This window comes from Mustelus asterias, chromosome 7 (genome assembly GCF_964213995.1).
Source record: "Mustelus asterias chromosome 7, sMusAst1.hap1.1, whole genome shotgun sequence".
In the NCBI taxonomy this organism is placed as follows: domain Eukaryota; kingdom Metazoa; phylum Chordata; class Chondrichthyes; order Carcharhiniformes; family Triakidae; genus Mustelus; species Mustelus asterias.
Genome location: NC_135807.1, coordinates 67,858,420 through 67,995,178, shown reverse-complemented (window position 1 = coordinate 67,995,178; position 136,759 = coordinate 67,858,420). Strand labels below are relative to the sequence as shown.

The 136,759-nt window shown below is 40.4% G+C and overlaps 2 protein-coding genes across 12 annotated transcripts; one reads left to right on the top strand and one right to left on the bottom strand.

Annotated features, from left to right (window-relative positions):
• Positions 1 to 53,734: 53,734 nt before the first annotated feature.
• Positions 53,735 to 59,898, bottom strand: chchd7 (coiled-coil-helix-coiled-coil-helix domain containing 7). Of its 8 annotated transcripts, none has more exons than XM_078216196.1 (6): positions 59,828 to 59,894; positions 58,204 to 58,235; positions 57,288 to 57,380; positions 57,098 to 57,174; positions 56,918 to 57,016; positions 56,237 to 56,501 (listed from the first exon to the last, which is right to left on the bottom strand). In XM_078216196.1, the coding sequence occupies exons 4-6, from the start codon at positions 57,149 to 57,151 to the stop codon at positions 56,397 to 56,399; spliced, it is 258 nt and encodes an 85-aa protein (XP_078072322.1). In that variant the 5' UTR covers positions 57,152 to 57,174; positions 57,288 to 57,380; positions 58,204 to 58,235; positions 59,828 to 59,894; the 3' UTR covers positions 56,237 to 56,396. The 8 variants fall into 8 exon arrangements, 4 of the variants coding, with proteins under 4 accessions (XP_078072325.1, XP_078072322.1, XP_078072323.1 ...); XM_078216197.1 differs by lacking the exon at positions 59,828 to 59,894 and adding an exon at positions 58,713 to 59,707 and having other exon boundaries at positions 56,270 to 56,501; XR_013498321.1 differs by having other exon boundaries at positions 56,282 to 56,501; positions 56,603 to 57,016.
• A 130-nt stretch (positions 59,899 to 60,028) lies between these two features.
• Positions 60,029 to 114,289, top strand: plag1 (pleiomorphic adenoma gene 1). Of its 4 annotated transcripts, XM_078216191.1 has the most exons (5): positions 60,064 to 60,216; positions 98,468 to 98,596; positions 102,603 to 102,736; positions 104,580 to 104,935; positions 111,020 to 114,289. In XM_078216191.1, the coding sequence occupies exons 4-5, from the start codon at positions 104,694 to 104,696 to the stop codon at positions 112,281 to 112,283; spliced, it is 1,506 nt and encodes a 501-aa protein (XP_078072317.1). In that variant the 5' UTR covers positions 60,064 to 60,216; positions 98,468 to 98,596; positions 102,603 to 102,736; positions 104,580 to 104,693; the 3' UTR covers positions 112,284 to 114,289. The 4 variants fall into 4 exon arrangements, 3 of the variants coding, with proteins under 3 accessions (XP_078072317.1, XP_078072318.1, XP_078072319.1); XM_078216192.1 differs by lacking the exon at positions 102,603 to 102,736; XM_078216193.1 differs by lacking the exons at positions 60,064 to 60,216; positions 98,468 to 98,596; positions 102,603 to 102,736 and adding an exon at positions 104,149 to 104,271.
• The last annotated feature ends 22,470 nt before the right edge of the window (positions 114,290 to 136,759 follow it).

The window sequence follows — 136,759 nt, the reverse complement described above, 5'->3', positions numbered from 1 at the left end:
ACACCACAGCATGCTGGGAACTCTCTAATACGGGAGACATAAGACACAGAATCAGTCCTACCCCCAATAGCAACTTAATAAAACAGTAGAAGTCAGGAATGCATAAAACACATTCGCAGAACTTAATGAAGTGATAGAGTCAGGAACTCACCTGAAACAACCAGACCCTCATTGATGAAGCAAGACCTTTAGATACTGTATCAGGCAACGTTAATAAGAACAAAAGAGCAAATACGTATTCTGACACAAAAACGAGACATACAAGCACCGGGACCAGGACCCTAGCGAACAAAGAATCTTAGAATCCTACAATGCAGAAGGAGACCATTTGGCCCATCGAGTCTGCACTGACCACAATCCCACCCGGCTCTATCTCCATAACCCCATGCATTTACTCTAGTTAGTCCCCCTGACACAAAGGGGCAATTTGGCACAGCCAATCCACCTAACCCGCACATCTTTGGGGAGGAAACCGGAGCACCCAGAGGAAACACAAGCAGACACGGGGACTCCACACAAATCGAACTCGGGTCCCTGGTGCTGTCAAAGAAAGAGTTTTAACAACACCAGGTTAAAGTCCAACAGGTTTATTGGGTAGCAAATACCATTAGCTTTCGGAGCGCTGCTCCTTCGTCAGATGGAGTGGAAATCTGCTCTCAAACAGGGCACAGAGACACAAAATCAAGTTACAGAATACTGATTAGAATGCGAATCCCTACAGCCAACCAGATCTTAAAGATACAGACAATGTGAGTGGAGGGAGCATTAATTGGACTTGCTGGCTGTCCTGTCTGGAGACAATACACATCTCTTTAACCTGTGCTTAATGCTCCCTCCACTCACATTGTCTGTATTTTTAAGATCTGGTTGGCTGTAGAGATTCGCATTCTAATCAGTATTCTGTAACTTGATTTTGTGTCTCTGTGCCCTGTTTGAGAGCAGATTTCCACTCCATCTGACGAAGGAGCAGCGCTCTGAAAGCTAATGGTATTTGCTACCAAATAAACCTGTTGGACTTTAACCTGGTGTTGTTAAAACTCTTACTGTGTTCACCCCAGTCCAACGCCGGCATCTCCACATCATGGCTGTCAAAGAAGACAGAGGGTAGCAGTGGAAGGGTACATTTCTGAATGGAGGGCTGTGACAAGTGGCGTTCCTCAGGGATCGGTGCTGGGACCTTTGCTGTTTGTAATATATATAAATGATTTGGAGGAAAATGTAACTGGTTTGATTAGTAAGTTTGCAGACGACACAAAGATTGGTGGATTTGCGGATAGCGATGAGGATCATCAGAGGATACAGCAGGATATAGATTGGAGACTTGGGCGGAGAGATGGCAGATGGAGTTTAATCCAGACAAATGTGAGGTAATGCATTTTGGAAGTTCTAATGCAGATAGGAAATATACAGTAAATGGCAGAACCCTTAAGAGTATTGATAGGCAAAGGGATCTGGGTGTACAGGTACACAGGTCACAAAGTGGCAATGCAGGTGGAGAAGACAGTCAAGAAGGCATATGGCATGCTTGCCTTCATCGGCAGGGGCACTGAGTTTAAAAATTGGCAAGTCATGTTGCAGCTTTATAGAACCTTAGTTAGGCCGCACTTGGAATATAGTGTTCAATTCTGGTCGCCACATTACTAGAGAGATGTGGAGGAAAGATGTTAAAGTCCAACAGGTTTATTTGGTAGCAAATACCATTAGCTTTCAGAGCGCTGCTCCTTTGTCAGATGGAGTGGAAATCTGCTCTCAAACGGCACAGAGACACAAAATCAAGTTACAGATGTAGATGTGGAGAGGGTACAAAAAAGATTTACTAGGATGTTGCCTGGTATGGAGGGCATTAGCTATGAGGAGAGGTTGGAGAAACTTGGTTTGTTCTCACTGGAATGACGGAGGTTGAGGGGCGACCTGATAGAAGTCTACAAGATTTACAAGGGGTCTACAAGGGGCGGCATGGTAGCACAGTGGCTAGCACTGCTGCTTCACAGCTCCAGGGACCTGGGTTCGATTCCCGTCTTGGGTCACTGTCTGTGTGGAGTTTGCACATTCTCCTCGTGTCTGCGTGGGTTTCCTCCGGGTGCTCCAGTTTCCTCCCACAGTCCAAAGATGTGCGGGTTAGGTTGATTGGCCATGTTAAAATTGCCCTTAGTGTCCTGGGATGCGTAGGTTAGAGGAATTAGTGGGTAAATATGTAGGGATATGGGGGTAGGGCCTGGGTGGGATTGTGGTCGGTGCAGACTCAGTGGGCCGAATGGCCTCTTTCTGTGCTGTAGGGTTTCTAAGATTCTAAGATTGAGCAGCATGGACAGAGTGGATAGTCAGAAGCTTTTTCTCAGGGTGGAAGAGTCAATTATTAGGGGGCACAGGTTTAAGGTGCGAGGAGCAAGGTTTAAAGGAGATGCACGAGGCAGATTTTTTTACACAGAGGGTGGTGGGTGCCTGGAACTTGTTGTCGGGGGAAATAGTGGAAGCGGATATGGTAGAGAACTTTAAGGGGCATCATGACAAATAAATGAATAGGTTGGAATAGAGGGATATAGTCCCCGGAAGGCTAGAGGGTTTTAGTTCAGTCGGCATGGTCGGTGCAGGCTTGGAGGGCTGAAGGGCCTGTTCCTGTACTGTAATTTTCTTTGTTCTTTGTACACGCTACACACACCATCCCGTCATAATGAAACCAGATTCACGCCCTAAAATGTGGGAGGAAACTCTGAAACAATATTTGTTCAAAAAATGGCCCCAATGGGCTGAATTCTCCAGCAAACAAGACTGGCCCTGGAACGAACGTTACATGGCTCAAGACCTTTGGCTAGAAGCTCATAAAGAACTGGGCAAGAAAGCCCAAATAATTGCAGCTGTCTGCTGCTTAGAGGACTCCCGCGGTACAATGGTGCAACTCTGAGCAGTTTTTGATTTTGATTTGATTTATTATTGTCACATGTATTAACATACAATGAAAAGTGTTGTTTTTTGCGCACTATACGGACAAATCATGCCATTTGTAGAGAAGGAAAGGAGGGAGTGCAGAATGTAGTGTTACAGTCATAGCTAGGGTGTAGAGAAAGATAAGCTTAATGCGAGGTAGATCCATTCAAAAGTCTGACAGCAGCAGGGAAGAAGCTGTTTTTGAGTCGGTTGGTATGTGACCTAAGACTATTATATCTTTCTTCCCGACTGAAGAAGGTGGAAGAGAGAATGGGCGGGGTGCGTCGGGTCCTTATTTATGCAGGCTGCTTTTCCAAGGCAGCGGAAAGTGTAGACAGAGTCAGTGCTTTGATGGACTGGCCTTCGTGATATGTGAACAGTTGCTAAGTATGACAGATGAAACAGCCAAATTAGAACACCAAATTGAGGACATGCACCGTAAAATACAAGAAAACTTAATATTTGGCAATTTCAATCTCAATCTCTTCCCACAATCAGACACTTTTCGTCCCCAACCCACAACCAAGTCCCAAACCCATGAATCCCATATTCACAGACCACCTGATGACCAGATGACATATTCAACACCCTTGTCCACTTCTCAACTGGCAGACATCGCAAAGAAAATCACACTCTTCGATGCCTTCAGATCCTTTTCCCTCTTTGAAGAGATATCCAGACAGTCCGTCATCCACGGCCTTGATGACGATGAGCAAACTAAACTAACCATGATGTGCCTCAGCCCAGCAGTCCACTCTGCCTTATCTGAAGAGCAACAACTGGGTAGTGGTTCCCTTGAACAGATGAACGGAACAATCCCCATAACTGTAGGACAAGACAAGACAGATCCCACACAGGCACTACACCGGTGTCGCCAACAGAAAGACGAACACCCTACCAACTTTGCCCAGAGATTGTGGTCCCAATTTGCCAGAGTTTTCAGAGACATGAATCATTCTGCCCTCAACACTATGCAGCGCAAAGGTTGGGTATGCACCCTTATCTCACATGCCACTGACAAGGGGAGGGATGCATGTGTAGGGTTTGGCCCCTCTGACACCTCCTGCAATGAAGCTTGGGTTCTCCATAAACTGTATGGGAAATAGATTTGAGAGCCCAACAACAACCACCCCACAAGAATGTTCATTTTGATGCACTCATAATCTCCCATGACCACCCCCCCGCCCCCCCCCCCCCCAATGAGGGCAGAGGCAGAAATCCACGAGGTTACAGACAACCCCCCCCCCCCACCCCAGCTATATACGCCATATGTTCCCAGAAGACAACCACAGTCCCCCCCACCCCCGACAGACTTGCTGTTTCAATTGCAGTAGGATTGGACGCTTTGCCCGAGATTGTAGGGCACCCCAAAACCAACTGGGTTGCAACTGGGCCCCACTATTCAAAATCCAATGTCACCATCGCAGTTACATGAACTGCACCCACCTGGTTGTGTCACACCACCCGGGACCGTGTTTGCACCCTTATACAGGCTCAGATCGATGGAAAATTGTTTCGAGTTCCTCTCGACACCGGGGGAGAGGACCATTAACACAGCCAGATTCACGGATGCAGCATGACAGACTAAGAGGATAATCGCTTTAATCGGTTTCACTGGGCATGTCCAGCAAGGGACTGAAACACATCTGGTTCACGTCAAAATCGGCAGTTTAACATGCCATCACCCTGTTACCCTACTTCCCTTGAAACAGGACATGGAACACATAATCATGGGTATTGATATTATGCATAAATTTGACCCCTCATTTCACGTGCTCAATCAATGCATCTGACAGATGTGCCGCTCCACTGATTGCCCCATTCAAATTCCCACCGGACAGTTTCCACCATTGGGGAACTCTGGGTCATCCCCTCTCACATGACAGTCAACAAGGAGGCCCAGTGTATCATCACTGACCACAAACATACTTTCACCTCTCACAAACATGACTGTGGATGTATGCAGGGTACAGGGACCTGACCCTGAACCGCAGAAACAATACGGCTTCTCTAGGGATGCAGAAGCTGAAATCTCCAAAGTTATTTTCAGCTTAGTTGACCAGGGCATCCTTCACCCCGTTGCCTCCATTAACAATTCCCCCATTTGGCCAGTCCAAAAGCCAGACAGTTCCTGGAGGTTAACTATTGATGATCGGGAATTAAATAAAGTAACTCCCATTACAGCTCTGACAGTCGCCACCACTCCAGCGACTATGATGAAACAACACCCTAGAGTCCCGTTTTTTTACTGTATTGGACATTAGCAACAGTTTCTGATCCATTGCCTGAGAGAAAATTTGCCAGTACAAGTTTGTATTCACATTTCAAAGCCAGCAATACACCTGGACATGTCTCTCCAGGATTCCCATAATTCCCCCTCCATCTTCCACCAACATTTAACACGAGGACTGGAGGTTTTCTTGAAATCTGAATGCCTTGTTCAATGTGTGGATGGCTTGTTACTTCAGACAACCATGAAAGAAGAACACCTCATCTTGTTGGCAGAATTATTAACTTTACGTACCAGATCGCCTGCACAGAGACAGGCTCAGAGGCCCAGAAGGGAAAGAAGGGGATTAGGAGAGAAATAGTGGTGGGGGATGCGATGGTTAGAGGCACGGACAGGCAGTTCTGCGGGCGCGAACGAGACTCCAGGATAGTAGTCTGCCTCCCTGGTGCCGGGGTACTGGATGTCTCCGAGGGGGTAGGAAGCATATTAAAAAGGGAAGGTAATCAAACAGATGTAATTGTACACATTGGTGAAAATTACGTAGGTAGAAAGAGCAGGGGGGGGTCATACGAGAGCAATTCAGAGAGATGGGTGCTAGGCTAAAAAATAAGGCCTCTAGGATAGCAATCTCTGGACTGCTCCCAGTGCCTAGTGCTAGTGAGGCCAGGAACAGGGAGATTCTACAATTGAACATGTGGCTAAAGGACTGGTGCAAGAGGGAGGGTTTCAAATTCATAGATCATTGGGAAGTCTTCATGAGAGGATGGCACCTGTACGGAAAGGATGGGTTATTCCTTAACTGGAAGGGCACAAATATCCTGGCTGGGAGTTTTGCTGGAGTGTTTCGGCAGGGTTTAAACTAGTGTGGCAGGGGGGTGGGGATCAAAACAGTAGGTCAGTAAGTACTGAGGCTGGGGTCGAGCTGGAGGCCAGGGCAAGGCTAACTAAGAAGAAGAGCATTCTGGAGCAGGATGACCTGAGTGGGCCTGGAGGTCTGGAGTGCATCTGCTTCAATGCGAGGAGCGTAACGGGTAAGACAGACGAACTTAGGGCCTTAATGCTTACGCGGAATTTGGATGTGGTTGCTGTGACGGAGGCATGGTTAAAAGGACAGGACTGGCAGCTGAATATTCCGGGGTATAAGTGTTTTAGGCGAGACAGAGGAGGGGCTAAAAAAGGTGGGGGAGTAGCAGTATTAGTTAGGGAGCATATTACAGCGGTGCAGAGGGTGGACAATTTAGAGGGGTCGTGTAACGAGTCGCTGTGGGTGGAGCTCAAAAACAGGAAAGGTGCAATCACTATGCTGGGGGTATACTACAGGCCACCCAACAGCCCACGGGAAGTGGAGGAATGGATATGTCAAGAGATTCTGGATATATGCAGAAAAAATAGGGTTGTTGTAGTGGGAGACTTCTATTTCCCTGGTATAGACTGGAAAGTGCTTAGGGCTGGGGGTCTGGACGGGGAGGAATTTGTAAAATGCGTACTGGAAGGTTCTTTGGAACAGTATGTTGATAGCCCAACTAGAGAGGGGGCTATACTGGATCTAGTTCTGGGAAATGAGCCCGGTCAGGTCATCAAAGTTTCGGTAGGGGAACATGTGGCAAATAGTGACCACAACTCTGTTAACTTTAGGATAGTAATGGACAAGGACAAGTGTTGTCCTAAGGGTAGGGTGCTAAATTGGGGGAAGGCTAACTATAGCCGGATTAGGCAGGAATTGGTGGCCGTTGATTGGAAGAGGCTGTTCGGGGGTAAGTCCACGTCTGGCAAGTGGGAGTCTTTTAAGGAACAGTTGATAAGGCTGCAGGACAGGCATGTGCCTGTAAAAAGGAAGGATAGGAAAGGTAGGATTCGAAAGCCGTGGATAAACAGGGAAATTGAGGATCTGATCAAAAAGAAAAGAGAGGCATACGTTAGGTCCAGGCAACTGAAAACAGATGGAACTCTGGAGGAATACAGAGAGAGTAGGAAAGAACTCAAACGGGGAGTTAGAAGGGCAAAAAGAGGTCACGAAATGTTCTTGGCAGACAGGATTAAGGAGAATCCTAAGGCATTTTATTCATATGTTAGGAACAAAAGAGTTGTCAGGGAAAAAGTCGGACCTCTCAGGAACAAAGGAGGGGAATTATGCTTAGAACCCAAGGGAATAGGGGAGATCCTAAATGAATACTTTGCATTGGTATTCACAAAGGAGAGGGACTTGTTGACTGGGAATGTCTCAGAGGGATGTGTTGACTGGGAATGACTGAGACATTCCCAGTCAACAATCTCCATTACAAGGGAGGAAGTGTTAGGTTTTTTAGGTAACATTAAAACTGACAAATCCCCAGGGCCTGATGGCATCTATCCTAGGCTGCTCAGGGAGACAAGAGATGTAATTGCTGGGCCTCTGACGGAAATCTTTGTCTCTTCATTGGACACAGGTGAGGTCCCTGAGGATTGGAGGATAGCAAATGTGGTACCGTAATTTAAGAAGTGTAGCAGGGATAACCCGGGTAGTTATAGGCCAGTGAGCTTGACGTCCGTGGTAGGGAAGTTGTTGGAGAGGATTCTTAGAGACAGGATGTATGCGCATTTAGAACGGAACAATCTCATTAGTGACAGACAGCATGGTTTTGTAAGAGGGATGTCGTGCTTTACAAATTTGGTGGAGTTTTTTGAGGAAGTGACAAAAACGGTTGACGAAGGGCCGTGGATGTCGTCTATATGGATTTCAGTAAGGCATTTAACAAAGTCCCTCATGGCAGGTTGGTTAAGAAGGTTAAGGCTTATGGGATACAAGGAGAGGTGGCTAGATGGGTAGAAAACTGGCTTGGCCACAGGAGACAGAGGGTAACAGTCGAAGGCTCTTTTTCCGGCTGGAGGTCTGTGACCAGTGGTGTTCCGCAGGGCTCTGTACTGGGACCTCTGCTATTTGTGGTTATATATAAATGATTTGGAAGAAGGTGTAACTGGTGTTATCAGCAAGTTTGCGGATGACACGAAGATGGCTGGACTTGCGGATAGCGATGAACATTGTCGGACAATACAGCAGGATATAGATAGGCTGGAAAATTGGGCGGAGAAATGGCAGATGGAATTTAATCCAGATAAATGCGAAGTGATGCATTTTGGAAGAACTAATGTAGGGGGGAGTTATACAATAAATGGCAGAGCCATCAAGAGTCTAGAAACACAGAGGGACCTAGGTGTGCAAGTCCACAAATCCTTGAAGGTGGCAGCACAGGTGGAGAAGGTGGTGAAGAAGGTATATGGTATGCTTGCCTTTATAGGACGGGGTATAGAGTATAAAAGCTGGAGTCTGATGTTGCAGCTGTATAGAACGCTGGTTAGGCCACATTTGGAGTACTGCGTCCAGTTCTGGTCGCCGCACTACCAGAAGGACGTGGAGGCTTTAAAGTGCAGAGAAGGTTTACCAGGATGTTGCCTGGTATGGAGGGTCTTAGCTATAAGGAGAGATTGGGTAAACTGGGTTTGTTCTCCCTGGAAAGACGGAGAATGAGGGGAGACCTAATAGAGGTGTACAAAATTATGAAGGGTATAGATAGGGTGAACAGTGGGAAGCTTTTTCCCAGGTCGGAGGTGACGATCACGAGGGATCATGGGCTCATGGTGAGAGGGGCGAGGTATAACTCAGATATCAGAGGGACGTTTTTTTACACAGAGAGTGGTGGGGGCCTGGAATGCGCTGCCAAGTAGGGCGGTGGAGGCAGACACGCTGGCATCGTTTAAGACTTACCTGGATAGTCACATGAGCTGTCTGGGAATGGAGGGATACAAACGAATGGTCTAGTTGGACCAATGAGCAGCACAGGCTTGGAGGGTCGAAGGGCCTGTTTCCTGTGCTGTATTGTTCTTTGTTCTTTGTACCAACCTAGGACTTAAGGTGAGCCTTAAAAAGGCCCAGATTCTGAAACCTCAGGTCTCCTACTTGTATGTCTGCAACAGTCTCGTGATTTCCTCCCACTTTGGGAGAAGCGCGAATTTGTATCAGCTGAACGCAAGCCTCTCCCATTCGCAACACTTCTAAAATTCATTTTTCAGCCAGCGCAGAATCAGATTTATGGGCCAGAATTTTACCGCTCGCAGAACGAATTCTCTGTTGGCCTCGGGCGGGATTTTACGAGCCTCGCCCGAGAGAGGTATGGTCAAAGCAAAAGCCGATTACAAAACTTTCCTTGTCAGTAACATCAAAGCCGACAAACTTGCCAAACTAGGGGCCAGACAAGGACAGTCCCGGCACCCTCCAATTCCTGAATTCCCCCAACCAATGCAAACCATGGCAATTGCTGCCAGACGACCCAATATCGAGGACCTTAAGTAGGCACAAAACTTCAACCCTGGCTTACAACAAATCCAGTAAGAAGTCTCACAACACCAGGTTAAATTCCAACAGGTTTATTTGGTAGCAAATACCATAAGCCTTCGGAGCACTGCTCCTTCATCATTGACGAAGGAGCAGTGCTCCGAAAGCTTATGGTATTTGCTACCAAATAAACCTGTTGGACTTTAACCTGGTGTTGTGAGACTTCTTACTGTGCTTACCCCAGTCCAACGCCGGCATCTCCACATCATTACAACAAATCCTCCAGGGACAACATCCTGATGAATATAAGCACTGGCAAACCCAAATCTCTATTAACGATCATTTCATTTTGAAAGGAGGCCTTTATGTGGTACAACTCGCAGGTCGAAATCAGGTAACCTACCAGCTCCATGATGCTCACGGACATCGAGGTGTCGAGGCCACTACAACAGGATAACACTGTCCTGCTGGAGGCCTCACATACATAAAGTTGTTCAGCACTATATTGACAACTATATAATCTGTGCCCCCACTAATAGGCATATTTGAGACACACACTGCCAGTAGAGTGACCTGGGCTAACCTCCAGATTGATTATGTTGGGACCTTATCCACCTGCCACGGTGGGCTGAAATATATCTTAGTCGTTATTGACACTTCTATGAAATTGGTCAAAGCTTTCCCTACACGCACTAAGACTGCCAAGGCCATAGCTAAAATACCTACTCAACACATCTTCACGAGATGGGGTCTGCCTCATAGTATCAAAACAGACCAAGGCACCCACTTTACAGTGAACATCATGCAAGAAGTCATGTCTTTATTTAGCATTACTCAGAAATTCCACATCGCCCATCGCTCCCAATCCAGAGGTGGTAGAATTAATGAATTGCGCCATCAAAAAACTAATCTGAAAAACTGTACAACAAAACAGCCCCACATAGGACGTTGTCCTACCCATGGTGCTCATGTTTGTCAGGAACACAATATCCAGTTCCGTGGGTTTTACCCCACACTTCCTCATGAAAAGACAACACATGAGGGGCCTTGAACCCCTATTAGAACTGGATCTTTCAGAACCCAGCATTGACACTCTCCCGCACGAAGCTGCCGCCCATCACCTCCTACAAAATGTCAAGGCAGCACCATGGTTGCAGCCATAAAGATCAGTATGAAACAGAAATGGGGCAAACGCATATTTCGATGCGAAGGTTCATCCACCTGAATACCATGTTGGACAGCACGTCATGTTCCAGGTGTACTAGCCTGGCTCTTTCCTCACCCCCAGATTTTCAGGACCCTATCCTATCATAGGCAAAGTCAGCCCCTCTGTCCACAAGCTCCTACTCGATTTCAGCAAAGCGGGTTGGTATCATGTAAATCGGATGAAGCCATATGCCCCACAGAACAACTCCCATCATGTCCACCTGAATTTGGATGCCTTGGAATCAGATGTAATCCTAGACACACACAACCCACCACATGAAGAAACTTGTACCCCCACAGCTGGCTTGGTGCACCTTGACCCGAGCCCCAATGAGGACAGTTTCATCCACCAGCCCTCGCATCCCCTCCCTGTACGAGTCAGACCCTGCCACAGCGCCCACAGCACTGCTGACGCAGACCTCCACCAGAATACTACTACGATTATGAACACGCCTCCGATGAGGACATGGATCCCGATTTCTCTTAAAATCCTCACTACTCAGGAATTGAACGTGGGCTCACCCCAGCCATTCCTAAGCCCACTGCACTCTTCTAGGTGGCGCAAGTACCCATACAGCCTGTATGGATTATTTTTTTCTTCTTTTACTTTGGTCAAAAAAATTATATTAATAAAAAGGGGGAAGGGAGATGCCAGCAATTGGTTACAATCGAACAAAGTATCCACTTTGGATATTTGACAATATTAGACGTGATACTCTGTCAGCCAATGAACAAAGATAATTACAGGCACTACTCTTGTTCTCTCCTTAGGAAGCACGTTGGTCTTCAAGACAACAATGCAAGCCTTCCAGGACATTCAACATGTACTGTATATAAGTATTGTTATCACTGTATATAATGATGCACCGCTGGCAAAAGGAAAACCTGCATACCCAGGATACCTATGGTACGATCTACCAGATGCCACGGAATGTGTAGATGGGACCCTCTGGGTCCACCCTGCAAAATCAGTTATCTTCGGCTGTAGAAAACCTAGTGGGAGTTCCACACTGTGTTATATCAGCATTGGGGTTACAGAAGATTGGTAAGATTTTTCTGAAAATAGGTGTACGGTAGTGGGTTGCCTGGCACACACCTGGGAAAAGTGGTTAGAGTTGGGACGGCGGTGCCCTGGGAGACCTCACTAGGGGGAATACTTACCATATGAAATTCGAAATGGACCAAGATCTATAGTGAAAACCCCTCCCCCAGCCTGCCCATGCATACTCCAGGCCCACACAATGGCCTGATAATTACACCCACAGGTAAACTCTCTTTGACAACATTCATCATGAACTCATGCCAATTATAATTGACATCTCAGGGATACACCTCCCAGAATGGTGTCCAACCCCATTAAAATGGCTATATTCCCATCTAGCTCATCGAATAATGGGACATGAGACTGGCAGATATGAGGATAAACCTCAGCCAACAGTTAACAGGCGAAAAAGGTGGCTCCTCACTGATACAGGGCAGGAGCATCAATGGTTAACATCCTTGATTTGGCTAATTTGGACATTAAACTCAGATTCTTGACCCAACAAGTTAAACAAGCCCTAGAAGGATTAAAAGCAGACAACAGGCAAGAGACCACAGAACAGTTGGCAGAGAACCAGGCTAGCCACCACCTGGTGACCATACTCGAGGGTCAGGCTAAGACAATTAATCAGATCATCCAAGGTAAAATCAGGGATGATGGTGAACAGGAAAACTGTACCCTGTGCAGCATCTATGGAAACTGGATGAGTGAACAGCTGAGGGAAGACCTCAGACAGGCTAGCCAGGGGAGAGTGCCATCCTGGATCAGCAACAAGCAGCTCAAACACTTACTCCAGGAGAAAACCCATATTAACATCACCATCACTGTCAGCTGTGGCAGCTAGTCAAGGTGTGGTTTCATGACAGCTACAAGGACACTCTCAGAGAAGCGCTGGCTTGGTTCTAGGAATCCCAATGATCCCTGGCAAAGTTGGGTTGACTTATTTGCCAGTAACTTGCTGAAACATCTGGGTAAAACGTATTGGACAAGCATATTTGTTGAGTGGAATCTGCAGGGTCCTAGTGCACCTTCCATACAACATTTTGAAACCGAGTGGTGAAAGGGAGGTGGGAGCTACAAGTGGCACAATGTGAGTACCTTTTATAGAACTCACCCCAGTCTCCCCCAGCAGCCCATCAAAGAAGCTTTCAACCACATACCCACTCCACCTGTGATCAAGAATCTTGCGCCACTCCCTGCCTTCCCAATTGCCAACTTCTTCCCACTCCCATTCACTTATCAGCTTCTGTCTTCTACTGCCGATCACTTTCTGACCTCTGACTTCTCCCAATTAATTGCTGAACTCTGACCTTGCCCCCAATCACTTGCTGACCTGTCCCCATACACTTGCTGATTTCCCAGATCACTTGTTGGCCTCACCTCCCTAATCACTTGCTTATCTTGAGGATAAGGTTGTGTCCTCAGCCCCTTAATATACTCCTTACTATACTATGCATGACTGCATAGCCAAATTCCACTCCAACTCCATTTTCAAGTTTGCTGATGACACCACCGTAATGGATTGGATCTCAAACAATGACAAGATTGAGTAGAGGAAGGAGATAGAGAATCTAGTGACCAGAAGTCAGTTCAAAAAAAAAGGTTTTATAAAGATAGAAGAAACATAGAAAAACTACAGCACAAACAGGCCCTTCGGCCCCACAAGTTGTGCCGAACATATCCCTACCTTCTAGGCCTACCTATAACCCTCCATCCTATTAAGTCCCATGTACTCATCCAGGAGTCTCTTAAAAGTCCCTGCTGAGTTTGCCTCCACCACCACTGACGGCAGCCGATTCCACTCACCCACCACCCTCTGTGTGAAAAACTTCCCCCTAACATTTCCCCTGTACCTACACCCCAGCACCTTAAACCTGTGTCTCTTGTAGCAGCCATTTCCACCCTGGGAAAAAACCTCTGAGAGTCCACCCGATCTGTGCCTCTCAACATCTTATATACCTCTATTAGGTCTCCTCTCATCCTACGTCTCTCCAAGGAGAAAAGACCGAGCTCCCTCAGCCTATCCTCATAAGGCATGCCACTCAATCCAGGCAACATCCTTGTAAATCTCCTCTGCACCCTTTCAATCATTTCCACATCCTTCCTGTAATGAGGCGACCAGAACTGAGCACAGTACTCCAAGTGGGGTCTCACGAGGGTCTTATATAGCTGCAACTTTATATAGGGCAACTGAAAGAAGGACACAGAGGTTTAGGGGAGGAATTTCAGAACTAGAGCTGAGGCAGTTGAGGGCAAGTACTGGTGGAGATATGTAAATCAATACCACGGCAAGGGCACATTGAGGGTGGTTCTTGCAGCAAAAGACATCCAGCCAGAAATTGTGCTTCATGCCAGGAACAATAACATAGGAACAAATAGCATTCAGGTTCTGTAAAGAGAGTTCCATGAGCTGGAATGTAGATACAAAAGTAGTTTTGTGAAGGAAGTCATCTCAGGATTAGCAGGTACAGGAATAGCTAGATAAGATAGATAAAAGTATGGCCAAAGACACAGAGGGAAGTCTTAGCCTGTCAAGATGAGCAGGTGTCAGCATGTGTGGTAGGTAAAACACCAAAAATTGCTGGTGAATCAAGAAGCTGGAGGACTCTGCAAACTTCTCAAAGAACAAAAAACAAAGAAAATTACAGCACAGGAACAGGCCCTTTGCCCCTCCAAGCCTGCACCTACCATGCTGCCTGACTTAACTAAAACCCCCTACCCTTCTGGGGACCATATCCTTCTATTCATGTATTTGTTAAGACGCCCCTTAAAAGTCACTACCGTAACTGCTTCCACTACCTTCCCCGGCAGCAAGTTCCAGGCACCCACTGTGTAAAAAATCAGCCTTGTACATCTCCTTTAAACCTTGCCCCTCACATCTTAAACCTGTGCCCCCTAGTAATTGATTCTTCCACCCTGGGAAAAAGCTTCTGACTATCCACTCTGTCCATGCCCCTCATAATCTTGTAGATTTCTATCAGGTCGCCTTTCAACCTCTGTCATTCCAGTGAGAACAAAACAGGTTTCTCTAACTTCTCCTCATAGCTAATGTCCTCCATACCAGGCAACATCCTGGTAAATCTTTTCTGTACCCTCTCCAAAGCCTCCACATCCTTCTGGTAGTGTAGCGAAATTTAACTGGAGTATGTCTGTGAGCACAAAGAAAACCCTGATAAGACAGGTGGGTCTGTTATGAACAAATTCTAAAAACTACATGACTAACTGCCTGCCATAGAGCCATTGCAGCACAAAGGAGACTATTCGACCCATCGGAGTCATTACCATCTCTCTGTAGTTCAAAGTTTTAAAGTTTATTTATTAGTGTTACAAGTAGGCTTACATTAACACTGCAATGATATTACTGTGAAAATCCCCTAGTCACCACACTCCGGCGCCTGTTCGGGTACACTGAGGGAAAATGTGGCATGGCCAATGCACCAAATGGCACGTCTTTTGGACTGTGTGAGAAAACTGGAGCACCCGGAGGAAACCCACGCAGACACGGGAGAATGTGCAGACTCTGCACAGACAGTGACCCAAGCCACGAATCGAACCCGGGTCCCTGGCGCTGTGAGGCAGCATTGCTAACTACTGTAGAACAATTCAATCAGTCCGATTCTCTCAACCTATCCCCGTAGCCCTGTATGTTTAATTCCCTGAATTGCTCATCTGATTTATTTTTGAAATCATTGATCATCTGCTTCCACCACCCTTGTAGCCAATGAGTTCCAGTAAAAGTATAAATAAGAAAATTAAGAATGAGTTATTTAATAAAATAAAACATTATAAGATAATAAGTAATAAGTGAAATGTGGCTGATGCTGAGGAATGGAAAGTTAAAATATCTGACCCTCGGCTGTGTTCATTCATAGGGCAAGTCCCAACTTCCGTCTCATAGAACATAGAACATAGAACATTACAGCGCAGAACAGGCCCTTCGGCCCACGATGTTGCACCGACCAGTTAAAAAAAAAAACTGTGACCCTCCAACCTAAACCAATTTCTTTTCGTCCATGAACCTATCTACGGATCTCTTAAACGCCCCCAAACTAGGCGCATTTACTACTGATGCTGGCAGGGCATTCCAATCCCTCACCACCCTCTGGGTAAAGAACCTACCCCTGACATCGGTTCTATAACTACCCCCCCTCAATTTAAAGCCATGCCCCCTCGTGCTGGATTTCTCCATCAGAGGAAAAAGGCTATCACTATCCACCCTATCTAAACCTCTAATCATCTTATATGTTTCAATAAGATCCCCTCTTAGCCGCCGCCTTTCCAGCGAAAACAATCCCAAATCCCTCAGCCTCTCCTCATAGGATCTCCCCTCCATACCAGGCAACATCCTGGTAAACCTCCTCTGCACCCTCTCCAAAGCCTCCACATCCTTCCTGTAATGTGGGGACCAGAACTGCACACAGTACTCCAAGTGCGGCCGCACCAGAGTTGTGTACAGTTGCAACATAACGCTACGACTCCTAAATTCAATCCCCCTACCAATAAACGCCAAGACACCATATGCCTTCTTAACAACCTTATCTACTTGATTCCCAACTTTCAGGGATCTATGCACACATACACCTAGATCCCTCTGCTCCTCCACACTATTCAAAGTCCTCCCGTTAGCCCTATACTCAACACATCTGTTATTCCTACCAAAGTGAATTACCTCACACTTCTCCGCATTAAACTCCATCCGCCACCTCTCGGCCCAACTTTGCAACCTGTCTAAGTCTTCCTGCAAACTACGACACCCTTCCTCACTGTCTACCACACCACCGACTTTGGTGTCATCAGCAAATTTGCTAATCCACCCAACTATACCCTCATCCAGATCATTAATAAATATTACAAACAGCAGTGGCCCCAAAACAGATCCCTGAGGTACACCACTTGTAACCGCACTCCATGATGAATATTTACTATCAACCACTATCAATCTCATACAGGAGATTCTCGTGTTACTTACCAGGAAAGAGTGACTGAGGCAGTTTTCCTTTGCCTTTTTTTTTATTTTTTATACTTTTCCAATTCAATCAAATCAAGTCCAATTCAGAGTCTCAACAAGTTGAGACATTTCCGATCCAGGCTGACAAGACAGGGCATGCAATCCTCTACCCTGTCTTGGGCCTAATCTACATGAGCCAAGCTGATTGGAGTAGGCAGACATCTCCGCCCCCCCCCCCCCCCCCCGGCTTGATCTCATTTGCATCTTAGCCAAAAGGCCGAGATACCGCTTTTTAAAATTGCTTCATATGAAAATGATGCTTAATGCAACCCAATGGCCACTACCAAGTGCAGCATCCGCATAACTACACTTGATCTTAGCCAGAAGGCCGAGAAGCGATCCTCGCGGCTTTTATTTACAGAGTACCTTCTTCTAAGTGGCCGCAATCAAAGCTAAAGAGCCTTACCTACCTTTTATGATGAGGGAGGGGGTGCAGTTGGGAAGTGGATGGAAACACACACACTTAATTGGTACAAATTCACCTGCTGGTTGTAATACCAGTATTCAGAGACAGCTCACCAGGACTGTCTAGATTAGGGTTGAAACCTAGTCATACTAACATTGGTGATGCCCTCAGAATTAAATATATTAGGGTGTAAAGGAAGGTATGTACAGTGGTAGCACCCCTACCTCTGGGTCAGAGCTCTGAGTTTAATTCCCACTTCAGGACTTGATGGCCATGGAAGGTGCCTTCATAGGTGGCCAAACAAGTTGTTTATCAGCCTGTAAATTCTTCCAAATGCCTGATGGCAGGCAGCAAGAGTGAGAAACCTTCATAGTCAACCATACTGCAGAAGACGATGGTAAACCACTGCAGTACTTTGCCAAGCACAATCATGGACCAATCTAATGGAAGACCATGGCTGCCAAGGATGATCATGGACCAATCCAATGGAAGACCATGGCTGCCAAGCACGATGATGACCAATCCAACGAAAGAACATGGTTGCTAACAGGGTGTCAATACCTGAAGAAGGAGGAGGGTACTGAATTCAAGGAGATTTAGGGAAGAAAAAATATTGAAGAGGGGATATGAGTATTTATTGGTGATCTAGTACTGGAGTATAAATATCGAAATCAATAAATAATCCAAAATGAGTTCTTGTGGATTTAACTGAGAGAATGCCTACAGTAGATGGTTGAAAAGCAAAAGAGAATTTACATACAAAGTTGAAAAGCATGAAATAAGGCTGTTTATAACTGTAGAGATATTAAGTCATTGAAAACAATACTGGGATTAGGAATATGTTTGTGGTGAAAAAAGAGAAGTTTCTTTACAGCATGGTCATTGCTGTTTTCCCAGTTAATATGTTGTTATTCCCACAAGGAACGAAGCATCTACTTGACTTTGTTCTGGACAAAGAAGAAGAGGAAATTGTAACTTGTTAGGTAGGTAGGAAGCTGTAACCGTAATATGATTAGGTTCAGTGTAAGAATAGAAAAAGAAAGTCAAGTTCAGGGGTACTTGACTTGGAATAAATCATAAACTTTCGGAAAATAAAAGAAGAGCCATGCCTTGAATAACTGGAAGGTAATATTGGCAAAAAGAACTGTAGACCAACAATGGGAGATAGTTAAACAGGAGATGGAAAGGGTATAAATATTTTACAAGCCAAATGCAAAGAAATAAGTGGAAGCAGAAAGATGCAAAAAAAAGTATGGAAGAGATGAGATGAAACAGAAAGTCAATAAAAAGGCCAATGACATTACAGTAAGAAGTCTCACAACACCAGGTTAAAGTCCAACAGGTTTATTTGGTGGAACAAGCTTTCGGAGCGCTGCCCCTTCATCAGGTGAGTGGAGAATTGGGTTCACAAGCAGGACATGTATAGACACAAACTCAATTACAAGAAAACGGAATGCGAGTCTTAGCAGGTAATTAAGTCTTTACAGGTGCAAATAATGTGAGTGGAGAGAGGGTTAAGCGCAGGATAAAGAGGTGTGAATTGTCTCAAGCCAGAACAGTTAGTAAGATTTTGCAAGACCAGGCAAGTCGTGGGGGATACAGGTGGTGTGACATGAACCCAAGATCCCGGTTGAGGCTGTCCACATGTGTGCGGAACTTGGCTATCAGTTTCTGCTCGGAAATTCTGTGTTGTGTGTCTTGGAGGCCGCCTTGCAGAACGCTTACCCGAAGATCAGAGGCTGAATACCCTTGATTAGTGAAGTGTTCCCCGACAGGAAGGGAACACTCCTGCCTAGTGATTGTTGAGCGGTGTCCATTCATCCGTTGTCGTAGCGTCTGCATGGTCTCACCAATGTACCATGCCTCAGCACATCCCTTCCCGCAGCGTATCAAGTAGACAACGTTGGCCGAGTTGCAAGAGTATGTACCGTGTACCTGGTGGATGGTGTTCTCACATGAGATGATGGCATCCGTGTCGATGATCCGGCACGTCTTGCAGAGATTGCTGCGGCAGGGTTGTGTGGTGTCGTGGTCACTGCTCTCCTGAAGGCTGGGTAGTTTGCTGCGAACAATGGTCTGTTTGAAGTTGTGCGTGTGTTTGAAGGCAAGTAGTGGGGGTTTGACTATGGCCTTGGCAAGATGTTCGTCTTCATCGATGACATGTTGAAGGCTCCGAAGAAGATATTGTAGATTCTCCGCTCTGGGGAAGTACTGGACAATGGAGGGTACTCTGTCTGCCATGTCCCGTGTTTGTCTTGTGAGGAGGTCGGTGCGGTTTTTTGCTGTGGCACGTTGGAATTGTTGATCGGTGAGTCGAGCGCCATATCCTGTTCTCATAAGGATACTTCCCCGGGGTGGAGAAGCTACGTTATCTTCTTCGGAGCCTTCAACACGTAATCGATGAAGATGAACATCTCGCCAAGGCCATCTGCACAGCCCCACTACTTGCCTTCAAACAACCGTGCAACCTCAAATAGACCATTGTTCGCAGCAAATTACCCAGTCTTCTGCGACTACACAATCTTGCCACAACAACCTTTCCAATACGTGCCGGGTCATCAATACGGATGCCATCATCTCACGTGAGAATGCCATCCACCAGGTACACGGTACATACTCTTGCGACTCAGCCAACATTGTCTACCTGATACGCTGCAGGAAAGGATGTCCCGAGGCATGGTACATTGGCAAGACTCATGCAGGCACTACGACAATGGATGAATGGACACCGCTCGACAATCACCAGGCAGGAGTGTTCCCTTCCTGTCAGGGAACACTTCAGCAGTCAAGGGCATTCAGCCTCTGATCTTCGGGTAAGTGTTCTCCAAGGTGGCCTTCAAGACACATGACAACGCGGAATCGCCGAGCAGAAACTGATAGCCAAGTTCCGCACACATGAGGATGGCCTCAACTGGGACCTGGGGTTCATGTCACACTATCTATAACACCACGACTTGCCTGGGCTTGCAAATTTTACAAATTGTCCTGGCTTGAGATAATTCACACCTCTTTAACCCTCTCTCCACTCGCATTGTCTGCACCTGTAAAGACTTGATTACCTGTTAAGACTCGCATTCCGACGGTTATCTTGTAATTGAGTTTGTGTCTATATATGCCCTGTTTGTGAACCCAATTCTCTACTCACCTGATGAAGGGGCAGTGCTCCAAAAGCTCGTGCTATCAAATAAACCTGTTGGACTTTAACCTGGTGTTGTGAGACTTCTTACTTTGCCTACCCCAGTCCAACACCGGCATCATCACATAATGACATTACATTAGCAACATGAAAATAGTCAAGGTGGGGTTGGATTGCAAAGAAATGAAGGTGGCAGATGTGTTGAGAATGGGAGAGGTAAATAAATACTTTAATTCAAGTTCTCACAGAGGAGATGGATCTTCAAATCTTAAAACCATGAAAGAGTGGTCTAGAACTATTAGTGGAGCTTGTTATTCCACACCACAGTGTTATTCGGCTTTTACTGTAAACACCTTGCAAGCATTCCAGTTTAATAAGGCAAACAAGAACATTAGTCAACTCTTTAATTCATTCAACAGTTTATTTATTTAACACTTCCAGTAACAATTCAAACATAAACAGTTGCAACTCATTAACTCTTTTACTGAACTTTGACTCTTAACTGATCATCAACTTTCAACTGAACTTTAACTCCTAACTGCACATTAACTGTAATTATTTAACTGAAAATATATACTACTGAGTTTAGGAAAAACCTTGGCCTCGAAATATCCCCAATGTAGAATCTATCTTCTTCTCTGAGAAAAATGTTTTGCAATGGTTAGTCTCTATTGAGTTGTCACTGGCAAACAAAGGACTGTAGTGGCTTATACATAAATTCTCCACTTGCTTCCAGAAGATTCTCTGTCATCCAGCCAACTGTGTAACCAGAAACTGACCACATGGCTCAAACATCCAGTGAAATTATTTGTGAATGTTTTCGTAGTAACATTTTCATATGCAACTTTTACGTTATATTTCTTTTCCATCTTACAAACTGAACAGTGAATAGTATCTACTTTAGTAATGTCTGTATCTAGATGCCTAACCTCCAGAGTAAAGTTTAGATTGTCTTAACCTGCTCAGTTAATGTTTGAAGTTTGATGTCCAGATTTGCCAAATCACCAGACACTCCTGCACTATTGCAGTTGCTAAATCATTAATTAATTCCCTCATCTGGCAACCTTTTTGAATCACCATTTTGCTCCTCATTTGTCACTTCTTGATTTACCAACCTCTGTTTTAATTAAAAATACAATGTCCTAAGTTGAGAAGGGCACCAATCTGGTAAATGTTCTATAGTGAAGTCCAATAAAATGGTACCAATTCATAGTAAACATTGTCATATAATACCTTGTTCAAATTCGTTATGATTAAACCATTTTAGGTCCAAAGTTATGCACAGGACGATAATATATCATTAGTGAAGATGGAAGAAGGAAACAAAATTTAAATTTGGATTGAGGAGAGCCATGTACCAAAAAGTACTGAAGGGGTACGTTTGCCTCTCCAATTTGATAATTAAAAATAATCTATATTTGCATAGCAAATACTTTCATCACAACCATCATTATAAATCTAAACTTCCAACAGTCACAGCTTAAAACCTGTCACCTACTAGCATGCACATGCTATGTTCTTTATGACTCAATTAACCTAATGTACCCAAAGTACAAGCAAGGAGTAATTCACGTAATTTTATGTCAGTTAAAAAAATTGTAGAGGAAATTCTTCCATCATTTCGCCAATTTTTATTTCTGAATAAATTTATTTATTAGTCACAAGTAAGGTTTACATTAACACTGCAATGAAGTTACTGTGAAATTCCCCAAGTTCCCACAGTCCGACGCCTGTTCGGGTCAATGCGCCTAACCAGCACATCTTTCAGAATGTGGGAGGAAACCGGAGCACCCAGAAGAAACCCACACAGACACAGGGAGAACATGCAAACCCACACAGACAGTGACCCAAAGCAAGATTTGAACCTGGGTCCCTGGCACTGTGAAGCAACAGTGCTACCGTGTCACCCATAACATGAGCTGCACAAATGGTTTATTTGTTCCTCTTCTAAGAGTTGTGACCCCTGTAACCCCAGATAAAAATAGGAAAAGTCTTGTCATCTGTTTTAATGTCATTGGCACTGCCAGAGCCCTTATCTTTCACAGAAAATATTAACTCTTAACTTATTAGCATTTAGGTACATTGAATCAAATAGATTTTACATGTTCACATGTGCATTACCTTAGATAACACTTACGTAATGTGGGAAAACACAAAACAAACAGATATTTTACTTTGCAAAATGATCCCAGATTCAAATGGTGACATCGTGAACTGAGAATACGTTTCAACTTATCTTTCTTAACAACAAATGTGAAGCTTATTTCCTCAAACTCAAAACTCATACAGACTCCCTTTCCATTACCCTTTATTTGTCAAAATTAAAATTTATTTATCCCTTTAGAATTTAGGTAAGTTCCCATTTATATAGAAACATAGAAAAACTACAGCACAATACAGGTCCTTCAGCCCACAAAGTTGTGCCGAACATGTCCCTACCTTAGCGATTACTAGGCTTACCTATAACCCTCTATCTTACTAAGTTCCATGTACTTATCTAAAAGTCTCTTAAAAGACCCTATCGAATCTGCCTCCACCACCGTTGCTGGCAGCCCATTCCCACACATCCACCACCCTCCGAGTGAAAAACATACCCCTGACATCTCCTCTGTACCTACTCCCCTGCACCTTAAACCTGTGTCCTCTTGTGGCAACCATTTCAGCCCTGGGATAAAGCCTCTGACTATCCACTCGATCAATACCTCTCAACATCTTATACACCTCTATCAGGTCACCCCTCATCCTTCCTATATGAGTTGGTTATCCCATGCACTCAATTTATTTAATCAATTAAATATCAGAAACTATAATGTTTAAGTATAACCAATCACTTTAATTCAAAAGGCAACAGTGAGAAAATCTGAATGAGCCAAACCCTTCAGATCTTAATTATCACCAGGTTGTGATAAACCATCTTTAAGTCTTGAATCTGCCAGACTTGTTTATTATCTGTAATTCACAATCCACCTATTTAAAACAAAACACAAAAAATGCATTCAGCTTAGAGCCAAATGAATTAATTTGGTCTTGAAATCTCTGTCAAATTAAAAATAAAAATAAAATTCATAATCTCCAATGTATATAAATTTGTAATCGCCAAATTAGGAACAGAAGATGGTGAAATCTCTGCCGGTTAAAAACACAAGAGATAAAACAAATGCCAAATCTGATGACCTCATGATCTCTTCAACCTAAGACAAAGGAAAGGTTCCCTCCAAGCTTTAAATTCTTTCTTATTACAATTTGAACCCAGGCTAATTCAAAATTCAAATCGGTTATTTCAAACTCCAATTTATATATTTTGATTTTAAAATTTCAATTTACTTTCCAAAAATTGTGTTGAAAGTAGCTTCCCACATACATATATATTGTATATTATATATATATATCCTACATCTCTTGAGAATAACCATGGCCATTGATTATACTCGAGATTAAGGAAATCCAAAAATGTTTCTTATTGCAATTCACATTTTGATCCAATCCAATTCCCATTTGATCTTAAACTCTATATCAAACCCACTATTGTAAAATCACAATTAGGGGAAACATTAAAACATTAAAGCAACCAACATATCAAAAGCATCCACACAAATACTTTATTAAACACACACAGATGCTCATGGAAGCTTCCAGCACACCACAGTATTTTGCTTTCATTCAATCTTAACATTTTAAACTGGAACGAAAATAAAATATTCAAAGAAAATAAAGAAATGCATTAAGACAGTAGCCTTCATTCTTCTTTCCTCCAAACTGTAATTGAACTTGAAAACAAGAGTAACATCCAGAAATTTTAAACTTAAACTTTAAGAGTTTTAACACTTCCTCAGCTTCTTTGAAGTTAAACCAAAGTGTAAAGTATTGCAATTATTACCCAGAATAAAATACTCTGCAAAACCAAAGCAATGGCTTTAACAACTCCTGTTCTCAATCTAATGCAACATCAACTGCCTACATTTAACAAGCAACCAGACCATATAAACGCACTGAAATACAAAACCTACTCAAATTATCACTCAACTTCAGGTTTTCTCAGATCTTTTTTTTTATCTTCCCAATTAGTTTACAATATTTCTTTGGTAAGATGAGAGGACAAAATACTTTCCCTCTCCACTCTGTAACACTACATTGCTCATTACTCTCCCCCCCCTCCCCCTTTTATGAAGCAAAGCCTCTTGGGGTTCTTTGCCATGTTACTGAGGGTTTGAACTCCTGCTGCTTGCCCCACATGATCTGTTTTATTGGGATTAGCATTTTCTAATAATGCAAGAGTTGGTGGGGTCAGTTAAGTCTGCATTCAAAACTACATACAATGGTGGGGTTCTTTCTGTCATGATGTGGAGATGCCGGCGTTGGACTGGGGTAAGACATCAGTGCCGAGGCATCCATTGTGACGAGAAGTGCTCCTGCTTCAACTGCTCCATGTGTGCTGAGTTTCTGTAGGAAGTCCGTAGTGTCGCGACAAAAGCTGGGGGTTCTTTGTACAATGGGTTTCAGGATACCCTCGACATAGCCGGAGAGGTTCTCACACAGGGTCCCATTGCCCGATACGATGGGACAGCCGGGTGTGTTTGCCTTGTGTATCTTCAGGAGGCAGTAGAGATCTCCATTGCAGGGAATACGTGGGATGAGAGCACGGAGAGTGTTCTGAAGGTCCGGATCAAAGATCTTGATCAGAGTGTTGAGTTAACGGGTGTGTTCTTTGGTCGGATATGCGGTTAACCGTCTGTAGTGTTCCTCGTTGTTCAGTTGTCGGTACACTTCTTTGCAGTAATCCGTTCTGTTCAGTATGACGATGGCCCTTCCTTTCTCTGCTGGTTTGATGACAAAGTTGCGGTTGGTCTTGAGAGCGCGGATGGCATTGCGTTGTGCTTGGGTGATGTTCGGGGCTGTCTTGTGAGTGCGGCTGATGAATTTGGTGTTGATGCACCTCCTGATGGATTGGGCATACATGTCAAGTTGAGGGCAGCAGCCTTCCGGAGGGGTCCAATTCGACTCTTTCCTCTTCGGATGCACTGCGGATCTCTCTGTCGGCTGTTCCGGTTCATTGGCTGTCTCATTGTGTTCGCTGTTGGCCTCTTGGGGTTTGTGCAAGAACTCCCGCAGCCTCATTCGCCTGATGAATTTCTCTATGTCTGCTGCGAGACTGATGGGGTCTATTTTGGTGGTGGGGCACAAATTGAGCCCTCGACTGAGAACTTCGATTTCATCTGGTTGAAGTGAGTAGTCTGACAAGTTGACAATGGACTTCCCTGTAGTGGTACTGTTACCACTACAGTACTACTGTACTACTACTGTACATCCCACATATTCCCCGCGTTGGAGATCTCTACTGCCTCCCGAAGATACACAAGGTAAACACACCCGGCCATCCCATCGTATCGGGCATCCTGAAACCCATTGTACAAAGAACCCCCAGCTTTTGTCGCGACACTACGGACTTTCTACAGAAATTCAGCACACATGGAGCAGTTGAACCAGGAGCACTCCTCGTCACAATGGATGTCTCGGCACTCTACACCAGCATCCCCCACGATGATGGTATTGCTGCAACTGCCTCAGTACTCAACGCCGACAACTGCCAGTTTCCAGATGCAATTTTACAACTCATCTGCTTCATCCTGGACCGCAATATCTTCACCTTCAACAACCAGTTCTTCATCCAGACACATGGAACAGCCATGGGGACAAAATTCGCACCTCAATATGCCAACATCTTCATGCACAGGTTCGAACAAGACTTCTTCACCGCACAGGACCTTCAACCGATGCTATACACTAGATACATCGATGATATTTTTCATCGACAGTTCCAATGCGCCACAGCGAAAAACTGCACCGACCTCCTCAGAAAACAAACACAGGACACAGTCAACAGAGTACCCTTCCTTGTCCAGTACTTCCCTGGAGCGGAGAAACTATGACATCTTCTTTGGAGCCTTCAACATGTCATCAATGAAGACAAACATCTCGCCAAGGCCATCCCCACACCCCCACTTCTTGCCTTCAAACAACCACGCAACTTCAAACAGACCATTGTCCGCAGCAAACTACCCAGCCTTCAGGAGAACAGTGACCACGGCACCACACAACCCTGCCACAGCAACCGCTGCAAGATGTGCCGGATCATCGACACGGATGCCATCATCTCACGTGAGAACACCATCCACCAGGTACACGGTACATACTCTTGTAAATCGGCCAACATTTTCTACCTGATACGCTGCAGGAAAGGATGTCCCGAGGCTTGGTACATTGGGGAAACCATGCAGACGCTACGACAACGGATGAATGAACACCGCTCGACAATCACCAGGCAAGACTGTTCTCTTCCTGTTGGGGAGCACTTCAGCGGTCACGGGAATTCGGCCTCTGATATTCGGGTAAGCGTTCTCCAAGGCGGCCTTCACGACACACGATGGCGCAGAGTCGCTGAGCAGAGACTGATAGCCAGGTTCCGCACACATGTGGACGGCCTCAACCGGGATCTTGGGTTCATGTCACACTATCTGTAACCCCCATGACTTACCTGGACTTGCAAAATCTTACTGGCTGTCCTGTCTGGAGACAATACACATCTCTTTAACCTGTGCTTAATTCTCTCTCCACTCACATTGTCTGTACCTTTAAGACCTGATTAGCTGTAAAGACTCGCATTCCAATCATTATTCATTATTCTGTAAATTGAGGTTGTGTCTTTATATGCCCTGTTTGTTGTTTGTTAGCAGATCTCCCACTCACCTGACAAAGGAGCAGCGTTCCGAAAGCTAGTGGTGTTTGCTACCAAATGGGCAGCACGGTAGCACAGTGGTTAGCACTGCTGCTTCACAGCTCCATGGACCTGGGCTCGATTCCCAGCTCGGGTCACTGTCTGTGTGGAGTTTGCACATTCTCCTCGTGTCTGCGTGGGTTTCCTCCGGGTGCTCCGGTTTCCTCCCACAGTCCAAAGATGTGTGGGTTAGGTTGATTGGCCACGCTAAAATTGCCCTTAGTGTCCTGAGATGCGTAGGTTAGAGGGATTAGTGGGTAAATATATGGGGATATGGGGGTAGGGCCTGGGTGGGATTGTGGTCGGTGCAGACTCGATGGGCCAAATGGCCTCTTTCTGTGCTGTAGGGTTTCTATGATGATTTCTTTCTATGACATAAACCTGTTGGACTTTAACCTGGTGTTGTTAGACTCCTTACGGGGTTTTTTAACACATTCATTCCTTCCCAATCAACAGCATCTCCTGGTAATTCCGTGACCTCCTTGTGACTAATAGTCACAGGGTTCATCGAACCAGGGGCAAATTCTAAGGATGCTGAGAGATTAGGTACCTCCGGAAAAGGAGGTGGGTGTCCCCAGTTAACACATCCAAAACGGGCATTCTCTTCTAGATACAATCCACAACCCACTCCATAATCACCATCTCCCTCAGACTCAAATGTCCCAAATACAGACATCCTCTCTATCTGAATTGGCAACTGAGATTTTAATTTATTAATCTCCTGCTGGCACTTGGAGTAATCAGAATGTCCATGTCTTCACGAACTTGATGTACCTTCTCACATTGAATTTTAAACGGTCTCATGTAAAATATATTTATCTGATTCTTTTGTTCCTGCTTTCCTACTTTTCCACGTAACTGCTCATTTTCTTCTCTTAACTTCTCAACTAATTCTCTCATCATTTCTAACTCATCTTTTAACTTCATTTTCTCTGATTTCTCATTCTATAATTCTTTTAACAGACTAAAAATCGTGATAACTTTACTCAGTTTCAATGAACGTTTTCCTTGATCTCTGTTTCTCTCACTACAACAACTCTGACTCATGGATCCCAAACCTGATAAACTCACTGTAGTAGTCTGCCCACTTGGGGTTCACTCATTTCTCTAGGCTTAGTCACAGGGGCATGAGAAGTAACTGAAGGGATACAGCTAATTTACCAATCAGTCCCTCTAAGTCAGTTTGTATCGAGAGTGCGATGAACACTGCCCCCCCCCCCCCCACCCCCACCCCACCCCACTATTCCAAGAGTTAGGTTTTATCCTTGCCTTATGGTTGACAATAGAGTTCACCCTTCCCCTTGATGAACCTTCCTTCAAAATCTCAATTCTAGATTAACTAAGGAAGGAAGACACGTGCTTTGGCCCAGGAACATGCTCACGCTAAAAGATTAGTTCCAACTCTCCCTACACCTGGCGTATCAAAAACGTGAAGCAATCCATCCTTTTATCCTAGGTCTTTAATCCCCTCACACGGTTGACTATAGGGTTACCACCTCTCCTGTTTAAGCTCGTTCTGCCGTTGTTTTGTCACACTATTAGCAGAGTTTGTTATTTCACACCACAGTGTTATTCAGCTTTTAATTTAAACACCTTGCAAGCATTCCAGTTTAATGAGACAAACAAGAACATCAGTCAACTCTTTAATTCATTCAACGGTTTCTTTATTTATTTAACACTTCCGGTACCAAATCAAACATAAATAGTTGCAACTCATTAACTCTTTCACTGAACTTTAACTCTTAACTGAATCTCAACTCTCAACTGAACTTTAACTCTTAACTGCACATTAACTCTAATTAGTTAACTGAAAATATATACTACCGAGTTTAGGAAAAACCTTGGCCAAGAAATATCCCCAACGTAGAATCTATCTTCTTCCCTGAGGAAAGTTCCTTCCAGGCGCATGCCTTGTGAAGAATAGTCGCTATAGGGTTATGAGTGGCAAACAAAGGACTTCAGTGACTTTTATACACAAATCCTCAACTTGCTACCAGAAGATTCTCTGTCATCCAGCTAACTGTGTAACCAGAAACCGATCACATGGCTCGAACATACAGTGAAATTACTTGTGAATAACGCCATTGCACTTACTTCAAAATGCGTGTCCCATACACAATGGCAATAAAAGTCAAGGCTACGATGTCTGAGTCAATGTAAGCAATTTCCCTTATTTAGTCAACACAGGAAGCTTCAGATCACAGTTCCCAGACCAGATCCTGACTCAAGAAAAACTTTCCAACCTTCATCTCGTTTTAATTATAAGGTGACCACAAATCCCAGCATGGTTAACCCTCAGCCAGAATAGTCATTTTAAAGCCAATATTGCCATTATCGTTGTTAAATCATTGTTGTAGCTGTTCTTTCTCCGTCCGCAGTCCCTGTGGATCAGTGTGAGCTTGTCCATTTTGGCAGAAAAAATAGAAAGGCAAATTATTACCTAAATAGAAAGCAGATTCAAAATGTGTCCAGGCAGAGGGATTTGCGTGTTTATGCTCATGATTCACAGAAAATCGGTATGCAGGTGCAGCATGTAAATAAAAGGCATATGAGATTTTGGCATTTATTGCAAAAGGGCTGGAATATAAAAGTAGAGAAGTGTTGTTGCAATTGTATAGGGTGTTGGTGAGACCACATCTGGAATATTGTGTTCCTTATTTGAGGAAGGATGTGGTGGCATTGGAGGCAGTTCAGAGGAGGTTCACCAGATTGATTCCAGGGATGAAAGGGTTGACATATGAGGAGAGATTGAACAGTTTGGGCTTATATTCACTGTAGTTTAGAAGGATGAGAGGGGATCTGATCGAAATATAAAATTTTAAAAGGGATTGATGAAGTAAATGTAGACCAAATGTTTCCTCTTATGTGGCAATCAAGAATAAGAGGTCACAGGCATAGTTTGAGAGGCGGTAGATTTAAAACTGAGTTGAGGAGGAACTACTTCCCACTGAGAATGGTGAAATTGTGGAACTCGTTGCCCCGTAGCATGGTGGAGTCTGAATCATTGAATGGTTTCAAGAAGGAGATAGATATATTTCTAAGAAAAAAGGGGTAAGAAGATATGGGGAACAGGTGGGGAGGTGGATTTGAAACCAGGGAGAGATCAGCCATTATCTGATTGAATGGCACAGCAGGCTCAAAGGGCTGAATTTGCCTATTTCTGCTCCTATTTCCTATGTTCCTATGTTCCTAAGATTCTAAAACTTTGAAGGTGGCTCGTGGCTTCAAGTTATGAAGGGTTTATTATCAGCAATATTTATATATATATATAAGCGATGTCTACAGAACTGCAATACATATCTACTCTCTTCTCCTTTCTAGGCCTAAATGAGGTTCCTCCCTGACCAGGACACACGTCTTTTTAACCCTTTGATTCAGCTTCCTGTGCTGCCTCTCCATAGGGTCCAGCCTGATGATGTGGCCCTCAGGGATCACTTCCTTAAAGGGGTCATGCTACCACTCTCCTTCCCCCTAACTCCTGAGTTCACCAATGAATGAAACAAAGGAACATGAACAACTCAACAAGACATAGCGACATCTCAGGAAAAACACATTGCAAGTTCAGTCTGTCAGAAAACTTCTGGATCCTGGAGGAACGTCTCAATTCAGTACAATGACCTTTGGTGAATAAAGAATCTGACTGACAGTTGCAAAAGGTAAAATCATCAATCCGGGTCAAGATTCTCTTCACTATCTACAGCCCCCTCAGCTTCAGAAACTGCTGGATGCCCCGGCTCCACATTTACAACAGGGATCCTGTATCAACAACTGCTGAACATGAGTCTAATGCAGGGGGCATTCATTCCCTGTATCAGGCTCAAATGGTTTTTAATACAACAATTCTGTGCTTCTCCAATGTAAGAGACTGGTCCCATTCTTTCAACATTTTCTCCAGCCACCCATGTTGGTCCTGCTGCAAAGTTCCTGACCAGGACTAGAACATCAACTTGGAAAACTTTACCCTTTTCCCTTGAGTCATGGTTTTCTTTCTGGGAGGCTTTCCTAGCCTCCACCCTCCCCGCCAAATCTGGGAATACTAAATCCAAACAGGTTCGTAAATAGTATCCCATTAATAATTCAGCTGGCATGACCCCTGTAGTCGCATTTGGCGTGGAATTGTACAATATAAGTTAGTTTTTTGTCAATAATTTGAGCGTTTGTGCAGCTCGTTCTGCTAACCCATTGGAAGCTGAGTGATAAGGTGCTGAACAAACATGGCAGATACTATTTGACTTAAGAAATTTTTGAAATTTCTCCGCTGTAAATGTTGTGCCATTGGCTGACACTAAGACCTTTGGAATGCCATGGATGACAAAAATACATCTCAATTTATCAATGGTGGCTGTGGCCATGGTAGACTTCATTAATTGGACATCCAACCATTTACAATGCACATCAACCAAGATGAGAAACTTATGCCCCATGAACGGACCTGTAAAATCTATATGTTTTCTTGACTGTGGCCTACCTGGCTACTCCCATGAATGCATATTCTCCAGGGGCGGCAATACCTTTTGTGTTTCACAACTTGGTCACTGGCTGATCATTCTTTTCTTTACTGATGTCCGGCTACCAAACATAACTAGTGCTTTCATCCTACTTTGTTCTGAGTGTGCATTGTGCAATTCCTGTAATAAAAACCATCGCCCCTGGGTTGACACTATAACATGACCCCACACCATAACGCACCATCCTCATGTTACCTCCAATCTACGCTGCAGGGAAGGTTCTCTGCCCTATCATATCCCCATCCTTGCGTCACCATTCTCTTAACTTTTGCCAATACTGGGCCTCTTTCAGTCCAAGTTTTTATATGATTTGCTGATACCAAAAGTTTCTGTCAAGTGCAGTGTCAACACTGATTTTTTGTGGCCTGGTGGTGAAGGTACTGCCTGTGGCAGTGGTAAGCAGCTCAGTGATCCACATTTGATATTTGCATCCCTGGCCCTTGCTGGAAAGAGTAGCTGTATGCAGCTAGCAATAGAACCTATCTCTGTACCCTTGCAGAGGCAATTTATGGTATGGATCTATCCTCTTGGAATAAACCCAACAATGGCTTGTGACTATGGTAAAATGTCTACCATATATATTGAGGAAACTTCTTCACCACATAAATTATACCAGTCTTTCCTCGTCTATCTCAGAATATTTTTTTCTGCTTCTGATAATGTTCTTGACGCAAATGCAATTGGTCTTTCCACTCCATCTTACATCTTGTGGGACAAAACTGCTCCCACTGCAAAAGGTGATGCATCACATGCAACTACCAATGATTTGGTTGGATCAAAAGTGTACAAGCAGAGCCGACAACTGTAAGGCCTGATTAACTTTGGCAAATGTTTCATTTTGTGCTTTCCCCCATTTCCAACGCTGATCTTTCTTCAAAAACTGTAGTGGGGCCAAAATTATAGACACACTTTGCATGAATCTGCCATAATAATTCACTTTCCTTGGGATAATTTTAACACTGACATTTTTTGGCTGTGGTGCTTCCTTTATGGTTTTAATTTTATTCTTCAAAGGTTGTAAGCCTTTTAGTGTCTACCCGGAAACCCAAGTGTGTAAAGTGTATCTCCCTCATTTTGAATGGATGCTCACTTCTTTAAATCTTCTCAATACTTCCTCTAAGTTTGACCTGTGTTCAGGATTTCATCTAGATAGACCAGTACATTAGGAATACCCTGTAATAATCTTTCCATCGTACATTGGAATATGACACAAGCTGATGAGACTGCAGAAGATAAATGTGAGTACTGGTAAAGGTGTCCCTTGTGGGTGTTGAGAGTAACCAACCTCTGAGAATACTCATCCAGCTCCAGTTGCTGGTAGGTGTGACTGAGATCTAACTTGGTGTACTTCAGGCTCCCTGCTAATTTGGCATAGTTGTCCTCAATTCCAGGAATAGAATATCCATCTATTGAGCTCCTTGATTATAAACAATTAGTTTATACTCCCCACATATTCTTACAGTATGAACGAGTTTGAGGATAGGGACTATGGGTGCAGCCCATTCAGAGAATTATACAGGTTTCATGACACCTAAATCCTGTAATTTCCCAAGCTCTACTTCAATCTTATGATGCATAAAATACTGGACGGGCGCAAAAGAACTTTGGCATTGCCTCGAGATTCAAACAGATTTTGGATTTATCCCCTTTGATTCATCCTCATTCCTTTTGAAGAACCTCAGAGTATTAGCGCAGTAACTCTTGAAAACCTCCATCACTTAGATTTGATATTTCCAACCAATCTAATTTTATCTGCTTCAGCCAATCCCGACTCATTAGGCAAGGTCTGTGACCCTCAACTCTTTTTGGTTGTATCACAGCTTGGTATGGCTCCTGCTCTGTCCAAGACCGCAAGAAACTACAAAGGGTCGTGAATGAAACCCAGTCCATCACTCAAACCAGCCTTCCATCCATTGACACTGTCTACATTTCCCGCTGCCTCGGAAAAACAGCCAGCATAATCAAGGACCACACACACCCTGGACACACTCTCTTCCACCTTCCTCTGTCGGGAAAAAGATACAAAAGTCTGAGATCACATACCAACTGACTCAAAAACAGCTTTTTCCCTGCTGCCATCAGACTTTTGAATGGACTTACCTTGTGTTAAGTTGATCTTTCTCTACACCCTAGCTATGACTGTAACACTACATTCTGCACTCTCTCCTTTCCTTCTCTGTGTACAGTATGCTTTGTCTGTATATTGCGCAAGAAACAACACTTTTCACTGTATACTAATACACGTAACAATAATAAATCAAATCAAATCAATTACTGGAAAAGATGGTTTTGCTGTTTGGTTTCTGTAGGAAACAGTAATTAATTCAATGTCTCTCCTGTATAAGTAGACAAAATGACTCCTGGCTCACTCAATCTCAATGGTTGAAGATCTTTTTGAAGGTAGCAAAATGTCTGTTCCCATATGACTGTGGCCATGGCTCCTGTGTCAACTAACATTTCAAAAGACCTGCCATTTACTATCAAGGCTATCTCTATAGGAGGCACCTTATTGAGTTGGACCTAGTTTAAGGTATATCACTCGAGTCCCTTATCAGACTCCTCATCCAATGCTTTTTAATGGAGTTAAACTAACCGTTGTTGCTTTGCTTTTATGTTCTGTCCTGATTGTTTCTCTTTGCATCATGCTTGTATATGACCCTTCCTTTTACATCATTAACATATAATTTCTGTATCAGCAAGTTTCTTGGGAGTTTTCTCCCTCACATCAGAAACAAGTTTCAACCCCAATGCCTTGCTCTCTTTCTCAGGATCTGCTGCACCCTCACTCAGGCTGTTACTCACAGCAGCCATTTTCCACCACAAATGGTTTCACCTCGTTAGCAGGCCTTAGAATTCGCTTATGCCCTGCTCAGCCCATTCAGTTGTCTGGGCCACCTCCACAGCTTTATTTGTAGAGATTTTGGTCTCAGCCAGTAATATCTTCTTGTTTATTCCACAGACCAAACAGTCTCTTAACATCTCCCCTAAAGCTGAGCCAAATTCGCAATGTTCTGCTAACCCTCTCAATCTGGCCATGAAACCAGAGACAGTCTTCCCTGGCTCCTGAACCACAAAATGAAATTTATACCTCAACATGACAACTGAAGGTCAGGGGTTAAAATTATTTTTGACCAACTTGACTATCTGGCAAAACACTCTGGGGGTGATCCTACCAAAAAGATTCTCATGCAGGAATGTTACGGCCGTTCACACCAGCAGGATTTTCCCATCCCGCTGCAGTGAACAGAGATTTGGCTGGGTGCCAAGTTCTCTGACCTCAGTGTAGCAGGAGCGTGGCATGAACAGCCAGTAAGACTCCGCCGTAAGTGCCGAATGAGTGTGAAATTGGAAGAGAATCACACTGATTTTTTTGGGCTAGCTCCCAGTCGCAATTGTACAGCATTTAGAAAAGAAAAGAGACCAGATGTAATCCTCTCCACTAGGGAGAGGGGTAGAGCCTACTCCTGCCGGGGAGCTGGCTGCTGAACTCTAGGGGTGCCATTGTGCAGGCGCCATAATCTCCCAGTGCACTGTGTGGAGTAAGCTAAAGCTCACCCCACGCCCTGCTTTATCTCCATTTCCTGCTTCAAACTCATTCCTCCCAGAAAAGTTGCATTCATTTCTAATTTCACTGCTGCTTTTGGCAAACCGATCAATGCTCCTGCAAATTCTGCGTTAAATAGTTTATCTAATATCCTCAAATTGATGACCCATCATCACTGATGACCCAACCAGAAGAAACTGTTTTTCCTTAGTCACCCTATCAAAACCAATTAATAGTTTTACAAAACTGTTAAATTCCCTCTTAATCATCTGTCATCCAATGAATGCAATCCAAGTATTTTATCTCCACTTAACTGTGGTATCTCATCCCTGGTATCATCCCACTGACTCGACATTTTAGGATCCCCATCACTTCCATATTCTTTTTATAATGGGGTGTACAAAACTACCAACTCAAGCCAAATCATTGTTTTGAACAAATTTACCACTTGCTTTTATACATTGTCCACATTTAAAAACAAGATATCATTGTTATCTTTATTGCTTTGTCTCTCAATCACATGTACAAGTATTTTGTATTTTCACCCCAGAATCTACTTCTCCACTGCGTGCGTGCTCCCATTTTATATGGACATGAGAAGTATTGGATAGGAAAAGATCAGCTGTTCTGTCAAGCCTCTTCCAAGCATTTGGTTCCTGGAAAATCATGATTTGACACTACTTACCCCTGTGTTTGCCTTTCCCATCAAAGTGCATTACCTCACATTTCATATCAAATTTCATCTACCTGCGTCACTAACCTATTTATGTCTGTCTGAACTATTTTTTTGTGCCCTTCACTGTTTCTCAAACTTCTTACCTTTGTATCATCAGCATATTTCAATAATGTGCTTCCTGTGCCCAAATTCAAATAATTCATATGAGAATAAAGGGTAGCCAAAACAATGGAGAACTTGCACACATTCATGATTTTATGTCTATTATCTCTGGCAGTACAAACTTAGAAAATGGCCTTCTTAAATTCTCGCCCCAAGTCCCGTTCACCCCATCATTCCTTTGTTCACAGACCTGCATTCTCTCCCGGTTGGACAAAGGTTCATTTTTAAAGCTCTCATTTTTGTTTTCAAATCATTCCATGGTCTCACTCCTTCCTATCTGTTTAATCTCCTCCAGTCCTACAACCCTCTAAAATATCTGCACTCCTCCAATCATGGCCCCTTTAGCATCCCCCATTTTTAATCGATCCATTATTGGTGGTCATACCATCTGCTGCCAAGGCCTCAAGCTCTGGAATTTCCCCCCTGAATCTCTCTGCCTCTGTTTCCTTATTTAAGATGCTCCTTAAAATTGAAGGTTTGACCAAGCTTTTGTCCATCTGCTTCAATTATCTCCCATGTAAGTGAATGTCAAATTTTGTTTGATAACACTACTGTGAAGCACTTTTGGACATTTTACCACTTATAGCAGCTACATAAATGTAAATTCATGTTGTATGCCATAAGCTTCAGACATTAAAATTGACCATAACTTAGAGAAAAATATCCACCACAAGGTCTAGGAGCCAATCGGAAAGCACTTTACTGATATTTGCTTTTCCTGATAGACTTAAGCTTCCCAGATCTGTTATATAGATGAGGGAATAACTTTTCCATGAGTTTCCCTAATCTTGTATCATAACCTCAGGACAACATCAGTGGGAACATTGAAGATAGGGTAAAAATAACCACTTCCATTACTTCTCCAGTGTCATGATCAAAGTCATTGTGGGAGAATGGAAGAAATCCCTCAGAAATTCTTGTTATTTCTCACTACCCTTAACATGACTTATTTTTCATCCCATTTCTTACAAACATCTCCGTATATTCTGACTCACAAGGGAACGTCAAAGGAAACCTGCTTACAATGAGTTAAATCAGAATTGAACATTGAGTGTTTTTCTCCTAAAAGCTCAAGCACCCCATCTATTGGCCACAGAGCTCTTTTTACCAGTTGCCAGCTATTTTAAATGTGAAACTACAAAGTAATTCATTGATTTTAAAAATACACTGGGACATCTGGAGGATATGAAAGGCACTACATAAATGCAAATTCTTTCTTCATTAATCCACATTTTGGAGAATCTGGCAGTAAGGAGAATGGATCTGAAGCATTCAGAGGCAGAACAGCAGAATGACCAGAACCCAGCAGGCACACAAATATCAAGATATGAGATACAAAACTAAAAACAAGTGGGGGGGGGGGGATTTCTCCCAGCCCACTACGCTGCTGTAGCTCTGGGAGACATCAGCAGAGGCCGTTTCGCGGGCTTCCAGCTGGACGCCATGGCCTCCGCTGGAAATCGGCACAGAGCTGATTACCATTTGGAAATTGGGACTTAAATTTAATTAGCAGGCCCGGGACTGAAGTCTCTGCCCCCCCCACCCCCACCCCACCCTGCCAGGAGTGGTTCACTCCAGCGGGGTTTACAACAGCTCCCCACTAATGGAGAGCTGGCGGTCGACCCCATTGGAGGGAACTGGGGCCACTGAGGCCCCCCAGGAGGTCGGCGGTAATAGGGAGTCCCCTTTGCGCAGTGCCAGCCTGGCAGTGCCAGCTTGTTACTCTGGCACTGCTCAAGGGGCAAACTGGCATTGCCGAAGGTGCACTTTGGCACTGCCTGCTGGGCACTGCAGTGCCAAGGGGGTGGGATGAGAGAGGGAGTGGCCTACTGGGGGCGGAGCCTATTGGGGACAATCAGTGGTGGGGGGGGGGGGGGGGGTGTCCTGCTGCCACTCTGCATTGGGATCGCAGGCAGAGGGAGGGATGACAGTGATTGGGGCTGGCCTTCTGTGTGGGAAGCGGGGTGGGGGGGTCAGGGCTTCTAGGGGGTATTTGGGACTGCTGGCGTGGGGTTGGGACTGCTGGATTGGGTGGGGGGGGTGGGGTGGGATTGTTGGAGGGGGATCGGGAGACCAGGACATCAGGGGTTGGCCAGCGATCAGGGGGGTGGAGGGTGTCGGAGGGCCAGCGATGGGGAGTTGCATGGCTGGCTAGCGAACAGGCTGGCCAGAGATCAGGAGACTGGCAGTGCAAGGCCGCTATGCATGCACCAATCTCTTCTCTGACAGATCGGCGCATGTGCAGTAGCTCTTTCAATGCTATACTGCTGGCCTCTCAGGTGGGAATAGGCCCCGCTCACTGATTTTCAGAGTGAATCATGCTGAGGCACTCTGTGATACACAGAGTGTCGGAGATTCACTCTGGAAATCACACTAAAAAAAGCAATGGGAGTTAACATAGAACATAGAACAGTACAGCACAGAACAGGCCCTTCGGCCCACGATGTTGTGCCGAGCTTTATCTGAAACCAAGATCAAGCTATCCCACTCCCTATCATCCTGGTGTGCTCCATGTGCCTATCCAATAACCGCTTAAATGTTTCTAAAGTGTCTGACTCCACTATCACTGCAGGCAGTCCATTCCACACCCCAACCACTCTCTGCGTAAAGAACCTACCTCTGATATCCATCCTGTATCTCCCACCACAAACCCTATAGTTATGCCCCCTTGTAATAGCTCCATCCACCCGAGGAAATAGTCTTTGAACGTTCACTCTATCTATCCCCTTCATCATTTTATACACCTCTATTAAGTCTCCCCTCAGCCTCCTCCGCTCTAGAGAGAACAGCCCTAGCTCCCTCAACCTTTCCTCATATGACCTACCCTCCAAACCAGGCAGCATCCTGGTAAATCTCCTCTGCACTCCTTCCAGCGCTTCCACATCCTTCCTATAGTGAGGTGACCAGAACTGCACACAATATTCCAAATGTGGTCTCACCAAGGTCCTGTACAGTTGCAGCATAACCCCACGGCTCTTAAACTCCAACCCCCTGTTAATAAAAGCTAACACACTATAGGCCTTCTTCACAGCTCTATCCACTTGACTGGCAACCTTTAGAGATCTGTGGATATGGACCCCAAGATCTCTCTGTTCCTCCACAGTCTTCAGAACCCTACCTTTGACCCTGTAATCCACATTTAAATTTGTCCTACCAAAATGAATCACCTCACATTTATCAGGGTTAAACTCCATTTGCCATTTTTCAGCCCAGCTTTGCATCCTATCTATGTCTCTTTGCAGCCTACAACAGCCCTCCACCTCATCCACTACTCCACCAATCTTGGTGTCATCAGCAAATTTACTGATCCTCCAAATTTACTTGCTCCAAATTTACTGATCCTCCAAATTTACTTGCTCCCATTTTCCTACAAATTCATCAAGTATATGGAACTTGTCAGTCACAAGTTCCATTAGCAACCTCATTGCTTTATCCCTAGTGATTCTGATTATTTTAAGTTCCTACCTCCCTTTTGCCTGTTGATTTTCTATGATTCTTGGGATGTCTTTTATGTCTTCTACCGTGAAGGTGAATGCAAAACTTTTGTTCAAAGTCTCCACTCTTTACTTGTTCCTTATTATTAATTCTCAGTCTGTCAAAGCTTTTATTGTCTGTTTTTATATCTCTTGCCATCTTTCTTTCATACTCCAAATCCCTCCTTTTCTTTATTTTTCATTATCCTTTGCTGGTTTCGAAAACTTTCTCAATCTTCTGGCCCACCACTAATCTTCGCAGCATTATATTCACTTTCTTCCAATTTTATACTACCCTTAACAGGAGGCCTTTCGGCACAATAGTACTGCCCCTATCTCTGGACAGAAGCTCTGGGTGCAAGTCTAACACCAGGACTTGTTGGCCATGGAAGGAGCTTTCAACACGGTTAAACAGGCCGACAATTGGCTCAGAAATACTTCTACCACTTCACCCGCTATTCCCAAAGGGTTAAAAAAAAGTGTGAAAATACGCTAACAACAACCACCCTTAGTTAGCAGGGTGCATCCTTCTGGTAGAGTCTTTCTTTTTCAATAGATAATACCTTTGAGTGTTATGAAATATCTCCTTAAATATCTGCCACTGCCTCTCTATTGTTACATTTTAACTTATTTACCCAGTCCACCTTTGACTTCATATGTTTGCAATTGCATTTATTTAAGTTTAAGGCACTAGTTATGGACCCACATTTCTCACTTTCAAACAGAATGTGAAATTACATCATTATGATTATTCTTGCCCAGAGCATCTTTTACTATGAGATACTTAATTAATCCTGAGGATGTAACTATTAAAATAGATAGGGGTGAACCAGCGGATGTGAGTGTATTTGGATTTTTAGAAAGCTTTTGACAAAGTCCCACATATGAGGTTCGTGTGCAATATTAAAGCACATGGGATTGGAGGTAATATATTGGCACGGATAGAGAATTAGTTGGCAGACAGGAAACAGAGAGTAGGAATAATGGGTCTCTTTCTATGTCATGATGTGGAGATGCCGGCGTTGGACTGGGGTAAACACAGTAAGAAGTCTCACAACACCAGGTTAAAGTCCAACAGGTTTATTTAGTAGCAAAAGCCACTAGTTTTCGGAACGCTGCTCCTTCGTCAGGTGAGTGGGAGTTCTGTTCACAAACCGGGCATATAAAGACACAAACTCAATTTACAAAATAATGGTTGGACTGCGAGTCTTTACAGCTAATCAAGTCTCAAAGGTACAGACAATGTGAGTGGAGAGAGCGTTAAGCACAGGTTAAAGAGATGTGTATTGTCTCCAGACAGGACAGTTAGTGAGATTTTGCAAGTCCAGGCAAGTCGTGGGGGTTACAGATAGTGTGACATGAACCCAAGATCCCGGTTGAGGCTGTCCTCATGTGTGTGGAACTTGGCTATCAGTCTCTGCTCAGCGACTCTGCGCTGTCGTGTGTCATGAAGGCCGCCTTGGAGAATGCTTACCCAAAGATCAGAGGCCGAATGCCTGTGACCGCTGAAGTGCTCCCCAACAGGAAGAGAACAGTCTTGCCTGGTGATTGTCGAGCAATGTTCATTCATCTGTTGTCGTAGCGTCTGCATGGTCTCCCCAATGTACCATGCCTCGGGAGGCATGTCATGTCCCGAGGCATGGTCCTGCAAGTGAGGCCCGCAAGGCGATGTGTGTCCCATCCAGTGCTCCCTGGACACTGGGAATCCCAGCAATGGCAGCGAAGCCTAGAGCCCGGGGCTCCTGCTGTGCACAGCCCACATCAAAGTTTATATACTGCCCTGCCCGGGCATACAGGGCATCTGTGACCTGCCGCACACATCTGTGCACAGAAGCCTGGGAGATCCCAACGAGGTTGCCACTGGGTGCCTGAAATGATGTGGAGATGCCGGCGTTGGACTGGGGTAAACACAGTAAGAAGTTTAACAACACCAGGTTAAAGTCCAACAGGTTTATTTGGTAGCAAATGCCACTAGCTTTCAGAGCGCTGCCCCTTCGTCAGGTGGAGTTTTCTCCACTCCACCTGACGAAGGGGCAGCGCTCTGAAAGCTAGTGGCATTTGCTACCAAATAAACCTGTTGGACTTTAACCTGGTGTTGTTAAACTTCTTACTGTGCCTGAAATGACCCAGACGCAAAAAAAGTTCATGGCTGTCGTCACCTTAACTTCCATAAGGAGTGGGTGGCTGCCTCTCCCCTGAGGTGCCAGGTGAGTGAGCACCTCACAAAAGTGCCGTACCGTGGTCTTGGAGAGCCACAGTCGGCGACGGCACATCTCCTCCAAGAGGGTCTCGAAGGAATTTGAGGCATGTACCTCCTTGCCCTCAGCACCCTCCACTTTCTGTGCACGCTTTTGGGAGCCTTTTCACTCACCTCCAGGTCCCCAGCAGCAGCCCCCTGCCCTCCTTCCTGGCTGCTCCTGCGGTGTTCCCGCCCCCTCCTGAGCCGCCTCCTCCTCCTCCTCTGCCCCTGCTGCCACCAACATAGTAAGAAGTTTAACAACACCAGGTTAAACAGCATCTCCACATCATGACCACCAACATGGCCAGCTCCAAATCGATCAGACCAAGATCCATCTGCACATTGGGGTTTGGAAAGAGCAAAGAATGACAGATTAATGTCATTGGCTGCATAGGCCCAGCACCACTCCGATCCCTCAATTGGGCCAGTACCCCCACCTGTCAGTGCTGGCAACACCACACAATCCATGGTGCCATGTGTGACCTGGTTAGGTTGTGTGAAATTTCTATCATGACAAATGTTGGCACAGATTATGCAGGTCGGTGTGCAGACGTGGGCAATGCGCACCCTTGAGCCATTGCCATGTGTGCTACTGTAGCATCTGTTACAGACATGTGTTGCTGGTCCTGTCACAGGGCAGGGACAGACTGCAAATCATCACCAGGTGTGTGCCCAGTGACATTAGATTCCGTGCAGTCCATGTCCGAACCTCTGACCCTTGGCCTGGAGCAGCAGCTGCTTCATCTGGTTAGGCCTTAGTCAGCACATGGTGCACGCCTCCCCCATTCCAGAACACCAGCACTCAGTCGAGTCCCTGACCACACTCCACAGCAAGATAGTGCACTGCACAGTGCCCTCAAGGGGAAGGCTGAGCAGGACTCCTTCAGGGACCCTTCACCACAGAGCTCTGAGAAAATAGAACCCCTCCCCCATGCCAGATATCTTGGGTCCACAGGCCAGCACCTGAAGACAGCAGGAGGAAGCCCACCAGACATCTCCAGGGCCTGCCTGCAACATCCCCCACTCTCCGCTCTCAGCACTTACCTCCTCACGCCAGTTCAAGGCTGCCACGCCATTTTGAGACCTTAACATACCTACTCTGATTCACGCCCAAGTGACATCACGCCAAAGAGGTGGGAGACGCTAACATAGGCAGAGATTGCCATGTCGATCCCGATAGTGGCATGCTAAAGTATGTTAAGTAATGCAAATCAGCAGTGTGCCTGTTTTCCGCATTTTCCGGTTGGGAGATGCATGCAGGTCATGGATGCTGGCGGGAATCCCACAAAATGGCCGACACACGCACCTCCCAACCCGATGCGCCAAAAAAGCGTGCGCATCACGATGGGAGAATCAGGCCCATTGTTCCCTCTGACGGGAGGGTCCAGAACAAGAGGTCACAGTCTCAGGGTACAGGGTCGGCCATTTAGGACTGAGATGAGAAGAAACCTCTTCAGTCAGAGGGCGGTGAACCTGTGGAATTCTCTACCACAGACGGCTGTGGTAGCCAAGTCACTGAATATATTTAAGAAGCAAACAGATAGATTTCTAGACTGTAAAGGCATTAAGGAGTGTGGGAGGAGTGCAGGAGTGAGGTGCTGAGTTAGAGGATCAGCCATGATCATATTGAATGGCGGAGCAAGCTCAAAGGGCCAAATGGCCGATTCCTACTCCTATTGTCCATGTTGGTTCTTGAATGATACCAAACAGAAAGTGCTGGAAAAACGCAGCAGGTCTGGCAGCATCTGTGGAGAGAGAAACAGAGTTAACGTTTCTAATCAAATGGCTCTTCTTTACAACTCTTCTTGAGTTCTGAATAAGAATCATTCAACACAAAACTTTAACTCTGCTCTCTTCACACATGCTGCTGGAGCTTCTGAGACTCTTCAGCGCTTTGTTTTATTTCAGATTCCAACATCTGCAGTATTTTGCTTTTGTTATTACTGTGAGTGGCACGTTGTCTTCCTCGGAGTGGTTGAACATGTTAGTTGACACAACTTATATCATCTTCATCTAGAACATATTTGAATACTGCTTTCTCTTTGCTATGACGTACTGATGCAACTGTGTATTATTTATGGGATTGCTTTACTCTGTTTGCCTGACATGTTATTGGTTAAGCTGATCCCTTCTCTCCAACATTGTTGGTAGCTCCAAACCAAAACATTTACATTTATGTTATACACCATTTTAGTAGGTCACCAATAAGCAGTAACCAATGAAATAAAGCATACATTCTGCTTTTCATCTTACCAACAAACAAACAAACAAAATGTTAAACTATGTATTGTTACAGATAGGAGAGAGGTGGTGGGATAACTTTCCCCTTTGTTCTCACCTCCTAGTTGACCACAACAAGTTACATATATTTTTTCAAAGACAGAGCTTTAAACCTTTGGAGTCTTGTCATTTTAAGGAATGGAAACAAAACAGGCTTTCTCGTAAGTTTAAATCAAATTATCAGGTGAATGTTTAGTCACACAACACCTGAAATGAAACACAACAAAACCACCCACTCCCTCAAACGCACCGGCAAATACAGAGTTTTATAAATGAAACACTTAGGTTGTGAAGAGAATAACAGAACACAAATCACATGTTTCAATTACTTCTTTAAAATGGGAAGTGTTGCAGGCCTTAGGAGTTCCTTCTCTTGGTTCTCTGAAGTTCTTTTGACACAATGTTGTGGCCAAGCCTCTGTAGGAGATGAATCTTGCAGATGAAGATAAATTAGCCCCTGTCTCACTGCCAGGGATGACTCTTCGTTTGAGGCAGTGTCCCTTTCTTATTGCTGGAGAATGGTCCCTCTTGTGTCCTGTTGGTATCGAGACTGCCTTGCCCCTGCCTTATCCTTGGCTTAATACGAATTGTTATCTCAAGTCAGTTTCATAATCAATTTTTTTATTAACCACATACATGATGCAATGTTGGAAGCTGCTGCAGGATTAATGGTGGTTGTTCACACCTGCTTGTGACACATTAGGTTCTTTATGATTCTCCTTGATAGGTTTCATGTTCATAAACACAGGAGGACCATTGTATTTGAGTCTCTGTAAATACATAGATATAGGAGTTGTAAATGTCATGGGTAGTCTTGTATTTGAAATGTCCTTTCAAGAGAGGACCTTCCACCAACAAAGATTTTTATCTTAATGACTTTGTAGAGATACGAGTTAGTTCTTGCTGAGCAGAAATCACAAAAGGTCGCTTGACTCCATCCTGAGTCAAGGTAAATTGTTCAAATGTCATGTTTTTTTACAAAGTAAAAACGTTCATTGCCTCCATATGGCAAGAGTGTAACAGGGCACATACACCATGTAAATATGAACATTAATCTCATTTGCTCAAGTATCTATCATCCATATTTTTAATTACTAATCAGCCACATTTGGCAGCCCAACTAGCATCCAGAGGCTAGTAGCTAACGTATTGGATAAAATTGGTACAAGGAAGGATCATGTCCATTTCCTGTTCCCAGCTGAGCCTGAGAACTGTCACACCCAGTGGTGAAAAGAATCTCATTTTATTACCCTCTGGTGGCCAAGACTTATTACTGCACACAGCACTGTCCTTGATAGAATATAAATGATTCTGATTTTGAGACTGACATTCGAATTTAACTAAACTATGTTTTGATTTTTGAATCTAAATCCCATTCCAAAGGTCAAAAGAAAATTAAATTTTCCAGGCTCTTTCCTCAATGTCTTGATGTCCTGATGTCTTTGTACATTTTAGATCTTATTTTTTAAAATATTTCTTTGCTAGTGCACCTCATGTTCTTGTTCATTTGGCAAATAAATGGTGATTTGGTGTGAAATATGATCTCAAAAATGTATATGAGACTATTAAATGAGATTCTGAAGTGGCTTAAAAATGATACATGAGTTAGTAAATTTTGTGTGAGATTTAATGTATATATGATGTGGAGATGCCAGCGTTTGACTGTGGTGGGCACAGTAAGAAGTCTCAACACCAGGTTAAATACAACATGTTTATTTGGAATCACAAGCTTTCAGAGCACTACTCCTTCATTAGGTGAGTGTGCCTCACTTGACGAAGGAGCAGCGCTCCGAAAGCTCGTGATTCCAAATAAACCTGTTGGACTTTAACCTGATGTTGTGAGACTTCTTACTATTAATGCATATATGGCAAACTAGGTGTCATGTTATAAAACAAAAGCAGAAAATCCTGGAAAAACTCAGCAGGTTTGGCAGTATCTGTGGAGAGAAAAACATCTTATGAGTCCAATATGACTTCTTCAGAACACAGTGGACCACAACCATGAGTTTAATGTCCCTTGTATAAGAAAACTAAAGCTTAAAGGCAGGTAACACAGATTTAAAGAAAGAATGACAGCCCTTATCAAAGGAAGACCTTTTTATTTCTATAACAAAGAACAAAGAAAACTACAGCACAGGAACAGGCCCTTCGGCCCTCCAAGCCTGCACCGATCATGCTGCCTGACTTAACTAAAACCCCCTATGTCAAGATGCCCCTTAAAAGTCACTACCATATCCGCTTCCACTACCTCCCCCGGCAACGAGTTCCAGGCACCCACCACTCTCTGTGTAAAAAATCTGCCTCGTACATCTCTTTTAAAACTTGCCCCTCGCACCTTAAACCTATGCCCCCTAGTAATTGACTCTTCCACCCTGGGAAAAAGCTTCTGACTGTCCACTCTGTCCATGCCTCTTATAATCTTGTAGACTTCTATCAGGTCTCCTCTACGTTCGTAGGAGAGGGATGTGTTGACTGGGAGTGTCTTGGAGGGGAGTGTTGACCCGTTGGAGAAAATCTCCATTACAAGGGAGGAAGTATTAGGTTTTTTAGGGAATATAAAGACTGACAAATCCCCAGGGCCTGATGGAATCTATCCAAGGCTGCTCAGGGAGACGAGAGATGAAATCGCTGGGCCTCTGACGCAAATCTTTGTCTCGTCACTGGACACATGTGAGGTCCCAGAGGATTGGAGGATAGCTAATGTGGTCCCGTTATTTAAGAAGGATAGGAAGGATAACCCGGGAAATTATCGGCCGGTGAGCTTGACGTCTGTGGTAGGGAAGTTGTTGGAGAGGATTCTTAGAGATAGGATGTATGCGCATTTAGAAAGGAATAAACTCATTAATGATAGTCAGCATGGTTTTGTGAGAGGGAGGTCATGCCTCACTAACCTGGTGGAGTTTTTTGAAGAAGTGACTAGAATGGTGGACGAGAGAAGGGCCGTGGATGTCGTCTATATGGACTTTAGTAAAGTGTTTGACAAAGTCCCTCATGGTAGGTTGGAGCAAAAGGTTGGATCTCATGGGATAAAGGGGGAGGTGGCAAGATGGGTGGAGAACTGGCTTGGTCACAGAAGGCAGAGGGTGGTAATGGAAGGGTCTTTTTTCGGCTGGATGCCTGTGACTAGTGGTGTTCCGCAGGGCTCTGTATTGGGACCTCTGCTGTTTGTGATTTATATAAACGATCTGGAAGAAGGTGTAACTGGGGTGATCAGTAAGTTTGCGGACAACACGAAAATGGCTGGACTTGTAGATAGTGAGGAACATTGTCAGAGGCTACAGAAGGATATAGATAGGCTGGAAATTTGGTCAAAGAAATGGCAGATGGAGTTCAATCCAGATAAATGCCAAGTGATGCATTTTGGTAGAACTAACGTAGGGGGGAGCTATACGGTAAATGGCAGAACCATAAAGGGTGTAGATAGACAGAGGGACCTGGGTGTGCAAGTCCACAGATCCTTGAAGGTGACGTCACAGGTGGAGAAGATAGTGAATGAGGCATATGGCATGCTTGCCTTTATAGGACAGGGCATAGAGTATAAAAGTTGGAGTCTGATGTTGCAGTTGTATAGAACGTTGGTTCGGCCGCATTTGGAATACTGTGCCCAGTTCTGGTCGCTACACTACCAGAAGGACGTGGAGGCTTTAGAGAGAGTATAGAGGAGGTTTACCAGGATGTTGCCTGGTATGGAAAAGCTTAGTTATGAGGAGAGATTGGGTAAACTGGGGTTGTTCTCACTGGAAAGACGGAGGATGAGGGGTGACCTAATAGAGGTGTATAAAATTATGAAAGGCATAGATAGGGTGAACGGTGGGAAGCTTTTTCCCAGGTCGGTGGTGACGTTCACGAGGGGTCATAGGTTCAAGGTAAGGGGAGGGAGGTTTAACACGGATATCAGAAGGACATATTTTACAGAGGGTGGTGGGGGGCCTGGAATGCGCTGCCGGGCAAGGTGGTGGAGGCGGACACACTGGGAATGTTTAAGACTTATCTAGATAGCCACATGAACGGAGTAGGAATGGAGGGATACAAAAGAATGGTCTAGTTTGGACCAGGGAGCGGCGCGGGCTTGGAGGGCCGAAGGGCCTGTTCCTGTGCTGTATTGTTCTTTGTTCTTGTCTCCCCTCAACCTCTGTTGCTCCAGTGAGAACTAACTAAGTTTCTCCAATCTCTCCTCATAGCTAATGCCCTCCATACCAGGCAACATCCTGGTAAATCTTTTCTGTACCCTCTCCAAATCCTCCGCATCCTTCTGGTAGTGTGGCGACCAGAATTGAACACTATATTCCAAGTCGGCCTCACTAAAGTTCTATAAAGCTGCAACATGACTTGCCAATTTTTAAACTCAATACCCTGGCCGATGAAGGCAGGCATGCCGTATGCCTTCTTGACTACCTTCTCCACCTGCATTGCCACTTTCAGTGACCTGTGAACCTGTACACCCAGATCCCTTTGCCTATCAATACGCCTAAGGGTTCTGCCATAAGTAAATAATAAAGATATAACCTTTTCATGCTTAGGTTAACTAAAATGCTGACATTAGTATTGATGCATTTTAAAATTAATGGAGAGATTCAACTCTGAAAATATGTTTTATAGTTTTAAAACCTGAAAGCTTTAATGTATCCCTTGGCCGCAGCAAAATGTTGAAAAAAATGAAACATACACAACCCTGAGTTATTTCATTCCAAAATTAGTCAAACTACATGTTAACTCAATTGGTACAAAATACAATGTTTAATAGCTCTTTTAATTAACAGAATGCAACTCATTTCACGTTGTTCGTTTCACCTGAAACAATGGGTGGGATTTTGCATGCAACCTGCCACACAGTTTGTGGTGGTGGAGGCAGCCTGCCATTTGCCAGTGGCAGGATCTTCAGGTCCCGCCATTGTGAATAGGGTTTCCCGTTGATTGTATCCCTCACCGTTGTGAAACCCGTGGCAGGGGTGTGGCACCAGCGGAACCGGAGGATCCCGCTGACGTGAATGGCCGGAAAGTTCCGGCCGTAGTCATTTAGAATTGTTTCGTGTTTTCTAATTGAACAAGTTGAAGTTCCATGGCCGTGCTCATGGGTTGAAAGAACAGGATTACATAGAAGATGGTAAAGGCGCATAATTGGGTTGAATTACAAAGTACAAAAATAGTTCAGAAAAGTCTACAGAAGAAGGAAAGTTTAGGAAGAGAATAAAGAAAGGAAGCAACAAAAAAAGTCCTAATACATTTCCAAATGCTAAGAATGCACAAACAAATGTCAAAATGTCATATAACCTGGGGACGTGTGCCCTGACCATCTCCACAGCTCACCTTTCCACCTCGCTTGGGATCAGCAGCAAACTTAGATACATTACTCTATATCCCTTCATCAAAGTCACTAATATAGATTAAAATAGCTAAGGCTGCAGCACTGATCTTTGTGGCAATCCACTATTCACTTGCCTGCCAACTTGAAAAAGTTCATTTACACACACGCTCTGCTTCCTAAGCATTAATCAATCCTCTATCCACACTAATATATTATACCAATTCTATGAATCTTATCTTACTTATTAACCTTTTGTGTGCTTTTTTGAAAATCCAGGCACATTACATCTACCAGTTCACCCCTATCAGCCCTACTAGGTAAAGCCTCAAAATATAAATTTGCCAAAAAGGTTTCCCATTCGTAAAACAATGTTGACTACTTCGAATAATACTATGCTTTTCTAAGTGCATTGCTGAGGCTTCCTTAGTAAGTGATTCCAGTATTTTCCCAAAAACTTATGCTTGCTCATTGTTTTCTTGCTCCCTCCTTTCTTGAAAAGCAGTGCAACGTTTCTCAACTTCCTTCTAACAGGGCTGTTCCTGAATTCAAGAAATGTTGGAGAATCATTGCTAACACATCCGCTATCCCTGCTGCTATCACTTTTAAAACACAAGAGTGGAGACCGCCAGGTCCAGGATATTTGTCAGTTTTAGTCCTCACATCTTTCTCCAATACTTTACCTCTGCAGGTATCGATTTCCCCCCTCTTTTTAGTCCCTAGATTATCACCTATTTCTGGTATGGAATTTATGTCTTCTAATGTGAAGGCACAAAATATTTGTTCAATGCTTCTGTCATTTTCTCATTCCCCATGATAGTTTCACCTTCCTCTGCTTCTAAGGAATCAATGTTTACTTTAGCTACTTTCTTGTTTTTATATTCTTAGAAAAACTCTTACAATCTGTTTCTATATTCTTAGTTAGTCTATTGTCATTCTATTTTTTTCCTTTATATCAACTTTTTGCTGGTTTCTAAAACACTCCCAAAATGCAGACGAGCTGCAATCTTGTTTGCAACATTGCCAGCCTCTTCCTTTGATCTAATACTATCCTTAACTTTCACTTGACCCATGGGTGAATCCTTCTTGAGGTTTTGTCCTTCAGGGAAATGTATTTTTATTGAACATTTGAATTTTAAAAAATGTTTCCCACTATTCATTTACCTCCATACCTTTGTCTATTTATCCAATTAATCATAAGAACATAAGAACTAGGAGCAGAAGCAGACAACTTAGCCCCTCGAGCCTGCTGCCTCATTTAATACACTCATGGCTGATCTCATCTCAGCTTCAATTCCACTTTCATGCCCATTCACTATAGTCCTTCAAACCCTTACTAATTAAAAATGTGTGCACCTCTTCCTTAAATTTACTTAATGTCGCAGCATCCAATGTACTCTGAGGTAGTGAATTCCACAGGCTCAGAACACTTTGAGAGAAGTAATTTCTCCGCAACTCTGTTTTAACTCTGCCACCCATTATCCTAAAATGATGACTTCATGTTCTAGATTGCCCTACAAGCGGAAATGCCCTCTCCATGTCTACTTTGCAATCCCCCTATTCATCTTGTACACTTCAGTTAGATCTCCTCTCATTATTCTAAACTCCAGGGAATATAGGCCTAAACTGCCCAATTTCTCTTCATAAGACATTACCCTCATCTCTGGATTCAATCTAGTGAACCTCCTCTGAACTGCCTCCAGTGCAACTACATCCTTCCTCAAGGGGATCAAACTGTGCACAATATTCTATGTGCAGTCTCATTAATCTTAGCCAGTTCTGCCCTCATACTTATGTAATTAGCTTTGCTTAAGTTTAATATTTTTGGAACATGTTACTTTCAAACAATGTGGAATTGAATGTATTATGGTCACTGTTTCCAAGTGGATCTTTTACTATGACATTACTAATTAGCCCTGCTTTGTTACACAATGCTAGATCTAAAATAGCTATAAACAATCACAAAAAACATTCTACAGACCAATCTTGCCAATTTAATTGTCCCAGTCAATATGAACATTGAAGTCCCGCAATTATTACATTTGCTTTGTTAGAGGCTCCAATATTTTTTGTTTGATGTTTTTTTTTGGTTTCATGGCTGCAGAGACCAGTATCTATCCCTCTGACCATACTGTCCTCTATCACTACCACATTCCTCTTCAGTCCACCCACTTAAATGGAACACATTGTCATGATCAGTCTACACATCCACCTTCCAGTCTTTCTAATCAAGGTGGCAAGCACATTGTACCTGTTGGACAAAGCCAGGGGCTGAGGCTTCTCCATTACTACACGTTGGGTTCCCATATCCGCCTGATCCGCAGTGACAATCATCCTGTCCCTGACCAACTCTAAAGTTCTGCCTAGATTAAGGGAGGTGACCACCTCCTGGAATAAAGTGTCCAGATAACTTTCCCTCTCCCTGATGTGTCACAGTGTCCAAAGCTTAGCCTCCAGCTCAATGATTCTGAGCCAAAGTTCTTCAAGTTGCAGACACTTGCTGCTGATGAGTTTGGCCTGGATCACACTAGTGTCCAAGAGCTCCCACATTTTGCAGTCACAGCACATCACCTGCCCTGCCATCATAATTGTGTCAGTTAACCAATTAACTACTTTCCCTTAAATTTGAAGGAGCAAAACACTCACCTTCCAAGCACTTACCTGTTTCCATGTGGCCTCACGGTAATTCTCCAAATGCGATTAGTCTGTACTGGTTCTACTCAATGGACTCTCACTTCTCTCTCTCCACTGTTGAATGGACCTTCACCTCTCCACTCTTTAATGGACTTTCAATTCTCTCTCTCCGCTCTTTAATGCACTCTCTCCACTCTTTAATGGACCTTCAGCTCCCTCTCACCTCTCTTTAATGGACTCTCACTCTCTCTCTGCTCGTTAATGGACTCTCACCTCTCTCCCTCCACAATCTAATTGTGTCTATGGATTTTTGCCTCTCTCTTTACATCTGAGAGTTATAGATCAATTAGCCTAATGTCTTTTGTCAGGAAATTACTAGAGTTTATAAATTATGGGGTGAATGAACACCTTGAAAGTTTTCGGCTGATTAGTGAGAATCAGCATAGATTTGTAAAGATCATTCATACTTGATAAAAACTGATTGATTATTTTGAAGAGATGACCAAGGTAATATGCAAGAGATTGCCTATAAGTATTATTATGTGGATTTCCAGAAGGCATTTGACTAAGTCCCACATAGAAGGCAGTGAATTGTTAGAGCTGGTGGAATTGAAGGCACATTATTGAGCCGGTTAGGAAATTGGCTGAGCAGGACCATAGAGTATAGGGATATGGACAATACTCTACTGGCAGACTGTGACGAATGGTGTCCTATGAGGATTTATGCTGAGGTCTCAAATGTTCATCAATGTCATTACTGTAGTGCAGCTATATAAGGGTATTGGGCATAGCAAAGATAAATGTGAGACTGGGAAATAGTACCACTCAGAGTTGACATAAAGAAGCACATGACCATATAATATATATATATATAAAATATATATTTGTGTGTTATCAATAAACATTGAATATTCAACCATGCAGGATCAGAACCACTTTGAGATCTACTGAACAGACATACAACATGGTGGTCACAAATGGAAAAACCCAGAAACTCAAGAGAAACTGGGGCAGAAATTCAAAAGCTGGAAAATTAAAGGAGCCGCATTCAGATCTGACAACGCAGCTGAAGTGTGGAAACAGAGGTACATCACCTGAAAGAAGCTCCTTTGCAGAATCTGAAGCAGAAAGGCAGAAAAAAAACTCCACTGTGCATAAGGACTCCACAAGATTTCGTGGAGGTCCTTTGTGAATGCCCACAGAGTGCAAAGTCAAGGACCTAGCAGGGTTGGGCAAAAGAATCAGTCCTAAGCCAGTTCTAGGTTAAGAAGCTTCAGTCCTGCAAAAGAAGTCAAAGTAGCCTGTTTCCAAAACCATCATGGCCAGCCAGGTTCAGAGTCAGCACCACCACGTGGCAGCCGAGTTGGTTTGAAAACAAAAATGAAACGGAAGGTTTGAAATCCTCAGACAGGAATCCATTGTAAAACACCCAAAAATCCACCAATATCGTAGGGAAGGCCCAGAATAGTTAACGGAGTAAATCGCTGCACAAAACGAAAGACAAAAAGGCTGGCATGGCCATTGTCAGGGAAGTCTGCCGAAAAGCAATAAATGCAGGAAGATTTCTTTTTAAAAACATTTAATGCGGGGCATCATCTTTAAAACCTGCATAGCATTTAAAGCTGTATTCCCCTGAACTTTAAAGCAACCATGGACAACAAATGAATATTACCAGACCAATCTGAACTGATCCAAGGGCCAGACCTAACACAAAATTGAGGACATTGGCAAAAAAGTCTCAAAATACATGATAGCTTCAGGATTCACTAAAAAGACAGAAGCTGAACCAGTGAATATACTACGTTATTCAGTATGTCCAATGGCCGATGATATTAAGAGAGGCAGAATAAATAAATCCTCAGATAAATTTGAAGAAGTTCTTCAATCATTCAATATGTATTTTAATCTAAGAAGCAACAACATTTGAGAGGAAAATTCAATAAACATGTCCAACAGCCTGGAGAATCAGTTGACTCTTTTAAAAGTTTATTTATTAGTGCCACAAGTAGGCTTACATTAACAATGAAGTTACTGTGAAAATCCCCTAGTTGCCACACTCCAGCGCCTGTTTGGGTACACTGAGGGAGAATTTAGCATAGCCAATGCACTGACTAGCACGTCTTTCGGACTGTGGAAGGAAACTGGAGCACCCGGAATAAACCCACGCAGACACTGGGAGAACATACAGACTCCACACAGGCAGTGATCCAAGCTGGGAATCAAACCCGGGTCCCTGGCACTGAGATAGCAGTGCTAACCACTGTGCCACTGTGCTGTGAATTATACAGATTGGCTGAAGGCTGAGATTGCAGTGACCTCAAATCAGAACTCTTAAGGGACAGAATTGTTGACGGAGTGCTGACAATGCCCTTGCAGATATACTATAGACCAAGGAAGTTCTGACTCTAGAAAAGGCCGTCCAAATAATCAGACCTCTGAAATCTGCCAACGGCACCAATCTATTTTACGAGATGAAAGGAAGCTATGGTATAGAGCAACCCCCACCATCCAGCTAGTGAAACAACAAAGAGGCACAGAGACTCCAGGCCAAAGAAGGCAGTACCCAAACAGTCCAAACACGGTTGGAGACAAGGCAGCACCATGGAGCCAAATGACCTCACATGAACAATGTCTACCAATGTCAATGCAGTGTTACAACTGAAGCCACTGGGCCACTTCGGAAAGCTATGCAAAACTAAGACACCCCAATGTGTGGAGTATCCCAAGACAATCAATTTGATGGAGGTACACCAGGAAGAGACCCAACTGCACTTCTTGATTGAGGTCAAGGATCCTGGGTTCTTTTTTTGGAATGCGATCACAGTAAACAGTTACCTCAGCAACTTCAAGTCATGGGAGCCATTATTACAGTCCTGTGAGACAAGAGACCTCTGACAACAATCGACAGCCACACCACTCTATGGGCCTGAAGGAATTCAACTTCCGATTATAGGCATGATCCTAGAACCACTAAGGTATGGCAACAAGCAGAAGTCATGGACTTCATCTGAAACCAATCTTTTTCTCTCAAGCAGAGATGCCTGTGTTGCCTTTAATCTTCTCAAAATGGCAGAAGGCATCAAGACAACCATAAACACAGAAATGCAAGTTCCCGAGAGGCCCATCAGTCAAAAGATTCTCAACTGGTACCTCAGCTCTGAATTGGTCTTCACTCATTGTAGATTCAATTTGACCAATTTCTTTGCAGATGGCAGAAGCTCGTCTTTGGTCAGACAAGCAAAACCTTCAGATAATTGCCACTGTACCTCAAGTGAGAGGCACATAGGAATATAAAAATGAGCACCAACTCCAGACAAGGGTGTCCGGTATCATAAGAGTTAATGTGGGATTGGAAAATAGTACCGGCCACGATGTGATGTAAAGAGATACAGGACCTGAGACTAAAGTCAGTTGTGTACTGGACATTGACCTGTGTAGAAGCAAGCATGGAGTTAGCTCACAGTTTGGACTACACCCTGTATGCGTGTATAGTTAAGTGTTATCAATAAATAGTTAACATTCAACCATATAAGACTCAGAAACCTCTGAGAACTACTGAGCAGATATACAACATACAACAGTGAAACGGACAAACTTTTGGCTTCCACACATGTGCAATTAAACACAGACATCCTGAAGGTGTTCAATGATATCCTACTCCTCCATAAGGTGCGTTGTTGAAGTCCCCAATCTTAAAAGTCACTTATATTGACACAAATTTTCATTTTTAGATCATTAGTCTCATTATAACCCTTAAGAAAGTTAAGCCTTACTGAATGAGGTAATTGGGTTAACAACATATTAAGTTCATGATGACCATTGAACGACATTTCTGGCTCTCCAAAATATACAAGTTAAATGTCAATTTTCTCCATTATGAGAAACTCCCAGAAATTTTAAAATGTAAAAAGTGAGAAGTTTTATATGTCAGCTTCTACCTTAATCCTTTCACATATTTTGGCTATTTGTAAAAATGATTACAATGGATAATCAATTATTTTTCTATGAGAATTTGTCTATGCATTTGACTGGTAATAACAGCATGGATGCTGAACACCAGCAATTCCCTTGTGCTGCTGATGCCAAAAGGAAATTAACGTTGGACATAGTAAAAACCATGTCACAGAGATTGCTAGATCTTTTATGGGCAGCTACAGTGCCATCATTTTGTTAATGAGTGCAAAGTCCGGGGCAATCGTTTTTATATAAAACTTAAGATGCATATGCATATTAGTAGTTGCCAAATTAACACATTATACCTAATAGAATTCCTAGCTTTGCCCACCTTTCGTGGCAGTCCATACAAGATCAATTTTTGAAGAATTACTTTTAAGTTATTATAATTTGTCTTAACAGTTTCCTTGTTCCCATTACACAAAACAGTGCAGTTAGACATTTATTTTCTAAAAACGGCATACATATATTTTGTGAAATCTTTATGCTCTTTTATTGTAAACTATCTGATGTTACATTCATTTGGTAAAGTTTTATTTAGATATAAAATTCATATTCTAAATTATTCACATTGATCAGAACCAAGATCATCAGTAGGGTTTCTCTTTGTATTCTTCCAAAATTTCTTTTCTATCCTTCGCAGTTGGCATGTCAGGGTGAATGCCATTTCTTCGTCTTTGAATCATTATATTGTTCTTCAAAAGGGAAAGAAATGTGTCAAAGTAAATAATTATTTCTTCAAAACTTCTTTCACAATATTACTATATGAACTAACTGAGATACACAATAAATTTACCATAGTTGCATCCTTGGTCAATGGTTACTGATGAGTTAAACAAATCATAATTCAGAGATTGAGACTCATTGTGCCAATATATTGCAAGTCACCTCCGGCAGAAGATCCTGGAAATGGCAGTGTTACAAGAAGGCCGAGGAGCTTTTCACCTAGATTCGTGCTGAAGATGGGGTAGTTTAGCTTGATTAGAAAATCCAGGCTGATGTGTTATGCAATACCACACTGAGACCAAACAACTTTGTAGTTGATTTTCTTTCTCATACATCTCAAAGATTCGTCTGATAAAATCTGAGTTAAATCTTCAGTCACACTTACCCAGAATTTCCTGCACATTTTATACCTCAGAAAATACTGGGTGCACATGTCTTTGTTGTAATTATTAACTTCTAGGCACTTCCTGGAGGCATCCGTTTCCTTTAAATAAAAACAAACCATTTGTCAAGTTAGTTGACAAGCATGGTTAAAATGAAGGCTGGAGTTTAACAATGCTCCTACCTCAAGACATGGATTACCGTCTTCATCTCTTAACTTTCGCACATTTCTAGGCATTCCGAGTTATCGTTTTACAGCACCTGGCATCAATAAAAGTTGTAATATTAGTCAATCTTACAAAGAATGTGGCAAAGACAAAAAGGCTTGGGAATATGTCTCTCTTTTCAGTAGTTCAATAATATATAAAACTTACTCTACTCCAAAATGTAGCAGGTATTTAACATTTGTCTGTTGGTTTTAGGGAATTTTATTTTTAAAATGAAATCCTCCCATTTGCCATGGACTCCTGAAAAAAAAAATGCAAATTATAAAATCACTTTTGAAAATGGGTCAGTCGGGTGAAAAAGAGTGTGCTCCCATGTCTGGGCTTTGATCATTGCTCGTAATACAATGCTTCGCTAACAACTACTTGCATTTATATAGAAGCTTAATGCAGTAACATTTCCCACAACACTTAAGCCTGAATAGGAAATAACTAAAAGTCTGGTCAAAGATGTTGGGTTCATGATTCTTGAGAGGGAGGTACAGCAGCAGAGAGTAATTCACAGTGGGGGTCAGAGATAGCTGAAGGCACAGCTGCTTATGTAGGGGACAGGGGTATGCATAAGAAGCTAATGGGAGGAATGGAAAGGGGGGATATAAAGGGCATGATGCAATTTAAACATGTGGACAAAGATTTCAAATTGGAGGCATTGGCAACCAGTAGAGGTTGTCAGCAAGGGCAAGAAAGATGGGCAAGTTAGACTTAACGCAGGCTACCAGAGGCTGAATTCCTTGTTAAATTGGTTCAACAGTATATTAAAATAGTGTTTTGCTAACTTTGTGTCTGTTTGTGTGTCCCCACAATCAGCTGTTGCCATTTTATTATCATGGGACGTTCACACTAGTGCGCAATACAAGCTAAATCAGTAATTTGTGCCATAAAGAACACAAGCATGTGTGAAACCAGGAAACTTTATTCTTCCTGTCACAGGTCATGCACAATTCATGCATTGTTCTGTTAGACCACTCAATTAATTTAATCTTCAGGACAAAGGCTCTGCAATGTAATTTGCAGCCCCAAAAGTAATTCAACCAAAATTAACTTGCCCCTAATCTTGCATCCTTACCGTTTCACTGGATACTACTTTTCAAGACCAATCTTAAAAAAGTAAAAATGAAAATAAATCAGAATCTTCATATCATTAACTTGAAACGTGAACTCTATTTTTCTCTCTGTGGATGTTGCCAAATCTGCCGCGTATTTTAATATTTACTGTTTTTATTTCAGACTTCCACCATATGTAGGGTTCTGCTCTGGTATTTATCAGACCTCATGTTTTTATTTCAAAAGGTAGTTGATTGAACTGTTGAGGTGGTATTATTTGACCTTGTTCTATACAAACTGGCTGCTGCACTTGTCTAATGACATGACTGGACTTCAAAATTCATTCATTAGCTATGACACTTCTCAATGTGACTTGAGGACATGGAAGGTGAAGTGCAAGCTTGTTCCTTCCTAATCCTTTCTTTCACCCCCAACCTCCTTCCTACCATCTCTTTCTCTTCCTCTGCCCTCATCCTACCATCCAGGTCTCTGGCCAACGTTTATATATCCTCTTCCCTTTCTGTATTTTACCTTTTCATTTGGCTGCCAGATTTTTGTCTTCACTTCTCATCTTTACACGTGCTTGATTCTTGCCTTCTCTCCATATCTTCAATTTACTTTTTCACCCTCCATTTTTGTTCTTCCTATTATCTCCCTCACTTTTGCCTCCACTCTATCTTGAGTTTACCCTACTCCTGTTCCTCCATTTCCTCATTTTCCCAAACATCAAATGATCTTGCATCCAACTGCACCTCTCCTAGTATCCTGCACCTTCCCTTCTCAATTCCAATCTGTTTTACCTTCTCTCCAATTCCCTCTTCTCTTGCCCTCTGCCATTCCTTTTCCTCCCTCCCATGGCCCTCTAATCCATTCCTGCCCCATAATGACCCTGTGCCTCTTCCCTTCCCATGGCCGTCTAGCCCCACACATACCCTTCTATGGCCCTCTACTCCTTCCTATGGCTCACTACCCACACCACCCTATGGCCCTCCACATCCTTTCTGCTCCACCTCTGGACCTCCAACTCTCTTTCTTGGCCCTCTATTCCCTCCTGTCTCCTCTCCTTGGAGATATAGAACGAGAAGCTATAGCTATGGCTCTATAACCCTCCAATCCCACAACTGCACTCTATCGCTCCCTTAATCCCCTACTCCATCCCTCCCTCAACTCCACCCCCATACTCTCTCCCTCCTTCCCCCCAGCACTCACTCTCTCCCTTAACCTGCCACTCACTCTCTCCACTCTACCCTCACTCCACTCCACCCTCACTCCACTCCACCCTCGCCAACCCTCACTCCACTCCATCCTCCCGCCAACCCTCACTCCACTCCACCCTCCCGCCAACCCTCACTCCACTCCACCCTCCCGCCAACCCTCACTCCACTCCACCCTCTCGCCAACCCTCACTCCACTCCACCCTCTCGCCAACCCTCACTCCACTCCACCCTCTCGCCAATCCTCACTCCACTCCACCTTCTCGCCAACCCTCACTCCACTCCACCTTCTCGCCAACCCTCACTCCACTCTCCCCTCTCTCTAACCCTCACTCCACTCTCCCCTCTCTCTAACCCTCACTCCACTCTCCCCTCTCTCTATCCCTCACTCCATTTCCCCCTGTCTCTCTCTAACCTCCTCTCTGTCCTTACCTCCAACATCAGGACACATCAACCAGCGACGTCACAGAGAGCCGCGCGCTATAATATGAGTGGAACCTAACCTGCTGGCGGAAACCTGAGATTGACGTTGACAGACAGCGGGGACTCGCCAATAGGCTTCCGGACCTGGCGTTGTATTTCGGGCTAATCCCCGCCTCCTGCTGCCTCTACTCCAATAGAGTAGGGGCGGAGGGGGCGGGATGTCCGCCATCAGGGTAGGTGGAGGCGCAGCGCGTATACAATGGCCGCTGGAAGGAGGCTAAAGCAAACAATTTTTAGGCCCGCGGTGAAACAAAAATATGAGAAAAAAAATTTTAAAAATTCGGATAATTGTTTAAAGCTGGAAAAAAATACGGGAAAGTGATGTTGAATGTCCCGCGGTAAGTTCCAGTTGAATTTTGCCAGGTGTTGTCCCCTTTTTGAAATAGTTTATCAGGGTTATTTAAATCATGTTGTGAGAGAGGGGAAAAAAAGTTTGTGCCCCCGTTTGTACCTCAGAGTCTGTGAGAGACGGAGGGAAACGGCAGCAGAAAAAAAGAGGAAACAACTTTCTCCAAAACTGATCCCAACTCATCGCCAAGGTTGAGGATAGATAACCTCACTACCTTCTTAATAGGATTGGGGAATTTAACCCACTTTGTTCACTTTCTTGCTCGAGTTCCGTTTGGAATTAGTTTATTTTATGTTTTTTGTTGTTGTATGTTTAACGACAGCGTTGAAGAGGGAAAGAGAAACTTGAAGCAACTTCTGTCAAAGCTGCAACGAGAGCTGAAAGAATTTAAAGATTTTTTTTTAAAAATGAACTTTTCGCAGAAATTCCGTGTTAAAAGCACTTTTCCCCCTTCGGTTTGTTTTTGTTTCGAATATGATTTTGGAAGAAACAGAAGCAAAGATCAGTTCTCACTTCATCTAAACAAATTTTGACCAGTCTTGAAGTCCAGACGCTTTCAAAGAGGCTCAGAAATGCTTAAAAAGTTATAAAATTGCAATTTCTCTATATTTGATTTTGATCGATCGAATGAAGTGGGCAGCTTTACACAAACATGCAATCCTGGTGTTGAGGAGGAGGGGGGGGGGGAAGGGTAGACGAGGATTTCTAGGAGTTGTAGATTACTTTTTTTTTGCTAAATATATATATATTATTAAGACATTTAGGAATATAACCAAAAAAGAGGGAAAATATCAAAACCATTTTGTTCTCTCTCTCGCTCTATAGCACTGACGAGTTCCAGGGATATCGCAAATATAGATCACCTCTTAAACATTTAGTGAGGTGTTAATGGAAACAAGACTCGTGCAATGAAGTATAAACATTGCTATGTTAAAATAAACTACTTTATTGAGAGAGACGTAGGAAATATTTCGTTTAAATGGATAATACATAATTTCGATTTGGTACAAATGTTTGAAACGGGGTATTACATTTGAGAGTACAATGATGTTTGTTTTCCGCTCTTTAATTGCGAAGTACCGTAAACAATGACACTTTTAGTGATGAGAGTATGTATTAACATTGTGGAGAATATTTGAGAAAAACATCAGAAGTAAATCTCGTAAATTAATAACTATACGTCAACATATTAGTAAACATTTCCATGTCAATGAGATTGATTGCTTCTTCTAGTCCTAAATCTTCTAAAGATTAATGTTTATTTCTATTAAATCATAACTTTTCCTGCTTTTTTTGTTTTAATTCTCTGACGCAAACTGTGCATGTTATTTTGCACTTGTGAAGATGTGCTGCATTTCTGACATGTTGCACGAGGGGGCGGGGAGTACGGTACTGGTTCAAGAAGACAAAGGTTTATTACTGGAAATGATTGAAATTGGAAAGGCGAATATCTGTTTTGGTTCAGTTTTTAACACTTGGGAATTAAACAATTTTAGCACTTTTTGTTTGTTACTTGTCTGGTTGCATTAGGATTAATATTTTAATCACTTATGTGGACGTACAGCACGCTAGCGCCATAGGAAATCCTCTATTGCTGCTGCTTGTACAGTCATTGGTACAGTGACATATAGGATGGGCTAATACATTGAAAACACTAAAACTAATAATAAATGCACAAATGCTTCACCTTGGACTTTTGCATTGTTTGTCGATGTATAGCCGTGTAACAGAGTGACGTTTCTGAAGTGTTAACGCGTTATTATTTTAAATCCCAGTCATTTGAGAAGTATTTTTAAAAGTTTGTACATGACGAACTAAAAGATTTTAATGAATTCTGCCATAACAACTTGCAGAATGGGCATGTAAATGACGAAGAAACTTCAATATAGATACGTGAGGGAGTTTGTTAGAAATGAGGAAGGGACCTACTCCTTGGAAAATTAATTTAAGTGGGGTAGAAGTGCAAAGGGATCTATGGATACAGATCACTAAATATAACAAAGCAGGTTAATCAAATTGTAAAGATGTATATAAATCCCTGGGATTCATTTCTGGAGGAATATAATTCAAAAATATAAATAACTAAACATGAGACCATACTGTAAATTGTGGACAATTTTGGTCTCCATATTAAAAAAGGGATATAGAATCACTGGAGAAAGTGCAAAATAATTGACTAAGGTGAGACCTGAACTTAGTGTACAACTATTAGGAAAGGCTGAAGAGACTGAGGCTCTTGTGAAGAGTGGACAATAGTCACTAATAAATAAACCCAAGGAAGAATTGAGGAGTTACTTTGTTACTCAGATTGGTGGGAATCTGGAACTTGCTACCACATGGAGTAGTTGAGGCAAATATCAAACTTGAACATTTCTTTGCTAAGTGCACAAAGGAGAAAGGAAGACGAAATTAGTGGAGCATAATCGCAGACAAATTTACTGGGCTGAATGGCCTGTCTCTGCTGTAATTTCTGTGCAGCTTTTGTATCTGAGTTGCGTAGAAAATAATGCAGCATAGATTTTTATATTTATACTAAAGTAGAAACTGCTCTTTTGTTTATCATATGATGTAATACTTTTAAAAGTCTTCTAAAGTCTGTTGATGGACTATAAAAGGTAATTTCACATTTCAGTTTAACAAAGAATACTTATTGACAATATTAACTATGCTTATTATAGTTTTTCTAATATCTTTACAACTCGATTTAAAATTTAGTAAATATCTATGTTACTGAAATAAGGTCTATTTCTCAAAACATCTTTCCAGCATGTTTGCATTAGATATTTAAGAACTCTATGTTAACTTTCGGATAAAGGATAGGTGATGAGATTGAATTTAATGCTTTTCAAAAAGAGAAAACTTAACTCTATCTATACAGGACATTGGATGCATGTTTTCCAGTTTCATGAGAAATGTTTATAAAATGTCATTTTCAGGAGGAACTTTAAGTTTAGTTGAATCCACTTATAAATACAAAAGTAGTCGTTTTCAAAAAGGAGAAAATGGTAAGAACAAAGTTTGACACATTCAGGAAAACTTTTTAGCTGCATGTTCCTTACCAGTTCTGAAAGAATCTAAATAATTATGGCTTGTGTTTTGTTTCCATTATGTTTATTAATGGCCAATAACTGTTAAATCAATTGTTTAAAAGTGAACTGTGAACACCAACAAAAATTGACCTTTGAAAGTGATTCTCAAATAATACAATCTCAAATGATGATTTTTATAATTTGTTTAATAGTTGGAGTTGAATTTAAAAGAATAATAGCCTCAAAAGTTGTTTAAAATCTCAATATATTTTAGAAATGTATTGTATTCAAGATATTTAAACTAAAAATGTTGTCCTCTGTACAGTTTCATTTATTACAAGCATACATGTTTTATAGCCTTTTGAACTTGAGGAAATATAAACGCATTATGCCACATGAATTCCTTAAACTTTATTGTAATATAACAATCTACTCAAATTTATTTCTACCTTGTGCTGACATTGAAACGTTCATAAACACATTGCAACTTTAAGAAATGATTTGAGGGCATAAATAGTAACCATTGGTATTGGTTATCTAAAATTTTATTTTAATGTATGCTTGACACTAATTTACCTGCATAATTGATCTTTTGATAGTATGAAACTTCCAGCATTTCCTTGTACCAATATTTGTAAAATTCCTTACATTCAACAATACCTTTCATTGTCAACAAATTTTTATTAACCTCCCCCCCCATTTGTTTTAAACTATTGTGACGTGTGATATATATATGATGCAATATTTGAAAATGGTGTCATTTAAGAGATTGAGGAAATTACCTGAGTTATTTAGGAAGGTTAAAATAGAAGTGAATACCTTGTTTTTTTTTCATTAAAGTGAGTTCCGTAAAGATAATTTAATCTGTTTACAATGACTCACTAAATTCCGAGTTTAAAAATGTTCATATGCACATGTTAGACACCTGCAATTTTACTTGCTGATTACAATGCAATCAAGTCTATAACTCCCATCTAAAACAAGCTGAGAAATTAAACCTGTTAGAAAGTCCCCCCAAGATAAAATGTTAGAAACAGGTTTCAAAGTTAATATTTTTGTTTTTATTTGATACAATTCTTCACTTACCTTGCATTTTGTCTGTCTTTATACTCTCTCTCTTATTGTGATAATCTAATGCAAAATTATTATCCTAATCTATCTGGGGCAACATTTCTCCAAAAGATCCACAAATTAATTGTGTAAAAAAAAATCACAATCAAACTGAAAGCAATCCGTGTTAAATATAATGTTAGCCTGTAAACAGCGGCATATGTTGATGAATACAAAATCAGGAAAACATTTGTTACCGCCTCGTCAGATTCAATGCACAGGTGTTATTCAGCGGGTGACCGATTGCTTCCTATGAGTTAACTAAGTGCAAGTAATTCAGTGTTTGTGTTTTCTAAAATGTATAGTTGTACAAAATAACTTTTGTAAAAGTTAGAAATCTTTGGCATTTAAATTACAGAAGATCTTTGAATGTGAGGTGATAAATGGAATGATCGGGCAAAGTTTAATATTATTAATAGAACATGCTTTTGAGAACAGCATCTGACAGGGTAGAAAATGTTTTTGAGAACAGCATCTGACTAGGTTCTTTTAGTTAAAATATTACAGTAAAATTTACCTAAAAGTTACATAGATAAGGCTTTCATTTTCAGAAGTTTTGATGTGCACCTTGAAACAATTTTAAAAAGCACAATGATTTTATGTTAAACTGTTTTTTTAAAATGCTGTTGTAAAATTTGTAAAACACTTCAGAATATATTTTTAAAAAATATATCTAGACTGGAAATGTTTGCTTGTTATTTGTTTCTTTTGAATACTCACTCTTGTTATATTTCACCATGTGAATTGCCATTTCTTGCTAGACAAGATTTATTTGCAGTTTAGAAAGTGTTTGTAAATCAAAGGAATATTATCCAAATAAACACCAAAGGAGCATTCATCAGAGAAACCTTTTTTTACAGTGACATTTTGGATGAAACATTGAGTATGTATTGTAATGCTTCACAATAATATGCTGTAATACACAGTTGTTTAATTGGGATTATTTTAGTTTTAGAAGTTATTAGATTGTATTCCTATTATTTGGATATTATTCCTTTTCTATTGATGTGAAAATACCTTATTATTCTCTTGTCAGAATGCAAAATGAGTTAGCTAAATGTACAAAATGTTATGATTTTAAATACAATGTAAAGAATAAATAACTTGCCAAAATGAAGTATAGTTTTTGTATTATTAGTCTATTGTGAATCTGCTAATTTCAGTCAGTACGAGTTTTAAATTCATTTATTTTAATATTCCGGTCTATTTCCAATCTGAATAAAACATGAAAAGGTTACTATTAAAACTGAAAATGTTAGTGTAAATATTCAGGGCATTTAAAAAGAGTGTTTTTCTATTCACAATTTAAATCTTCTCCTGTTAATACATCGATCTTTTGTTTAAAAGATCCTGTTGTTTCAGATAGGTGCAATATTTTTGATGGTTTACTGATGTAATCCAACAACACCATACCAATTGTTTCATTGAATATAATTTAGATACTACAATCATGAAACAACAATTTAAGTGCATATTCCAATTGTACAGCTATTTAAAGCAAATAGTCTTATTTGTCACAGTAGTACTAATATGCTACAGGAAAATTCACATTTAAGATAATTTGCCTTCAATCTTCTGCCGGTGCATTTTTTGTTGACATCTATGAATTGTTTTTACCATTACCAGCAACAATGTTTCATTCAAATGTAATGTAGCTGAAAGTGGTCTCTATATGTTTCTAGTTAGGATGAACTAAATCTATAATATTATAATACTCAATATTTTCTTCGGTTTGTGCTCGCATATACCCATTAAGTTTATCAATAGTCTACTAGCAACACTACAATGTTATCTTGCAAAATTGTCTAATAAATTGTATTCAACATAGAGTTTTGAAAGAAAATCAATAAGGTCAAAAATAAACAATCCCTTAGAAGCTTTGTTACAACTTTGTATCATTTTAGTTTATTAAATTACAGTAAGTGTAACAATCAGCTGTTAATATTGTTGTAGAAGTTCCTGGAGATACTGGCTTATGCCTAGTAACAAATAAAATATATTGATATAAAGGATAGTTGTATATAGTTGTATATAAATACAATTGGTGAATATGGGTAATCCCTGGTGAATTCACTTTAATTTTGTTGTTTCATGCTTTTTAAGTTATGTGTAAATAGATATTTGCTACTTTTGATTAATCATCATAAACCAACTGTTGGTTTCTATGTTGTTGTGCTAATATAGAAAAGTGTTAAAAGAAAACTTGGTTCATATATTTAAATGTTTTTGTCTGTAGATCAAAACATGATAATGGATTCAAAACCAAAGGAATTGCAATTAATTTTGCATAATAGTAATTGTTTTGAAGTACTGTTAAAAACATAAGAAAATTTAAGTGGCCAGCTTTAAATTTGGGTGTCAGAGTACAGCTGTTAAGTTTTGTGGCATTATTAGGTGCTGACAAATTTTAAAACATGGTCTGCAGTTACATCAATTAACATGAAAATATCTTCCATGAAATTGTGGTGTGCAACAAATTATATTGGGCTTTTACAATAGAGATGGATGGTCAAGAATATCTGGTTTATTTTTGAAGGAAGCACATTGAGGTAGAATTATTTTGGCTTCATACAAGTTAATTGCAATTTTAGACACAATATAGTTTTATTTTAAAATTAAGATGTATTGCCCCATGTTCCTATAAAGGTATAAAATACAAAATCATTACAAAATTCAAAGCTTTTTTCCTTCTCTGACATAAGTGGGCGGCACGGTAGCACAGTGGCTAGCACTGCTGCTTCACAGCTCCAGGGTCCCGGGTTCGATTCCCGGCTCGGGTCACTGTCTGTGTGGAGTTTGCACTTTCTCCTCATGTCTGCGTGGGTTTCCTCCGGGTGCTCCGGTTTCCTCCCACAGTCCAAAGATGTGCGGGTTAGGTTGATTGGCCAGGTTAAAAGAAATTGCCCCTTAGAGTCCTGGGATGCGTACGTTAGAGGGATTAGTGGGTAAAATATGTGGGGGTAGGGCCTGGGTGGGATTGTGGTCGGTGCAGACTCGATGGGCCGAATGGCCTCCTTCTGCACTGTAGGGTTTCTATGATTTCTAGGGTTTCTATGATAAGTTCCTATTTTTCATTGTGCATTTTATTACTCTAGATTATGCATTCTATGCAACATGTACTGATTTTAAACACTGCACTGTTGAACAAAGCCATCATATAAAATAGTAAGATTGCTAACTTTCACAATTGCTCCAATTAAACAAAACTTACTGAATGTTTAAAAGAATTGCTCAGAAAGAGTAAAAGCTCATTCAGTAAATAAAGTTATTGCATACTGTGCATGCTTATTTTCTTTATACTTTGTGTGATAAAGCTTAATCTTTGAGGGGCGGCACAGTGGTTAGCACAGCTGCCTCTCAGCGCCTGGGACCTGGGTTCGATTCCTGGCTTGGGTCACTGTCTGTGTGGAGTTTGCATATTCTCAGTGTGTCTACGTGGGTTTCCTCCGGGTACTCTGGTTTCCTCCCACAGTCCAAAGTTGAGAGGGTTAGGTTGATTGGCATTGCTAAATTGCCCCTTAATGTTCCGGGATGCGTAGGTTCGAGGGATTAGTGTGATAACTATGTGGGGTTACGGGGATAGGGCCTGGGTGGGATTGTTGTCAGTGCAGACTCAATGGGCCAAATGGGCCTCCTTCTGCATTGTAGGGATTCTATGATTCTAATCTGGCTTTGATAGTTATTCAATACTGGATTTTATTTCAGAAACCCTTTCTATAGAGGGCTAAATGATAATCTAATGTAATACGAATAATTTAATAATTGTACATCTTCTATTCAAAGTAGAGTCCTTATTCAAAAGTATGAAATAATATTTTAAGTATAAAATTATGAATGTGAGCAGTAACTGAAAAATAAATTAGAATCTGAATCATCTTTAGGATTCCTTGGAATATATTGAAGGAAATAAGAAATATGTTCAGTACACTTGTATAACTGTCTTTGCTTTTTTTGTTGTTAAATGTGTCTAACAAAACAAATGGTATGTACAGTTATACGACACCTATGTATAAAGAATCTTCATACCAGATATATTACATAATATTGAAACCAAAATAAAATTGAAATGTCAGCTGATGTTCATTTATCTCACTATCACACTTTGCAAGAAAAAATTACAACACTGTCCCAGTGATCCCTGGATATATGCAATTAAGGAAGTAATTTGCTCTCTTATTCTTCTAATAACAGAATTTTAGAAGTAAGGAATAGATTTTAAACCTTGAACTAGGAATTGAAAAACTACATTTTAAAGAATATAGCCCTTAAGCAGAACTGTAACTTTAGGGACTTGCACCTTTTTATATAATATGACTGGATAACACCAAATTGGTTGGTACAGTTAATACTGAGAATGACTGCAACAAAATACAGGGAAGACATTAATAATTTTACAGAATAGGTATGTAATTGGCAACTTTTAAAGAATATCAACATGGTTATTGTGTTCCTCAATTGACCGGTCAATGTGTTGTCATACTTATAGCACTCACATAAAAGTAAGTTGGTGCTTTACTAATTTATCTATGGTTAAATTTTTTTAAACTCTTATTCCATTTTAACTTGAGAGAGTGCAAACTTCTTTAAATTTACTTTATTTCTCTTTGGCTAATGGAAAATAAACAGATACTAATAAGCTTGATTTATCTAGGAGTGCAGAAGTATTCATATAGGAGCATCTAAAATTAAAATTGATTAATAAATGTAGATTCTTTTCCCCCCATATCCTTGTCGATGAAAACCTACTGAATGTTGTTTTTTTAATGTGATCCTTTGACTTATTTGAATCTGCTTCATTCCAATATTGCATGACAATAGACAAGCTTTATAGCATTAAGTAGAATTTACTTTTTTAGATTGTCAAATTAGTTTGTTTATTTATACAAAGTATAGAGCTTCCATCGTAAACGGGAATTAATCAATAATCCAGTCTAACTTCCAATAGTTCTTGTATTTCCGAAAACAGTAACAATTGCCACGTGGCTAAAAGTAGTGTTATTTATTTAAGTACATTTTTATTTCATTAAGATTAGGGAATTCCATGATTAGGTAAAATCTCTACTTAAATATTTTAAAATTGGTTGCCTGCTTTATGGAATCAGTGAATCATACAGTTACCAAGAGGTCATTCAGCCCATCATGTCTGTGCCAACTCTCTGAAAGAGCTACTGATTACTTCCACTGCCCTGCAATATTTCCTTTTTAAGTAGAATTATGACTTCAGAGCCTTAGTCCTATAAAATTTGACTAAATTACACTAATTTGTAGGATATAGTTAATACTAAAGATAAAATACAAGAAGACATTAACATATTTTCAGAATGGACTTGTGATTAGCAAGTGAATTTCAACATAGATTGATATGAGGTGGTGCATCTTGGTGGGAAGAATAAGGAGGCCACATACTCCTTGGCAAATAAAAGTCTAAATGAGTTAGAAGGTGTTTTAGATTATGAAAGGATTTAATAATGAAGATATTTCTGCTTGTGAGGAGCCCTAAACCAAGAGCTATAAAATTAAGCCAATGATATATCCAATGGGTGATTCAGGAGAAACTTCTTTAACTAAATAATGATTTCAAATATGAAACTCTCTACCATGAGGAACAGTAGGATGAATGACATAAATGCATTTTTAAAGGGGAATATAAATACAACCTGAGGGGAGAAAGGAATAGAACGATATGTTGATAGAGGATTAAATATAGTTGGGTGGGAGGAAGCTTGCATAGAGCCGAAACACGGAGATGGACCAATCAGGCTGATTAGCCTATTTCAGTGCTGTATATTTTATGCATTTTTGTTAAGATAGGTCATCAATGGTCAAGACATATTATTAGATTAATTCATAATAATTAGCTAAATGTTTTCTTGCATTATCCAAATATTAGTCTTCAACATTCTGTCCCCTAGTTTAACATCCAAAAGTAAAAATGATAAATGTTAGTTAATATTATATTTTGTGAACAAACTAAAGCTACTTGTAATTATTTTAAGGTGGTTAAATAGATTTGCATTACAATTCTCTGTCCACCCAGACCATTGCCCAGTTTTATTTTTAACCTGTTTAAAATCTGCACTAAATTAGTGGATAGAGAAGTCTTATATTCATATAATAGTATTTACCCACCATAACTTCCAGATACCAGAATCATTTTGCAAATGTTTTCCCCTCGATTAGTTTCAATGAATATGTAAATATCTTTACAGATTACATTTTGTTAAAACTATACATTAAGGAAAGTAATAGATTATAGTTTTAATCCCCCTGTATCTAGACAGTGATGACCATATTCATGTTCCTGTGCTCATTAGCATCCCAAATTATGTACACCCCTGTCCATCACCAGCATCTCTACATCATCCCAAATTATGTCAACTCCCTGACACTTACTGAGCTCTCTGTTTTATATTGAGTGTATACTACCATTCTCTTTGTGGGCAGCACTTTTCATTTCCCCTGTTCATCTACCAAATTCTGGACTTTACAGGTATTTCAACTACTTGTTACTTGATTCAGTATTCTTGGGAGGTAACAAAACTGGTAGTTAGTTGCATTCCTGTTAGCTTTGTGATTCAGCTTTTGATGCACTTGATCTCAGATTTTAGTACTTTTGAGTTGTACATAAACTTTCAAAATATGTATTTAAAACAAGTACTTTGTTTCTTACAAACATGTTTAAATACTTTTTTGCCATTTGATTTTGTCACATTATACAGTTAGACAATGTTCTGTGTATGCACAGTGCATAATTTGTATTTAAATACAACTTAAGAATGCTTTTTGAAGTTTATTTATTCCACTTTAAATAAACTATCTGTAATAAACTCTTATCCATAATAGCTTATTGTTTTTTCCCATAATTTTGATTTGTTTGTTTTGTAACCTTTAACAAGGGTTTGCAAAGTCCTTCTGAACGTATTTGTTTCAGTGAAGGGATGGGCTTTCTTCATATTTCTAGCCAACGTACATTCTGTTGGTTTCTAACATAATATAAGCATCATATAATTGAATGTTTACATTGTGAGCAAGTGCATCTTTTCAAGTGTTATAACAAATATTTTAGTGAGTATAAGGGAGTTCACTGGCCACATGAAATCACCAATTATACTTTAACTGAAAATCAACTCAAGATCGGAGTTTAGGCTAAGCATTTTATGAATAGGTTAAGTTGTTTTTTTATTTTCTGATAAAAATTGTTTAAGAAATGCAAAGTGTCCTATTTTTGCTGAATTACTTATTCATTCCTTAAACCCCTCAATTAGGATTTTTTGCAAAATAATGACTTTGCCACATTCCATTTTACAGCTTTCTCAATGACCTTAATCACTTTTCTGCACACTGAGGAGCTGGCTCTATTTGGGAGTGTATTGACATATACAGACTTTCTCTACAAGGGAATTAAAATCCTACGTTGAAGTCAATTATCTTTTTGTCTTGGATCTGTTACAGCACTTGGCTCAGCTTGATGATAGAACTTGTCTTTAACTCCTGCAGTGAGGTTGTTGCAAGCTGACTATTATTATGGTTTTATTTCAAGAGGTTGGAGCATCTCTTCCCCCATTCACCTTTGCAGAATATTTTAACAATTGCATCTTCATACAGAAATTGGCCTAACTGTCAAAAGAAGAGAGTTTATCAGTTCCATAGGATTGATTTTCCATTTTTCATGATGTAAAAGTGCAGAGCAATGAGCTTTCTGTTGACCATGATTTTGATTTCAAGTAATAAAGGAACCCTCCTATATACTCCTATCAGATCCATCAATTTGGATATTTTGCTGAGCATTCATGCTTACCCAAGACCAGATAACTCATACTAACGTAGTCCGTTTTTCCACCCTCATTACTAAACTACTTCTGGATAAGCCTACTGAGTACCTCGTGTTTCAATTTTTTGAAGCTTTTAAGTTTAAACAGCAATAATAGCTGTTTGAACTTTAATTTATGTTAGATTATATATTAAAACATTAAACAGACATTCTAATCATCTAATATATGTAAGCTGGCTAATGCAACCAGGAAAAAAGGCAATCCTAAGCCTGGGTTCACAATAGAACACCTGCTCCTTAAGTTTTTTCAATAGGTCAGTAACTTGCCTTCAGCTCTCAACTCTAGGAGGCCTGGGAGGATCTTGCTTGTACTGTTTAGCTCTGCTTATTTCGTTACCTAATTTTGGTTCTACATTATCATGAGGTGAAGGATCCTACATAATTTTCCCCTACAACCTCCAAACAAGATTCGATACCACTACGTAAGATAGAATTGGGTTAATTTACTCAAACATCTGTCTTTGCAAGATCACTATGTTGGTACTTGACAAACTTTTGATGCATTTATGCAGGTATAATGAATATTGTTGCTCTTATCCTTTGTGACCCTTGATTTATCAAAACCATTATTGATGAATTTCTGACCTGAATCAATGAAATATTGACAGGTTGATGAAGGTGGCACAATTAATATGAAACAGAAAACGCTGGAAATATCCAGGTCTGGCAGCATCTATGCAGAGAGAAAGAGAGTTGACATTTTGGGTAAATTATCTTTGCTTATCAACCTGAAATGTCAGTTCTGTTCCTGTCTTCAGGTGCTGCCAGCCTTGCTGAATATTTCCACCATTCTGTTTTTATTGCAGATTTTCAGCATCCACCATATTTTACTTAATGCATTTGATGTTGTGTATGTGGAATTTCAGAAGATACAAAGTACCAGATAATAGAATTTTTAACAAGATTAAAGCCCACAACTTAACATGCCACCTTCAAAGGTTTGTGTATGTGAACTCCCAGGTGTCTCTGTTCATGCACCTACTGCTTAATTTATATTGTCTCTAAAGGGGCAGTGACAGTGTAGGCACAAAATTGGTTGAGACGTAGAGTCATGGTAAATGGTGATTTTCAGATTGGTAGCAAGTGTGTAATTGTGTCCCCAATGGAACCAATGGACTCCGATCTATATCAATGACCTGGATTTAGTATAGGAAGCATTAATGAACAGTTTGCAAATGACTCAAAGCTTGGAAACAGTGAGAAGGATAGCAGCAGACTTCAGGAGGGGAACGAATGGTGAAATGGGCAGATACATAGCAGATGAAATTTAATGCAAAGAAGTGTGAACTGTTATGCCTTTTGAAAGAAAAAAATAAGAGGCAATATAAATTAAGCAGCACAATTTCAAGTGAGTGCATGAACAGGGAGACCTGGGGGTTCACACACACAAACCTTTGAAGATGGCATGATAAATTGAAAAATACTTTATAAAGATACAGAATACAAAAGCAAGGAAATCATACTTGTGGAGTATTATGTCCAATTCTGGGCACCACACTTCTTTAGGAAAGATGTTTAGGGATTGGAGAGAGCACAGATGAGATTTACCAGAATGGTACCAGGAATGAGGAAAATAGGTTTTAAGGAGAGATGAGAGAAGGTGGAGCTCCTTGGATCAAAAAAAAATGTTAAGGGGAGATTTGATTGAGCTGTTCAAATTATGAGGGCTTTGATTGAGTCGATGGGGAGAAACTGATTCCAATGGCAAAAGAGGCTATAGCTAGCTGGCACAGATTAAAGATGATTGGCAAAAATTCAAGGGTTTTGGGGGGGGGGGGGGCGGAAGTAAAAGGATAAATATTTTTGTGTGATGAATTATGGTCTGGAATACACTGTCTAAAAGGGAAGGGGTTGGAAGAAGGTTCAATTTTAACTTTCAAAGTGGAATTGGATACAAGCTTGAAATGAAGAAATTACAAAGGTCTAAGACTAATTGGATAACTCTTTCAAAGAGCCAGCACAGACATGATGGACCAATTGGCCTGGCTCTTAGCTTTCATTATATGAATTCTTGCTCCATAACACCATCCATGTATATCATAGTTCTTTGGTAGGTCATTCAAAGAAACATTCTGAATGACCGTGCTATCTGCCCCATTGCCACCCGCCCCATTGCCACCCTATCTGAAGTAGTGAAAAACCTGCATTTCACTCAACCTAAATTAAACTTTGTCTCTCGTATCCATTGTGCTACCAAGTCTGTTTTCTTTCTGCTGAATATTTCTGGCCAGTCATGCTCGTTAATTCCTTCATTGCTGTTGAAGCACAAAATTGTCTTCGACACGTTAAGTTTGCTTCTTTAATACAGCATCATCCATCTCGGCACCCCAGCCCACCAAAATTAGAATTTATTCAAAATGCAGTCTGCATTTTTCACTGGCCCCAATTATTCCTTTCATCAATCTCGTATTGATGGAGTTATATTGGCTGCCTGTAATCCATCAAATTGACTTCAAGTTCTTTTTGGTTCCCTCCACAATCTTGCCCCATCTTACTTCAGTGATCTCATCCAGTCATACATACCGGAATACATTCTCCATTCCTCTGACACCAGCTTACACCTTGTTCACTGCACCACCATTGATGACTTTTTTTCCCCCGCACTGCACTTGTCCTCTGGGCCTGCTACCATAGATTCATTCCTCTGATCTGAAACTTCAAACTTTCTTTTTGATCATGCTTTTACATTTCCTTCCTATTTGGCAGCCATTGTTTTTCCCATTCATTGTAAAAGCTTTGAGATGCCTTTCTATATGTTGGGAACTATTTTGAAAAGTATCTGCAATTAGAAGTGTTAACAGCTTGTATAGGCTCTTTGAGCCAGATAACATGGCTACTGATATTGTCTGGACTTAAATCTCTAGATATGCTGTTTCTCATGTATTGCACATATTAGCAGTCTCTTCAGGTACCATTCACATCTTACTAGTGCAAAGAGATTGACTACCAGCAAGATCTATTCGGAGGTCTTCTTTTACTGACATGTAGCCCTCTTAGATTCTTGCAATGTGCAGCATAATGAATGATGGTTTTGCATATCATTAAGTAACTATTTTTAATACTCAATCATATTTTCCCTGCCTAGATGTGTGTGTACATATTTAGCTTTCTTTTGTAATCAAAAGGGGAAATAAGATGTTATTTTCCATTATTGAATTCTGTTGACATAAACCCAAGATTAATAAAGTGGACCACATGGACAATAAGAAATTTGGGAAACCAGTGTGTTGTGGATTTGTAATTCAAAATCTATAAAAGGTAGATTGAGATGTAATAATGGTTTTATAAATTTAGTTCACCTGGATTCCTTTGAAAATTTTCACTTGGTGTATTTGTTGCTGAATTAAAATGTGACAGATGTATGTTGTGTTTTCCAGGAAATTTAATGGAATCCTATTCATGTCTGAAGTTAGTGGACCAGTTAATGGAACAGGACTAACTTTAAATTCAAATAGCTTCACATTTCATGGAATATGCTTGTAAATAAGTATGATTTATCAAATACTTTGTTATTTTATGAATAATAGTTCTAAAATGAGTGGCCACTAATTGTTTGCCTTCCTATCAAATGGATATGTAATTCCAACTGTTAATATAGTTCACATTTGATTAATGTTTGTACACTTGTATACTCAAAGCCACAATTATGAATTGCTTAGTATACAATATTTGTTCAGAAGGATGCATTTACGCTACAATAAACAGGAAAATGTTCTTGCTTCATATTAATAATAATGTATGTAGTCGTTCAGAATCGTAGCCTGACTTCACTAGAGAAAACAAATGTGAGACTGCCTTTGTTTCATTTCAGAATTGGATAGGACCCTGATGCTGCAATTATTTCACAACTGCTGTAAAATATCACTGTCCTTCCCCACTTTAGAATTGGGCGTACTGTTAAGTTATACCATAAACACACATTTCTACTGTGTTATAGCTTTTTTAAAAAAATAGTGAGAGATTAAATTATTTAAACATGTTAATTAATGTACAGAGCGGAAACTGTAACAAGTATAAGAAACTCACAGAATAGCTTCTGCATGTTACTGGAAGCAACTACCTGAAGAATCTTCCCAAATGACTGAGCATATTACAGTTTAGCATTTGATTTGGGAACGTTGAATTAGTTTTTTATTGTCTTGAATGCTTGTATTAATTGATTTATATAATACAGTTGAACTTTGCATTTCAGAATACAATCCTATCAAATTCACTCTTATAGAGGTCTATAAAATAATGAGGGGCATAGATCAGCTAGATAGTCAATATCTTTTCCCAAAGGTAGGGGGGTCTAAAACTAGAGGGCATAGGTTTAAGGCGAGAGGGGAAAGATATAAAAGGGTCCAGAGGGACAATTTTTTCACAGAGAGGGTGGTGAGTGTCTGGAACAAGCTGCAAGAGGTAGTAGTAGGGGCGGGTACAAATTTGTCTTTTAAAAAGGGTTTAGACACTTGCATGGGTAAGATGGGTATGGAGGGATATGGGCCAAATGCGGGTAATTGGGACTAGCTTAGGGGTTTAAAATAAGGGGCTAGCTTAGGGGTTTAAAATAATGGACAAGTTGGGTTGAAGGGCCTGTTTCCATGCTGGAAATCTCTATGACTATGACTTGCACCACAAATATCTGTTATTGAGGAGATGGAGTTTCTTGGTCATTCACAATTCTAAAATTGTATGCCTGATTTTCACAGTAACTTCATTGCAGGGTTAATGTAAGCCTACTTGTGATACTAATAAACTTTAAACTTAATTTGTAACATCAATTAAAGTTATTCCATAATGCTCATCAGGACATTAAAATGTACAAGAGCTATCTGCTTTAAAAAAATCCTTTTGCAGAACATGCCTTCAAAATTGTTTATGAAGTATATGATACTGGCTAGAAAATTATAAATTCCAGTAACTGTTCAAGGGATTGAAGGAAAAAGGAAATATTTAAACAGGGATTTTATGTTTAAGACAGGTGATTTGGGCATTTTTTAGGAATGGACCAGATGGAATCTTTTTCAGCCTGTACTTTCCCCTTCTACTGGAGGATATCGGAGTACATTATATACTTTTAAAGAAAAATCATGTACAATTATGAATTTTTGTGATCTGAATTTTAGATCATTAGCAAGTTTAAATATTTTCGAATTATATGCCTGTTGAGCAAGAGTTGCAAAAGTATCCAAATTTTGGCCATCCTAACCACAGATTGCAAACTTAAACTTTCCACTCATAAGTATTTGTAATGAATCTATAAAATACATGTGATATGCTAAACATTATTTACACAAAATAATTAGAATTACACTTTCTATTTCTGCTGAGTACAGAGCTGGAGTCTAAACTTTTCTGAAGATTAATGCAAATTGTACTTATTTAACTATATAAAAATGAAAAAGTAACACAATGGACAGAAAATTGTATCCTGTGATTAACCACTGAAGTGAGGCAGAATGGAGACTTTTCTCCACCCAATGGCTCCCAAACTGACCTCTCCAGAAATCATCTGCTCAAAATTATGGTCACGATTTTTAGAATTGCAGACAACTTAGCAAATGTAATCCTTTTCGCACTCCCTCAATAGATATTCTAAGTAAGAACCTATCAAGCTTAATGTTTGCCAACTACATAATTCAAAACTACAATAGCATATAAACCAATGAATACTGACTAATTTTAATAGTAATGCCCTTAACACAGTGCAAGGACATAAGCCTGCTCCACCATTCAACTAGATAATGACTGACCTATCTCAACTCTACCTTCCCACTTTTATCCCCATATTCCTCAGTTTCCTTAGTACCACAAAATTCTTAATTCCCTTCATACCCAAAAATATACTCGATGACTGAGGATCCATAGTTCGCTGGGGTAGAGAATTCCAAAGATTCACATGCTCTTGAGTGAAGAAATGTCTCCAATTTAGAACAAAGAAAATTACAGCACAGGATCAGGCCCTTCGGCCCTCCAAGCCTGCACTGACCATGCTGCCCAACTAAACTAAAACCCCTGACCCTTCCAGGGACCGTATCCCTCTATTCCCATCCTATTCATGTATTTGTCAAGACGCCCCTTAAAAGTCACTATTGTATCTGCTTCCGCTACCTCCCCCGGCAGCAAGTTCCAGGCACCCCCCACCCTCTGTGTAAAAAAACTTACCTCGTACATCTCCTTTAAACCTTGTCCCTCGCACCTTAAACCTATGCCCCCTAGTAATTGAATCTTCCATCCTGGGAAAAAGTTTCTGACTATCCACTCTGTCCATGCCTCTCATAATCTTGTAGACTTCTATCTGGTCACCCTTCAACCTCCGTCGTTCCAGTGAGAACAAACCAAATTTCTCCAACCTCTCCTCGTAGCTAGTGCCCTCCATACCAGGCAACATCCTGGTAAATCTTTTCTGTACCCTCTCCAAAGCACCCACATCCTTCTGGTAGTGTGGCAACCAGAATTGAACAGTATATTCCAAGTGCAGCCTAACTAATGTTCTATAAAGCTGCAAAATGATTTGCCAATTTTTAAACTCAATGCCTCAGCTGATGAAGGCAAGTATGCCCTCTTGACTGTCTTCTCCACCTGTGTTGCCACTTTCAGTGACCTGTGTACCTGAACACCCAGATACCCCTGACTATCAATACTTTTAAGGGTTTTGCCATTTACTGTATATCTCCCATCTGTATTAGACCTTCTAAAATGCAATACCTCACATTTGTCCGGATTAAACTCAATCTGCCATCTCTCCACCCAAGTCTTCAACAGATCTATATCCTGCTGTATTCTCTGATGATCCTCATCGCTATCCGCAAATCCACCAACCTTTGTGTCGTCCGCAAACTTACTAACCAAACCAGTTACATTTTCCACACAGACAGTGACCCAAGACGGGAATTGAATCCGGGTCCCTGGCGTTGAGAGGCAGCAGTGCTAACTACTGTGCCACCATGCTGCCCCAGGACTGCTGCCTCACAGCTCCAGGGATCCAGGTTCAATTCTGGCCTTGGGTAACTGTGGAATTTGCTCATTCTCCCCATGTATGCGTGGATTTCCTCCGGGTGCTCCGGTTTCCCCTCCACAGTCCAAAGATGTGCAGGTTGAGTGGATAGGCCATGCTAACTTCTCCTTAGTGTCCCAAGATGGTCCCAAGTGTAGGTCAGATGGATTAACCATGGGAAATATGTGGGGTTGTGGAGATAGGGCAGGGGAGAGGGCCTGGGTAAGTTACTCTGTCGGAAAGTCGGTGCAGACTTGATGGGCCGAATGGCTTCTTCTACACTGTAGGGATTTCATGATCTATCCTGTCAAGCCACTTAAGAATTTCAGTTAGATCATACCTCATTCTCCTAATATCATTCTTTCACTGCAATTGCTCTATGGTGAGCATGTCCTTCCTTCGGTAAAGAAATCAAAACTGTACATAGTACTCCAGATGTGAGCTCACCAATGTCCTGTTTAATTGTTTAAGACTTCTTTAATCATAGACTCCAATCCTGCTTTGTAACAAAGGGTCATATACCATTGGCTTTCCTAATTGTCTGCAATATCAATTTGTGACTCAATCCAAGGATATCCAGGTCCCTCTGAATGCAAAGATTTGCCAGTCTCTCACCATTCAAAGATATATTCTGCTTTTATTTTTCATAAAGTGTGAGTCCTGCTAATTGGTGTAGTGCACCTGGGAGGACAGGAAATTCATGGCAGTGGGCCAATGTCTGTGGAGGTCATTGTAAGGATGCAGCTGCAAGATATAAAGGTGAACATCATGCAGAGCAGAGCCATTGGACAGTCAATTGAGGAAATTGCTCCACATGGAAGCTAGTAAAAGCAAACATCTGAGAGATACGAATATTCTTTTAACTGAAATAGTAGGTGTGGACGGTAAGAAATCTGCTACCACAGCCAGAACCATGTACATGGATGTGGCAACGGTGATGAATTGCAGAATCCTAATCCTCAGGGTATTCCTTCAGTCCACGAATAACCTTAGCATAAACAACAAAAGGCCGACTGTGTCTGTGCTGGCCCTCTTGAAGGAACAAGTCACCTCGTGCCATTCCTCAGCAAATATTTTTTCAAATTTATGATTCAATTCTCTTTTGAAATCCTCATTTCACCCTCCCTCCACTGCACACTTGGTCATTCCAAATCCTAACCATTCGTTGCATAAAAGATTTTTTCCTAGGTTGCCATTGCTTCTTTTGTCAATTACCTTAAATCTGAATCCTCTGGTTCTCCATCCTCCCACCAATGGGAACAGTTTCTCCCTTTCATCTCTGTCCAGACCTCTCAAGATTTTGAATACCTCAATCAAATCTCAACCTTGTCCAAGGAGAACAGTCCCAACTTCTCCAATCTTTTTACGTAACTGAAGCTATTCAATCCCTGAACTATTCTCGTGAACCCGATCAGCATAGGTAAGTGTTGGTAGAAAGCCTTTGTCTCAAGAGGGTTGCGATATATAGAATATCTGTTCGCATCTCAGACCTTAGGCCTTCAGATAGGTTAAGACCGGAGAAAAATCAAAAGGTCACAGTGGCACACTGATGTGCCAATTAACCACTTGATTATAAAATTCCAATTATTTTTGTCAGAAATATGTTTTTTTCCCCCTGAAAGCTTGACGTTGTGTTGGATCCAAAACTATATTTGACTTAAAACCCTAATGGGCCATATATTTAATAACGAATGGACTGTTCTAAGGCTTGTACATTTCAATTATGCACAGCACCCTTGTTGTTCAAAAAGTACAATGTCCAAAATCTAGTAATCTCAGGTCGGAGATAGTGCTGAATTTCATGCTTTCCTGAATTTCGGAAAATAAGATCTGATGCCAAATGCAAAATAAAGTAAATAAGGTTATTTTAAAAGAATACATAAGTGTTAAAGTGTGAAAAAAATGTAAAAACCTTTTTTGTACTCAGTAAATATTGCGGGCTGATGCTTGAGGGAGAGCACTCAGCTGGGATATCTGGCGTTGATGATGGGCCAGTAATAGGATTTTCTAGCGTGGAAATTACATTTGCAGTTAAAGTCAGGTTAATAGCATTCTGCTGAGATGCCTTGTTAAAGAGATAAGCTAATTTTGTTTGCTTCATGAACTTGGGCTTCTCTTTGATTAGTTTTTCTGTGCTTCTTGTAAGCCTACATTAACTCTAGCTTCGTTGTGAAATTATAATGCTCTAGGGCATGAATTAAATCTTCATACATATTTATACATTTGTCTATGGACACTTGATCACCAACATCATCATCATGCTCATTATTTATATCTTCTCTGAATGTAAAGCCATTTCCATAATTTCTGTAAGTGTGTGAACAAGAGGAGTATCATTGGCTCATGTTTATAACTTCTTCGATATCCTGTTCATCCAATGATTGCGCAGCTTGAGAAGATAACCCTCTCATATACTAACAGTTCCAAAATCATGTTCTTCTCATTAGACACACCAAAACCCTCAAAATTATCATTAAACATAGTTGCCGTCTACAAATTGTGCTGAATGTTAGTTATGGTGTCTTTTGTCATTGGTTCTGCACATAAGCAGCAGCCCAGATGGTGTCCTTCATGGATAATTATTTTTAGGACCCTACAGTTCCCAATTCTTGGTTCGCAGCACTTAGCATATGATTTACAAATTCACCATTATCCCTGGACTTCATGGAACTTAAAATTCGGTCCATTGGCTGTATCAGTTGCATTCAGAAGTAACTATATGCCATGTTGTCTTTCATGAGAAATTCAACATCAGGATGCACTAAGCAATTGTCAAGCAATGTGGGGTTACAGGAATAGGGCCTGGGTGGGATTGTGGTCGTTGCAGACTTGATGGGCTGAATGGCCTCCTTCTGCAATGTAGGAATTCAATGATTCTAATAACAGAAGTTAAGGCTACAATCAGATCAATCATAATTTACTGAATGGTAGAGCAGGCTCAAGAGGCCGAATGGCCTACTCCTAATTCATTTGTTTGTATATAGGAGAGTTTATAGTGGAGTCCTCCAGGGACCCTTGTTTTTCTTGATACGCATTAATGACCTAGACCTTGATGTAGAGCAGAATTTGCAGATGATAGTAACTTGGATGCAATGTGAACTGAGAGGGAGTGTGTAGAACTTCAAAAGGACATAGCCAAATTGATGGAATGGGAGGCCAAGTGCCTGATGAAGTTTGGTACAGAGAAGTAAAAAAAGATTCATTTTGGTGGGAAGAATATGGAGTGACAATATAAAATAAAGGGTACAACTCTATAGGGGTGCAGGAACAGAGGGACGTGGGTGTGTGTGTGTATATATATATATATATATATATATATATATGTGTATAAGTCATTGAAGGTGGCTGGACAGGTTGAAAGCGTGATTAATGAAACGCTTTATTGAAGGGGACACCGTATAAGAGCAAGGAGATTATGTTGAACTAGTTTAGCCTCAGCTGGAGTATTGCATCCAGTTCTTGGTGCCATGAATTAGGAAGGATGAGAAAGCATTGGAGGGAGTGCAAAAAGATTCACAAAAATGGTTCCAGAGATGAGGAACTTCAGTTATACAGATGGACTGGAGAAGTTTTCGTTGGAGAAAACATGGCTGAGAGGAGATTTGATAGAGGTATTCAAACCATAAGGGATTTTGAAAGATTAGAGAGGTAGAAACTGTTCTCTTGTGAAAGGATTGAGAACAAGACAGCACAGAAGCAAAAGTGGTCTGAGAGAAAAAAAAACTTTTCATGCAGCAAGTGGTTAAGGTCTGGAATGCACAGTCTGCTGGTGTGATGGAGGCAGTTTCAATCAAAGCATTCATAAGGGAATTAGACTGTTACCTGAAAAGTGTCTTTTTTCTGCCTTCTCCCCATAACCCTGCACAAAGTGAACTGCTCGTACAGCGATACGGTACAGACACGATGGACTGAAAGGCAGCCAATCGCACTGTAACAATGTGATTCGGAACAATATCTTATTCTTTTCAGTCAGCTACGACTCTCACCAACTTTTATAGATGCACCATTGAAAGCATTCTTTCTGGTTGTATCACAGCTTGGTATGGCTCCTGCTCTGCCCAAGACCACAAGGAACTACAAAAGATCGTGAATGTAGCCCAATCCATCACGTAAACTAGCCTCCCATCCATTGACTCTGTCTACACTTACCACTGCCTCAGCAAAGCAGCCAACCTAATTAAGGACCCCGGTATGTTTTGTCTGTATAGCGCAAGAAACAATACTTTTCACTGTATATTAATACATGTGACAATAATAAATCAAATCTTTTCATTGAGCCCAACTGATTTGCAATGTTTGTTAGCATTGGGAAGAAAGGGCTTATTAACCAGGCATATTAATTTGGACTGTTTTATCCATGCTGTCTTGTTAGCATAATAATGAACTGGAAACATCTTGGATGCTGGCTTTTTCCAATACAGATTGGCTTATATTTATAAACTAGTTGCATGAGCACAACCAAGCATAGTATGCCCAACCTTTACATCTGTTGGTGCCTTATAAACTATTGCCAAGATTTTCCTTGGTGTGGAGGACCAAGATTGGGATGCTTCATTGGCATCGTTAATTTGTTCATCAAAATATTTACATCAGCAATTAACTTGATGAACTCATCTGTGTGATTTTCAGTTGCCTCATGATCTGCTGAGGCTTTGTTTCACTCACTTTTAAATTGCCTTACTCCATGACGCCTTTAAATTTCATTAACCAACCTGAAGTGTAGTTGCATGGAGTTAAAATATTCAGTTCATCGTGGAAAATCTTGGCTTGCTTGATCAATAGTGGCCCAGTTGTTGGCATCCTCTCACTTTCTTCCAAATCAATTCCATTATTATTGTGTCTGAATCATCACTTAGTTTTTAATTAATTCATTTCTTTGAGAATGTCACTTTTGACAAAGTTTCAAGATCTTTGTTTCTTTAAATCGTAAATGGGGGAGGTACCCACTCCATATTCCTCACTCAGCCGACACATGTCTATTTAATTTCTGCAATAATTTAGACAACAAATTATGCTTCCTTTTTGCAATGCTACCCATGGGTGGTTTCTGCTGACTATTTTGACATGATGGCACTGGCAGTAATTTATTATCACTATTAAAATGCATAATTCTCTGGGTAATCAACTCAGAGGAAACAAAATCCATGTGCCACTGTAAACAAAGTGGCAAAGTCAACATGCTACCAAGAACCACTGCCCAACCAAATTGTCCCAGTAAATCCAAATTACACTCTTGTATGAAATTCGGCATTTTCAAAAATATCCAGTTTTTGAGCAGCTGGACATCATACCTGTAATATGAACAGATATTGCTGTAAGTCTGAGTTTGTCTCTTAGTTTTCTCACAACAGGTGTCCCCCTCCTTTAGAAACTATGGTAGCACTGATACCCCTCATCTCCAAGAAGTCTGCCAGCATCTTGTCTTCAATTCTAAGTGCAGGCACACTGCACTGCTGAAGGATGGTGGGTAATAAAGCATCCTGCATGTTGGGCACTGACGTGCAGAAACCTCACCTGTAGCGTCAGACTAATTTGACATTAAGAAAATGAAATCTCCTGTGTTTCATATAATGTTACAGGTTAGCAATGGAACATTATATGGTTAACAACAGGAAAGTGATTTATATCTCCTAATCACTTCAATCCAATGATACTTTAGAACATAGAACAGTACAGCACAGAACAGGCCCTTCGGCCCACGATGTTGTGCCGAGCTTTATCTGAAACCAAGATCAAGCTATCCCACTCCCTATCATCCTGGTGTGCTCCGTGTGCCTATCCAATAACCGCTTAAATGTTCCTAAAGTGTCTGACTCCACTATCACTGCAGGCAGTCCATTCCACACCCCAACCACTCTCTGCGTAAAGAACCTACCTCTGATATCCTTCCTATATCTCCCACCACGAACCCTATAGTTATGCCCCCTTGTAATAGCTCCATCCACCCGAGGAAATAGTCTTTGAACGTTCACTCTATCTATCCCCTTCATCATTTTATAAACCTCTATTAAGTCTCCCCTCAGCCTCCTCCGCTCCAGAGAGAACAGCCTTAGCTCCCTCAACCTTTCCTCATAAGACCTACCCTCCAAACCAGGCAGCATCCTGGTAAATCTCCTCTGCACTCTTTCCAGCGCTTCCATATCCTTCTTATAGTGAGGTGACCAGAACTGCACACAATATTCCAAATTATTTTCCTATTTTTGCATAAGATGGGAGCATGAGCTATTCTGGCAGAAATGGGCAGCAAATTGACTAACCACCTAAAGTTGTTGCTCTTTGGAATGATTGAGTGGCCAAGAAATTATACAATGAAGTGACTTCGAGCCAAAGTAAATGTTCTGGTTTGCAGATTTGTAGGGATGGAGCAAAGCTATTGCAAGGTCTCGAGGAAAATTCGAAGATGATCCTCTAGGTCAATACAGTGCAAATTATTTGGGTATCTGCAAGACTATCTGGATCTTCTACAATGCTCTACTATAAGCCACCTGTTCTTAGCTTCTTTGCTGTTCTTTCTCTTGCCTCTTTGAAGAAAATCCACAGTAGGAAACTGATACTGAAAACAAACTACATTTAAGAAAATTTCTCAAGCATAATCCTGACTCCCATTCTACTATTTAAATAGGCTGCTCCACAATTTTTGGCTAAATTTCAATCTGACATTCCTGAGCTTGGGTCACCGAATTGTATGGAGGCAGGCTGGTTGGAGGACCTTTGCCTGAGTTTCTCCTAAGCCTGATCAACACTATTATTCATAACTGTGTCAGGAAAACAAAGATAATTTTAAGGGATTGATTTGTATTATTAAATATTAGAAATAAGGTTTAATTTTAAGTGGGTTTAATTTAATGTTTGTATAAGGAAAGTGTTTGTATGCGTGAGGGCTTTGGTTTTAATTCAAACTGTTTGTATTGTGCTTGAGAGAGGTTAGGGTATGAATAGTAAATAAAAGCTTGTGGAAGTCGTAGTTGTTGCTTAGCAACTGAGGGCACGTTTACGATAGGAAGGCCTTTTGAGTTTATTTTAACGGGTTTTATAGTTGGAGATAGGCTGAGAGAGGAAAGGCAGCTCTAATAGAAGCAGTTGGTTTAGAAGGCTAGAGGCTCTCTTTGCTAGAAGAAAAGCCGTACTACGGAGTACTGATTAAGAAAACAAATGATGGAACTTAAGGGCAACAAGTTAAGGAAACTAGAGAAATGAACAGGGGTTTCCAAGAAGTCAGAAGTTAAAGGTACGAGAACAGAGAACTGTTCAGTGAAGACCGACAGAGAGCTGAGAAGTTGGTTAGTGAAAAGTCCAAAAGATATCTGAAGTGATTTCAAGGTTTGTGAGATTTTACTACAGCCAGTGGAACGCAAGTTGAAACAATTGTGGAAATCAACAGTTGGATCTTGGGAGTTTGTGAAACTATTTAAGATAAAGGAGAGGTGGAAAACTAGATGCTGGATTCCTTGTTGAAAGTGGGACAGAAGTTTTGTTGGAATAGTTTGGAAAACCTTGAGTGGATCTTTTAATCCAAACAGTTAATGAAAGCATTGTATGAAAGAAGATTTTAAAGCATGCCTTTTTGGGAGTGGAGTTTGGAAACTCTCATGCGACAATCATTGAGAGAAATCCACAGAAGATCGGTTGAGTACCGATCCATTTGATTTTGGATTGGGGTGTTATTTTAAAAACTTTATATATTCATGAACATAAGGGGGAGTAAAGGAGGATTGTATCATAATCAAACTTTTCATGTTTAATAATTTTTTTTCCATAGAATCACTACAGTGCAGAAAGAGTCAACTTGGCCCATCGAGCCTGCACTGACAACAATCCTGCTCAGGTCCTATCCCTGAAACCCATGCATTTACTCTGCTAATCCCCTTGACACCAAGGGACAATTAAATATGGCCAATCAACCTAACCTGCACATCTTTGGAGTGTGGGAGGAAACCAGCGTACCCAGAGGAAACCCACGCAGACACGGGGAGAAGATGCAAGCTGCACACAGACAGTCACCCAAGGCTGGAATTGAACCCAGATCCCTGCCACTGTGAGGCAGCAGTGCTAATCATTGTGCCACTGTGCTGCCCCTCTTTTTATTAAAATCAATATCGGTCCTGTGACTCAGTTCCTCCTTGTTTTCTTAAAAAAAAGTAAAAGTTACAATCTTTTGAGCCAGGATTCTATTCTGGGATCTTCCTTCCCAGCTATAGCATCAACTGAGATCATAACAGCTGCAGGATACATAGAATCTACAGCGTATTTCACTCCCAACTGCCGGCCTCATCTCTTACACAGTTTTGTGCATACCCTGTGCATTCCTAGAGAGAGATCACACTCCTTGCCTGACCTGTGGGCATCACAGGTGGTTAATTGTATCATTAATGGAACAAATTTTATTATTTGATTTTTGTATGTTCTTTACAGTTGGGTGGACCATTTGTAAATTAACAGAAACCTCGGAGGGAGCCACTTGTAGGAATGTATTCTGTTCTAGTGGGACTGGATTAACCAGTGTTACAATTCTGGTCCACACCAGAATAATAAGAACAGTCTTGAGAGAAAATTCCATGAAGCTAAAGAGGTTTAAAAGTAAGAAGTTACAAAGCAGCTGCTCTTAAGAGTCAAGGAAGCATTCATCTTAATATGCCACCAGAGAAGCCCAAGCAAAACGCAGATCAATGGGATAATCCTCTAGTGGCTGGAACCATACCTAAAGGAAGATGGTCATACTTGTTGAATTGTCAATTATTCTAACCTCATGACAACACTGCAGGAGTTCTTCAGCTATAACCTTGCCTCACCCAAGTGTTAGATGTGGGACTGTCTTCTAATTTAACAGGTTTTAGTTCCATTCATGGTTCCCTTGTTAAAGAAGCAGCCTATGTTAACTTGCAGCCAGACATAAGCAATATTCAGGCATGAACTGAGAAGTGGCAGGTTGGTTGAAACCACAATATTTTAAAATGTTACCATTCAATACAAAGCAATTTGTATTCTTGCTACTAAGCTGAATACCCATTATTGGTTATTGGTTCACTATGGCTTCAATATGCACTACATTGACATCATCTCCCAGTTCCTCTACTTCTGCTGCGAGAGAAGAGCAACAAAAATCGAAGGAATAGCATACCACTCATTCATTATTGCTGAGTCAAAGGCTTTTAATGTCCTACCCAATACCACAAAGACTGCATCAGTTTAGGAGAAAGGTTGCCACCATCCTTGGAAGGCAGCTGCAGATGGACAATAAAAGTGTCTTTATTACAGAGATAAATGATGTGAACAATTTTAAAAATCTATTTCAAATCAAGATTAAAGGAGTCTTTAAGATGTGTGTTTTTGATGGCTTCTAATTTTGTATGGTTTGTTCTGGTTTTGGCAGCTACAGAATAACTTGATTTTACAGCTCGAGTTGAACATATTTTTTTTCATGTGGGGGCTATACGAAAGGAGAGTGCAACTGATGCAATCCAATATACCATTTCCGTATCATCCAAGAATCACGCACGAGTTTATTTTCAAGAACAATACAAGCTTTTAAAATTATAAATTGTTGTGTGTGAATTCTTAAGTTAGCAAATCATTAACTTAATCTGCTTCAGTTTGAAGAGAATGTAACCACATTGTGAAATGGCTTTATATAGTATAATTGTTACGTCAAACAAACTATAATTCCAGTTCTGTTGGCCGGAGGAATAATTACAATGCTGAGTGACTGGTTCAGCTTTTGTATGATTGACTTTTAACCTTTGTTATGGAAGTCGGACTCACCTTAATGTTGAAAGCAGAGATCGGGAACCTCAACTCAGACCTTGGAGCTTCTGTGCATGCACAGTTTGGGAGCATCTCTGGGTTCAAAGTGCCTGCGCAAGAGGAAAAATGGTGTGAAAATCCAGGTCAGGCAACAGGAAGCAGAACATCATTGAGAAGAAGGGTCCCAGACAAGGTCCAGAGATATCCTAAAGAAAGGGGGTAGGAAGAGATCCCAGTTCAATTAAAAAGAGGGCAGCATATAAAAAGCCTCCAAATAGGAAAAGTAGCATTAAGTAAGTCCTGAAGATCCAGGAAGGCAGCCAAAGGTCGGTGACTCCGTGCTGCAGGCCGTTAAGGCAAACAGGGATCCCTTTTGAGCAGTAATGTCCTGCCTGGCATGTAAATTGGTGTGTATACTCAAGAATTCCGGCAAACAGAATCTTGGTTGATGAGATTGAAATCTTGTAAAGTAGGCTGTTGATGCCATCTTAAGTGTGAGTGAACTTTGGAAATAATTCCCAGGTTAGATCTTCAAAGGTGAAAACTCGAATCCCTTGTGAGAGAGACAAAGTTTCAGTGAGTTTGGCTGACTCAGTGTTACTCATGCCTGAGCGGGTTGTTAAAAAATCCATGGACTCTGTGTGTCATTTATTGTGCAGTGTGGTGTGTTCAATCACAGTTGGCTGGTTGATTCACATGTACCTCATACTTGCCCTGGATGTTAAAGTAGAAGATAGACAAATTGTTTTATCTTCATGACCTTGTATATTAAAGTATATTTTTATTTGTTGAAAATCCATGGAATCCTATGGCTTTCTTCACTGAGCAAACGTATTGTATCTCATTTTGTTTACTTTAAACAAAATGTTATTTGTCCCTAACCAGATTTCACCTACAACAGGGTGGTCTGGATCCTGATACCTTTTTAAAATTTGAGCGACAAGGTACTCAAAAAGGAGTGGTCTTTTTCAAATCATAGTCTGAAAATTTCAGAAGAACCATTTGAAGTGAGCCAATTTGTCTCAGACTCTTGAAAGAGAAAAATTACTTGGAATTTTGAAGAAATATCTAGAAATTCAAGAAAAGAAACACGATATCAAAGGAAATTTTTTGAAAAGAGTTAACTTAATTTGAGTTAGAAGAAACAGTTGCAACTGTTGTTTAATTCTCTTGAATTAGGCAGAAGGATGTCATAAGTAGACACAAAAACATGAAATCTGATTTGTTGAACCTGCTCCACCATTCAACAAGATTAACTCTACTTTCTAGCCCACTCCCAAATCTCTGTCCTGACACGCCAAAATTTGTCTGTCCCAACGATTCACAACCCTTTGAGTGAAGAAATTTCTCCTCATCCCAGTCCTAATTGGTCAGCCCATTATCCCGATGACTGTTACTTATGTACTTTTGGGTTTTTTTCGTAAGCTGAAAAGGGGTTAAATTTAAAATATGCCCAACAACTATGAGACAAGATTTATTGTGTTTTTACTTTCTACACGACAAAAACTTTACCTCAAGACAGGAAACAAATTTTAGAAGGCACGAGGAGCTAGAACTCAGCTGCAGAGGTGATCTAAAATATTAGAGGCCAAATAATTCAGAGTGAGATGATTAGAAAAGACCTAAATACTGTGTGTCTTTTATTATTGTATTACAAAAGCTGTATTTGCTTCATTCTTGTCTGCAAAATTTAGCTTCATAGCATCTATTTTCTATGCTGAAGTGCTTTTTCGCCTTCAAAGTGGCATCCAAGTCACATGCATACTTCTGGTGCTACCATTTTGGTAAGGCAAGTGTCCACTGGAAGTCAGATTGTGATGTTAATCAGCATCATATTGATTTGATGCTAGTACTGCCATTTTGAAATTCCGACACTCCTGCTATTGCCCACTCGTAAATTCACACAGCTAAACATAGATGGATCAGGAATGGTCCCCCACCATCACTATTTAAAAGGAGTATCAACTATTTTGATGGTTGCCAATTGATTTTTACTGGCTCTAGCTGTGATAATAAGTGTTTGGTGGTTTCCAATGTTACTTAAGGTTGCTCAAGTCTAGCAGGTGGTGTGGCACCTGAAGGACATTATCCCAAACTTCAACAATACTACACAAGCCACTTTCTCCTAGACGTGATGCAGTAGTTTGCATTCCTTTGGAATACAGTATGGCAGGAATAAAGCAGAAGTGGCAAAGAGCAGATCAAGCTGCTGGAAGATCAGGAGGCCATTATCCACTCGGTGTTCATGGAGCAATCCTCCTCCCTAATATTCAGTGAGGGACAAATGCCCCAGATGTTTACACAACATGAAGGATCACTGTGATCTGCCACAATGGCAGTCTCAGAGCACAGTAAGGACAACATTGCCAGTGGCTATGTAACTGACAGTGACCATGACATTCATGCACTTGGCTCCTTCCAGGCTGGAGCAGGAAACTGTTGCAATATCTTCCATGTTTGCCACCATTGCATAGGAAGGTCACATAATCTCTGTCTTCCAAGAGAGCAGAATAAAGTTAATTCTCTCTTGCCAAAAAAAGGAGCAAAAACACATCTTTGCAAGAATTGCAGGTTTTCCCAGGGTACCATTGACGTCAGACACAGCAAGTCAACTCTGAGATGTACTACATCAATCAGAAGAGATTCTACTTCCTCTGTCTAGATGCTGTCTGAACAATGCTTTTCCTCCTGGACTGCTTTGGAGGGGAGGCCAGCAGTAATTGGCAAAGTGCATGCCAAGTTTCATCATTATTGCATGTTACATGACCTAGCCATCATGAGTACACAACCCTTGCCACTAGCTATACGGTGACCAGCTGAGGAGGAAGGAAGGTTTGAGGAAATCCACATGGCCCCTTTCTAGCTGAACTATCCATGATAGATTCATCTGAATACCAATGAACACAACCCTAGTTCACCTTTCAGATAAGTTCTACACTTTGTTACCATCACTGCAACCTCTTGTACTACAATGAAACTGTCATCAGCCATTGAATACTGCACTGAAACAGAGCTACAAGTGTTCTCATGGAGTTGACCACGATATCTTTGCTGAAAAGCTCTGTGCCAAGTTGGTGCTGGACTGCTCTGTTCCTTGACATTGGCCACAAACGTTCTCGCAGTCCTGCCAATGCACCAATCATTTCAATGTCTATAGGCATCAGTCTATTAAAATCCTCATCCGAGTCCTCTACAGCAGAATTCCAGGGAATTTACACCTGTGTTATCCTTTCACCCTGCAGTGGCTGGAGCTGCTCATTCATGCCTGGTGTTTCATCATGGCCAATCCATCGCTGCAAGATTGAAGCAAAGGATGGTGTTTTTCATCACTTTTTTTCTTGATGTTTCATCTTACTGTTCGACCACTCCACTGCATAGCCAGATTGCAGTTCTTTGGCATTTGAAAGGAGAAAGTAATAAGGTAGGGTTGTGATGAGGGGAGGTAGGCAAAGCAAGAGGTGTATGCTTACACCATCTTCAGCTTGTAAATCAGAAGACATTGTGTGATTACAGAGAAGTAGGATCTAAAAAGGTTTAGGTGTGAGCATGTTGTCATCAATGGCTTCAGCCTTGCTGCTAGCTACTGCCTTGGTCATGGACTGCGCCCCTGCTAGCAAGCACTATTTCCACCATGAGGCAAGGACATGCAGTCATGTCTGGTCCCTGCTGCTTCTGTTTCAGTGTCACATCGTTCTGCATGAGCAAGTAAAATGTGCTAAGGTGTAGTGCAAGCTATTTTGCTGATTAAGTTGTCATGGTTCAATAAATGTGCAGTTTGTGGAATATGGCATTTAAAGATAAATTCACTCACCCTGACATTCACATGAGGTTATTGAACATCTCTTGGTTAGATTCTTGGATAATGATTGCCAAAGCTAACTGCTCCCACAGTTGTCTGAGAGTTTGTTTAGAAGACTTCTCTCCTCCTGTTTGCTACCTCCATCAGTGCATCCTCAAAGAATTGTTTTGCAAACTCTTTCTGCCCTTTTGTACTGTAATTCCATGTTCTTGTTGCTCACTACCTTCTGCAGCCAGTTCCAGCCAGAAAGCACCATTTTTTAAAGAGATTTTCAGCAAACTAGCTTTAAGCTGAGGCATGCAGCCACTCAGCAGTATGATTATTGTACAAATCAGTAGGCAACACAAAGTTGGCTTCATGCCTGCATCAAAAGTGATGACCCCAGGTAAATGGCACATTGCGGCAACTGCATTATTTTGGACCCTGTCCAATTTCAGTGCCTCAAGTTAACATTGCTTTATGAACAGGAATAAAATATTCTCAAGCTATTGTGTATAAACTCCTATGATTTAGCTCATGAAAAAATTAATGAAAAAGACTTCAAACATGAAAGGTTTGTATTTTTTCAGGTAGAAGATTTCCTCCTAATTTATTCCCCTTTGAGTTGTGGACACCAGAGTATTCTGGTTAACAACTTGTATTATTTAGCATATTGCAGCACTTGCAAGTTAGAATTGAGATTTTTATTTCAACTTAAATTTTCACATTGGATTATCAGCAAATTAATTAAGCAGCAAGATATTTTCTACATTACTGTATTTAACATCTAAACAATCCCTAATACTGTAATTAATATTTTTAAACAAGTGTCAAGAGAAATCAAACCAATCCTTTCCATTTATGAGTAACTTCCCGAGCAACAGAAAATGCTTTTCAAATCACCTCAGGGCATCTGTAAGAACAGTTAGCTTCTAAATGACCTTAAGTACAACAATTAAAATCTTCTAGTTTTGATAGTTTCAGGAAGTTGCTTTTTGATTTGATTTATTATTGTTGTCACATGTATTAGTATACAGTGAAAAGTACTTTCTTGCCCACTAACAGACAAAGCATATCGTACATAGAGAAAAAAAGGAGAGAATGGAGAATATAGCGTTACACTCATAGCTAAGATGCAGAGAAAGATCATCTTAAGGTGAGGTAGGTCCATTCAAATGGTAGCACAGAAGAAGCTGTTTTTGAGTTGGTTGGTACCCGATCTCAGACTTTTGTATCTTTTTCCCGATGGAAGAGAGTATGTCCAGGGTGCGTGGATCCTTGATTATGCTGTCTGTTTTGCCAAGGAAGTGGGAAGTTTAGACAGTGTCAATAGATGGGAGGCTGGTTTGAGTGGGCTTCATTCACAACCCTTTAATTTCTTGCAGTCTTGGGCAGAGCAGGAACCATACCAAGCTGTGATAAAACCAGAAATAATGCTTTCTATGGTGCATCTGTAGAAGTTGGTGAGATTGTAGCAGACATGCCAAATTTCCCTAGTCTTCTGAGAAAGTAGAGGCATTGGTGGGCTTTCTTAACTATATAGTGTCCGCATGGAGGGACCAGGACAGGTTGTTGGTGATCTGGACACCTAAAAACTTGAAGCTCTCTACCATTTCTACTTCATCCTACTACTAGACAGGAGCATGCCCCCCACTACACTTCCTGAAGTCAATGACTATCTCCTTCATTTTGTTGACATTGCGGGAGAGGTTATTGTCGGTTATGGGTGGCGCGGTAGCATAGTGGTTAGCACTGCTGCTTCACAGCTCCAGAGACCTGGGTTCGATTCCCAGTTCGGGTCACTGTCTGTGCGGAGTTTGCACATTCTCCCAGCGTGGGTTTCCTCCGGGTGCTCCGGTTTCCTCCTACAGTCCAAAAGATGTGCGGGTTCGGCTGATTGGCCAAGCTAAATTGCCCCTTAGTGTCCAGGGATGCGTAGATTAGAGGGATTAGCGGGTAAACATGATGGTTAGACGGATTAGCAGGTAAATACGTAGGGATATGGGGATAGGGTCTGGGTGGGATTGTTGTCGGTGCAGACTCGATGGGCCGAATGGCCTCTTTCTGCACTGTAGGGGTTCTATGGTTGTCGCACCAGCTCACCTATCTATCTCTTTCCTGTACTGTGTCCCATCATTGTTTGAGGTTCAATCTACAATGGTGGTGCAATCAGCAAACTTGAAAATTGAGTTAGAGGGGAAATTGGTCATACAGTCAAAGGTGTATAAGGAGTATAGTAAGGTGCTGAGGACACAGCCTTGTGGAGCACCAGTGTTGAGGATGATCGTGGAGGTGGTGTTGTTGGCTATCCTTACTGATTGCGGGCTGTGGGTTAGGAAGTCCAGGATCCAGTTGTAGAGGAAGAAGCTGAGCCCCAGATTACGAAGTTTGAAGATGAGTCTCATAGGAATAATGGTGTTAAAGGCTGAGCTGTAGTCTATGAATAGGAGTCTGACATAGCTATCTGTTATCTAGGTGTTCCAGGAGTTTTCAATTACTTTTAGCAGTAGTTCAATTTTATATAAAGGGTCAGAGTGCGATATGGCCAAGAAACACGAGAACTGGGAATTAGACATTACAGGATATACTATGAAACAGTAGGAAAAGGTGGGGCGGGGGAGGTGGATTAGCTGTACTTATTCAGGATAACAATGGCAATTTAAAAAAAACTGAGCTATTGGCAAGACAAAAATTTAATCCATATTGATACAGATAAAAGCTGATGAAAAATCAATCTCACTAATAGATGACGTCTACAGACCGCCTAATAATGGCAAGAGATGGAGGAAGAAACGTGCAGACAGATTAGGGACATGAATAAAAACCATAGAATAATAATGGAGGATGTCAACTACTCTTGATACTTTCCTCTTGTGTTTGAATAATAAAGGGGATAAAGGAATGGGGATTTCCTACAAGGTGATTTCTTTCAAACCCAGATGTAAAAAGCCCACCAAGGGCTTTACTCACTACTAAATCCAATCATAATGAACGAGAGCAGATAAGAGAAGTAGGGGGAACAGCTAGGCAACAGTGCTCATAAACTTTAAGGTGATGTTAGAGAAGGACATAGTTTATATCAAACTTATGTTAATAGATTGAAGAAAAGCTGATATTGAGGCTGAAAACTTGAACAAATAAAATGGATCATAATATTCTCCAACAATTAAGTAGAACAATGATGTGTCCAACAAAGTACAGGAAAAATATACTCTGCTAAAAGGAAAAAATAAACATTAGTGAAAGACTGTTGTTGAAAAAAGACATAAGGGAAGAGTATTAGGAAAGAGGCATGTATTAAGTACATGTTCAGCAGAGGACTGCACGATGAGAGCAAATGCTAAGAGATATATCAAAACAATTGGGAAGGCAAACAGAAACTCAAATTAAATCATCAAGGAACATAAATAACATATTTTGCAGTAAATCAGCAATAAAAAAGTGATGGGAAGACGACTATTAAAGTATACACAGGATAATGCTACAGGTAACAACGAAGAGATGGAGGAAATATTATACCATTATTTTGCCTTAATATTTACCAGAAGGATAGAATATGACGTGGAATGATGAGGGACCATTTGAGATAAGTGCATTTTTAAAAGATGTAACAAACTCAAAGGATAAAACCTCTTGCAGATGGATTGTATCCACATTTTTAAAAACAATCTAGGGAATAGCAGACACATTACTTTTGATACTTAGTTTAAAAAATGATTTGACTGGCAGATAACAAATGTAAGTCCTTTATTTATAAAGGTGAAAGAATGTGTTCAGGGAAAATATAGTAATGAATAGAATGGATTTAAAAATCCTTGCTTAACCAACCAAATTGATTTTTTTGAGTAACAGAGAAAGTAGACGGTGGATGTCATTTATCTGGATTTTCAAAAGGCTTGCAATAGGTGTCCCATAATATGCTGATGAATAGGTCAGAGAATATAGTCAGAGTACAAGTGTCAGAATGGGTTGCTAGATGGCTTCAAGACAGAAAGCACAGACAGGATAAGGGATAATTATTCGGAGTGGCAGAAAGTGGGATGTTTTGTTGCACAAGGATCTGTGCTGTTTGCAATTTACATTATCATTTGGACTTTGGAATTGAAAACAATTTCTGAATTCATACATGACACCAAATATGCATATATTGGGGGCCAAAATGGTCAATACTGAGGTGTACTGCAAGAATTATAGGAGAATATAAATTGGCAAATAATTAGCAAATGCAGTTCAATATAGACACAATTTGAAACAGTACATTTTGGTTGAAAGAATAAGGAGACCACTTATTACTTGGAAGGTGCAAGTCTAAGTGAGGTAGAGGAACGAAGGAATGTTGAACTAAAACACACCAATCACCAAAATAACACCACAGGCCATAAAAAAGCAATAGACTATATTTCTAAAGTGATAGAATTGAAGAGTATGAAAATTATGTTAAACACTTAAGAATACTTCATGCAGTTCTGATATGAAAAGGATAGAAAGGCACTGGAGGGGGTGCAGAGAAGATTTACAAGGATGATTCTAAAAATGCATGTGTATGCAATAAAGAGAGGATTGACAACCTGTGTTTCTTTTTCTCTTGAAAAGGATGAGAGGGTGACCAAATAGAGATCTTTAAAACTCTGAAATGTTTTGATAAAATGGATACAAATGAATGTTCTCCATTGTTGGGAAGAGCGTAGGTAGAGGCCATCCATATAAGGTAGTCGCCAAGAAATCCAATTGTGTTAAGAAGTTTATTCTGAATTCCCCAAGAGTAGAGGGATTGTGGAACTCACTACCAGAGGGAGTGGTTAAACAAAATAGTTTAGATGTATTTAAGGGGAAGCTAGAAAAACATTTGAGGGAGAAGGGAATAGATTGTTATGATAGATTTAGATGGGACGAGGGATGGCATGGACTGATTAGGCTAAATGGCCTGTTTCTCTACCATATATCCTATATAGTCCTATGCCAGATTTTGCTGGCAGTATGCACTGTTACTGATATGTAAATTGGACAGCAACTTCCAGTGATCACACATGCACAATTTGAAAACATAAATCAGGAAATTGTTGTCCAAGCTGCTCTCCTTCAAAAGCTGTGGAATAATGGTTAAGTCACTGAGAGACTCACAACTCAATATGCTGAATGGTATATAGTGCTGTACATATCTTCTCAGCTCATCTTAAACATCAGAGCGTGTCCATTCCACACTAAATGCTCTCATTAGCATGGTGAGCTTTAATTACAATCAAACAACCTCTCTGGCACTTAAAATTAGTAGTAGCAGGTGTGGAATCCCATTCGTTCAGATTTTATTTATTGGAGATTTTTAAAAATTAAAAATGAATTGTCTCCTCACTTCTCATTATTTTGTTTTCTATCCAATTCAGAGACTCTACATATCAATGATCCTTCAATCTGATTAGTCATGGTGATATGCAATTGCTTACTTTGTTCACATGGGTTCCTGATGCTAGGTAGTAGGCTGTGCTTTCTTGGTAATTGGCTGACAACTTCCAGTTCAAACACTCAGAAAAAGTCTGATGACTATTGGAAGTGCTGTTTGCCATTGACTGTGATATCCAACCCATTATAATTCTCTTCCCTTCATAAAACAACATATTTCTTAAGCTTTTGAGAAATGTCTTGGAAGATTTAGTGATAGTTTAGGATTAAACTCATTTTAAAATGTTATTTGCAGTGTTGGTTTGCTATTTTCAATTAATCCAGAATTTTAGGTGCAAGATTTACCTGAAGATTCTTGTGTTCACATCTTTTTAGATCAAAAATGGGACACAGTACATTATGGTCACCACCAGGAAGCACAAGTAGAACTGGTTGAGTCCACTGTACATGAAGCTGGATGCACGGTTCATTGTTTTTACAACAGAGAAGTGAACTACAGAAAAGGTAACTGTCCTTTTTTGAACATTTTTGTCAACAATCTCTACATGCTACAGGTAATTTTATAATATACAAGCTTGAATGTGCATGGGTTGGGAAAAGGGTCTTTCTTTCCAAAATAACTTCAAGCTATAAGAGGTGGAAGCTACCAAGGAGCTTTTTTTAAAAAAAAGACTAAGGGAGTGAGATGAGAGTATGACAATGGATTAGTAGCTGAGAAAAAGTGTTTGTTCCCTTTTGTAAACAAATAAATGATGTTTCAGTGGAACAGCATTTGGTGAACAGTGATCATATCAGATTTTAAAAGGTTATTCAAAAGGATAAGATACAAGTAGGAGCAAAAATACTTCACTCAGTGCTAATTTCATTGAGCAAAAATGGGATCTGTCTCAGGTCAATTGGGAGAGCCGAAATTGGTAAGCAAAACAACAATGTTGAACCATGGGAGGCCTTCAATGTGGAAATGGCTCGGATAAGAGTAAACACAAGGCCAAGGGGGGTGTGGGGTTGGGTGGTGGAGGATGAGCATCCAAAGCGCTAGAGCTCCGTAGCTAACAGTGTATAAGAGCTTAAAATTAGAAAGAAAAAGGAGCCTTATGATAATGATCAGGTTCACAATATATTAAAACTATATTAGAATATAGGAAGTACAGAGGAGATCTTAAAAAAAAAGACTAAGCGGGCAGGTTGAGAGTATGACAATGGATTAGTAGCTGAATAAAAGACTTTGTTCCCTTTTGTAAACATATAAATGAAGAAGGATAATTAAAGGAGGGTGAGCCGGAATAGGAACCAAAAGGCAGTAGTCTTGTGAAGATAATAGACATGACCGAGGATGAGTATATTGCATTGTCTTCACTAGAGAAGAGGATTCTGCCAATGCAACGAAGGAGGAAGCAATAGCAATATTGGATAGGTTAAAAATAAAGTAGGTGCTTAGAGTTTGTCAATCCTCGAAGTAGAACAAAGAACAATACAGCACAGGAACAGGCCCTTCGGCCCTCCAAGCCTGCGCCGCTCATGTACCCAACTAGACCATTTGTTTGTATCCCTCTATTCCCAGTCTGTTCATGTGGCTACCGAGATAAGGTCTTAAACGATCCCAGCGTGTCCGCCTCAATCACCTTGCTTGGCAGTGCATTCTAGGCCCCCACCACCCTCTGTGTAAAATACACCCCCCGACATCTGTGTAAAATACACCCCCCGACATCTGTGTTGAACCTTGCCCCCCTCACCTTGAACCCGTGACCCCTTGTGTTCGTCACCTCCGAACTGGGAAAAAGGTTCCCACTGTTCACCCTATCTATGCCCTTCATAATTTTATACACCTCATTTAGGTCACCCCTCATCCTCCGTCTTTCCAGGGAGAACAACCCCAGTTTACCCAATCTCTCCTCATAGCTAAGACCCTCCATACCAGGCAACATCCTGGTAAACCTTTTCTGTACTCTCTCCAAAGCCTCCACGTCCTTCTGGTAGTGTGGCGACCAGAACTGGACAGTATTCCAAATGTGGCCTAACCAACATTCTATACAGCTGCAACATCATATGCCAACTTTTATATTCTATGCCCCGTCCAATAAAGGCAAGCATGCCATATGTCTTCTTCACCACCCTCTCCACCTGTGCTGCCACCTTTAAGGATCTGTGGACTTGTACACCCAGGTCCCTCAGTGTGTCTATACTCCTGATGGTTCTGCCATTTATTGTATAGCTCCCCCTTACATTAGATCTACCGAAATGCATCACTTCGCATTTATCTGGATTAAATTCCATCTGCCATTTCTCCGTCCAATGTTCCAGCCTATCTATATTCTGCTGTATTCTCTGACAATGTTCATCACTATCCGCAACTCCAGCAATCTTTGTGTCATCTGCAAACTTACTGATCACACCAGCTACATCTTCCTCCAAATCATTTATATACATCACAAACAGCAGAGGTCCCAGTACAAAGCCCTGCGGAACACCACTAGTCACAGACCTCCAACCGGAAAAAGACCCCTCCACTGTTACCCTCTGTCTTCTATGGCTAAGCCAGTTCTCCACCCATCTTATCCCGTGAGATTTAACCTTTTGCACTAGCCTGCCATGAGGGACCTTGTCAAACGCTTTACTAAAATCCATATAGACGACATCCACAGCCCTTCCCTCGTCAATTGTTTTTGTCACCTCAAAAAACTCAACCAAATTTGTGAGGTATGACCTCCCTCGTACAAAACCATGCTGTCTATCGCTAATGAGATTATTCAGTTCTAAATGCGCAAATGTCCTATCTCTAAGAATCTTCTCCAACAATTTCCCTACCACGGACGTCAAGCTCACCGGCCTATAATTACCCGGGTTATCCTTGCTACCCTTCTTAAATAACGGGACCACATTTTCAAAGACTATTTCCTCGGGTGGATGGAGCTATTACAAGGGGGCATAACTATAGGGTTCATGGTGGGAGATATAGGAAGGATATCAGAGGTAGGTTCTTTACGCAGAGAGTGGTTGGGATGTGGAATGGACTGCCTGCAGTGATAGTGGAGTCAGACACTTTAGGAACATTTAAGCGGTTATTGGATAGGCACATGGAGCACACCAGGATGATAGGGAGTGGGATAGCTTGATCTTGGTTTCAGATAAAGCTCGGCACAACATCGTGGGCCGAAGGGCCTGTTCTGTGCTGTACTGTTCTATGTCTATTTGCTATCCTCAAATCCTCTGGGACCTCACCTGTGTCCAGTGAAGAGACAAAGATTTCTGTTAGAGGCCCAGCAATTTCATCTCTTGCCTCCCTGAGGAGTCTAGGATAGATGCCATCTGGCCCTGGGGATTTGTCTGTCTTAATGTCACCTGGTCTGGTTGGGATGCTTTAGGGGTATTGGAGGAAATAAGAGTGGAAACTTTGGAGCCTTTAGACACAATCTTCCACACTTCCTTGGAAATGGTAGTGGTGCAGAGGACTGACAGATTGCCAATGTTTGCCCTTAAATCCAGCAACTACAAAACCAGAGTGAACATTTCTTTTACACAGGGAGTTGTGATCTCAAATGCACTACTGGAAAGGGTACTGAAGGAGTAGTAGTTAAAGGCTAAATATTGAACAAGAAAATAATTACAAGGCTATGGGGAAAGAACACACAGCAGGGTTTTGATTGGGTGGCATGGTGGCACAATGGTTAGCACTGCTACCTCACAGCACCAGGAACCCGGGTTCAATTCTGGCCTTGGGTGACTGTGTGGAGTTTTGCATTTTCTCCCAGTGTCTGCGTGGGTTTCCATCCACAATCCAAAGATGTGCAGATTCAGTGGATTGGCCTTGCTAAGTTGCCCCTTAATGTCCAAAGTTGTGTAGGTTAGGAGGATCAGCAGGGTAAATATGTGGGGTTATGAGAAAGGGATTGGGTGGAATTCTCAGTCGGAGAGTCAGTGCAGACTTGATGCACTGTAGGGATTCTATGATTCTGTAGTTCTATCAAAGAGCTGGCCATGGCATAAAGAGCAGAAAATCTTCCTGTGCAATGTCATTCTATGATAGAGACTTAATTATGCCATGTCAAATTCTGTCGGATAAAAGGTGTACAAGCCGTGTTGAAATTGATCTTGCATACAGAATTACTACCACAATAACATTTTTTAAATGTTGCAAGACTTATAAATCATATGTTCTCAACCAGTAGATTTTTCTGGAAAATGTCACTTAACCTATCAAAGTCAATATAAAGCCCTAAATTGCACACGTCAGTAATTTTGTATTATGAAATGACTTCCGGGTGTTCCTGAGCAATGTGATACCATGCTATTTTACATTCAAGTTCTTGCTTTTTCTTATCTATTTTTCAAAATTCTACAGTGCTTCTCATTGCCACATTTTTTTCGTTTACCTTATTATAGTACTAAGGAGAAAATGTTTTTGCAGGTTAGCTCTTACAACATTTACCAAGTTTCATTTATTTAATAGAAATAAGTTTCAAGAAGACCAATTGGTGCACTTGTGACACCAACTTCTGATTTTTGACCCTAGGTTCTTAATTCGTGATTTGCAAAAATCTGGGGCAAAGTGTGACTGAACAAACTAAATGAATGTGAAATTGAGTTCTAATATGGAAAGTGGTATTTTGATTAGGAGTAAAACCAAGAAGAAAATCGTTTGAGCAGGTAAATTCCTCTCCCTGGTCCCATAACTTAATCACAGGAAAAGGAAACTCTTATTACCTTTTGTTTTTGTCCTCCATTCACAAATTCAGATAGAGAATTGTTATAACACATTGGTTAATTTACTCACACTCAACCTGAATGGGAAATCCTTGCAACTGTTAAGCATGTTTTTGGGTAACTATATACAAATTATTTCAATAACTAATTTATTTTAAAATCACAGAGCCAATTCTCACTTTCAGTAAACTGAATTGTAGATTGGCTGTCCTGCATAAATCTTTCAGTTGCACTGAAATTTTATGAAAGGTAGAGACAGGGCATATTAGAAGTGGTTTATCTACATTGTGCACTCCAAAACAAGAGTATTTGAAATAGTCATTTTCTTTATGCATAATTGACCTAACAAACTCTTAAGGGAATTTAGTAACATCGATCTTTTTTATTTGTTCTTGGGATGTGAACATGGCTAAATTGTTACTGAGAAGGTGGTGAGCTGCTGCCTTGAACTGATGTAGTCTACCTGGTGCTGATACACCCACAGTTCTGTTGAGAAGGGAGTTCCAGGATTTTGACCCAGCGAAGTCAAAGGAATGGGGGTAACTTGTAGGTGGTGATGTACCCATGCTACTCTTGTCCAATGATATGTTTGAAAAGTGCTTTGGTGGATGAACACAAACAGGAATAGGGATTGTATTTCCATAGATGATTTGGACTTTGATACAAGAAAGACAATCTCAAAAGTAGGAGACTTGGCAAATAGTGAAGATGACTGAATAAGACTTCAGGAAGACAAATTAATGGAATGGGTAGATAGGTGGTAGATATGGGAGTGTACAATTAAAGAATGATGCCTACAGCAAGTGAACAGATAAACATGAGTTAAGATACATAATTACCCAAAGAATGCAAGCAGATAAAGCTGCAAATAGGCCAATAGAATTTTTGGATAAGTGCATCAAGTACAAGAGTAATTAAGTAATAATATATGCAAAACTTTAAGGCAAAAGTTAGGAGTTGTGCCATTCTGAATACTCGTTTGTGAAGAATGTTAAAGCTATAGAGAGCACACTTTGGTAGATACACCAAGGTCAGGGACAGGGATACAAACTATAGTTATGAGAAGAGGCTTGAAATACTGGGACTATTTACACATGAGAAGGCTAATAGAAGTTTTAAAATCTATGAAGGGTGTATCTGTGGACTATGACGATGTGCATAGTTTAGGGACTTGGTAACAAGGATCACCAATTTAAAATTGCCACTGTTCTAATAAAGGGTCATCGACCAGAAAATTTTAACTATTTCTCTCCACAGATGCTGCCTAACCTGCTGAATATTCCCAGCAATTTGTTTTGTTTTTACTTCAGATTTCCAGCATCTGCAGTATTTTGCTTTTGGGATTAGATTGCTCTAGCAGAGGCAGCATAGACACAATGGACTTAATGGTCTGCTCCTGTGCTGTTAGCCTCTATAGTTTGAAGGATAAGCTGATTATGTAAAAATGCTGCTGATATTGGAGCAAGATGATGAAACAGGTGAAGATATCTTTATTCAGACTTTTATTTCTGGAGACAAAAATACACAGAAGAGGATTATGTGTCCTAAGATCATCTATAAAGAATTATAAGTGTAATATTTTCTGCTAATTTTAGTTCATTCTACAATAAACTGCTAGCCATTAGAAAATAGTTCCAGTTGTGGTGTGCTTTTAAGAATTGGAGTTGAGTATCTAATATAGAAATACTATAGAGGCAGTAAGGAATGTTCTTCTGAGATCAGTTCAGTCACATATCTTGTCTAAAATGATATATGAAACTTTCTCAACAACTTGTATTGTTTATAGGTTCTAAATGCATTGAACATATGAAACATCAGAAAGAAGAAACAGAAGTCAATTCACATCAGTACAACTGGACCAAACTCAAGTGTCCAGAGATAAGGCCTACTGTAGAGTGCAATGGCCACTGTCATCCCTGGTGATCTTTTAGACGTAAAGGATACTCAGAAGGTTCTAGCAGGGAAACGTAAACGAAGTGAAACCAAATCGAGAAAATCCTTTCCTTGTCAATTGTGTGGAAAGATCTTCACAAGTGTTGAGAAATTGAAAGTGCATTCTTATTCACACACCGGAGAAAGACCCTACAAGTGTTCACACGAGGCCTGTACCAAGGCATTTGTGTCTAAGTATAAGCTACTGAGGTATGGAAAACCATATACAAAATGGGAAGTATTTCTATTTTACAGCAACATTAGGAATGTTTGCCTCTGACATTTCAGTAATTTAGCATTGTAAATAAAGTATAGCAATTCTAAATTTCAGATTTGGACCCATTCCAAACTAAAGAACTGCCTACAACTAATACACTTAAATAATTTCACAACAGACATTAAAAGGAGTTTGTAGCAAATTGGATTGAGGAAAAACATTTTGACAAAGTTCATCAAGGTGATGACCAAATATTCAGACTGAGACTGGTGCATTAGTTGCATGATATATTTAGGCTCATTTTGATACAAGAGACAATGGGACATTTGACTAAATGTTGCTGTCAGTTTTTGAATGTCTTTAAAGGTATTGCTATTTGTCTAATTGCTGTTTTTATTGTGTTTTAGATGTATAAATACATAGAAGTTCTGCAAAGGACAACAATTGTAACTGAACTTATTAGTGAATATATGCAAAGGACAGGAGTTTCTACTTGATTCACCCAAAATTGGCCAAAACAATGCAAATAGAGTTTATGATATTTCATGCTATTTAAAAGAAATTGCACATGAACTTGGCCTGTCCCACAAAACTGGTCAAGCGGTTCCTCCTACCCATGACCAATCAAATTTAGGGTGTGATGGTAATGTCACTGGACTAGTAATCCAGAGCCCCAGGCTAATCCTCTAGTTCAGATCCCACCACAGCAGCTGGTGGAATTTAAAGTCAATTAATAAAGTTTGGAATTGAAAGCTAGCCCCAGTAATGGTGACCATGAAACTATATATGGTAATAAACACCCATCTGGTTCACTAATGCTCTTTTAGAGAAGGAAATCTCTCATCTTTACATGCCCTGGCCTACATGTAACTTCAGACCCATAGCAATGTGGTTGACTTTTAACTACCCTCTGAAATGTCCTCGCACGTCACTCAGTTCAAGGCCAATTAGGAGTGGGCAACAAATGCTGGCCTCGTAAGTGACGCCCACATAACATGAAATAATAAATTGAGGTTCCATTAATTGCACCTATTTGCAGGCCTAGAGGTTCTAAAGACATTTTCGGTGCAAGAATACTAAAGAACACAAAGACATTTTCAGTTATTTAAAATTGTATCACTTACAGGTGGCTAACTAGCCACTCTGCATTTTTGTGATAATTCCATTTTCAGCTACACTGCACCATTATCATTCACATAAAGGAATTTTTAAAAAGCAATTTTCTAAAACACTCCCAGATTGCACTGGTTTATGGTAGATTTTACATTTGGTATGCAAATTAGTTTAAACAGAAACCTGAGGGATACAAATCACTTTCCAAAACCAGCACAATTTCATATGCAATTTGCATGCAGATTGTGCCCAAAGCAGAAACTCTATCCCAAGACCTCTATTGAATGATTTCAGTATTTGTGTCTTTGATTTTTTTTAACCAAAGAATAACTGTTTTCATTCCTTTACAATGCATTTTGAGAGCATCCAAAAATAATATTTAAAAAGAATAGATAATACAAATCCAAAAATATTAAGGGATACAGGTCAAAAGTTGGATATGGAGTTAGATTGCAGATCAGTTATGATCTCACTAAATAGCAGAAGCAGCTCAAGGGGTCAAATGGCCTATTCCTAGAGTTTTACAGCACAGCAACATACCCTTCCATTGTGTCACATCCTATGAATCTAGTCTTATTTGCAAGTAGTTACATGTTCACACATATACAAAGCTACAGAATGCATGAAGCCAGATGCTTCGACTGACAGCAGTTAACACCAACACACATGACAATTTTAATTGCACAAATGTAAAATTTTGTAGAACTTGCTACAGATTTTTTTAAAAATACAATTGCAGTAGCTGCATTTCTGAATTTATAGTGGTTCAAATCTAGTATCTTACATCAGCTTTTAAAAAGAAAACTGTATTCCTTAGCTATGCTTTAAATATTTTGTTGTAAAAGGAAAATAAACATCAGTAATTTCTTATGGTTTAGAACTGTATCATCTAAATGTCTGGCATAATCAGATTAGAAAATAGTGTTTGAAATATGCGTAGAAAAGGGATTTTTTTAAGCTTATTTAATTATATTCAAAATGGTTCAAATTAAGCCTATTTTTACAATAGCTACTTGAAAAGAAAGTATGTGTTTAACTTTTACAATTTTTGTGAATATATTTTATAGCATAGTTAATATGGATGCTTAATACTTCTGTGACCAATTTCTCCTCCATTTTAACATGGGGTGATAACTCAAATTAAACATTATTGCTGGTGAGAGGAATTTAGTATTAACACAAGCATTCATATGGTAATATTCACAAAAGGAAATTTAAAGGTTTGTTCTATTGATCCATTTTTGATAAACTGTTCAATTTCCTCAACGTTTTATATAATTTTCAATGTACAAGGAAAACATGATTGTAAAAGTGCGAAGTATTTGATTATCTTTACAAGGCTCCATGTGTTATGGTTCCCGTCTGGATCATAAGTTTTGCACCTTGAATTTGGCTAGGTTAAGCACAATAGGTTTCACTTCAGGTATGATTCAAATGAGCCACTAAGGAGCTTTTATCAAACAAAGTTTATTTAAGAATATAGTTAACATGGAGAGTAAGAATATTAGCAGTAAGAATATTAGCAGTAACATCTCGCAATTACAAACACCACCAAAAAAACCATGATAATGTATAACCCTTAATGAATATAAGAGCTGTCCCAATCAAAGCAATCCCATAAACAATACTTCAAACAGGTTTAATACAGCATAACCTAATGCTGACGTGATACTGGAATTGGATGAAGTCTGCAGTTCTCTGGATAGACTCAGAACAGCTTCCCAAAGTACCAGGGACTTTAGGCCAACCACCAACAGCAGGCTTCCCCTTTCAGAAAAGCAAGACCTTGCTTTCAGATGACCAGCAGAATTTCCAAAAACCAGGGAGCGAGAGAGAGAGACACTTCTTTTCAGCTTAATATCCTTTTTTAAAATTCCAACTCAAAACTGCAGCTAAACAGAAAATGAAACCTTAAACTCACTGGAAGAGGAAAAAAAAATGTTCAAAAATACATGACCGTCTTCCTAACAATGCAGGATCATAACAACACAGTTAAAATAGACTGACCTCATTTAAGCTATTGAAGTAGCAATAAAAGGAATCCTCTGGACAAACCAGTGCCATAATGAGAAAACAACTGCAGAAATCATAATTTAGAAAAAAATATCTCTTAAGGTACACTAACGTCACAAATGTTATTTGAAAATTATCTGCCCTGCCTGAATCCCAACAATGAAATGCAAATTTTTATTATTTTCAAACATGTCCCTTACACATCAACTATACTTTGAAGAATCAACATTTCTGTATGTTATTCTAGACCTTGCAAATACATTTTCTGAGCATTGAAGTCATAGTTCACAGTAACAATTTAATGCATTATTTTAATTACTGAATATAAAATGCTGATACAACCAATGTCTTTGCCCATTTATTGGTTGTCAAGGTATCCAAAATACAAGGTTAATAAGTGTTTGGAACAGAATTTTGTGACATGTCGAATTATTAAATATTACACAAATATTTTGACTTTTCTTCCAAAATTGTGCAGATAGTTCAATTTTTAAAAAAATTTGGTGACTGTCCTTATCCACAACAAAATGTATAGCCCATTCAAAAAGCAAATTACTTTTCAACTATTAATTGCTTTCTCTTTTTACTAATTCAATGTCAGTCTTCCCAGGAGGGTAAAACTTTAGATGTAAATCACAACACAAAATATTTCAGCAATTACCTTCAGTAACATAAGAGGCATCTCTTGGATGTATTTTTAGGGTATGTCTCCTTAAATTTATTAAAGTTCTTTGTTTTGCACTTATTTTAACATATCCACCTTTTTGTAATTCTCTCTTAAATTTGACATGATTGACTTTGATATAGTAACTACTGTCAATAATTTTGGTTAACTAATTTAACACAACTTTTATTGACGAGAACTAACTTTTAGAAAAATATATCCTTATTTTCCCATGCAAAAAATCATATGAAATCTATAATCCACACAGCCCATGTGTGCTAATACATAATGATTTAAGTATTTATTATCTTACTTGCCAAAACCTTGTTACTTTCTCCAATATTTTGCAGTTAAAATTATAGAGCATAGTTAATTCAAGAAATGACCAGTTTAGTTAATACATTCTATTCATAGTCATTTGGTAGCACAGAACTTGAGCTTTGCTGAAAGAGACTTATCAAAACTTTTCATTTCACAAGAATACCAATAAGGGGAAAACAATAATTTATACTATACAGGAAGTGCTGAATGGTTGGCAAGTTCTCTGATTAGTAGTGATGTTGCCATGGAGAATGCACCAGGTGACCTACAGTTAATTGCCAAGTGTGGTTTGAAATTTAAACCAGGCATTTTCATGGTATTACCCTGAGGAATGAATCAGCAAATGACGATCATTTATTTTGTTCAGTTGAAACAGGTGCAGTGTGTACACATGTTCTTTCTGCCTAAAAAGAACAGGACCCTGTATTAATGTATGTAGCGTCTAGTTTACAATCTTAAATTGGTTGTCAGCATAATTCTTAGCACACTGAACTTATGAACTCATGTAGATGAGTTCAGTTTTAACGGTATCATGTATGGTATTGCCATGGGATCCCCTCTGTCTAATTCTGGCATCTTTAAGTTCCATGAGAAACATGTCCTGGATGGAATAACAACCAGCTTCCTGCCCGTTGCATATTTCCGATATGTGGATGATACCTTTGCTATATTTAAATCTGCAGCTGCATGTAATAATTTCCTTGCATATCCTCATGGGCTCCATCCTGTGCTCAAATTCACTTTTGAAATGAAGCAGTCAAATGACTTTCCTTGACATACTAGGTGAGAAGTCTACAGGGAGTTCACTACCATGATCTATGGCAAACCTCCCTTCACTCGTTAATATATGTGTTAGGATTCTTACAGTTCCACATGCTACCAGATTGGTTTTATTGGCAACCTTGTAAATTGGACCTGAACTATTTTCTCATCATGCAAGCTTGATGCTGAAACAGGATGCATCAAAGGCATCCTGTGGGATAATGGATACCCTGATCAGATCATTTCATGCTGTATATCACGCAAACTTATGAACAGTTTTAAGGCCATCAAGTTTGGCCCTGAAAAGTGCCCAATCTACCACAGGCTATTCTGGAAAGACAAGGTATCTCAAAAATGAGCAACAAGTGAAGTTAGCCATTTCATGCTGTTACTAAGCAGCCGCAACTTGAGTGGCATTCACTATTAACAGGATGCTGCTGTCAAACCCAAAAGATTTTCTGCCTGTCACACATATGAATAACGTGGTATATTAACTTTAATGCCAGCGTGATGCTAGATAGTAGGCTGTACATCCCAAAGACAGGTGGGTCACATCAAACAGCATGTCACAATTGCTGTTTGCAATGGGCAAGGTACAGACCAAACCCAACTAGCCCATGCGTACAAAGCCCAAAACAGTGTCCAACATTAGATGTGATTCCGTGATTGGACACCATTTGCTAAATAACTGTATGGCAACACATTTACATGTGCTGGAAGCTACAAATATTAATACATAGGGCCATGTTCTTTGCAGACAGAGAAAACATGTGTACACACAATCTCTTTCACCTAAACAAAGTGACAGCCATTTGGCAATGCCAATCAGGATCAAATTGCCTTGTTTAAATTTCCAACAATGCTTGGCAGTTAACTGACAGTCACCAGTGCATTAACCATGGCAATGCCTCTTCTACTCAGTCAACTTGCCAACCAAATGTCATTTTCCTCTTATATTCTTGCAGTGTCATGATAAGTGCAAGATGAAAAGCTTCAACCAGTTTCTTTTTTCAACAATACTGCATTCTATTAAATTTAATTTTTGAATATACAAGGTTACAAAATTATAATAATCTGTAAATCAGATTTGGAGGTGTACTGTATGTGTATTGCCTACTTGCAAACGTGGATGGGCTTGTATATTACTTTTTGTAGACATTTAAATGAGTTTTCCATTATCAGTAACAACTTGTATCTATTCAAGGCATATGGCCACCCATTCACCACAGAAGACTCACAAGTGTACTTACTGTGAGAAAATGTTCCATCGTAAGGATCATCTAAAGAACCACCTACAGACTCACGATCCAAACAAGGAAGCCTTCAAGTGTGAGGAGTGTGGGAAAAATTACAATACAAAGCTTGGTTACAAACGTCATCTGGCTCTGCATGCTGCAACTAGTGGTGACCTAACATGTAAAGTGTGCTTACAAACATTCGAAAGCACAGGAGTGTTATTGGAGCACCTGAAGACACATGCTGGCAAGTCATCAAGTGGCACGAAGGAAAAAAAACACCAATGTGACCACTGTGATCGTTGTTTCTATACTCGGAAAGATGTTCGGAGACATATGGTAGTACACACTGGAAGGAAAGACTTCCTTTGTCAGTACTGTGCCCAGAGATTTGGTCGGAAAGACCATTTGACACGCCACATGAAAAAAAGTCATTCACAGGAGCTGCTAAAGGTGAAAACTGAACCACCAGACTTTATGGATCTATTTAGCGCTAATCCATCATTGTCATTAAAAGATGAACTAACTCCAGTGATGTCAGTGGTTTCCAGTGAACTGACAACTAGACCATTTACAAATACCTTACAAATGAATATCTATAGTGCCCATATTCAGACCATGCAAACATTAGGGTCAACAAACCAAATGGTCCCTACACCATTACCTTTAGGAATGGGGTGCCCACTAGAAATTGAGTCTTCAATTCGTTCTCCTCAAGAAATCTCCTCAAAATATTTTCTTGGTTCTACCTCATATGCCATTGCAATGCCTGAAAAAGGACAACCATTAAAGAATGAGATAGACAGTTACTTAATGGATTTACAAAGTGATTTGCTTTCCTCTACCCATGACATTCAATCATCTTCATCAAAACTAGGCTTGGAGTTGCAGGCAGGTTCTCTGGGTGATGGACCTGGGGATATTTTGCTTTCAAAAAGTCCAACAGTCCTCAGTGAACCTCTGAATACATCATCTTTGGACTTTTCTCAGTTGTTAAGTTTCTTGCCACTTAATAGCCCTCCATACAATCAACCAGTTTCCTTGGGCAATCCTGGAATGTGTTACACACAGGAAGAACCTCACACATCCCCACTTCCTCTCCCACCACAATGCCAGGATTCACATGAAACTGGAAACAGTATTGCTCTCAATGCTCTCCATCCCTTATCTACAGTCTTCACAACTAGCTTTAGCACAACAACCCTACCACGATTTCACCAGGCTTTTCAGTAGACAGTAAGAATTTTTCTTATCCACTTCCTTTTATAAATATTCTGTTGTGATGCCAGTTACTCAGATGGGACATTAAGGAATTGGACTGTAGGATCCTTAGTGGCTTCTAATATCGTTACAGCTTTGTCAATATTCACAGGAGGCAAGCAAATGCAGGGCAAGATGAATAACACAGGCCTATTTTTGTTCATGCTGGGAACATCAAGTTTAGCATTAATGCAAATTTATTTTACGTTCGTAAGCAGATTTGAGTCCAAGCAATTATTAATTATTAATAGACTCAAACTGACAAGTCTAGAGGCTTACATTAAGAATTCATATTCCATAGTGCCTCATTCAACTCCATGACCATGATGCTTCTTAGTTATAATGTTGAGGCTGTGCCAGCATTAAGAAGCAATCTTTCAGATTTTGTTATCAGAGTGACTGCAAAGTTTACTGCGCAAATTTTATATTTTGTAAAATTGTTAATCAAACTACAATTTAAAAAAAATTTTTTATTGCTCTATTCAATGATTTTTGCAAAGCTCATGTAAAAAAAAACTTTTGAGGATCTTTCTAGAGTAGTGGTCCATATTTCTGTTTTTAAAATAATTTGAACATCAAGTACCTTTTAAACTTGGGGCTCATCTGTGTACTGTGGGCCTACTATAAATTTAAAAAATTCCCTTGCTCTGAAAGAATTACTCAAAATAGTTTAATAAACAGATCATCTTCAAACTGGAGCAACTTGATTAAAATTGTGAAGCTTATAAAAATCAAATTAAACAGCATATTTTAAAAACTAGTGATCTTAAATTAATTTGCCATGGTATGGCACTACAAATTCTGCATGAATTCTGCTTTCCAACTTAAATTGATTTAGTTTTCTTTCAAATTCTTGAGTGAGCAGTATTAATTAAGATTATGATTTTTTATATAATAGGCATTCAACTAAACATTTCAATACTTTGCAATAAATTTGACAAAAGAAGCTGTGAATGTATATTCCGCTTCTAAGATGGTATCAATTCCTCTTCATTTGATTATTAAGCCAACGAACTTGGACAATATCCTCAACAAAAAAAAACCAATTAATTCTTGTTTCAAAGAAGTGGAAGAGCTAATTCTGAAAATAAAGCACAGTCTTAAGAGAGACAGAGGATCAGTGATAAAAAAATTAATAGCAAAAAATGAACTTTTGGTAAAATCCATATTCACTTAACATTAAATTATGCAAATTCTTGATTTATTTTGAATTTTAATAGCATAGTTTAACCAATATGTTTAGCTAAATACTTTAGGGTATTTAGTGTATTTTACTTTTTTTCAGTACTTGCTTCTTTTGAAGATCAATTAGCTCATTCCAAGAGAACCATTTCACCCATCAATTCTGTCGCTCTACACCAAATTTAACATTATGATAACTATTTTGATTGATTTGCTTCAGCGGTTTCAGTTGATTTTTTTTTCTGCATCATGTTACTGATGATCACTTTCATGCCTGGCCTGCATTATTATAATGTGCTTAAATTTATTGCTTCATCAATGAAATGCAGACTGTATAAAATTGCTATAATTTGCTAGGCTAACCTCAAAGTTAGAAAAAAGCAAAATATCCATTTTAAACTGATGAATTGTACTTACTCCTTATGTAGTTTGAAAAAAGTGCCTCCAAGATATATGTGTTTTAAATTCAGATGGGCATGTTAGCTTGGTTTCTATTTCAATTTTTCATAGAATTTCATTCTTTTCAGCAAGTGAAATCAGAAGATAATGAATGCTGTTTGTTGCCTTGTACTACACACAGCAAATAAGTGGTGTACAAAAACAAAATATGCATTTGCTTTAAATCTGAAATAAAAATAAAATGCTGGAAAACTCAGCAGATCTAACAGCATCTGGGGAGTGAGCAACAGAGTTAATGGGCTGGACTTCCACTCCTCATGTGGGTAGCTAGAGTTGGGAAATGTCCTGGCTCAACACAGCAGCGCAGCCAGTCAGATTATCTTGAATGGCACAAGTCCCACTTTTTGGGGGGGGGGGGGGGGGGGGGGGGGGGTGGAATGGTTGCCAAGAGCTGGGAATGACTGTTTTGTTAACTATTAAGCCCTTTAGCCCTCAGCTCCAACACCTAATTCCATCCCCCCCTCCCCCCCCCCACACACACACACACGCACACACGCACACAGTCACTGCACATGCCCTCATCCTCCGTGCATACTGGTGCCTCTATCCACCCCTATGGCAGTTTATAGTTTTAATGCCAACCTATGCTCCCACCCACTACCCTTTTCACTTAACACTCTCAATTACCACCAAGGGCAAACCTCAGTAGTATTAAAAAGTAAACTAAAAATATAAATGTCCATTGCAGCTTTCTCCATGATTTAAAAACACATTCAAAATTTATTTAAAGACCCTTGAGTACTTAATCCCCTCTCAAAATAAACGTAATTGTACTCACAGCTAACTCTTTGATAACCTCTGAACTGTCAGTTTACATTTCTCTTCCCTCCTTTCCCCCCACCCCAACCTTTGCTTAGCTAATTGTAGGTTGTGGAAAACAACCAAATATTAATGATATAATATCTTTTGACGTTATGTCAACAAATAGTTATTGTAACTTATGGAATATTTTAACACTCAATGACAGACCCAGGCTTTTTTTATTAAAAGAGCTGGAGATTTAAACAACTTTATGGATTGTCAGTTTTACTACCTTAACTACCCTTCATGAGCATTTGTGTCTAATCCATAAATTTGAGATTCCCACAGTGCAGGTTAAAACTTTTGCTACAACGATAATGGGATCTGTTTGAACTCAGCACTGAATTCAAATGGCCTAGCTGCATTTGAATTTCCTCGAGTCACATCCTACCCCTTTACCCCTACTTGATAAAATGGAATTTGTTGCAGACTTCTGGCTCTGCACCCATCCACCATTTTTAAAGATCCGCATAGATGTCACAACTCCACAAAAAAAAAATGATGTGTTCTGACAAGAGGTCATCTCTCTCTACAGGCGCTACTAGTTTTGCTGAGTAGTTCCAGCATTTTCTGTTTTTATTATAAATGAATATGGAATTGGGATTTAACATATTAGTTCAGTGACAAACATTGATCTAATTCTAATTGATCATGATTCAACCAGCTCCCTGCGAGCCATTTAATAAATGAGCTTTCAATTTAGTAAGCAATATTCTAATAAATTAATTTAGCAAGCTGTGTTACAGTCTAATTCATTGGTTGGCCGTTAGCAACCTTGTAATGTGGTACAAAATGTGAAATGCAAACAGGCTAAAATAATTAAAAAGTAAAAATTGAAAATATTGGGAATCAAACAAAAACAAAAATACTGGAAATAATTAGCCTGATATTAATTTTGTAAGCAAATAGGTTTTGAGTTAATTTCACCCATTATATGTGGCATTTTGGGAAAACACACAAGTTAGCACTTCAGGAGTAACCCTTCAGAAGTGTTGCATGAGAGCTGAAATGTTAATATGTCTGAGCTTTCCACAAATGTTCATTGACCTGATGAGTGTTTATCAATTAGTCATGCTTTTTCGTCTCATAGGTTGAGGATATTAGCTTGGTTGAACATTGTTTAATCAAAATAACCTGTAGCCCAAAAAAGATAGAATATAGGGAAGCCATTGGATCCATCCAACTCAGATTTACATATTACTTTGTATCTGTATTCTTCATGATAACCGCTAACAATAGATTAATGCAATACTATTCAACTTCAGTTATGTTGCATTAGTTCTTTATGCAAAAAATTCTGATTTTGCTAGCCACTAAATATGTTTCAGAATTTAGATGTCCAATTGATTCTAACTATTCATCAACCAGAAAAAACAACTTTACCTTGCTACATGAAATACAAAATGGTTTTGTTTGAAAATCTTATGTGGATCATTTTTCTATATTCTGTAGATCACACTTAATAGACTTGAGACTATGGCAGATATTGACTGGTCCCCATTAGTTTCAATATATAAACCCTTGCTTGCTCATATTGGATGGAAGTTGTCCTGTCAATGACTTTACCAAAAAAGGTGATGAGTATGAAATGAGAAACATCATTCCACCCAAGCTAGCTATTTGTTGAAATTATCAATAGGAAAACAATACCCCCTTTTTTCAGCCAGTGATTAGAAAGTCCAGTAAATTAAAACAAAATACTGTGGATGCTGGAGATCTGAAATGCAAACCGAGTTCTGCAAAATTCAGCATGTTTGGCAGCATTTGTGGATAGAGAAACTAATTAACGTTTCAATTCCAACATGACTCTTTGTTCCAAAGAAGAGTCAAATTTGGACTCAATTTTAACCCTGTTTCATTCTCCACAGATGCTCCCAGACCTGTTGAGCTTTTCCAGCACTTTGTTTTATTTAGGAAGTACAGATTATAATGGGGATGTTAGTGTGTATTTTAGTTGTTGAATCTTCCTATTTGTGAATTATTAAATTCAAAAACTGTATGTGTATTAAAACACCCGAGTAAAAACATCACAAGAAAGTAGTAACAGTTTAATATTCTAGAACCTAGGTTTTCAGCTCATCTAAAATCACTGAGGACAGCAGAGTTGAACAGCAAAACTTCATTCAGTCTGAGATTTTCCCACATCGAAAGAGCTCCTATTACAGTCAGTTCTTCAAACATAGAACAAAACTTCTTGAATAGACAAGCCAGCAATCCAACGAGAATGCTTAAAAGTGCAATTTGCTGCACTTAATGGTTCAAGTCCCTCATTTGTGCTGAGTCACAGTCTCAATTGGAATGATTAGGAACTGATCTGAGCATTGTTAGGCGAAGGAGAAGGAATAATTAACAAAATCTATTTCTGATCTCTTAGTGACCATTTTCCAGAAAATGCATGCATGGGCAAACTTTCACCAGCTCCACCACGCCCCCCCCCCCCCCCCACTACCAATTGTCAAATAAGCCAAATTCATATATGAAGAATGGATACTTCAGTGGGTTGGAGGAGAATTTTTGATATCTGTGGAATGAAAGTTACTAAAACGTCCCTGCCAGTGAGATTTCAAGCAAGGGGGGATAATTAGGTGGGAAATGTTTTTTTTTTTAATTAACATATAATACTGCAACTCATTTAGGCAAATTTCCTCCCTAGCATTCATTGAGATGCCTTTTTGATCCCATATCTTAGTACCTATTAATATTGTTGCATCATATGGTTCACTATCTAACAATCAACATTTTATAGTTCTACAACATATAATGTGATTAATACCCTGTCTTTGTTTGATTTGGCAAGAGAATTATCATGACTATAAAGTTAGATTAAAATTAGTAAAAGCTGGAAATTAATCCACACAGCTATCAATATTTAAAAAGAGCTGCCCCGAGGAATGAAAAGGCCATTTGGCCCATCAAGAATTACCACTCCACAGACTTACTCAAGGTATCCACTTTTTGAGAATTTTGAGTAGCCATAATACTTTTGGCTGTTACTTTGCTTGGTGGATTATGAAGACTTCTATCACCACAGCTAACGTACACTCAGAAGAATTTGTGGTGGTGGATGAGCCTTCTAGAAGTAAAAAAGGGCAAACATAAAGCAATTCTGATGATATGTGTAGTTAAACTATTTTGAAATTGTATCTGAGGATACTTTCTAAGCAAGTAATTTTAGTTATCCATGTACACAAATGCAAATTAATTGAATAATTTTGAATACCCAATTGCAAATTCATATTTATTCAGATTAGGAACTCTTTGGAATGCTAACTATCCCACGCCAAATCCTTTTAGCAATAGATGCTAAAACAATAACTGTAGATTTGAGATGCTGCCAAGCCTGAAAATAGGTAATACAGACACAATACTTCTGCATTTAATAAAATACTAGCGTTTACCTGATCCTTTTTATGTTAAGATATCTCTTCTCTACATTAATCAACTATCTTTTTTTAAAATGCAGTAACCAATATACGTTAGCAAACGTCCATATAGTGATGTTTGCACTATCCTCCCAAACTGAACTTATTGGATGTAAATTCTTACAGTTTATAATAGTTGACACCTGTTTTTTTTTTAGACAAACATTGGGGATGTATAGTTTTGCAGTTTATCTGTTTAAAATTTCAAACCACAAGAATACTGTTTAACATTGAAGATAGGTGGAAACCTAGTCCATGCCCAGAAATAAATAAAACTATAAACTCTGGTCAATTGCTACCTGGATTTGAAACAGTCTAGGATTTTGAGAACCAGGATAGAGGCAAGAGGGGTTGAAAATTAGCCCTGTTGACCGGCATGCTGAATCACTGACTCCGTCGTGCACCCGGGCCATTTCTGTGGAGGCACAATTGGGGAATTTCCCATCCGTATTACTTATCTCGCATTATTACCTGCTGCTGCTCTCAAGCTCGGAGGTCTCTGGCCTTTCTCCAGCTTGGAGAGCCTGCTCTCAGCCTTATTGGGCAGAGTGTCTATCTGTACCTATTAAAAATGTGCATCCGTGAAAATTCCAGTGAGTTAGTGTTTCCCTCCAGGTGGTTTTGGGACCTGGAAACAGTCATGACTCCTGTTTCCTGGCCTGGGAGAGAAAATACAGCTCTTAGTATTTAGTCGTTCACATTATTGAGTCTACTGTTTTTAAGTTGGTGAAAAGTTTAGCACTTAAGTTTGAAGCATACGTTAGAATTTTGAACTGTGATTAAGCAATATTTCAGATTTGGCTGTATGTTGGACATTTACTCAACACAATAGGATTGGTGCTTATTGTGTACATACGTACATTGTGTACATACAGTAAATAAATACCAATGCTGCTCCCCTCACTCCATCACCTCCCCACTTGTGGGTGGATGATTTAAACAAGTGGAAGTAGAAAATTATCTATTGTCTTTTTATATGAAGTCCATTAGCTGCAGGATAATGTGCATGGACAGTTCTATGTTGAAGTAAATACCCTTTTAAAGAAATACACTCAATGTAAAGCAAATGAAATCATTGTGGGATTTCATAGATCCCACTTGAAAGTATTCGGGAAATATTGGAATATTGGTACATTTCATTATTTATAAAGCTAAGCCAATATGTTGTAGTCAGATTTATTTTCATATATCTCAACCTTAATTATGTAGATGTTATGAGGGTAATTTTGAAAATTTGAATTCCTAGCAAGGCACTTCATCTGCCTGAAGTGCTTATTGAAAAAGTAAATGTGCATTGTGCAAGATCTTTCCACCATTAGTTTTCTGTAAATTGTCTGAAAATAATGCAGAGCCAAATTGAGTTCCAAAAGCTTAAGACTTTCTGCCAGCAATATCAAGTAGGAAAACTATTCCTTATATTTGGAACTACAGGTGGATTTTCTTGCACAGAGGCAAAGTGAGCAAGTCAAACAGCTAAAAGGGGTATGAAGATAACCTGTGGGTAAAATTACAAATACCCATTGATGTTTTGCACACAATCTGTATGTGGAACTACAAAATTCTATGGTATGTTAGCCACCCAGGAAAGGGTGCTTCTTTACATCAGAAGTGCCTCTATTTAAATACACTTCCTGACTTAGTGTTGTCTTTAAGTTTAGACCAGAGAAAACATTTGTTTTTGAGGATGTCTTCTGGTTTAGAATAACTAGAACAATGATTAAGCTGTCTGGAGGAAAAACCCTAACACATAATAGGAGGAATAAATTTCAAAGGGCAACTAATTCAGATCAACTTGTGTTAAGTGAAAAATAATTTCATTTTGAGTAATGTCCCATTAACTAAAAAGTCTTGTTTTGAATTCCTACATTCAAATTGCCTCAACTTCCAATTCAATAAGCCAGTGGATTTTAAACCGTTACTCTTTCAGACATGATTATTTTATATATATTATATTTTTCATATGTCAACTAAAGCACAAGCAAGTGCATGCTGCTTGAAACATGGAATTTTTGAAAAATGTTAGGTGTATTTTTTCAGATTTGTAAGGTTTGTAAAGGTTTGGTTTTTTTATCAATGCATAACTGAGTAACATGTTTAGACTATTGTTGCAGCACACAAGTATATAGTGAATAGTGTAAATTGTAGCTTTGTCTACAGAACATGTGCAAAATAACCTTTTTTTTTTAGCACTTTCATATACCTTAACCCTTTAAGAGTATCTCTTGAAGGTCATACATTTAATCATCATAAACTTGTTTCAAGTGCCATTAGATTTCATATTCTATTATTAGAGCATTAAAATTCTTGTATATAAAATTTTACATTTTCTATTTAACTTTTAGCAGGTACAGATGCCATAGTGTTTCTTTTTTTAAAAAAATGTCATTTTGCTTTACTTGCACAGAGTTGCTGTGTCTCACATAGGGAATTTTTAAAATAAAGACAATATTCTAAGAAACCAGTTTGACATAGTTCCTTGCTGCTGCCGTCCCATCAGCTCCCTCTAAATAAATATATTTGTACAGATGAGAAAGTAAACATCTAGGCAAAATTATATTGTTACAACTCAAGTGAAGCAAATTCGATGGGGAACACTCCTGCGACTTTTTTGAAGTATATACTTTGCTGCTAATTCACATTGTTTAGAGGAAACTAGTTCTCATGGTGCTACAAACTTTCCTTTTCTTGGTTAATTACTATGATTGTATAATACAGTTATCGATGTACAGAAAATCAGCAATAGCTTGAATGCTGCAACACTCCTCCTAAATGCCATGGTGTGAGAGAAGCCACAGCACATTGTTTTGCAGCTTTAGTTTTAAAAAAACTGTTGGAAGGTTTTAAACATCTGATCAAATCAATCAGGAAATATTATTCCTTATATCTCTGTACAGTGGAGGTTTGTTGGAACCACATGAACTCTAATGCATTTAAAGTGAAGTACTGTCAAACATTTTGTGCATTCTCCCCAAAGTATTAAGTCTATTGCTTGATGTGTCCACATTGTGCATCCCCATGAAGAACTGAAAATACCAATAATTGTTCCCCCCACACTTTGCATCATAGTTCAAGGTTTAAGCAGATTGAGAGAATGTTAAAAAGATGTAAACATAATTAGATATTTAATGTGACTGTTTTAAAGCATATTATTTTAGTTTAAACCAAAACTGATGGAATACTAACTGCATTCCAAATTGGACTTTTGTACTTCTTTGCATTTCAACAAATGTTATCCTGTTCACAATGGGAAACATGTTGCTTACAATGTATACACTTATCAATGTATTTACATACTACTGGTATCTGTGCAAATATAGGCATAAAAGATGTGTAAGATAACGTTCACACCTAAAGCTGCAGTAAAACATTTTAGAATTTAATCTCTACATCCAAAGAAATGCTTCAAAAGCAAACTGATTATTTATTGTGCCAGATAATCTGCAATTTTATAAACAATATGCTATAATAAAACAGTTCTGCTGCAGCTCCATTTGGTCTAGTGTATTAGTATCTACAAACATTGAATTAAGATTGAATAATTATGCAACTATGTGGCTGAGACGGCGCAAAAGAAGTACAATTAATTCAATTCTTAGAAAAAAAACACCGTTGTTCCCATTTTTCAACTTAACAGGATTTAAAGGGCAATATTTTTTTTTAAGTAGGGTGATAAAAAAGGGCTGAGGGAGGCTGGTTACAGTGATGTTCCCGAACAAGTTGAAGATCAGCACTGAAATAAAACTTTGGAGTGACCCAGCCAAATTCATGGCCCAAATCTTCCAGCCTCCGGACCATTAGAGATGTGCCTCAGGACCCTGCTAGACATACGCTGAAAGTGCTCAGGAATTTTAAACTTGCGATGGGCTGTTTCCCTTCTGTCTGGGAACTTCTGCAAATGTCTCTGACCTTCAGTTCAGGGCAGAAGCTTGGGTCAGATATATGGAACTTGCTCGGATACTTAAAAAGAATGTTAGACAGGTTAAAGGCTGATCCAACAACTGTGTAACTCAACTAAGCCATCTCCTCAACCTCCCCCCAAAATCCCCCTGTCCAATCCAACTACCCCACCAGACCCACTTCAGCCCTTCACTCACTCTCCCACACACATTCATTAACAGACTTGAGACCTTTACAAATTTATCTGAATATGGCTGCTACTGTTGTTTTTTTTTAAAAAAAGTACCTGTACTCTCCTTCCCGAACTTTCCTACGCTCATTGATCTTACCCCGGAGCTGTGCTACCCATTTATGCTTCAGCTAGGATCGGAGGATCCTGGAAGAAATGGATAGTATCACCGGTCATAGAAGCCACTAACCAGATGATCTAAGCCAATACCTCGCAAGCAGAGAGGAGCAGGAATTTTATGAGAGCATAGTACCCATGGGAACATTCCCCGGCAGCCAATGAGGAAGGGGTTCCTGGGCAATTATATTATTACAGTGGTGGGATAATGTTATCTCATACTATATGCTTCTATTAATCCACCTCCACCCCCTCTAACCGTTTTCTACCAGTGGGCTTGAGATTACGCAAGAACACAAGGAGCAGGAGTAGGCAATTCAGCCCCTTGAGCCTGCTCTGCCATTCATTACAATCATGGTTGCTCCTCTTGGCCTCATCTCCACCCATCTTCCCACTCCCCATAACCCTTCATCCTCCTACTAATTAAAAACCTGTTTATCTCCTCAAATTTGTTGCGAGATCCAGTGTCCACTGAATTCTGGGCTAGAGAATTGCACAGATTCACAACTCCGAGTGAAGTAATTCCTCCTGATTTCTGTTTTAACTCTGCCACCGCTTAGCCTAAAACTATAGCCTCGTGTTCTAGAATGTCCAACAAGCAGAAACATCCCCTCTATGTCTACCCTGTCAATCCCCTTTAGCATCTTGTATATCCTAATTAGATCTCCGCTCATTCTTCTAAATTCCAGCGAGTATAGGCCTGAACTGCGCAATCTCTCTTCAAAAGACAAGTCCTTCATCCCTGGAATCAATCTCTGGATTGCCTCAAATGCATTTACATCCTTCAAGTAAGGAGACCAAAACTGGGCACAGTATTCCAATCCACCAATGCCCTATGCAGTCGCAATAGCATTTCCCTTTTTTTGTACCCTATTCCATTAGCAATAAATGCCAACATTTCATTTACCTTCCTTATTATCTGCTGCACCTGCATACTAACTTTCTGCAATTCATGCACAAGACCCAAATCCCTTTGCACCAAAGCATTTAGAAATTTCTCTCCATTTCGATAACAAGTTGCTTTTTTATTCTTCCGACCAAAATGGATAACGTTAAATTCCATCTGCCAGATTTTGACCCATTCTCAACCTATCCATTTATAAAATTTCTTATTTCTTCATTACAACTTGCTTTCCTACCTATTTTAGTGTCATCCGCAAATTTGACTATAATACATTCTATTCCTGCATCCAAGTCATTAATACAGATTGTAAATAGTTACCCTCCCCCCACCTCCCAAGGACTGAACCATGTGGCACACCACTAGTTCCAGCTTGCCAACCAGAAAAAGACCCATGTATCCCCACTCTTTGCTTTGTTGGTTAGCCAATCCATATATTATCCCCCAGCCTGTGGGATTTTACCCTGTGTATTAACCTTGTGTGTAGTACTTTTTCAAATGCTTCTGGAAGTCCAATACACTATATCTTCAGGACCCCATTATCCATGCTTTAGCCTTCACACAAGAAATGGAAGCAGGAATAGGCCATTAGGCCCTTCAAGCCTGCCCCGCCATTCAATATGATCATAGATGATGGCTGATCTATGGGGGCCTCAGCTCTTTTTCTGCACCATTTCCCCATAGCCCTCGATTCCTTGATCTATCAAATATTTATCCACCACTCTAAATACTTCTAATGATCCAGCCTCCATCACCCTTTGGGGCAGAGAATTCCGGAGATTCACCATCCTCTGCGAGAAGGGATTTCTGCATAACTCAGTTTTAAATGACTGGCCCTTTATCTTGTAGCTATGTCCCCTTGTTTGAGACTCCTACTAGTGAAAACATTTCACCATCTATGCTTTCAAGCGGCCTCAGGATCTTGTACGTTTGAATAAGGTTACCCCTAACTCTTCTAAACTCAAAGGAATACAGACCCAGACTATTTAGTCTCTCTTGGTAGGACAACCCTCTCATCCCTGGAATTAGTCTGGTGTACCTCTTTTGGACTGCCTTCATAACAAGGTAGATGAACTGATGCTTCAAATCGAGGTAAATTGATTTGATCTCATAGCCATTATGAAGACATGGTTAAAAGGAAATCAAAATTGGGAATTTGATATCCAGGGACATTTGACCTTTTGGAAAGACAGCAAGGAAGGAAAAGGTGGTGGGGTAACATTGTTAGTAAGAGGTAAAATGAGGTCAATTGTCAAAGATGACCTAGGCTTAGGTGATGTAGAGTCTTTTGGGTGGAGGTAAAAAAAGAACAGCAAGGGAAAGAAGACATTGGTAGGTGTAATGATTAGACCTCCTAACAGTAACCACACGACGAAAGACTATAAATCATCAAATAACAGGAGCATAAAAAAAGAATTAAGCAATAAGTATGGGTGACTTTAATCTTCATGTTGATTGGGTTAATCAAGTTGAAAAGGATACTACGACAACAAATTCATAGTGTATGTTAGGAATAGTTTCCTAGAGCAAAATGTCATGAAGCAAACAAGGCCATCTTAGATCTGGTAATGTGTAATGAGGCAGGTTTAGTAAATGACCTCCAAGTAAAAGATCCTCTAGGAAATAGTGATCATAACATGATAGAATTTAATATTCAGTTTGAGAGTGAGAAACTTTGATCAGAAATAACTGTGTTTAACTTAAATAAACAGAATTACAATAAAATGTGGATAGAGTTAGCTACAGTAGACTTGGCGGATACATTAGCAAGAAAGATAGTAAGCAAGCAGTGGCAGGCATTTAAGGAGGTAATTCATGACTCTCAGCAAAAATATATGCATAAGAGAAGGATAAACCAACCATGGTTGAACAAGAAATTTGAGTGTATTAATTTGGAAGAAAAAATATATAAGGAGGCGCAAGTCAGTGATAGCCCCGAAGACTGGGATAAATTCAGAATCCGGCAAGAGGAGGAGTAAAACGATAATAGAGAGAACTACAACAGCAAACTAGCAAGGCATATAACAACTGACAATAAGTGCTTCTTTAAATATATAAAAAGGAAGAGAGAGGTCAAAGTGAACATAGCCCCCTTAGAAAATGATTCTGGGGAGATAGTTATGCGGAACAAGGAAATGGCAGAGGAGTTAAACAGATATTTTGCATCAGTCATTAGGGTGGAAGATACTTCGAACATCCCATTAATACTAAAAAAATACAGAGGAGGAATTAAGTACCATCACTAGAGTAGTAGTATTACACAAACTAATGGAGCTAAAGACAGATAAGTCCCCTGGCCCTGATAGCTTGCATCCTAGGATCCTAAAAAAACGAGAGAGATAGTGGATGCATTGTTGGAATTCCATCCCTAATGGCATTGTGGGTCAACCCACTACACATGGACTGTAGCGTTTCAAGGAGACAGCTCACTATCACCTTCTCAAGGGCAACTAGGGATGGGCAATAAATGCTAGCCAGCCAGCGATACCCATATCCCACAAATGAATTTTAAAAATTGGTTATCAAAAAATCCTTGGGTTCTGGAGAAGTACCGGAGGAATGGAAAACTGCCAACTTGACACCTCTATTCAAAAAGGAAGGCAAAAAGAAGATAACTATAAGCTGATTAGCCTAACATCTGTTGTTGGAAAAATGTTGGAATCAATTATTAAGAAAGTAATAAGAAAAATCATAATCTAATCAAGCAGAGGCAGCATAGTTTCATGAAAGGGAAATCATGTCTGACTAATTTATTAGAGTTTTTCCAGGAAGTCTCAACCAGAGTGAATAGAGGGGATGTGTTGCAGTTAGACTTTCAGAAGGCATTGACAAGGTACCTCACAAAAGATTAAATCAGAAGATAAGATAAATTTCTTGTTTCATTGGAGGCAGTTCAGAGAAGGGTCACTAGGATGATCCCATAAGATTGTCTTATGAGGAAAGGTTAAACAGATTTGGACTTTGATCATTCGCATTTAGAAGAATGAGAGATGATCTCATTGAATCATACAAGATACTCAAGGGGTTTGACAGGGTAAATGCTGAGAGGATGTTTCCCCTCATGGGAGAGTCTAGGACCAGAGAGCATTGTCTCAGAATAAAGGAGTGCCAATTTAAGACAGAGATGAAGAGGAATTTCTTCTGAGAATTGAGAGTCTTTGTAACTCCTTGCCACAGAGAGCAGTGGAGACAGAGTCCTTTTGTATATGTAAGACTGAGATAGATTTTTGATCAGTAAGGAATCAAAGTACAGGGAAAGGGCAGGAAAGTGGACACAAGGAATATCAGATCAGCCAAGATCCTAGTGAATGGTAGAGCAGGCTCGAAGGGCCAAATGGCCTAACCCTGTTCCTGTTTGTTATGGTCTTATAAAACCATGCGGATTTTGATGGATTGTGTTTTGACTTTACAAATGTCCCATTACTACTTCCTTAATAATGGATTCCAATAATTTCCCGGCTACAAATGTTAAGCTAACTGGTCCATAGTTTCCTATGTTCTGCCTTTCTGAACAGGAGTGTTACATCGGTCTTTTTCCAATCCATTGTATCATTTCCAAAATCCAGGGAATTTTGGAATATTATAACCAATGCCTCCGCTTTCTCTGCTGACAGGTCCTTTAAAAACCTTCAATGTAGGTCATCAGGCTTGTGGGCTTGTCTGCCTTTAAGCCCAATAGTTTGCTCAGCACTTCTTCCCTAGTATTGGTGATTGTTTTAAGTTCCTCCTGGTTCTAGTGTCTGTGAAAACTGAGGCAAAATATTGATTTAGTTACTCTGCCATTTGTCTTTCCCATTATTAACTCTCATCTCATCCTCATAAAATGGATACCAAAAGGTTCTATAAGTACATACAAAGGAAGAGAGTAGCTAGAGTCAACATTAGTCTAATGGACTAATGTTGACTCTAGCTACTCTCTTCCTTTGTATGTACTTGTAGAACCTTTTGGTATCTATTTTATATTTTGAGCTAGATTTCTTTCATAATTTACCTTTGCTCTTTATATTACTTTTTTAGTAACCCTTTGTTGGTATTTAAAAATTTCTCAATCCTCCAGCCTGCCATTGACCTTTGTAATATGGTATGCCTTAGTTTTTGCCTTTATTATCTTTTAACCTTGTTGCTTAGCCTTGGATGCATTTTCCCTGTCTTATAATATTTCTTAATCTCTGGAAGATATTTTAGTTGGGACTAATTGAGTCTCCTTCAATTTCTGTCACTGTTCATCAACTGTCCCATCTTTCAATCTTTCTGCCCAGTCCACTAGGACCAAATCTGTCCTGATGTCTATTTAATTACCTTGGTTTAACACCAGAACACTGGTGCGAGTCTCAAATTTATTGCCCTCAAACTGAATTTGAAATTCATGCATGCAATGATCATCTATCCTGAGAGGATCCTTTACTACACAATCATTAATCCCATTTCATTACACATTAAAGTCAAAGGTGTGGTATTATAATGGTCCAAGTCTTCCAATCAGGATAGAAACCCAGATTTGACAAAGAAAAACACTTGCCTTCCTCCAATTTTCTGGGCAAACTTCTAATGGAGGATCCTTCCAAACCTAGCATTGGAAACCTGAAGACATCAGTGAAGGGAATCTGTGCAGAAGTCAAATCCCCATTTTACAGCATTGGTTGCCACATTCTGGTAAGTAGTTTAAATGTTTCAAAACCTCTTTGAAAAGCTTCAGAAAGAAGGTAAGGGGATAGAGCGGGCAAAGGAGTAAGGTGGTCAGGTCAGGGGAAGTCAGGAAGGGAGTCAGGTGGTGAGGTCGGGATGGGGGATCCGTGTGTGTAATTTGGTGGGGAGCACAGGAATTAAACTCGGATTTTTCTGTCTGGGTAACTATCCAGGTAAGCAAGTCAGAACAATCCCAAGTCTCCAATTCTAACTCAAGAGTTGGAGAATTTTTTTCAAAGGTCCTGGGCAACAGGGGAGTTGCTCATTGGAAACTTCCTGGGCAATTCCCATGGAATTACAACAATATTAGGCAGGAACAGAAGAATGTACATTGGGGGCAAATGTTTGAGGGCAAACCAACATCCAGCATACAAGTTGATAGGGATTCAGGACCGGCACATTCCTGTAAAGGTGAAGGATAAGTATTGCAAGTTTTGGGAACCTTGGATAACAAGAGATATTGTGAGCCTAGTCAAAGAAAAAAAGGAAGCATTTGTCAAGGCTAGGAGGCTGGGAACACATGAAGCAAGTGTGGAATACAAGGAAAGTAGAAAGAAACTTAAGCAATGAATAAGGAGGGCGAAAAGGGGTCACAAAATGTCATTGGCCAGCAGGATTAAGGAAAATCCCAAGGTTTTTTATACATATATAAAGAGCAAGAGGGTAGCCTGGGAGAGGATTGGCCCACTCAAGGACAGGATAGGAAATCTATGCGTGAAGCCAGAGGAAATGGGCAAGGTATTAAATGAGTACTTTGCGTCAGTATTCACCAAAGAGAAGGACTTGATGGATGATGAGTCTGGGGAAGGGTGTGTAGATCGTTTGAGTCATGTTGAGATCAAAAAAGAGGTGGTATTGGGATTCTCAAGAAACATTAAGTTAGACAAGTCCCCAGGGCCTGATGGATATACCCCAGAATACTGAGAAAGGCAAAGGAGGAAATTTCTGGGGCCTTGAGAGTAATCTTTGTATCCTCACTGGCTACAGGAGAGGCCCCAGAGGATTAGAGAATAGCCAATGTTGTTCCTTTGTTTAAGAAGGATAGCAAAAATAATCCAGGTAATCACAGGCCAGTGAGCCTTACATCAGTGGTAGGGAAATTATTGGAGAGGATTCTCTCCCACTTGGAAATAAGTGGACATATTAGTGAGAGGCAACATAGTTTTGTGAAGGGGAGGTCGTGTCTCACTAACTTGATCGAGTTTTTCGAGGAAGTGAAGATGATGATTGATGAGGGTAGGGCAATGGATGTTGTCTACATGGACTTCAGTAAGGCCTTTGACAAGGTCCTTCATGGCAGACTAGTGCAGAAGGTGAAGTCACATGGGATCAGAGGTGAGCTGGCAAGGTGGATACAGAATTGGCTCAGTCGTAGAAGACAGAGTGTAGCAGTGGAAGGGTGCGTTTCTGAATGGAGGGCTGTGACAAGTGGCATTCCTCAGAGATCAGTGCTGGGACCTTTGCTGTTGGTAATTATATATACACGATTTGGAGGAAAATGCAACTAGTTTGATTAGTAAGTTTGTGGATGATAAAGGTTGGTGAATTTGCAGATAGCAATGAGGACGGTCAGAGGATACAGATCAGTTGGAGACTTGGGCGAAGAGATGGCAGATGGACAAACGTGAGGTAATGCATTTTGGAAGGTCTAATACAGATAGGAAATATACAGTAAATGGCAGAACCCATAAGAGTATTGATAGGCAGAGGGATCTGGGTGTACAGGTCCCTCATGCAGGTGGAAAAGGTAGTCAAGGAAGCATATGGCATGCTTGCCTTCATCGGCCAGGGCATTGAGTTCAAAAATTGGCAAGTCATGTTGCAGCTTTATAGAACCTTAGTTAGGCCGCACATGGAATATAGTGTTCAATTCTGGTCGCCACACTACCAGAAAGATGTGGAAGCTTTGGATTCAGTACAGAAAAGATTCACCAGGATGTTGCCTGGTATGGGGAGGGCATTAGCTAGGAGGAGAGGTTGAAGAAACTTGGTTTGTTCTCACTGAAATGACAGAAATTGAGGGACGACCTGATAGAAGTCTACAAAATTATGAGGGGCATGGACAGAGTGGATAGTCAGAAGCTTCTTCCCCAGGGTGGAAGAGTCAATTACTAGGGGGCATAGGTTTAAAGGAGATGTACGAGTCAATTTTTTAAAAAATATATACAGACGGTGGTGGGTGCCTGGAACTCGCTGCCAGGAGAGGTAGTGGAAGCAGATATGATAGTGACTTTTAAGGGGCGTCTTGACAAATACACAAATAGGATGGGAATAGAGGGATATGGTCCCCAGAAGGGTAAGCGGTTTTAGTTCAGTCAGGCAGCATGGTTGGTGCAGGCTTGGAGGGCCAAAGAGCCTGTTCCTGTGCTGTAATTTTCTTTTTTCTTTGAGTTCGTGCATTGGGACTTCTGATAGGTCCATTAGTGCAACTTGGGGCATCTGTCTGATTATCTGGAGACAGGATCTGGGCCAATATAAATGGTTGTGCTGCTGAAAGAGCAGTCCAGAGATTCATAGCCCAAATTCCACCATGGTAATTATGAGATTTAGTAAAGCTGGGAATACCAGAAAAGTAATCACAAAACCTGCTGGATTGTCAAAAATTAAATTTTCACCTTGTGGAAAGAAACCCTGCTTCCCTTTATCAGTCTGCCTTTGAAAAATTATTCCAGTCCCATAATATATAGTTGATCTAGAATCCCACTCAATTACTACATAGAGCACAGAATAAGTAATTTGATACAGTAACTTTAAAGGAATCTGAGCTTTGCTGGCTTGACCAGCATTCATTGCCCTTGCAAAGGTGGTGAGCTGCCTTCTTGAATCCCTGCAGTCCCTATGGTGTAGGCGCATGTAGGGTTTTTTTTTCAGAGACTGAGTATTGCCAAAACTCAGCTAATACAAAAACTTGTGAAGCCAGTTTCCTGGTTAAAGATGTATCTTTATTTGATCAACGAATACCGGGAGAGATAGCATTGGGCAGTCCAACACCTCTCTGAAGAGAAGACCCTGAGCATTCCAATACCACTCTGAAGTGACAATATATCAGACAGTACAATTATATATTTTCAAGTTCGCTTTTCCCGCCTACCTGTTAGTTATGAACCAAATCATTAGTACAAAATCAATGTTAACAGTTGTCATATATCTTAGCCAACTACATTCTACCCTCTGACATCATGGGATTTCATTGGTCCGTAGAATCCAGATGCTTCTTCCCCCCCATCACTTAGCAACCCCTGACGCTTTGCTATAGAACTCAAAGGTACTGTTCTCACTAACTCTCAATTACATCAATGGTCGAGTCAGACAGTTGATATTTTCATGTCTGAGAAGCACTGATTTATCAGTACAAATTGAACAGCTCTATTCATACTATGGCTTTGGGAACCTATACTGTCCATAACATGGCTGATAAAAATATACCCATTCTATGGTTTCATTGTTCCAAAGAATGTGGTCCGTCTCATCCAGTCTTCATCCCATCATGCTCTGGAGAGGCTTTCCTTTGGCTAAAGTGTACAGATTACTTTAAAAATCCAAAATGCTTGTTTAAATCTCTTACTGTGATTGTGTGTGTCTTTCTGCAGACAATATCCCTGTAGTCTGTAAATCTGATCTGGAGTCATTTCGCTTAGTGCTAGTAGTTTTATCAGTGTCTTAAATCCTTGATTATTTGGAATTTCTCTAATATTTCCCCCCTTTTGGCCTTTGGCTAGTCAAGACTCGGCCACTATATAGATGTGTCTAGTGCCTCTGGGATCCTCTTTTCCCTACACTGACTGTCATCACTGTGGCTGTACCTTTTGTGGACTGAACTACTTGTGTACAGCTGCATCTGAGCAGGTATACAGTTACCATTAATGCTAAGGTCACAATGAAAAAGAACACAATCCCTTGCATGATTGATGTTCCCAGGGTCCCACTCTCCCAATTTGGTCAGAGTCGCTATCCGAGAAATATTACATCCCTTCCTCTGACCCCATTGATTCCACTTACATGGCTTGCATCACTTTATAAAGCCTGCCTTGGCATCAATTACAGCTCATAATTGGTCTCGCAAATCAATTCCTAAAATACTTCCTCCCCCCATTGAACATATCCAAATCTGGACCTGTTCCTTTCTACCCTCAATCTCCAATATAGTGGGTTCACTTAATACAGTGGTTTCAGTTCTCCCAGTTACTCCTTTCAACTGTATGGTCTGGTGAGTTGTCTGCAAACGTAAATCTGTTATAGATATAGTTGCCTGGTGTCTACCAACATGATACAAGGGTGTCCCCCTAGTACTGCTTCTACATACATCCAGGGATCTCGATCCAGTCTCGAGAGTGGCCAATTGTCACTTCTGCAATCATTTGCTGTCATCTGGATTACTGGCGGTGGTAATTGCTCCGTTGCTGCGGGGTCTTGGGGTTGAGCCTCGGAGGGTGTCTTCGTCTTATTGGGACCCTGTCCTCTCTTCTTTCCCCCCCTCCTCCCTCCCCCTCCCACACTTTGACCAACAATCTTTTATGTCATGATCTAACTTGTGGCAAATAACAGTGGCTATTTTCTATGGGTTTGTTTTGGCAATCTCTAGCAATATGCCCTTTCTTTCCACACACGAGGTACATTCCTCTAGTTCTAGGCTGTGGCTTGTCAATCTGTACTAGGGTTACTTGGGAATTTTTCTGACGATTGGCTTCCGCAGATCAATTCATAATTTCCTAGGATTAAAGTCAGGGCCAGATTAAATCCATTCTTGAGCAAGCCCAAAAGCATATCATCTCTCATAGGGTCATTTACCCCCTCCTTCATCTACATAAGCCCTGAACTTTCTTCCTCCATATTCTTCTACAGTTTCTCTGGGGCCTTGCTTAATTAAGATGACTTTAGTCCAGTTAGCGTGTCTTCTACCTATAGCTCGCCCCATGTCCTACTTAAATCTTTCATTTTTGTTGGTTGGTGTGACCTGCTGCAGTTATCCATTCTCTCCCTATTAAGGCAGCGGACAACATTTGCCACACTGGTCCAGCTAATTTCCCCTTTATCAATAACCTCATCATCTAGAGTTAAAAGCCGAATTCTGGTGGTTACAGCAAAACACACCTAACTTATCCATAAATATCTGTATCTCAGCCACCATCAGTAGCACTTCTTGGGTAATTTACAGGAGTTTTTACTATGGTTTGGATTGGTGCTACGGGAACAGATGGGGCTATCACATTAGAGGAAGGGGGATTACTACCTCCCCGAGCTTCTTTCTTTAGTGAACTTTCCAAACCTACTTCCCCTTTGTCCGACTCCACTCTCTCTCCTATCCCTGGGAGTGAGGGATACAATTGTCCTTCCACCAGACTTCCTACGGATGCATTTTGGATTTTTTCCTGCGCTGCCTTTACAGTGGCTATTTGCTTACTACATGCCTCCCTCTGGAGGTGGCTTCTCATCATAGCTACTAATATAATGGCAACCATTTCCGATTCATTTCTCACTTGACCTTTCCACTACACCTTCTGCTCGGCATTGGGAGCTTTTGGGTTACACCCTTTATCATTTTTCTATGCTCTGCCACTACTATTTGTATAAGACTGTCTTCAGCCCCCCACTGAAAATCTTCTGGACTGATCATCACTCATGTGCAGTCCTCATCCCACAACTTTTTCTCTATGTTACTCGAGTTCCTCTCTAGAGACCCTACATTGGGACCTACCATCACCCCTTTTCGTCCGGTCCTCATCCCTGACACTTCCCTTTCGCGCGGCCTTTAGCTCTGCTGCTTGGAGCATTCCAGGAGTCTGACCCTGGTCCGCTGCATTAAGCACAACTAACTCTTAATGACATTGTCACGCAGCCTTTCGCCCCATTATTCAGGGCAGCTGCAAGAGTCCTTCCTTGCGCCACACCTCCCCCCCCCCCCCCCAACCAACCCTCCGTGTTGAGCGCGATTTCTTTATGCAGTGACACTATTTTCGTAACCTCTCACTCTTGTTCGGGTAGGTCAACTTATGGTTCTGACGCATGACTTCTCTAATTACTCAGGTTCTGAAAATAAAACATACTCACCCCTCTTAGGAGATGCGTCCTGCCGTTGGATTCCTGTGACTCTACCCTGCTTGCAGTGCCAAAGTTGTTGCAGGGTTTTTTCAGAGACTGAGTATTGCCAAAACGCAGCTAATACAAAGACTCGTGAAGTCAGGATTCTGGTTAAAGGCGAATCTTTATTTGACCAACAATCACTGGGAGAGATAGCATTGGGCAGTCCAACACCTCTCTGAAGAGAAGGCCCTGAGCATTCCAATACCACTCTGAAGTTACAATACAGACACTACAATTATACATTTTCAAGTTCACTTTTCACACCTTCCCCTTAGTTATGAACCAATCAATCATTGTTAACAGTTGTCATACACCTTAGCCAATTACATTCTACTCTCTGACATCACCGGATTTCATTGGTCCGTAGAATCCAGATGCTTCTCTCCCCCCCCCCCGCCCCCCCCCCCCCCCCATCACTTCGCAACTCCTGACGCTTTGTTATAGAGCTCAAAAGTGCTGTTCTCACTAACTCTCAATTACATCAATAGTCGAGTCAGACAATTGATATTCCCATGTCTGAGAAGCACTGTCTTATCAGTACAAATTGAACAGCTCTATTCATACTATGGCTTTGGGAACCCATACTGTCCATAACTTATGCTGATTAAAATATACACATTGTGTTTTCATTGTTCCAAAGAATGTGGTTCGTCTCATCCAGTCTTCATCCCATCATGTTCTGGAGAAGTCTTCCTTTGGCTAAAGTAAAGATTACTTTAAAAATCCAAAATACTTATTCATATCTCTTACTGTGATCATATGTGTCTTTATGCAGACAGGACCTCGGTTAGTCAGCAAATCTGATCTGGAGTCATTTCACTTAGTGTGAGTAGCTTTATCAGTGTTCTAAATCCCTGATTATTTGGAATTTCTCTAACAGCACACCCAAAGTGCTATTATGGAGGGAGTTCCAGGATTTGACCCAGCAACAAAAGTGAAGGAATGACGATATATTTTCAAGTCAGAATGGTGAGTGACTTGGAGGGGAACTTCCACTGTTTATGAGACACATGAACCTCATCCCATCTCACTTCATCCCACCCAAGTAATACACCATTTTTTCTCCCTTGTGTTATCTTGCTTTTTATGAAACACTTATTTGCTATTTACCCTGACCACGGTATGTTGTAGCAAGTTCCAGATCCCCATTGTGTAATCATCTCCTCAGTTTCTTATTGAGTTTAATGACTGTATTTACAGCCGAGCCTTTGACTCTCCTACAAGCAAAAACATTTTCTCTGCATCTACTCTATCCAGCCTCTTCATATTTTTGAAGGCCTTCATCATTGATCATCTCTCAATAGCTTTTCGAAAGAGCCTCAGATTATTCAGTCGACCTTAATAGTTGTACCCTCTCTATCAAGCTCTATATTCTTTTTGTAATATGAAGACTAGAACTATCCATTGTATATGTTTAACAATTTATCCGCTTTTGAATTCTATTCCTCTAGAAATAATACCCAATGCTTTATTTGCAGTTTGACTGTTAGCCTGCTTTGCTCATTAGACCAGAGCTAGTGCACAGTGTGCAGTTCTGGTTGCCACACCATAGTATGGGTATCCATAGCATAGCATAGCATCCCATAGCATAGGATGTGATTGCACTAGAAAGGATACAGGAGGAGATTCACTGGCATGTTGCCTGGATTAGAGCATTTCAGCTACAAAGAGAGGCTGGTTAGGTTAGGTTGGGGTTGTTTTCCTTAGAGCAGAGAAGGCTGAGGAGGGACCTGATTGAGGTGAACAAAATTATGAGACACATACATAGGAAGAATCTTTTCCCCTTAGTAGAGGGGTCAATAACTAGGTGGCATTGAGTTAAAGTAAGGGGCAGGATTTACACAGGGGATCTGAGGAAAAACTTTTTCACTGAGGGGGGATGGGAATCTGGAACTCACTGCCTGAAAGGGTGGTAGAAGAGGTAACCCTCAACATTTAAGAAGCATTTAGATGAGCACATGAAATGCCATAGCATACAAGGCTATGGACCAAGTGCTGGAAAATGGGATTTCAAAAATAGGTGCTTGATGGCCAGTGCAAACATGATGGGCTGAAAAGCCTCTTTCTGTGCTGTAAAACTCTATGATGAACATTTATGCTCATAATGCCAGGTAACGTTATCTCCAACAAGAGGAATTTCAGCAATTTCACCATCATCAATTTCTTGGGATTACTATTGACCAGGAACTTCACTGCACTCTCAAATCAACATCATGGCTACAAGAGCAGGCAGAGACTGGCTTGCTTCCCTAACATATTAAAATATTTCTACCATCTACAAGGCATTTGCAAGGAATGTGATGGGATACCCACTCAGTTGGATGCATCCAGCTGGAACATGCTCAAGAAGATGAGCACCATAGACTATTAACTTGATTTTTTTTGCCCTTGCTCTTCCTCACCATTGTTTTGTGGTTGCAGTAGGCATGTGCAGGATACGCTGCAGTAATTCATCAAGAATGTTTTAACAGCACCTTTCTGCCCTATGATTCTACACTGAGTAAGAAGAGCAGCAATGTTTTTTAATCTAAAAGGTTGTAAAGTTGCACATTAATCATATCTTCAAATATACTACCATTACTTCAGTGTCTCCGTACAAAAATTCCCCAACTAACAGCATTGTGACAACAATACCATCACAAGAACTGCAAAGAGAGGCTCACCATTGTCAGTT

What these genes read in the sequence shown, in the direction of transcription:
- plag1 (XM_078216192.1), top strand. Translation starts at nt 104,694, where the DNA reads ATGGCCACTGTCATCCCTGGTGATCTTTTAGACGTAAAGGATACTCAG. An exon ending in TCTAAGTATAAGCTACTGAG is followed by an intron (nt 104,936 to 111,019) that starts GTATGGAAAACC and finishes TATCTATTCAAG; the next exon opens with GCATATGGCCACCCATTCAC.
- chchd7 (XM_078216199.1), bottom strand. Translation starts at nt 57,151, where the DNA reads ATGCCTAGAAATGTGCGAAAGTTAAGAGATGAAGACGGTAATCCATGT. An exon ending in ACGGTAATCCATGTCTTGAG is followed by an intron (nt 57,017 to 57,097) that starts GTAGGAGCATTG and finishes TTTTATTTAAAG; the next exon opens with GAAACGGATGCCTCCAGGAA. An exon ending in AAATGTGCAGGAAATTCTGG is followed by an intron (nt 56,502 to 56,917) that starts GTAAGTGTGACT and finishes TCCCTTTTGAAG; the next exon opens with AACAATATAATGATTCAAAG.